General features: G+C 41.6%; 1 protein-coding gene across 3 annotated transcripts; it reads right to left on the bottom strand.

The window, feature by feature from the left end:
- Positions 1–80,519: 80,519 nt before the first annotated feature.
- LOC111834534 (contactin-5-like) lies at positions 80,520–125,692 on the bottom strand. Of its 3 annotated transcripts, XM_072714999.1 has the most exons (8): positions 125,599–125,692; positions 124,343–124,403; positions 90,056–90,193; positions 87,927–87,977; positions 87,549–87,726; positions 85,341–85,433; positions 81,284–81,344; positions 80,520–81,052 (listed from the first exon to the last, which is right to left on the bottom strand). In XM_072714999.1, the coding sequence occupies exons 1-7, from the start codon at positions 125,600–125,602 to the stop codon at positions 81,339–81,341; spliced, it is 531 nt and encodes a 176-aa protein (XP_072571100.1). In that variant the 5' UTR covers positions 125,603–125,692; the 3' UTR covers positions 80,520–81,052; positions 81,284–81,338. The 3 variants fall into 3 exon arrangements, with proteins under 3 accessions (XP_072571100.1, XP_072571098.1, XP_072571099.1); XM_072714997.1 differs by lacking the exon at positions 125,599–125,692 and having other exon boundaries at positions 124,343–124,657; XM_072714998.1 differs by lacking the exons at positions 87,927–87,977; positions 125,599–125,692 and having other exon boundaries at positions 124,343–124,657.
- Between the last annotated feature and the right edge of the window lie 18,487 nt (positions 125,693–144,179).

Genomic DNA, 144,179 nt, shown 5'->3' with positions numbered 1-144,179 from the left:
TTCCATTCTTCTCCATTACACACTGATAACAGCACTCACAGGACACCTCTTTTCCATTCTTTTCCGTTACACACTTATAACAGCACTCACAGGACGCCTCTTTTCCATTGAGTCCAGTCAATTTTCTTGGAACTAGCTGTATAATTAATTTTAATCAACATAGTATGAAATAATCTGAGCTCCGCTTTTAAGTATTTATTTTTGGGGTTAAACACATTTTACATTTATTTTTTTTGGTTGTAAACTTTGTATTCCCATCTGACAGGACGGGTGCATTTGGGTGGAGGGGTTGCATCCATGGAGTTTGATTGCATATCTGAAGCTGGCAATAAAAGACACTTTAATTTTTTAATTTTGCATCTGGTAAAAAGGTCATTTTATTTTATATTATGGTTTGGCTTAATATTGTGACACTTTGTTCACATTCAGTCACATGTAAATATGCAGCACATAATGAATGCTAAAGCTGAAATTGAACCCATTTGTATTTCAAGAGCTAAAAGTAATTATACAAACCACACATTCAGCTGGTAGACAATCGAAAATCAGGGGTAATAAAAGTCTACATGAGAGCTGATCAGCTGTCATTTGTTTCTTTTATATCACTTCTTATCAGGGAGTCATTGACACAAATTGTTTGGCTATAAATGTTAAAAATGACATTTCTAGTGATTTAGGCCAGTTGTGGAGGACATCGCAGTTTCTTCACGTTTACTGGTGTAGGTCTTCAACACAGTGAAACCTGCTAACATGATGCAGTCCAGTGATTGTATTGTATTAATAGGATAAATCAATATTTGTGACACTGTGACCCTGCACTCAATACAGGGACACAGAAGATGGATGGATGAAATGGTAACATTTGAATCAGAATCAGAATGCTTTTATTATCCTGGAGGACACTGCTTGTAATTAAAGACTGCATACACTGTTACACAAAAAGATACAAATAGACAGTATTCAATACCACATACACCAATGACTATATAAAAATAAATAAGTTAAATATTGGACATGAATAATTGTGTGAGTATGAAAATACAGTAAGTACAGTACTATGGTGAAAAATACACAAATTGGTACCAATGAGTAGGTAAACTACTGCACAAAAAAAAATTAACAAACAGGTTTTGATAAAATGAGGTAACATTGCATATGTACCCTGAGTGATTTACTAGTTGTACTAGTTGTACTTCGAAAGGAACGAAATTTTTTGTTGGGGATTATGTGGCTTAATGTGCTATTCTGTCCAACCACAGCACTGTGAAGTGGGTGAGCGGAATTGTCCATGATTGACTCAGATCTGGACAGCATCCTCCCCTTCGCCAGTGTCCATTTCCTCCCCAAGAACAAATGCAGCCATCCTGATCAGCTGGTGAAGTCTGTTGGCATCCACCATCTTCACACTTCACACTGCCCCAGCACACAACAGCGTAGAAGAAGGATCTGGCTACCACAGATTCACAGAACATCTGCATCATGGTAATGCAGTCTGAGCCTGCACAGGAGATACAGCCTGCCCTGACCCTTCTGTTGGGGAGCAGTATAGTCGTCTGACCAGCCCAGCTTGCTATTTAAGTAGATTCCCAGATAGTCCTAGTCAAGTCTCCACCTCGTTTCTCCAAACAGACAGGGGGGGAGGACAGAGATCATGATCTTCTGAGGTCCACTACCAATTCCATCAACTTACAGGCATTAAGCTACAGATGATTCCATTTGCACCAGTAGACAAAGCTGTCCACCACCCCCCTGTACTCTGTCGTGTCTCCATCCCTGATACAGCTCACTGCTGCGGAGTTATCTGAGAATTTCTGCAGATGGTAGGATGTGTGAGATATAAAAAACAAGAAAAGCATACACTGCATTTCGAGGTGAAAGCTGATCTTAAAAGTTTAGGCTTGTGACGATGGTATTGTTTTTTAATCAGAGCAAGATCCATAAGAAGTAAATTAGACAGAGAAAACCCAATGTTCTGCACAAGAACTATAACGGAATGATACACTTATAATGGGGAGTTCAGCATATGCAACCCAGATTACGTCATAAAAAAGTCACAAACGGTGATTCAGCTCACCATCCTGACTGTGATATATAGAGGATGGATGTCTGGTCTACTGACAGAATCATTTGTGCAGATGATTATAGTGTCATGCCAAGGGAACACAAGGGACATTAAACATAATAAATTAAAAAGAAAAATGTGAGACTGGCTTCAGTCAAAGCCAAGACTGCTAGAAAAAAGGGCTTGTTTTGACATTGAAAGAATGATAAGAGAGTTTGCAAAGGTTTGACAATAATAGCAGTAACATTCAATAAACAGAAGGTCAGCAAGACAAAAGGATAATCCTTAAAGGGTAGCAATAATTTAACAGGGGAAAAAGAAAAATTGGAGCAGAAAAGGTCCAGTGATGGAAAACATTGCACACAGATATACCCATACAGACATTTGAAGTAAAGTGACCATCCTGTCATCATGACAAAGAAAATATTATATAGATTTCATGCAAAAACTACTAGCTAGTTTTATTTATGAAAGAATGTTTCATATAACACCTCCATATGTTACATATATCAATCATTCACCATTGATTTATGCAATACGGTAGCATTAATTCAATTAATAGACTGCTTTCTCCTTTGCATTCATGTTAATTCAACTTAATTCAGGTGATTTATAGTGCCTTTCCTAAAGAAGCTGCCTCTTCATCATTGATGGGCATGAAGTCAATTGCAATATTAAAAGTCTCAGTGGAAAAGAATGGGAATTTAAAAAAAAAAAATCTTGCCCAACCCTGAGGAGTCTGTCTTTAAAAGTGTCAGAAATAAGTATATAAAGTAGATTGTTAGAAGTAAAGTTAGTAGTGGACTCTTCAGCCCTTGTTAGGGAAGCAGCTACAGTATTTGAGGTCAGCAGGTTTGCTCCAAGCTGCAGGGTTGAGAACCAGGCCCCTCTGCTCACCTGCCAAGGCCTCACGTTGATGTAATGGAAGAATTATACTGTGGCTCAGTACTAATACTAACATTTGACAGATAGATATACATAAAGTCAGATATATGACAGCGGGCAGAGCAGCGCCAGTGGGGTTATTGATGGTGAGTCACGCTAAAATAGGCTAGAGTAAGCTAAGCTTCTTAGCTGCCTGTTGTTTTCCTCTGGGGCACAATGCTAATCACGTCTCGTTCTCATCGTCGAATTAAGGCGGCACAAAGTGTATTGGGGGTTCTCGCAGTCACGTGGAAGAAGAAGGCAAAGGCGGCCCTTCTTAGACACTATTACTCAAATGGATTTGAGGCTTGGTGATGGGAATGCGGCTGTCAAAAGTAGGATTGTTCTTATTTAACAGCATAATTAATATGTCAGATTTATAATCAGCTTCTGTCAAATTAATCTTTGCTCTTACACCATACCCATAAGCTGTCCGCGTGACGTTTCTTTCAGGACGCCGGGATATTAAATGAAGACAATTTGTTCCTCATTGTAACTTAGTGGAAGAATGCTGGATGTATAAGTCTCTCTATGAAACAAAGAATTAAGAACAAACAAACAAAAAGCGCCATACACATAAATAATGCTCCCAAAAGCAGCTCAAAAACGGAGGGAAAAACCTCAGCAGGGCGAGCATAAGTCCCCAGTGGTCTTGTTAGGGTTTTCCTGCAGATCAGGGAGTTATAAATCATTTCTTAAAAATAACATGGGGAGGGAACAGAGGCAGAGTCCATTTGCTCTGCTATAAAAAGGCTGAAAAAATAGATCCAAGGCTCACCGGCTGAAGTTGGAAAATTGTCTTTAAAGAAGGGAATAAATAAAACTGTTAGAAGACTTACACTCTAGTATAAAATCAATTGATCAATTGAATTTTGAAATATAAATGACCAATACTGAACATAAACTGATACTTTTGCTACTACTAGCATAACTTAAAAGCATACCAATGCAAAGCAAAATAATGTGACCTTCAAGCAATTTGACTTGTATGAATAAGTGTGACGTAATTTTATGACTGCTCTAGTTTTCATTGCAATTCATTGAACAAAATGTACACTCACCTAAAGGATTATTAGGAACCCCTGTTCAATTTCTCATTAATGCAATTATCTAATCAACCAATTACATGGCAGTTGCTTCAATGCATTTAGGGGTGTGGTCCTGGTCAAGACAATCACCTGAACTCCAAACTGAATGTCAGAATGGGAAAGAAAGGTGATTTAAGCAATTTTGAGCGTGGCATGGTTGTTGGTGCCAGACGGGCCGGTCTGAGTATTTCACAATCTGCTCAGTTACTGGGATTTTCACGCACAACCATTTCTAGGGTTTACAAAGAATGGTGTGCAAAGGGAAAAACATCCAGTATGCGGCAGTCCTGTGGACGAAAATGCCTTGTTGATGCTAGAGGTCAGAGGAGAATGGTCCGACTGATTCAAGCTGATAGAAGAACAACTTTGACTGAAATAACCACTCGTTACAACCGAGGTATGCAGCAAAGCATTTGTGAAGCCACAACACGCACAACCTTGAGGCGGATGGGCTACAACAGCAGAAGACCCCACCGGGTACCACTCATCTCCACTACAAATAGGAAAAAGAGGCTACAATTTGCACGAGCTCACCAAAATTGGACAGTTGAAGACTGGAAAAATGTTGCCTGGTCTGATGAGTCTCGATTTCTGTTGAGACATTCAAATGGTAGAGTCAGAATTTGGCATAAACAGAATGAGAACATGGATCCATCATGCCTTGTTACCACTGTGCAGGCTGGTGGTGGTGGTGTAATGTTGTGGGGGATGTTTTCTTGGCACACTTTAGACCCCTTAGTGCCAATTGGGCATCGTTTAAATGCCACGGCCTACCTGAGCATTGTTTCTGACCATGTCCATCCCTTTATGACCACCATGTACCCATCCTCTGATGGCTACTTCCAGCAGGATAATGCAGCATGTCACAAAGCTCGAATCATTTCAAATTGGTTTCTTGAACATGACAATGAGTTCACTGTACTAAAATGGCCCCCACAGTCACCAGATCTCAACCCAATAGAACATCTTTGGGATGTGGTGGAACGGGAGCTTCGTGCCCTGGATGTGCATCCCACAAATCTCCATCAACTGCAAGATGCTATCCTATCAATATGGGCCAACATTTCTAAAGAATGCTTTCAGCACCTTGTTGAATCAATGCCACGTAGAATTAAGGCAGTTCTGAAGGCGAAAGGGGGTCAAACACCGTATTAGTATGGTGTTCCTAATAATCCTTTAGGTGAGTGTATCTGTGTATTTCCAAAAAACAAACAATATTAGATATACAGTATATGTGTGTATCAAAAATCTCCTGTTGAAGATTTTCCTGATATAGCACAAGTATGTCCATCCATCCATCTTCTAAACACATATCCTGTCACTGTTTATTGCACTATTCACATTCTGTGTTTATGCAATTTAAGAATAGTAATCCATCTAAGAATCTAAATGACAGGAACTTTGGTTGTGACAGCTTAATAAATAATTATAGCTACTTGCTGCTTCATGGGTATCTGTGCAAGAGCAACGCATCCCTACAAAGTATGTCTTTGTACTATAAGCCACTGATTTCACTGGGAAACCTGGAGAACAAATTAATCATTCATAATAACAGTGATATTCTTAATTAAACTTATTTTGGCATAAACAAATGTTACATGTCAAAACTACTGTCAGTTTATCTTTCTCTTAGAAAAGCCTCTAAAATTCTGGTAGTGTAACAATACTCTAGTAGGTGCTAGCTAAAATGCTGGTAGTGTAAAATACTCTAGTAGGTGCTAGCTGTGCCGGTGAGCTAAACTGACAGCTGATTGGCACAGTCAGTATTTTGTTCTTAATGTTTTTAATAGAGGTACTCTATTCTGTCTTGGATTCTAGAATCTATATGGTTGCCAGGCAATAGCGAAAACAACAAGGAAATTAGTAGCTGCATTTTCAGGTTATTTTTGTTCATCTTCGAGAACATGTTACTCAGTGCTGCTATTAGTGTCACGTCTTTGACATGTAAAAATGGACAAACCAGGCAAGCCTAAGGAATTGTTTATAAACAATTAAAGTGCATTTCAATTCTTAGTCCGTAAACACATCACTGTCCGAATGTCACACAATGGCACAAAAACAGCCATCGAATGTTGACATACCTGGGAATTTTGTCCAAAGAGAGTGAGTGAGTGCAGTGTTGAGGAGCAAAGAGGAAGTCGCCTAACACAGCTTGCAAAACTGATTTATTTCAACTTATGAAATGGATTTTAATTCCCTGTTTACTTTCTTTTTCTCCTTACCCACTTAGAAATAATCCTAATGCAAACTTACTTTTATTCTAAAATTTAATCAGTTTACAAAGGAAAATATCATAAAAATATTATTTATAAATCCAGATAATATAACAATATAAAGGAATATCCATGGTGAATCTAATTTTAGTGCCCTGTCTGGCCTTCTTGGATTTCAGCTATCCTGAGGAACACAACCTGTCTTTTCATATTTATGTCTTTGGCTTTATTTCCCCACTTCTTTCATATTAACTATAATTTGGTCACATTATCTCCATTCCTCCTCCTCTGTTTCCCTAGCTACCTGTTATCATTATCGCAATTACTGTATGTGTACTTTTGTATTATGAAATCGATAATCTCAATCTCATTATTAATTGCTCCACCAAGATAGCTTGATTGGTGCCAGTTTAGTCCTGCGTCAGCCCTCTCCAGAATCCTCCATCTTCAGTGCTAGAGGTTTAATTGATTTCCTTGTTGAATTATGAAAAAACTGGAACAAGCTGATGAAATGTTTGTTACTGGTGAGCATTATTGTGTTGTATTGCGTTGCGACAGAAGTTGATAGCAAGGTTTTCGATCTTAGAATTTAATAGGTAAGTGCGCATCAATGACTCCAATCCATCACATTTTAAAGCTTTAATAAAGTTTGTATAGTACATTTAACTTGAATAGGGTGTGAATGTTCAGCCTGTGATGGACTGGCATCCCACCCAGTGATTACCCCCCAGCTTCTGCCCTCAGCTTCCGGGGGCTCCCTCTGATTCTGCACTGGACAAGCATCTCGGATGGGTGACCCGCTGCTTTCCTTGATTTTTATACTTTCATGATGAATGTCGATATTATAAACCTTAACAAACATAGAAAAAAAATGTACGTTGACTGCTGATGGTGGCCCAGTAAACAAAGGTTGTTGGTTATTGCAGAACTAACTATTCAGTTCATCAACTGTCCATGGAGAAGGGATGAAGTTCTAGGCTTCAAAACTATTGACTGTTATTTTGACTACAATGACTGCCAAAGCTATGCCTGGTCATTCAGCAAGTAATTGGTCTCACTTGTCATATTCTCAGTGTAGCAGTTTGTGCAGCCAAGCATTGGGATATGTGTAGGAAAATGAACTGGGAACTCAGAGTAAAGGGGTACTGGACAGAGTTTGGCAGGTGTCCCACCATCGCTGGACTCCCAAAGTAGCTCCAAGATATATTCATCTTTTTTTGATAGTCATGCAGCATGAAAGCTGGCTACAGCCTGAACCGCGTCTAATGGCATCCAATATAAAAAGAAATGTTAATAAATAATAAACCTCACCAGAGACTCTGCCCTTCTACCCCTGAAGAAGTTATCAAATCCACACCGCTTCAGTAAAATGTAGGCATGTGTAAAATGAGTCACGCGTAGTTATGTCTGCCGATTTATATAGCTCCCGCTAAGCGTTTGCCTTAATCACATTCGGTTAACAAAGCCACGCTTGAGCTGCGGTTCCCCTCACGACGGTGTAACACGGACGTATGAAGCTTAATAATAGGCGAGCCTTGTAATGCATGCGGACAGGCAGCGTGAGCCAGGCGCAAGATCATTAGGAGGTTATATACGCCTTCAGAGAGCAGGACGGGAACGTGTGACAGAGAGCTTCGGTGTCAGGCGTGCTTGAGGGAAGTATTTTTAAAGATTCTGCTGAGAGTATACAGCAAGCCACGTCCTGTCAGCAAAATGCAATCAGGAGCAAGCCCAGGCAGATGTCGGTCCTCAATTAGAGTGGAAAATAATGAAGCGATTGACTCGGAAGGTGAGACAGACGCACGGCTCTGTGATAGGCTGCATCTCGCGGGGCAGCTGGGCATCACAGTTCAAGCTTCAAATAATACAGTTAGGACTGGTGGTTTGTTTGGGCCTCTGTCCTCTGCTGGCTTGTCAGGGTTTGGTATGTTTTAATCGTTTATGTGGGATAAATCTGTTCTTCCCATTTTTAAAATGTTATTCTATCAAATAAATGCCACTTCGCAAGATGCGAGATGTCAGGACGTCCTACTTTTCACTATACAGCAATTGGTAGGATAATGGATGTTTGTGGTACACAGAGCTGCGCATATTTATGGCTTTCAATTCAAGGCATTTCAATATGAGTCCATGTTGTGCATTGATTCCCTCTAATCTCGGATATATGTTTAGTCCTCAGCAGGCCTATACTGGCTAAACACCTGGATGATGGATGGGCAGATAAACGTTTATCAAACAAACGAACATTGTGGGCTGTCGTTCGTCATGATATTGATCTTCCATGAGCTCTTATCACGTACAGGCTGAGGGCGGAGCCTGAGCGCGCTGGCAGTTCATGGCCCAGCCCTCGCTCACTCACTACAGGCTAATCACTACATGTTTCTGAACTGTGGGTGGAAACCGGAGACTCTGTAAGAGACGTGCAGAAACTTGGAGAAGATGCAAACTCCACACACACATCAGTATCATCTTCTGGATATCAAGATATTCTGCCTACCCCACTGCCTGCGACATATCCACTACCCATGGCGACCTTCCGGCCTGCTCACTCTCCTGCCTGTGACGTCTCTCCTGCCTGTGACGTCTCTCCTGCCTGTGACGTCTCTCCTGCCTGTGACGTCTCTCCTGCCTGTGACGTCTCTCCTGCCTGTGACGTCTCTCCTGCCTGTGACGTCTCTCCTGCCTGTGACGTCTCTCCTGCCTGTGACGTCTCTCCTGCCTGTGACGTCTCTCCTGCCTGTGACGTCTCTCCTGCCTGTGACGTCTCTCCTGCCTGTGACGTCTCTCCTGCCTGTGACGTCTCTCCTGCCTGTGACGTCTCTCCTGTGTGCCCTGCTGCTGTACCACTGTCCGTCCTGCCATCGGAAGCAGCATCAGTACCTGCCCCCCGCTTTGAGACTTTTTAAAATTAAAAATGAAACTTTGCCACCTTGTCCATTTGACTTCCTCTGATACCCCCTGGAGGACAGGCTCCCTCTCAAGGTTTCTTCATTCTAGGGAGATTTTCCTTGGCCACTGTCGCCTATCTTGCTCACTGGAGGCTTTGGGCATGGATAATGTAAAGTGCTTTGAGACAATGTAATGCTGTGAAAATGCATTATAAAAATAAAATTGAATTGAATTGAATTGAATTGAACGCATCCAGGGTTGTGCTAGTGATGGAGTCACTGCATCATCCACAAAGCATTGAAATTCATCCATTAAACTATCCAATCATTTATTTGTTCATTCAAGCATTCATTCATTCATTCATCTACACACTAATTAATTTGAAAGCACTACATGCAGTGTAAGTAATATTGTGATGGGTACCATTTATATTGACAAATTATTGAAAAATTATGCACAACTGGCTCAGATTTAAAGTTGAAGTCCTTTAATGATAACTAAAACTTAAAGAAACACAGCTGGTTTGATTATGGAAGTTAGAAGATAGATGGATAATTGACATTAGGTATGCACATGTATAAATAGCGATTTAAAATATGTGTAAAATTACTTATCAAAAGGTTGATATTGACTGACAGAACTTTAATGATTGAGCGTGGAGCTGATTTGAAGTAATTGTGAATTGCAGTAATTACACGCATCATACATTTTACAAGTGATTGTGCCTCTGGATACATACATAATGAACAGTGTGATGGTAGAAATACCTGTATAAAACAATAAAAAATAACTTCATAACTGGTGGTCATTCATGATGGAGTATGAACGAGTGAAGGAACATTCAGCAAGACCCCAAAATACCAAGGAATGTTTTATGTCTTTTAAAATTATAAACAGATTAATATTGGCTAGACAGAGGGGCATCCATGCATCCTGATGTTACCAGTGAACTGAGCCTATTGAAAACATCATTAGAAAGACAGAAATTAACTCCATGTATAGTTCATATGGTGACTAATTATGCATTTTACAAATAACACCAAATAAAGCAAACAGAAAATACTGATGATTCTAAATGCTAAGTCAGAGTAACAGAAAGTGAGTGTCGATTAAGGTGCTGCAGCAAAAAATTTTGAAAAGCATGAAAAGTGCTGTTCACAGATAATCTGCTGGATATTCCATAGAACTGGACTGTAAAGCAGAGTGACGATGGAGCCAAAAGCAATCAAACATTTCACTTTCACTGGACACTGAGCTCAGTCTCGAAATTCAATACATCTCAAATCCTCTCAAGTTGCAGTAAATTTTAGAAAAAAACATCTGAAATATTCCAATTCAGCATTAAGATTTAGAATAAAATATTCTGTCCTGCCAGGTCTTTTCTAAACTGCATTTCTAGGTGAGTGGTCATGGTAAAATGAGGTGTTAAGCTTCAGAAAATAAGAATGTATAATTTTATTTCCCAAAAGAGGAAAGTTAGTGCAATTCACTGTACGTACAAGTGCACATTTGTATATGTTTCAAAGTCCTTCCCGGCAGAGAGGTCGTTGAAATAATAATCTGTGGAAAAGAAGATTAATCAGTCGACAGAAAGCTGGTGAGGAGATACTATCAGCAATATCTTAGGATTTCAGAATAAAGAAAATTATACTAGAGAGGGAATCCGGGGTCACAGTTACTGTAAATGGCAAATGGTTCTGAAAAACTCTATTAAAATTAACACCTTTCCTAGTAAACATCGTCTCACTCTTTACGTTTTACCTGGAAAGAATGCTGAAAGGATATACTCAGCCTGCACTGTAAGGTCTGGGACAGAGTCTGGATTGGCATTATAAACAGTTAGTGAAGATAACTCTGTAAACATACTTCTTTTATTGAAACATATTTTGTGATATATACAGTCAACCAACTTAGATGCAAATTATTGCTGTTATATGAACATGTTTAAGCATGATATCTTGGATTAACTTTATCCTACCTGTAGTCAAAATATAGGGTTTTATAGGGCCCTTATATTCAATATATTATATACAATATATTCAACACTGGAAGGTAGTGTTTCTCAAATCCGATCCTTGGGGAGACACTGACAGTTCGTCTCTTTGCTCCCTCTGGGAGCTGGGAGGGAGTAAAAACATGGATGAACTGTTGGGCTCCGAGGATCGGATTGGGAAACGCTACCTTATAACATTGGTGATCCATTTAGAATGTCTCTGCTCACATACAGCATACTGGACATACTGGAGTCTGGTGAATGGGGGGCGCTGGTCGAGTATCTGCACGTCTGCTGTGGACCGCATCTGCAGGAGACCGTCTCTGATGAACTACAGAGCTGAAACGTAGGTCTGACGCATCTCTTATCTAAAAAGCCCTCCACATATCTCAAGGCAGATGGGCCAGACATTCAAGTTCAAAACAAAGGGTAAATTCCCGATGTGTTCAGATTTAAATCAGGTGAGAGTAAAGCAATATCTCCCTGGAGTCAGCTCCACACAGCCTGGTGTGAAAAGGAGCTGCTCAGAGCAGTATTAGGACACACTCATGGTTACAGAAGCACCCTCAGATATGCATCCTCAGCAAAGCGCTCTCCAGCCTGATCAAGCTGACTTACTAGCTTTCATATGGGGTGTTTAGGTGATAAGAACATCAGATGAGTATTGATTGTCCAAAGCAATTCCCCCCTCATGCGTCTGAAAATTTTTAGAATCACTTGATCTGTAGCTATGCTGCCACCCAGTCAACTGCGTACAATTAGATGTCGGAAACTATAAAAGGATTCAAAGTGGGGGTCATACTGTGCCGCCCATTAAAGCAAACTGGTACATTCTGAAATACAGGAAAAATCAGCAGGAAGATAAATGTCACAGGCAGAAAAAAAACAGTTTTAATATGGTGGTCAACATACAATATACTGCAATGTGTTATTATGGCATTTTTTTAATCTAAATGTATCTTCTCTTGGCGAAAAAAGGTTCAAAAAGTTATCCCTTCCCCTTCTGTGGGAATTTGACTTATTGCACTGTATTATTAAAGCTCCACTAGTGTGCAGGAAATAAGTCCTGATCAATCATCTGTCTTCTAATTAACAAACAGGGTGATTTTTCACATTGTGTTCTTAATAGATGGTGCCAGGGATGAGCGTTCCGACCCAGTAATGCACCAAATACGGTTATACTTACTGTATGTGAGCGGAGGAGAGTTTGTGTGGCTCTTCCTGCTTGTCTCAGACACATACAGCACATGCAGAAGAGCAGGCTGTGTGCAGAAATAGCCCATCTATATTAAAAACGGCCTTTTGAACTCTCCCCCATCATCCCTCGACGGCAGATCGAGCGCCCCGCCGCCCTTTAAACATCCCATTCAGGGTGCAGAAAGGTGTAGGCTGTCAGTTTTATTTATAAACCTTCCCACCTAGGTCTCCCGTCTGCACGGGTGCTCTCCCGTGTCTGTCTGTGTCCACCCTAGAGGAGAATCGCGAGCACAGCCTGTGATAAAACACAATAGCAATCAGCATGTGACAAACCGCACGGCAGAACAGCGATATTTCAAAGGCGCCAGGAACACCTCTCATGATCGAACCATTTGAGGGCAACCAAAGCCTGGATAGGGGCAATCATACTTAATATATATAATTATATGTAAATAATTTGATTTAATAGCCATGAAGTCAAATTAAAATTATGGGTGTTGACATGTGAGATGGGAAAATACTGATAAACCCGATAAAATAACAGGGGAAGATATCAGAGGTGCACCCACATATCACCCTGACATAATGAGGACACCTGCATGCAAATACTGCAATGTAACAGCAAACAACCCAGAATTGCAATTTTATTTCATAGCACAAGGAGTAGGTTCATAGTTTTTTATCCATGTGGTAATTGTCACGCCCAGCTCCGTCTGATCCTAATGTGTCCCACCTCGTTACCTCCTGTTTTTGCCTGATTGTCATCACCTGTTGCCTATTCCTTTTGCCTTGTCTAGTGTATTTAGTCCGAGTCTCAGTCAGTCTTCCCCAGATTAGTCATTGTCGTGTCATGTATTGTCATGTCTGCCGTTTCGATGTCTGCCCGGATCCCGTGATAAACCCCGACTTTCCGTATTACCGGCTCTGCTCGCCTGCTTCGCAATCGTGACAGTAATACTGTATTTATATTCATAATGAAAATGTAGAAATTAAGCCCTAAACATCTGTAGATAAGCATTCAGCGTTGGCCACTGTGTTCTTTAAACCGCTTGAGTGTTTCTTTGGATGCGTATTTTGAGTTACTGTCCTACTGAATGCTGAATCATTATCTCAGCCTTGGGTCTTTCGCAGACAGAAGCTGGTGTTTCTCGATGATTTGTATGCTTTTAACTTGCATTGTTTTATCCTTTATGTTGATAAGCCTTTCAGTGCCTTGGGTGTTTCGTTGGTGATGCACTGTATTAAGTTTACGCCAGATTTTAGGTATTGCGTTGTGGTTAAAATAAGCAGAAACAAATAATTTATTATTTATAATATTCGGTTTTAATGGGGTTTGCAAGAAATCTGCATTTTTATATCAAATGCCTGTTACTAAATTGCCCATAGGTGTGCATGTTGTGAGTGAATGGTGTGTCAGTGTGTAAACCCAGGATGGGGGGCCAGTCCATCACAGGGCACACTGACGAACTCCAATGAAACTCAGCATGTTGTTGCTGAGGGGTACAAACTCCACACACAAAGAGTCACGGCAGGGACTCAAATACTGACCCCTGCACCAAAGAGCCAAATCCTCCTCTGGTGTTTGTTTTGTTTTACAAAAGAAGTTCTTTGCTTTTGTGACAGTTTCTTTGCTTTGAATGCACAGCAGTACTGTACGATTGTAAAGAGCTCTATTTAACTTGGGAGTTTAACTTAACTTTGAATATGCAGAGATACTTTTGATAGATGCTGAGACTTATTTTGCGAATCCTGAAGGCAGCTGGATACACTTGAGTTAAAGATTGTCAAAGCCAGGACTGTGAACCCTGTTTTCTATCTTCTATTGTGCATATATCCATATGGAGAAAATCATACTTTTTAAGAAAAACTCACTTGTACGCACACAAATAACAGTGACTATTTTTAAAGGGAACGGAAATGAAAAGGAACCCTAAGCCTCAGGCCTAAAATGCAGCTATGCTGAAAGCGACCCCCCCCCCCCCCCCCCGGCTGGCAGCACTCATCGGGTGGTGTGGCACACTTCCTGTATCACCTCACTCCCACTTGTGCCACTACTTTGACTAAAAAATCACACACCCAGCGACAGATCAGCTCAGCGGTGCCCCACACGCCAATAAAGAACCCAATTAGGGCACATCTTTCACAAACTGTAGGAAGGCTCCTCTGGGGAAGTCGATGTGGATATAACTCTGTTCCCTGCCAGGAATTCACAACCGACTCGCTTTCCTTTCCTATGTCAGCAAGCTGGACAGTGAACTTTTAACGATTTCCTTTAGACATGCAAGTAAACAGCAGCCAGCACAGTCCTCCTGCACCTGAGTGAGTAGCTAAGGTCGGCCCCAGTGCCGGGACTCATCCCTTAGATCTCAGGTTAACGTGAGATTGTCATGCAAGCATTTCCTGATATTACCGAGTTCGACGTGTCCCTGGGTTAACCGGGGGGGAGGGTTAAGTTTCACTGCTTTAACCAGTCACAGTCTTCATTGTTTAACATCACCACATTAGTTAAAACCAATGTTTTCTGTTAAATGGCAAGGTGCACAGATTTCTAAGGTACCTGTTTTGTGTCAGATAAAGACAAAACATGCAAAGGCTATTCTGAGTTTAACAATGACAACAACAACAATAATAATAATAATAATAATAATAATAATCAAGGCTTGAAGCAGCAACCTTATGATCATAAACACAGAGGTTTCACTTGCGGAGCGACACACTGTCCCAGCAGAGGTACTGGATGGCTGGAAGTCTCTAGTTTGAAAATGCAAGAAAAAAAAGGTTCAATGTGGTGATGTCATATGATGAAGACCGTGATTGGTTGAAGTGAACACAAGCCTCTCTCTTGTTGACTCAGAGACATGTGGAACTCTGCAAAATCAGGATGTGCTTTCATGCACATTTACATCAGTGGTGCTTTTTGCATATATGTATATCATTTATATACAATAGTGAAGTTTTCTTGCAATGATAGGCAGTGACCAGAGCTGGGATAAAGAATAAAGAACTTAGATTTTATTTAGATATAACTGCTGTCCTAAATGTACAGTACAAGGAAATCATAACGGTGCAGCACAATATTCTAATGCTATATGTTATTAATATTAACACAATATATTCATTCATAAGTATATTAATCAGGATAGATCCAATGGATGTGTTTTTAAAATGCATCCCCCAACACGGAGAGACGTTAACATTTAATGGTGCAAATCCAAGTAAATCGAAGGCAGGTGACTGAACCTGCGTATAAATAAACCCTTGAAAGTCCAGACCCCCCCCCACCAGCTACAGCGCTCTCTCAGTCCCTTGACAGTGATGTTTGCAATGAGAGCATACTAAATCCAGTCTGCAGGAAGCACTCTGATGGAATCGGTGATGGGTGAGCACACCTTTGTCATGGTGTGGGATTCGAACCCGCCTCCACTTGGCACGTGTGCATTCCCATGTTCATCCCCCCTGTCATGTGGGACTCCTCTTGGTACTCTGTTTCCTCCCACAGCCCAAAGACCTGCATATAAGTTAATCAACATCATAAAGCTGCCTGCAGTGTCTGCCCTGTGATGGGCTAACATCCACATGCAGGGAATACCCAAGGCTTCTGCCCTCTCCTTCCCGGGAGAGATTCCAGACCCCCCCCTGACCTTGAGCCGGATAAGTGGTAAGAAGATGGATGTATGAATGAAATGCCATTAAAGAAAGGGCTGTAAGCTGCTGAGTGCATGGTCCTGGAATATGGACAAAGTGAGCGCAAGCAAGTTCATAAAAGTTCAGTTTGTTCACGTACTCCAGAGCTTTGCCTCACATGTAGCACTACTGAGAGAAATTTGGGGGAAAATAGAGTTATTATGCAGTTTATTACTCTGTGGTATTCTGCCATTTGTGTTCCATAAAAACAATCCATGATTAAATATCATTAGTAGTTCTTCATATTCTCTGGCTTTCAGTACAGCACTAAGTGACAATATTGATAATAATTGACATGAGCCACACATAGCAATTCAGCTCCGTAGTCTGTGTACATATACAGTAGGTAAATGGTTACATTGCCTGTGGTGTTTCTAGTGAGCTGGATGTCTGTAAGCTGACCACTAGAGCAACCTGGTGTTGTTCTCCTTGTTTATGAAACAACTGTCCTAGTAGATGACTTCCATGCCTTTGGGATCTTGTGTTAATATGGTTTCATTTTGTGTTTGTCTTAGTAATAACTCTGGCAGAATAGTCTCTTAGCGGAGTACTAGAGTACCGTCTCATCCTTCATTTACAGACCATAATGTGAGAGTACTAGAGTACCGTCTCATCCTTCATTTACAGACCATAATGTGAGAGTACTAGAGTACCGTCTCATCCTTCATTTACAGACCATAATGTGAGAGTACTAGAGTACCGTCTCATCCTTCATTTACAGACCATAATGTGAGAGTACTAGAGTACCGTCTCATCCTTCATTTACAGACCATAATGTGAGAGTATTTGTTTCCAGAGCTTTGCTTGCAGCACACAGGTATAGTTTGCCGTCAGTATTAGAAGGAAAAGATGTTTTTGGAGGATTAACACTTGTTGATGGCCCCCTGTGAATAGTCTGGGGTAAAGCCCATCTGAATATGCGGGGCAGGCATTTATCAGCTATCGGATGTTTCATTTTTTATCTGCCACCTTTCAGAAGAGGCGACTGAAGCTAAAATTAAATATTAGTCTTGAGGGAATTGATGATGTAGGGGATCCCTGGAAAATCCTGTCTGCTTTGCACACGTTTTCTCACATCTCCCTCACGTGTGTGTGCTGTTCAACAGCAGAACTCCTTTCAGCTGGAAGGTGAATCCTTACAGGACATTTCTCATGCGTTGTTGTCTTTAATGGATGAAGTGGTGAAGAATACTCCTGCTGGTCTCCCCAACTCTGAAATTCAGCTTAGCCAACAGTCTATAGCACAGCTCACTGATTTTTCTCGAGAGAGAGAGAGAGAGAGAGTGAGAGAGAGAGAGAGAGGGGAGAGAGATACTGATCAGTTTTCAATCACACTGAATATACTTTACTGGATGGCCATGCAGAAGTTGTTAGATGGACAAGGTCAGGAACCTTTCAGTTCCTTCACAGGCAACGTGCCATGCAGTGTGATGTTTGGGGGACTGGGGGGTTGGGTCTAAAACTGTGAGGAATATTTAGGTCTGGTGAAACAGGACAATTGACAGAAACTATGATGTGTCAACAAGGACAATTAGCTTTTTTGAGGTCTATTGCTCTTACCAAATAAGGGGAGACAGCTTTACTGGCTGGAGTTCGGCAGTAAGGTGCAGCTTTCATGGTAAGGTCCATGAATGCATATCATATTGGGCCTCCAATTCAGACCAGTCCAGTTATGTTTCAAATATTTTAGGGGACCTTTCACTCAAGGGCCTTTGAAATCATTCAACCTCCCCCCCCCCACCCCATTACAGTGCCCCTGGTAAAAGAGTCGTTTCTTGACTGGGAATATTGGTTTTGGTCAAGGCAGGGAATATCTGATGTGATGGACTGAAATCTTATTTCGGAATGTTATGAAGACCTGTTTGGACAGCGAAGTCCACCTTTTCTGACCTCCTTCAATTCAAACATGCCTCTGCATTGTAATAATGGTAATATCTGTGGGAGATGTCAGAGCAGCCAGGGTAAGGATGGAGTGATCGCTGGAGGCTGAAGGCCATCGCATCCAGCTGCCATCATGTACGGCATTGCTTGTTTTCAGAACACTGATACAAAAGTGGCAAAGGATTGTGTCAGGCAGCTCATTATGAGTGAATGCGATACCCAGCATTCCAAAGCACACAGTCGAAAGGGGCCGTATATAGATGGGTGATGATTGACAGTGTGCTTACTGGGTTTTCTGTTAGCTTTTTTGTTTGTTTTTGCTTCTGTTGATTTTACAAAACAAGGAAAAACTGTTAATGCTATTAATAGGAAGAAGAAACCTTTTGTGAGGAAGCATCTGTGTTCCAAACGTGGTTTATCTTTAAATCAATGGTAAAGGTAATTGTGCTAATTTCTTTTTATAAATCTCACTGTAATATATAACATCTGTCCAGTAAAAGTTGTCTGGTGATACTTTTGCTTAGAATTATAATAAAATGAAACCATATTAAAGAATTTAGATTTTAAATGTGCCAGTCTGGAGAATTGTGGCAATTCTCAAACTGTAAATGGCGAATGCTTGTCGCAGGAGGTGAGTGCTGTTAGTGGGTTTTCCTGGATTTTTAGTGACATATACACTGTATAATGCCTATATTTCTGTCAAATATGCAGTATGAGTGAGTGACTGATCTACAAGTATAGCTACAAGTTTTGTGCTGTATATCCTCAATTTCAACGATATTATTGTCAGGCATTTATTTTATAATTATTTCCTATATTTATACCTTTGAGCCGTATTTTCTGTTTCAGCCATTTTTTCTATCTATTTCTTATTTTTTCCATAAATATGCACCACTGCAGCTACTAGGTACAGTATACTGTATGTCTGCCTTGATGTTTTGTGAATGCCTACGTCTGCTGACCTGTATAATCCTGTTAAATATTACGTGTTACTGACTGGATGGCACGAGTAAGAATTGTTATATACTGATGTACACAAAGCAAATACAGAATATTGATTCTTGAGGAGAAGTGATGATTGTGATGTAATCTTCAATAGCGCCACAGCAACACAGGCTAAAAGTCCGGAGTCTCTATTCCTATATATACTCTTGGCCTCCTAGCATTCCGTGTGGCTCCTCTACATGCACGAGATGGCATATTAAACAGTAGCAAAATGAATAAGGATGTTCTGCAGGCCAATATAGTTGTATGAAATTTGCAAAGCATGTGAGACTTTTGCAGACACATTATGAAAAGCACACAACTGTGAACGGAGCTACTTAGCGAAGCGGCACAAGCGCTTAGAAAAAGCCGGGTGTGGGACGCGTGTAAAAAAGCACTTACAGAAGCAGCAGGAGATTCTCATAAAATCAAGTGTAATTATCATATCGCAGGTCCGTGAGTTAACACTGGAGTGGTTCTGCTCATTGAAAATCTCCTACTGCTCTGCCATTTCAACACACGTGGTCCAAGTAGTATTTTAGTGGCAGAGAACCGGAAATGTGGTAGATATACTGTAGACCAATGGTAACTGGATATGGGTAGATATAGACCAATGGTAACTGGGCATGGGTAGATATAGACCAATGGTAACTGGAAATGGGTATATAGACCAATGGTAACTGGAAATGGGTAGATATAAACCAATGGTAACTGGACATGGGTAGATATAGACCAATGGTAACTGGACATGGGTAGATATAGACCAATGGTAACTGGACATGGGTTGATATAGACCAATGGTAACTGGAAATGGGTAGATATAGACCAATGGTAACTGGGACAAAGAAGCAATGAAGGGCCAGGAAAGAGATGCAGTAATTAAGAATCATCTCCGAGCAGTTACTCTTAGAGTAGCCAGGACAAGCAACATCTGTATTAAAAGTGAGAGTTGTAGTATAGGCCAGGGAAAGGGACAGGCAGCCTTTCATTTTATACGTCAGGCGTAATGTCAGATTTCATGCAGTGAACCCTGGTATGTATATAACATCATGCTGAGATATATTTCAGGAGGGCTAATTTACGGAGGAAAATATTTATGATCTGTGGTTCAAGCTGTAATTTGTGGGTAATCAGTACATTTAGTAAGAAAATAATGATGTGGTTACTACCAGCAAACACAAAATGATTGATATTGCCCTGAAGAAAGGGCAGGATGCAAACGCTTCATCCACCAGTTTTCTGTTAGTGCTTATCCAGTATAGGATCCTAATGAGCTGGAAATGAGCGCAGGAAATGCAGAGTAGATAATGCATAAGTGAGCCATGAGAAACCCGCGAGCAGAACTGAAGTGCTGGTGTAGCTCAGTATAGCAATCCAGAGTCAGGGTTTGGAAATCCGAAACTTCAAGAACGTCGGCCTACAACTAGAGCTGCATGATTCTGAAAAAAATGTGAATCGCGATTGTTTTGCTTAGAATCAAGATTGTCACGCCCCGATCGTGCTGCTCCTCCTGTGCCACGCCCCCCTCGTTAACCCCATGCCGATTCCCAGTGTTTTACAGCTGTTTTCAATTGTTTGTCCTAGTTCTGTGTATTTACTGTAAGTCCACGTCAGAGTTTGTTTCCCTAGTTCAGTCATTGTATTGTCGTGTAGTGTAGTGGAGCGTTTTGTTCTTGTCTTCCCTGTTATGCCCTTGCGTTCCCTGATTAAACCCTTTTATTTAACCCCGTTCCTGCTTCCATTCTCCTGTTTCCCTGGTCCGCGTTCCGCACATCGTGACAGAGATTATGATTCTCTGATTTTTTTCTTAAATTTAAACATTTATTGCTCTCATTAAACTGCAAAAGGAAACACAACAAAACATGACTGTGCCAAACATACAATTGATTCAGGACCAGCATATCAAATTCTGACTACAGAAAGGAAACGCTCAATTGGCCGTTCGATTAGGATAGCGAAAAAAAGCCACGCCAAAAGTTCCAGTGGGGTACTCTTTTGGTACTTCGGTACTTTGGGATGGGACCTGAAATTCTTTCTTTGTTGAACGGTTATGCAAATAACCTGCCTCAGAAACACAAGACAACTGCCGTCTTGAAAACAGTTGTGAACTCAGAAACCGATAAACAAGGTAAAAAACAAGAGATCCATGGACAAATGAAGTGATCCAAACTCAAACTGCAATCCGAAGTACCAGACATCAGGATAGCATAAAAAGAAATAAAGTATTTTGTATAATATGCCATGACAGCACAGTATTGGAAAAACATATACAGTACTAGATAATCTTGAAAAGAAATAATAATTAAAATTGCAAAACATGCTATTTTTTTCCTATGACAGAGTAAAAATGTTTTAGCGAAATTTAACCTCTCTGCACTACAATGTCTGCATAGAGAATTGAAAGTAAGAAAAATCCTGACCAGTGATGTAAGAATTGCACATGCACAACATGCACTGTTAATATACTACAGCCATGTTTCCAATTCAGTACAAAATGCCCAACTTTGCATTGTGGGGTCATTCGCCGCTGGTACCAGTTTTTACGCCAGCGGAAAACCACCTTGAAGTACCGCACTTTTGGTACTTTCTTGAAGTACCAAAAGTGCGGTACCTGATGTGGTGGGAAAGCGCCCTTTAAAAAGAATGCAGAATTATGGGACCTACAACCACAATTTATGAAAATTTATATTTAATAAGACATTCACCATAACTTGTGTGAGAGCTTACTGTGACATTGAAATACTGGCATTTAGGTAATCAGAAGAACCTTGTTTTCAAATAATTGACTTACAATTGCTGCTTGGGGTTTGAGTAAACCTGGACACCATCCTCTTTATCAACAGGATACACCATGAATTAATCATCATTTGTTTATTAAGTCTACAGTATAACTACAGTATAGTGCGCAAGAATCACTGTCCACATGGTGAGTTTTCGAAGCATTGATTTGCTATACTTGGTAAATTACTATAATTTACCATTTAACACCATAGGTATTATTTTCAGCTGCTACAATCTGTTTGATTATAGTAGTGTTATGAAATTACCTCTAGTTAATTGGAAACTAAAAACTCATTTTGAAAAGCTATTAAACACTAATCATTGATTACAAAATTGTAAATTGTGAATTATTTAAATTTAGTACAAAGCTGGAAATCCTGGAATACATTATTTTTCACTTGGTCATCTGAGAAGCTATCATGCCACATCACTACAGATCACTGATATCCCAGAAGCTATCATGCCACATCACTACAGATCACTGATATCCCAGAAGCTATCATGCCACATCACTACAGATCACTGATATATAATAAGAATAATATCCTTCTTTCTATGTCCTACTGCTATAAATTATGTTTTAAATATATGAGCACTAACATTAAATAAGTAGACTAACCAAATTTTAACCACAAAGGCAAGAGATTAATCAAATCAAAGATTAATGACATTATATGAAAGGATGAAAACAGGCACAGCATCCTAACAGTGTGTCAAGGAAAGCAGCATTTATGAACTAGTGTCCAGCAATATTTTTACTTCCTTGTAAATGAAGTTTTAAAACATGTATCGCTGATTTGCTGCTTGCCATTCAATTTACAGCATAACTTTAATGAATTTACTTCTTCAAAAGCATGCATATTCCGTTTTTTCTTTGGAATTATGGAACAAAGAACTAAAAAAGCATCAAAAAAAGGGAAAAGAATGCAGATGGACTCCATTCTGTGATATGAAATATGAAATCTCAGTGTACTTTCTGTCTGCTCAGAGTCCTGTTGGAAAATTGCTTGAAATAACTGAGTTTGAGTTTATTTTATAATATTTCAAGCTGGGGTTTCCTCTGGCTTATTTAAACATTATGTAGTCTGGAAATCCTGGGCCAGCATGCCGATGCGCAGGGCGACTTCCTTCTGATTGACTCCTGCTAGTGTAGTTTGCTGTTTGCCTATAAGGCCTCCCATCCTCTCCATTCTGTTTCCTGTCCTTTTATCTGCAATGAGACGCCACATCATTTTCAGTTCTTCTCTATAGCTTTATCTGTGAACAGTTTGTGATGTTTTCAAAGATGAAAAGCAGCTGGAAAATCTGGGCCCCTTGATAAAATGTCACCTTGGGCCCCCCACTCAGCTTGCCCCCCCCCCCACTCAGCTTGGACTGAGATCCGAGACCCAACCAGTAGATTGTGGGGCCCCTTTACCCTGCTGGGCCTCCTGAATCTGCCAGGGTATCCATGCCGATCTGACACCCCTGACAACATAGCGAACACAGACAACATAGCTAATCTGGGAGCAGGAGAATTAAATAAAGTGTGCCATCGGTTTTACGTTAATATTTGTATGCATAGTTTGCATATTTTGAAAGATTCTTGTGACAATAATTCTATGGCATACATAAAATGATGAAAAACCTATTTTCTTATTATTTATTGTAAAGTTGTTTCTCATGTTTTGAGTTTTTAGGATGTGGTTGCATATGTCTGAGGGACTGGAATCTATACATTTTAGCAGCTCCTTGGTCATGCTAAGAGTAAAACTGTGACCTTTCACACTAGAGTCAGCGACTCATGGGCCTCTTTGCCAGGTTACCCAGATCACTATAATATGAATGTGTGAAGGTATAGTCTAGGTTTACTGTGAATTCTAGATGCTTCTTTACTTTCGTCACTCATCTGCTTGTCCATTGACAAACAATTTTTTTTGTGTGTTAGCTTTTTATGATCAAATTATTTTCTGGCATCATACTGAAATGAACTTATTAGTTGATAACTGCTTCTGCACGTTGACTGATTAATGAAAAAAAAACGCATAGCACCCCTTGGATAAGTAAAACGCCAGCTGTCCATTTCCTGTAGCTGCTTGTCCTATTCAGGATCATGGGGGTTTTCAGAGCCCATGTGCACGACGGGGCACACTCACACACCACACTCACACACCATTCACACCTATGAACAATTTGTCTCAGCAGTTTTTGGACTGTGGGGGACAATTTTTTTTCTCCACTAATTTCTCAATTTTTATATATATATATATATATATATATATATATATATATATATATATATATATATACACACACACACACACACACATATATATATTTTGCAAACTGCTGTCTGGTTCTTCTATGTTTCTCAGTAATGAAGGGCTTCTCCCTTGCTTTATACACACACACAGGCACACACACATATACATACCTTTATACATAATTTCTGTCAAGTACACTTAGTTTTATCAATTATTATTCTTTAAGATGGACAACAAAATTGATGAATTTGAATTTAGCAATAATTACTTCTATTCACATTCTGTTAAGGTTTTCAAAAACTGCTGATAGTTACAATAAATAAATAAACAAACATTTTAACACCGTTTAAGCTTTTTCTCTTAAAGGATTTGTTGCCTGGTGATCACCAGTCGATACATTAAAGTAAATCAGAATTTAGAAATAGCCCTGTAGAACCGATGTAATTGCACTTTATTTGGATGGAAAGTATAATAAAAAAGCATATGAAGACTGATGTCTTATTTGGAGGGAACAACAGGTAATGCACAGCACTGGTCAGCTAATAGCTTGAAGTCGGAACACTAAATCAAACTTCAAAGCAACAATGCTATTATGTGGGGAAGGGCTAAGTTACTTATAGTAAGCATTGTAACAATGGACACATACATGTATATGTTTACACTTGTCGTCTTCATAAAAGCAGCAGGACTGGAGATGCAGTAAAAATGCACATGAACAGTAGAACCACTCTTGTGACCTTGAGAATGGTATGGCTTAGGACTGCATGACCAGAATTTCAGTTTGGTTCAGTGTCCAGTGCATAACTGCCTTGTTTAATCCTGCTTTATGGTTTGAATTAAAATGTATGCATCACAAAGAATGACTTAAAATCAAATATCACATACAAAATGCATTTTTTTATTATGTGATGGAAAAAGCAGTCAACAAGCGCCAACAAGCATTTTTAATGCAGTTTAATGAAGCAAATAATGATTTTTGTTTCAAATTTTCGAGCACATAGGAAAACACACAAACATCCAGGTTAATGGCTTGCTGGACTCCTGTCCCATGCACTGCGTTTCCCATTCCTGTGCTCCATGCCACCTGAGATGGACCACAAGTTTGCTCAGTCTCCAGTGAGCAGTTCTGCAGTCTATAAAGAAAGAAATATTTATATGTAAATGGCAGTGTAAAATAACCATGAATCCTTGTACTGTTCTGTGTACCGTACGCACACACTCTGACTTACGAGGGAAATTACATGCTGTGAAATAGGTTTAAGCAAAAAACACCTTTGCAATAGCTCACATGAGGGAATCAGTGAGCAGGAGAACCTCCACAGTCATACGCTTAGTAGATCTATGCGGAAAACAGACACAGGACAATTTCTTTGGCCTATCTGATGCTCCTCTAAACCATTTCCAAAATAAATTGGACTCCATCGATACAGGGAAACATTGCGAGCATCATAAATCCAATTTTATCTCTGGCTTTGTATGATTTTTTTCAGTAGCCTGGAGATTGTATTTCCTTGAACAAAATAGGACTTGGTTGGATATATTTGCTCAGCAATGCTTCAACAGCATTTACTGCAATCCCAGATGAGTGCTCTGCTGTTTCTGAGAGGAAGACTGTCAGACTAATCTGCTCCGTATACTAACAGCACAATTCCGAGCTGCGAGTTGTCTTGGCGTCAGCTATACATCAGTACTGGCGTAACGTCAGAAAGGGCACTTCTTTACACAGCGTGTAGTTAGAGTATGGAATAGTCTTCCTGCTAGTGTAGTGGAAGCTAAAACCATGGGTTCCTTTAAATCAGAGCTAGATAAGATTTTAACAACTCTGAGCTATTAGTTAAGTTCTCCCCAAACGAGCTTGATGGGCTGAATGGCCTCCTCTCGTTTGTAAATTTCTTATGTTCTTATGTTCTTATGCAAGTACAAATTGTGTTCATTGGGCTCCCGTTTCCTGTCCACAACATCAATTTTTTCTCTCTGCGCGACAATTCCGCCTAGTAAATTTGGCAAGACTATGAAATGAACTAGCATGGTTGAGCCAAAGACCGAAACTGCTCTTAATCTGATCACTATGTGGAAACTTCAGAAAGTTGGAGTAGTTCACAACAACAGCAGACCTGTTGTGGAAGTGGTATCTTTCTGTGATTTTGTGATCTCACAGCAAAAGCACATATTTCATCTACGATACATGCAGCTTTATAGCCGTCGACGTTCAAGCGAGCTGGCAGTGTATTGGATGAAGACCGATGACTAACATGGTAGCCGCCTTGAGCCTTGGCCGCCGAAGCAGAATGAGCTGTAATCTACACCCCCTGGAAGTCGTACAAAAAACCCAAAAATCTGCGAGGTCTGATGCTGCTTCTGACTGGGGGGGTCCTTTCATTTCCCTCATAGATGTCCTCAGATATTACAGCAGGGCAGCAGTGACTTGCGTTATCTTTAACTCATTACTGAGTAATAGCTTTGGCTTATAAAGCATATTTTATGGGCTTTGTGGTCATCAGGAATACACCGGACCCAGAAACAATAGACAGCAGCATTAATTGAGGTCACGCCACTGCAGTACATGTCCTGCTAAGGACAATATCCCTGGTGGGAATGGCTGGGATGGTGTAAGACACCCTCTAGGCTGGGGAAAACTGGAATGTCGTGTGCTTTGGGAAAACCAGAATCATCACATCAAATCAAAGACATGATTGCGGTCTGTGTGCGTCTTTTCCCTGCTTGGCAAAACAAAGGAGGGGGGTCAGATTTCAAATGTTGTGAATCTCCTGACTGAAGGTCTGCTCCATCAGTTAATTTTCTCAAAAGGTTGATATTCACCGTGTGACTATTTCTTTTGTACCTACAGATAGTTTTCCACCATTAAATAGAGCTTTCATAATTTTCTATCGTCTACTGATCAATAAAGACTAATATCATAAAGGCTGTTTTATGTTAATTTCCTTTTTGATGGAAATTTTTATATGGCTGCTTTATTAGGTATGTGAGATATGCATAATACATTTATGACTAGCAGTTTATTTGATGAATACACTTAAGAGTATTGCTTTGCATAGAATAACTTGCACAGTATACAGCAGTGTTGTAATGGTATTGCTTAGTGTGTGTTTACATAAATAATACAAATCATTTTAAATAAAGGTTACTTAAATATCAGAAGTGCAAATAAAGCTTAGGCCATTGAAATATATGTGGCATGTATGTGTGTATATATAATACTTTATGTATAACACTTTGAATTAATTTTTTACCAATATTTATATTTTAATAATTCCTTTGTAATATTACCTGCATATGACAAGTGGCTATGGACAATGGCTGTCATTATTGCTTAGATTGCCATGTATTTTACCGCAAATTAGATATGCCCCAAGTTTTTACAGGTTTTTCCACCTCACATTTAAAAAGGAGCACTATGTGGTTCACTGGGTTAGGAGATCATGTCTGTTATTTGAAAGTTGTTGGTTCACATTCCAGCCATAACCGAATGGTTTCACCACTGGGCCCAAAAGCAAGACACCCAATTGCTCCAGGAAGTCATTGATACTGCTTTCCCTCTCTCAAATAATGCATGTTGCTTTGGGTAAAAGAATTTGCTAAATGTTTTAAAATGCATGTTTCAGACCTTTACTGGAAAGGTGAAAACTGCAAAGACATGGATGACTAAATGGGTGATTTTCATTTCTCCATATTCACTGTGCTTCAGAAAGATCAACATTTAGGAATCTCTGTACTTATTGTATGAATAGCCAGTAAACAACAGCTCAAAGCCAACTTTCCTCCAAAGGTGATTTCCATTAGCCAAAGACCTTTTGTAGTGGCCCAGGGTCGACAGAGAGATGGGGGTCTGTTTACACCTCACAAGGTGTGCTGTCTTTGAGGCTGTACCAAGTGAGGGATATGCCATGGTACCTGCAGCTTTAGCTTTGGCGGCAACAACAAAGAGCTATCCCTCCTGGAGTGTAATTCTGCTCCAGCAGTTGTCAATATTTATTCAGCTTTTCACACAATTCAATTTCAAAGTCTTTTCATTAAGGGCGTATGTATGTTTAGAACAATCACTCATTAGCAATACATTGTTGCACGTACAGAAGTGGACAAATTTGTTGGTGTCCTTCCACAAAAAAACAAAAAAAAACACACAACTATCTCTGAGATAACTTGAAACGCACAGCAGTTTAATGGCATACCTTATTGTTTACTGCATATTTAACAAAACCCACACTTTGCTTTTGATTACTGATTCAGTTGAATATTGTATATAATTAAACAATTGAAAATGGCACAGACAAAAAGATGGTACCCTTAATTTAATTTTCTGTGGCACCACCTTTTGCAGCAATCACTGCCAACAAGCGATCTCTGTACTTCACAGTGAGACGTCTGCATTTGCCAACAGGTAGTTTGGCCCACTCTTCCAGAGCAAACTGCTCAAGCTGTCTCAGATTTGAAGGGTGGCGTCTCCACACTGCAATTTTCGGATCTTTCCATAGATGTTCAATAGGAATAAGATCTGGGCTCATGGAGGGCTATTTAAGAATAGTCCAAAGTTTTTTTCTCAGCCATTCTTGAGTGCTTTTAATTGTATGTTTTTAGTTATTAAACACTTAATTTGAAAAATGACTATAATACAAGGATAAATAGTCTCTTTAGAGGTGCCAACAAATCTGTCCATACTATTTCAGCATATCTTTGTGAAATAAACAACAAGTAATTTCTTTTCACATTTTTGTTTTGGTTTACTCCATCACATACTAAAGGCATGCAGGTAAACATTAGACAATTGCTTTTAACTGAAGCACCTTTAAGGAGAATTAAGCATTGCTTCAATGAGCTGTAAGGGTACCAACAATTTTGTCCACGTCTGTAGTGTACTGTAAATGTAAGAATGTTTACATCCTGAATATGGCATATATACACAATTCTTTTCATTCTTCTCAGAGGGACTTTTTCAGTTTTTTTTTTTTATTTCTGGATATTCAGCTGTGAGGTTGAGTCATTTGCTAGCACTACGATATGAATACAAAATAATTACATTTCTAAAAACATCAGTGGAACCAGTGTTCATAATTATAGTGTTTTTGTGTTTCTTTTTGTCCAGTACCATTGCACACATTGAGAGACAGAAACGCAGGGACCTGGTTTAACTCTCATCTGTTTATGTACAAATGCAATCACCCATGTGATTGAATATGGGTCGTATCACTGCAAGAAGGAAAAGCTTCATAAAAATGCGATTCTCGTTTTTTCATAAGCACCAAGAAATTACAACAGTTCAGCTGCAGAATTTAAATTACAATTAGATGGCTCATTTATTTTAAACAGAGATATGCCTTCATTCTGAGTCAAGATATTCAAAAAATGTCAATGGATTGTATAAGATAAGAATGTATGTCTGTATTTGTGTGTATATATATATATATATATATATATATATATATATACACACTCACCTAAAGGATTATTAGGAACACCATACTAATACGGTGTTTGACCCCCTTTCGCCTTCAGAACTGCCTTAATTCTACGTGGCATTGATTCAACAAGGTGCTGAAAGCATTCTTTAGAAATGTTGGCCCATATTAATAGGATAGCATCTTGCAGTTGATGGAGATTTGTGGGATGCACATCCAGGGCACGAAGCTCCCGTTCCACCACATCCCAAAGATGCTCTATTGGGTTGAGATCTGGTGACTGTGGGGGCCATTGTAGTACAGTAAACTCATTGTCATGTTCAAGAAACCAATTTGAAATGATTCGAGCTTTGTGACATGGTGCATTATCCTGCTGGATGTAGCAGTCAGAGGATGGGTACATGGTGGTCATAAAGGGATGGACATGGTCAGAAACAATGCTCAGGTAGGCCGTGGCATTTAAACGATGCCCAATTGGCACTAAGGGGCCTAAAGTGTGCCAAGAAAACATCCCCCACACCATTACACCACCACCACCAGCCTGCACAGTGGTAAAAAGGCATGATGGATCCATGTTCTCATTCTGTTTACGCCAAATTCTGACTCTACCATTTGAATGTCTCAACAGAAATTGAGACTCATCAGACCAGGCAACATTTTTCCAGTCTTCAACTGTCTAATTTTGGTGAGCTCGTGCAAATTGTAGCCTCTTTTTCCTATTTGTAGTGGAGATGAGTGGTACCCGGTGGGGTCTTCTGCTGTTGTAGCCCATTCGCCTCAAGGTTGTGCGTATTGTGGCTTCACAAATGCTTTGCTGCATACCTCGGTTGTAACGAGTGGTTATTTCAGTCAAAGTTGCTCTTCTATCAGCTTGAATCAGTCGGCCCATTCTCCTCTGACCTCTAGCATCAACAAGGCATTTTCGCCCACAGGACTGCTGCATACTGGATGTTTTTCCCTTTGCACACCATTCTTTGTAAACCCTAGAAATGGTTGTGCATGAAAATCCCAGTAACTGAGCAGATTGTGAAATACTCAGACCGGCCCGTCTGGCACCAACAACCATGCCACGCTCAAAATTGCTTAAATCACCTTTCTTTCCCATTCTGACATTCAGTTTGGAGTTCAGGAGATTGTCTTGACCAGGACCACACCCCTAGATACATTGAAGCAACTGCCATGTGATTGGTTGATTAGATAATTGCATTAATGAGAAATTGAACAGGTGTTCCTAATAATCGTTTAGGCGAGTGTATATATACAGTATATGTCTGTATGTATGTATAGTGACCTCCACAATTATTGGCACCCCTTGTAAAGATTTGTAAAAAGGGTTACAGAAAATGCACACTGAAAAAAATGAGAAAAATCCAACCTTTTATTAAAATAAATCTATTCAAATCCTTCATCAAGAATTAATTATTTTCAACAAAAACTCATTCCACAGTTATTGGCATCCCAGCATTTAATACTTTGTACCTCCCTTTGTCAAAATCACAGCACTGAGTCTCCTATAACATTTAATAGGGTTGGAGAATACGGAGCGGGACATCTGAGACCTTTCCTCTTCAGAGAATCTCTCCAGATCATCCAGGGTCCTCGGCCCTCTCTGGTGCACTCTCCTCTTCAGCTCAGCCCACAGGTTTTCAGTGGGGTTCTGGTCAGGGGACTGAGATGGTCATGGCAGAAGCTTGATTCTGCAGTCATCTAACCATTTTTGTGTTGATTTGGACATGTGCTTAGGATCACTGTCCTGCTGGAAGATCCAATGAAGGCCCAGTTTTTGTTTCCTGGCAGAGGCAGCCAAACTGTGATGTCCTGGTATTTCATGGAGTCCACAGTGCCATGTACCCTAAGAAGGTTCCCAGGGCAAGGGCACAACATCACAGAACCTCCACCATATTTTACAGTTGGAATGAGGTTCTTTTCATTATAGTCATCCTTCTTTTTACACCAAACCCACCTTGAATATTGCCAAAAAGCTCTATTTTTGTGTCATTCGACTGTAGAACACGGTTCCAGTCAAAGTTGTAGTAGCGATTTGCAAACTCCAGATGCTTACGTTTGTTGTTAGCTGACAGAAGAGGCTGTTTTTCTGGCTTACCTTCCAAATAACCTGTTAGCAGGAAGGTAGTGTCTCATGTTTTTTTTTGGAGATGTGGTAACCCCAAGATTTAACTTTGATCCTTGGGGATTTTTTTGTCTCTCTTACGATCCTCCGCACGGTATGTTTGGGCAAAATAAACTTGGGTCCTCTTCCAGGGAGGTTTGTAACAGTTCCAGTTGTTGTCCACTTTTTCATTATTGCCCAACAGTTGAAATGGGCATTTTCAGGTGAGTAGCTATTTAAAAATACCCATTCCCTAACTTAAGAAGGTCAGCACACTTCTCCCTCATTTGGTTTGTGTGTTCTCTTATCTTTCCCATGTTGATGGATGACTAAGGGAATTTGGCCTCTGTGTCACCTCATATTTGTACCCCAGTTAATCAGGAAGTCATGGATTACAGCTTAAATGTTCCTACACACTCTAATCAACTCGAAGATGTATATTTTACATGGGAAACATGTTTCAGTTACATCATGTTCACTATAATTTCCAGGGGTGCCAATAATTGTGGAACGCATTTTTTTTGTTGTTGAAATTAATTATTTCTCAATGATGGATTTATTTTTCTTTCAATAAATTTATTTCAATGAAAGGTTGGGTTTTTCAAAAATTTTTCAGTGTGAGATGAAGCTACTTCACCAAAAGGTGGATTTTTTCAAATCCTTTTTACAAACCTTTACAAGGGTGGCCAATAATTCTGGAGGGCACTGATTGTGTGCATGCACATACAACTATTTCTGAAAAAGAGTTGAGGACCAAAGTAATACAAAATGGTTTTTGCTCTTGTAACACACAAGCAGTAACGTGTGGCTCTGCGGGTCTGCGCCTGTATCTAGAAGGTCACGGGTTCGAATCCTGTGCGGGGTAATCATATCGGTGTTGAGCCCTCGAGCTAGGCCTTTAACCTCAGAAACTGCTCCAGGGGTGATAGAAAAATGGGCGACCCGACGCTCTGACCCTGAGCTTGGCTCTCATGCAGAGAGCAAATCAGGGGTATAGGAGAGCAGGTATAGGAGAGCAGGCTGGAATGTGTTTAGATTGAATTTTGTTGTACTTACTCCCTGTACAATGACAATAAAGGCATTCTATTCTACCAGTGATACAGTACATCAATACCCCTTCTGGTGTCTGCTTAGTTTTTATCAGAGAAGGGATAAAGAGAATTCAGGAGCATACAATTCATCAATTACTAGGGCAATACCATTAATTTTCATTAGCTGAACACTTTATAATGCAGAGTTCAAACCAACTTACACTGCTTAGTCTATTTTTTCATCCTTTTTCCATTCACTTGTGTTGATCCAGCGTTTATTCCTGGATAGTGTCTAGGGTACATTCCTACCTACAAATTACAAACACGCAGGCTCTGCATTGTTCACAGGGCATTCGACTCCCCGGTTCCTAGACCTTAAAGTAACAGAATCCTTAAAGGGAGAGACAAGGCAAAGGCCACGAAGCTCCACATACTAAATCACAGTGCCACAGTCGCATTGACATCATAATGTCCTTTATTTAAGGATTTATTTGGGACTGACATGTTTTAAGTGAAAACCAAGTTTCCCTAGATCAAAGAATTATTATTTAATGTTCCTTTGAAGATCTAATTTCAATCCTTTAAAAAGAAAAACACTAATTGAATAATTGTGCCAGTATTTTTGAAGAACTGGCAGTTTATGGCACTTTGAAATTAGTTTGAATCGGAAAAAAGGGAAACTAAAATCAATAAATCATTTAATTTGTTCTGAGCCTACAAATGAGTTTTTACTGCACAATAAAATATATAATTTCCCCTTTAATGATATAGACAACGTAGTGAAGAATGCAATTCCACATAGCATCGCAAAAAAATGCCTTAAAAACGTAAAACCTTTGGCTGCTTTGGTAACTGAACTAGGAGATGGTGGATATCTGAAAGTCATTCGTTCATTTATTTGGCTGCCACTTTTATCCAAAGTGACGTAAAATTGAGAAAGTGAGGTCAGACAGTCTCTGCAGTGACTGGGGTCGAAGGCCTTGCTCTGGGGCCCAGTGGTAATATCACTCTACTGGATGGAAAGAGTTATATCCTCCTGAGACCCAAGGAAAAAAGTGTCCTTCAGTTTTAGGTTAATTGTGATTTTCTATGTCTTTGGAGGACATAAGACATCTTTTTTCAAATTTATTTTTATTATTAATTTCACAGCATTTCCTCTTTAGTGTAGAACAGGAATAACTATGTTTCCTTACATCAGTGAAAAGATAGATGCAAAAATAACATGTCCACTACAATGGACATAAATGAATGGGTGGGGTCTCAGGAGGTTATGCTTGCAGTGTCCTTTTTGCGGATTATTCTATTTCATGGATTTTTGGACATTTTCTTGTTCAGATGTTGCCCCGAGAAACAGAACTCTTCCCATATATCTATAGAACATGTGTTTTTGTAACCCACGGCAGCCCAAGCTCTCTGTCATTGTTCACTGCTTAAACCCTAGAGTCAAATCACACAGCTTCTTCTAGTAGTCACCGTCGGAGCTGGTATTTGAGCAATACAATACACTGTAAGTTTACCAAGGTAATTACAAATATAGCAAGGCAACATCACTCTGTGTTTGTTATGCAATGACATAAACTTAGTAAACTTATCATATTAGCACACAGGGTAAGCATGTAGGAGATCTAGTTTGGTCTTTTCCCACTGACACCCTGAAAGTGATTGCAGAGCACCTAGTGTTCTGCATTCTCAGTTACGTAGGTATATGTCAGGATGTGCAGTGTGCTTGTAGCACAACAGCATGCTGCTTCCTTGTCTTGCACTAGCGTCTCATAGAGAAGACCTAGACTGAGGCCCATGCAGACAAATGCCCCAGTTTATGGAAACATGACGGGACAGAGCAAAGTGAATTATCTCCAGTGGTTCCTACCTCCATGTCACTAGCAGTGCCTATAATTAAGGAAGTCAATAGTAGCGGTACCTCTAATTGCGATAATGCATCCCCTCATTTCCTTTTTAAAGGAGCAAAGATTTTCAAAAAAGATCTTCCTTTAAAGCTGGACCTCCAAACTCATTTAAGGGTAGCAGAAAGACCACGTGCCCAGGTGGGGCAGTGAGTGAGGAGCATGTAAAGCTAGAAGGACCACAGCATTTACGTGACGGAGATGAAAGGGCATCACCAGTGCAATCATGCTACGGCACGTCCTGCAAAGTGGGTAGGGCTGCTGAAGGGGGGATTTCAGAGCTACCATTGCCCCCCCCCCCGGAATTTAGGAATGCTGATTTCTATGTTCCGAAGACACATAGTAAGGTTTGTATGGGCATTTTGTTGAGGGCTTTTCCTGTCTGGTTATCCTGGAATAGAATAAGTTACTGCCACCTACTGCAGTTCTATAATTGATAAGTACTTGGAAGGTAGATGGATGGATACAATTTGGTCAGTGTATCAAAATAATAAATGTACATCGAAATGCAATTATTGTAATCATTGTGTAAAACGACTGGGTTCTCCTTTCCCCCACAGTCCAAAAACATGCAAAGGTAAACTGGAGATGGCCAACAGCCCATAGGTGTGCATGTGTGAGTGAACGGTGTGAGAATGTGCCCTGTGACGGATTTATACCCCTTCCTGTGTCGGTCCCTGCCTTACACCCGTAGCTTCCAGGATAGGCTCCAGACCCCCCCCCCTCACCCTGAATAGGACAAAGAAGCATAGAAACAGGGTGCAAGGCAGGGAACAACCCAGGATGGGGCGTCAACCCATGGCGGGACACACTCACACACCATTCACTCACACACCATTCACTTACACAAACAAAAAAGACACACGTGCACCGACACACTCTCACACACTGACGCATGCACAGACACACACACACACTCTCACACACTGACGCATGCACAGACACACACACACACTCTCACACACTGACGCATGCACAGACACACACACACACTCGCACACACTGACACATGCACAGACACACACACACACTCTCACACACTGACGCATGCACAGACACACACACACACTCGCACACACTGACGCATGCACAGACACACACATACGCTTGCATTCATATCTTTGTGGGGACCATCCATTCATTTCTATGGCCATAACCATAATCCCAACTATGACAACCTTACCCCTATCCAATCTTAACCTTAACCACAATTAACCACACAAAATACAAGACTTTTGGCTTTTTGATTGCATTCACAGATTTTTTGAAATTGAGTTTCCCTTATGGGACCAAAAATGTCTCCAGAAGGTCAAAATACCAGCTATTTATTACATTTTGGGGGTGCTGTTCCCTACAATGTAATATGTACATGATCACACAGACAAACACACACACATGTTTGTATTAATATGTTTGTGGGGACTGTCTATTACTTTCTATCGGCATAACCCTAATCCCAACAATCTTACCTCTACCCAGCCCTAGTTATAACCAGAGTTGTAGTTCTTCAGATCCAGTCTTGGGCCCGGGACTGGTCTTGAGACCGCCCGACCTGATCCTAGAAATATTATGAAACATATTATCTGAATCCATATGCAAATATACTTCTTTCCCCTCACTAAGTGGAAATCTCTCTTGCAGCAGGGCTATTTAAAATGTACTACATCTCCCAGCTGCCCTGTAGGTGTAATGCTATTGGACAGCTTCAGAGGGTGCAGGGCTTGTTGGGAAGAGATCGAGCAAGCGGGCTCTTTAAAAACAAACGTGAAAGACACCGGGAAGATCGCAATCATCCATTTCTTCGTATGTCTCTCACACTCAGTTGGATTGCATGTCCTGTTTGTGTGTTCGTGTTTGTCTTGAGTGGATACATTTTCGTCTGGGCAGTGCTCCCAATCAGGGCTGTGGCCAGATATGGTCAGCAAGGTCCGGAGCTTGGTAGTTTTTTAAAAGCTAAAAATAAAATTTGAAGCTAAATATTCACCTGAATAACAATTTTAAAAAATCAGCAGTTGAAAATGTCTGCATGCCAAGTGCCTCCTTAATTCAGGCTGAATGTGATATTAATAGTGTCTGCTGTGTGAGAGAGAGAGCCAGAGAATTCAGTTTCAGCACGATAGAAGATGTGTGACTCGATAACCGCACATGCGCACGTCACTGAAAGCAGCTGGAATGCATGTTGTGTGCGTGTGACCATGCAGCATTGTGAGGGAGGGTGGGCTTGTGTGCTTGTGACCATGCAGCATTGTGAGGGAGGGTGGGCTTGTGTGCGTGTGACCATGCAGCATTGTGAGGGAGGGTGGGCTTGTGTGCGTGTGTGACCATGCAGCATTGTGAGGGAGGGTGGGCTTGTGTGCGTGTGACCATGCAGCATTGTGAGGGAGGGTGGGCTTGTGTGCGTGTGACCATGCAGCATTGTGAGGGAGGGTGGGCTTGTGTGCGTGTGACCATGCAGCATTGTGAGGGAGGGTGGGCTTGTGTGCGTGTGACCATGCAACATTGTGAGGGAGGGTGGGCTTGTGTGCGTATGTGACCATGCAGCATTGTGAGGGAGGGTGGGCTTGTGTGCGTGTGACCATGCAGCATTGTGAGGGAGGGTGGGCTTGTGTGCGTGTGACCATGCAGCATTGTGAGGGAGGGTGGGCTTGTGTGCGTGTGTGACCATGCAGCATTGTGAGGGAGGGTGGGCTTGTGTGCGTGTGACCATGCAGCATTGTGAGGGAGGGTGGGCTTGTGTGCGTGTGACCATGCAGCATTGTGAGGGAGGGTGGGCTTGTGTGCGTGTGTGACCATGCAGCATTGTGAGGGAGGGTGGGCTTGTGTGCGTGTGACCATGCAGCATTGTGAGGGAGGGTGGGCTTGTGTGTGTGTGTGACCATGCAGCATTGTGAGGGAGGGTGGGCTTGTGTGCGTGTGACCATGCAGCATTGTGAGGGAGGGTGGGCTTGTGTGCGTGTGACCATGCAGCATTGTGAGGGAGGGTGGGCTTGTGTGCGTGTCATTCAGTAAGACAAAGCAGTGATTATTTTCTTTAAGAACGTTCCAAAACTGTGACCTGCTCTAACGTTTGGAGTAAAGATAATTGTATGAAACGTCAAATATAAGCATTGGCTAGACTACTCTGGCCAAGGTAAAGGTTGGATTCCTTTCATATTGCACCTAATAGACTAACGTTTCACAAAACGTCATTAATAAAATTCATTCAGTACGGCACATTCATATAATAGCTCCGCATAACTTGCTGCAACCTATCAATAAATTGATAGGATTTCTCATTTAACACTGGGGGGGGGCTTTGGTCTTGAGTTGGATGAGTCTTGACATCAATACGGATGTCACTGATTATAACCACAAGTGATCAAACAAAGTACAAGACATTTGGCATTTTTGGAATTTTGTTGGGACCAAAAATATCACCACAAGGTGGAAATCACTGCTATTTTTCATATTTTTGGGGATATTGATTAAACCTACTGAATGTTTTCTCTCGCCTCCCATAAATGTACCCAGAGTCTGTTGCTCAGCTCCACATCCATCTGCAGCCCTTGCTGGGACCCATCAGCCACTGGCCGGCTCCCAGTTTGGTTCCTCCTTGCCTCTTTGGTTAAACCAGCATCCACTACCATTGCTAATTGGCCACCACAAGAGAAATTTTCTGCAATTGCCACTGCTTGCTATGCAATAATATGTGCTGTTACTGTGTAAACCAATGATTCCAAGTAGAATGTTTACTGTTACCATGACAACTGTGATGTCAACACTCCAAAGGTATAGAACGTGGTGTAAGCACTATTCCACTTCAGAACAAATTAAACATTGAACGAGAAAGACTGAGACATGAAGCGGTCATCAATAAACTGCTTTGGACCCCCAGTGGTGGCAGAGGAGGCTGGGAAAGCCAGGAGGGCAAACGAGAAAAGAAAAAAACTGAATTCTCGGCGAAGAAGTTTGCCTTTCTGAAAAAAATGAAAGGAACAAAATATGAAAAACCAAAAACTAAAGTGAGAGAGAGAGAGACAGATGAGAACCAAGCTGTGGAGGAGGAAGAGGTGGATGGACATATGAGACTGGTGGAGAAGGAGACAGAGCAGAATAAAGCATCAGTGGAGGTGGAGAAGGACAGGAGTGAGGAGATCGAGGCAGTGCTGGACAACATAGATAATATGGAAAAAGCAATAAACGAGACAGAGACTCTGATCCAGGCAATTTTGGAGGACAATGAAGGCAGCGGTGGAAGTGGTGGAAAAAGGCAGTGGAGGAGGAGATCGAGGCCATGGTGGAGGTGATGGAGGATGAGAAGAAAGCAGTAGTGGAGAAGGCTGAATATAATGACCATAAAAATCCTTTTAAGTTATGAATAAATCTATATAAAAATGGAGAGAATGATGTTTTTTGAACATATTCAAAACCTGATGTCATTAATTAGTCAAACATCACATAAAGGAGGTTACATGCGTATTCTATCTCAGTAAGACAAAGTCAAATCCAGATTCTGAGGTAAGTGACATCATGAGGTTTTTACAGCTCCGGAGCAGACAGGTTTCTTGGTTCTCATCTTAAGGGCTTTATTAGCCCTTTGCGTACTATACCTGAAATGGCACAAAACATTAAAAGTCTGACTGTACAAATTGCAGAAGAAGCAGGTTAATTGAAGATCATGTTCAGAACAGGGAACGGGCCTTCAGGTCAGGTCAAGGCAAAACCTAGAGAAGAAAAAGAAAACAAGATTTTGGAGTGAGTCTGTGGGAATTTTTGCCCATTTATCCAGAAGAGCATTTATGAAGCCAGACACTGATTTTGGATATGAAGGCCTGGCTCGCAATCTCCATTCTAGTTCATCCCAAAGGTGTTTGATGCCACTGAGGTCAGGGTTCTGTGCGGGCCAGTCAAGTCCTTCCACACAAAAATCACCCAACAATGTCTTTATGGACTTGCTTTGTGCCCTCGGCATGCTGGAACAGAAAAGAACCTTCTCCATCTGTTCCCTCAAAGTTGGCAGCACAGAAATGCCCAGAATGCCCAGGGATGTTGAAACATTGAGAGGTCTCTTCCTGGCAAATCAGAGGCCCAGCCCAACCCCTGAAAAACTATCCCATACTACTATCCCTCCTCCACCAAACTTTAAACAGTCTGACAAAATGCAGTCAGGCAGGTAATGTTCTCCTGGCTTCTGCCAAACTCAGACTGCCAGACAGAGAAGTGGGATTCATCACTCCACAGAGTCCAGTGGCAGTGTGTTCTACACCACTCCATCTGACGCTTGGCATCGTGCTTGGTGATGTGAGGCTTGAAGGCACCTGCTTGGCCACGGAAGCCCGTTCCATGAAGATCCTGGCCCATGGTTTTGTGCTGAGGTTAATGCCAGAGGAAGTCTAGAACCATACAGTTACTTAGTCAACAGTGTTGGCAACTATATGCCTCAGCACTTGGCAACCTCGCTCTCTCAGGTCATGTGTCTGGCACTACTGTTCATAAACGCTTCCACTTTGCAATAACACCACTTACATTTGACTGTGGAATATCTAGCAGGGAAGACATTTCACAAACTGACTTATTGCAAAGGAAAGTACCATGCTTGAATTCACTGAGCTCTTCAGAATGACCCAATCTTTCACAAATGTTTTTAAACCTGACTGCATGGCTTGGTGCTTGATTTTATACACCTGTTGGAAAGGGTATGCATGAAACACCTCAATTAAATTATTATGAGTTGTGTCCCAGTACTTTTGTCCATATAGTGTTGCTTTGCAACAGGTGACATGTGTGCGTATGTGTGTGTGTGTGTTTGTGTGTGTGTGTGTATGTATCTCTTTTGCAAATATGCCAATATGTTGCATGCAGTCAAGCCCATCCTGAAGCAAGCAACCTTCTCATAACCAGTTCACTTGCAGTGACACTAAAGCTCTGTCCTAGCCATGGATTATCTAAGAAGGTATTCAGATGTTTTTACATTGAACAGCTTAAAATTATGAACATGAATGTCATATGCATTCTTACATGTACAGTATGGGTCAAAGTACCTGTTCCACTCACACCATACAACAAAGTAATGTGCAAAGGAATAGACATTACTTTCCATTGCAATGTTGTCACTGTGGTCACTTGTTACAACAAACCTGCAGTATGACATGTATGTATCAAGAAAAAAGACTAAATACAAAATAATACATTGTCACAATATATCTGTAGCTACTCGTGATACTGGTCAGATGACAGTCACCTGCCTTACAGGTGTTCAGGTGTATAATCACAGATTAATCCCCTTACTGCAATGGACAATCTGTCAGCCACCCACAATGCTATTCACCACTTGTCGGTTTCTGACCACAGGATTCTAGCTGACCTGGTATTAGGGCTGAACAATTTATCAGTTTCAAATCGGAATCACAATTTGAAACGACACGATTCGCAAATGGCAAAGGCAGCAATTTAGGATATGTATTATACAGGACGCAGGGCTGGGCAATTAATCGAAAATTTAACGACATTCAGAACCTCTAATTGATGTAATCTTGCCCATGTCAGTTACTTTGTTTTTTGCTAGTTTCTTTGTTTGTCTTTTAATTTTGCAAATACTTCAAAAGAATCTGTCAATACTTTCCCCAGTGCGTGTACATGTACTGTCCCCTTAAAAACATACTACTGAGTGTGTTGCCATGTGACTCCACCCCGTCCAGCCTGCGACATGGAAGCAACATGGAGGAGAACTCAAGCGCTGAGCTGAATGAGCAACTCCGCAGCCTGTACCAAAGATAAGCTACAGTACCTCAGGCTAATGCTACACGCACAGAAAACATGGCGGGAAAAACAGTTATCTTCTCTGAATTGCAAATGAAGACTCAAAAGTTTATGATAAGCTGCCAAAAAACGAGTCAACGAGATGCAGCAGTGAAAGTACAATAAGGTATTTTATGTACAGTCCTAGGGGAAGGCCGTGTGGCCTAGAATTATCGTCATGATATTTTTCACTTTTTGGATGGTGATGGTATTATATCGCGGTATTCATTTTTTTCCAAGTTTTCAGAGAAGTAGCATGTCCCGTCCTTTTTTGTAAATTAAATACATGTCTTATATTAAGTACACTTTAATCGCTATTACAGTTGGGTATGAGCGGCACATTAGCGCAAACAAAAGGGCTGCAGGAACCAAAGCAGGTCTTGCGTGGAGGAAGAGTTCATTGGTATGGGAAATGGGCGATTAGCTCAAGATTACCTCACGAACAGTGCGTAGAGAACTTCATGGAATGGGTTTCCATGGCCGAGCAGCTGCATCCAAGCCTTTTTTCTTACTTTACCAAGTTCAATGCAAAGCGTTGGATACAGTGCCATAAAGCACGCCGCCACTGGTCTCTAGAACAATGAAGACGTGTTCTCTGGAGTGACGAATCACACTTCTCTGTCTGGCAATCCGATGGATGAGTCTGGGTTTGGCGGTTGTCAGGAGAACGGTTCTTGCCTGACTGCCTCGTGCCAAGTGTAAAGTTTGGTGGAGGGGGGATATGGTGTGGGGCTGTTTTTCAGGGGTTGGGCTTGGCCCCTTAGTCTCAGTGGAAGGAACTCTTAATGCTGCAGCATTCGAAGGCATTTTTGACAATTCCATGCTCCTAACTGTGCTGGAAAAGTTTGGGGACGGCCCCTTCCTGTTCCAACATGACTGCGCACCAGTGCACAAAGCAAGGTCCATAAGGACATGGATGAGCGAGTCTGGTGTGGAGGAACTTGACTGGCCTGCACAGAGCCCTGACCTCAACCCGATGGAACAGCTTTGGGATGTATTAGAGTGGAGATTTAGAGCCAGGCCTCCTCATCCAGCATCAGTGCCTGACCTCACCAAAGCTCTCCTGGTAAAATGGTCAAAAATTCCCATTAACACACTCCTAAACCTTGTGGACAGCCTTCCCAGAAGACTTGAAGGTGTTATAGCTGCAAAGGGTGGACCAACTCCATATTAAAGCCTATGTATTAAGAATGGGATGTCATTAAAGTTCATGTGTGTGTAAAGGCAGGTGTCCCAATACTTTTGGCAATATAGGGTATATAAAATATATAACCAGGTTATTCTGTTTAATGTGCATAATTAAATAAAATATGTTTGAAATCTGTTTTTAAATTTGTTAATTGGCTATCAGGGCACATGTATGTTTCATAGAAAATTCACACAGTGCAAATCCATATCACCGGTAATGGACACCAGTGTACTGCCCACAATGGAGGGAACAAGGGGAAGGGATACAGGGTGTGACATATTGATATCGGCAGTTGTGTATCACAATCAGATTGGAACTGAAAAAAGGTGGATTAGCCCATCCCTAGATCTTATTTTGTTTCCAAATTAGGTATAATAATTATGTATTAATAGTTAGAGCTTCAATATCTGGCATTGTTACCAGTTTCATTTTTTTAAGTATAACAGCAAAATGTAATCCACTAGGTTATGAACAAGTACTGCTACAAGAACAGTGAGTACACTTTATTCAAACACCTGATTCAGACAGTTATTTAAAGATCCAAGGACCCCTAGTTCATTCCGAACTGTTTATGTTAATGCGTTTTTATGAATTTTTGAACATTTTCCACATTGACATAGCTTATTAAGGAAACTGATTATCCTACACAATGCAATGAAGAGAAAAAAATCCCTGGGAACAGAGGTTGTCTTAACCTTGAAAGTGACTCTATTTGACTAATAAAGCAACATGAACGGTAGGTGAGTTAATGGAAAAGCCTACTATGACACGATATGGCAACTGTGGATTACAAAATCAAGGGACAATTGATCAGTGCAGGAGATTAAAGGCAGCTGGATGAAGCATGAATCTAAATTGTTACCCTATTGACAGAGAAGAGAAGGTACAAAACAGAGAAAATAGAGAAGAGGAAGGAAGGGCAGGAAGGGTCTGTAGGACTGCAGCTCTTCAAAAGAATTTCTAATCTAGAAGTAATCCTGATATATATATACAAAGGTAACTGTAATCTCCGGAGCACCTAAGAGGTTAGGGTTTGAAAATATTTTTCTAAATAGTTTTGCGTTCCCTCGCAATAGTTTTGCAATCCGACTACACTTGCCCACTTGGTATTTGCTGCAACCTGACAGCAAGGATAAACCTAAATAATACAGACATGTCCTGTACAGTGTGCTTTAAGCATTAAACTGTGGGGGACAATGCACACCATGCAAGTTTAATATGTGTTTTTATACGTATTTGTCAATAACTGCACTGTGTCCATTCACTGCCATTGACTAACCAAGACAGCTAGGCTACTGAAGGTGAAGTGCATACAAGAACATTGAAAGATATTACAACCAGAAAACTGCATATGAAGCTAACTTTACTGCAGGTTTACGGATCCGCATATCCATACACACATCAAGCCAGAAGACCCAGGAGGTATACTGGAAATTGGTTTCAAGTTTACACCTTAACTATGACACCACGGTAAAGTCATAGCTATATATTCAGTTTTCCGGTTGTAGTATCTTTAAACAAAAGCAAGCAACATTCAGAAGCTTTGTGTGTGTGAACTTCTGCTCCGCAAATTTGATCAAAACCTAAAGAGCATTAGGAGGAACAAGGCCGCATTCCACACCAGGGGTGAACATCACGGCAAATTCCCATGGACATCTTGATCCAAATGCTGTTTTTACAGAAGACATGGTACAACCCCAGTTCCAAAATTGTTGGGACACTATGAAAAATGCAAATAAAAACAGAACGCAATGATCTGCAAATCATATAAATTTATATTTCATTAAAAATAGGACAAAGACAACATAACTATTCCAGTCTTTTGTTGCCTTTGTCGCAACTTTTTTGAAACGTGTGCCTGGCATCAAATTCAAATTGAGCATTATGTTTGTCATTAAACAATAACATTTCTCAGTTTTAGCACTTGGTATGTTGTCTAGTTTTCAATTAAATACGGGTTTATGTGATTTGCAAATCATTGCATTCTGTTTTTATTTACTAAACTATGGAAACTGAGTCCGGTCATATACATATTGCTCCATGTATGGACGGGTTGACAATCTCTGATTATCCCCTTTCGATTACAGTTTTGCAAGCAGCTATGTGGTTCACGCAGAAGAACGCAGTGACTTGAGAGGAGTGCACTCAGTGGATGATGTCATGTCACATCACTGCCACCTGCTCTGAGAGACAGCCACTCCAACTCATCACTACCCACTACACGCTTCATTGAATGTGATTGTTGATTTGATGCCTCTCTCATATAAATGTGGGCAACAGCCAACAGTAATTTGACACCTTCTTATGAGCAAAATTGGCTTACATGTAACTGAAAGTGACACATGTTTATTTCGAGTGCAAATTGTTTTGAATGCACACTTAATATCTTTCATTTAGATGACTGTTAAATTCTGATAGCAAAAACGGCAAATATATACTTAAAGAGATAAACTGTTGATAGAATGAAACAAAATCCGCTCTCAGTTTAACTTGATATTGGGGATAGGGCTTGACCATCATAGTGACACATGCTTTTTAATAATTTTAAAGGGTAATTCCCTTATAGAATGCTCTGTATTAGCATGTGTTTTTTAATCACAGATTATGTTATTGCTTTGATAAATATCCAATAAAAATGGTTGTTCAAAGAGCTTTGGTAAACATCTTACTTCAAAAGCCCTAATCCTGCTTTTATTGATTTACTTTACGATCACCGTGGTAAATCAGTGATTCACACAGAGAGTGGTGAGCAACGTTCTGCTGTTACTGCTTGACTGAGCTAATCTTTAAAAAAGAGAGAGAGAAAGAGAGCAGACTACACTTTCAGAGACATCTGCAGCTGTAGGTAAAAACGATTCCAGCCAAATGCAATGCTGAAGTTAATCTTCAGTTTAGATAAGATAGAACCAGCACAGTGGTATGTGCATTTCCAGTGCCAACTAGAAACACTGAGCATCACACAGTCCGTCCTGCTACAGTCCTATACATCTAGCAGTCCCCGGTTTGGCAGTGGGTCTGCCTCACTCAAGGACGCCACAACATGTTATCAAATCTGCAGAGCACAACTGCACGATCAGGATGCATGTTGAACAGACTGTACCTGATCTACAGCAGCACCCCATTTTTGGAAAAGAAATCGGGAAATGTCCAGAATAAACCCGAAATTCAACAGTTTTCCAGACCTTTCTGGTCAACAGGCAACACTGTGTCCTTTCCTCATTTTCCTATCAAGTTAATTTCAGATTCTAACCTGGATGGCAATAACAGTAACATTTCATCATCGCCATCATCATGCAGTAACTATGACATCATCATACCCATGACTATGATGGCTAGTATGGAGGCTGAGTAGCACGGTACTACTGTCTCCCACCTCCACGATTCCCTCCCCCAGCCCCGTGTGTGTGCGGAATTTCCATGTCCTTCCTGAATTTGTGCAAGCTTCCTTTGGCGTCCTCTGACAGGACAAAAAGAAAAACTTAGATTAATTGTTGTCTCTTTATCCACCGTGTTTGTGAATGTCTGCCATCCGGAGATGGGCCTCTCCAGCCACTATGACCGTATACTGGACAGCTGGTATGGAAGATGGATTATTATTATAATTATTATTATGTGGATGGGATGAATAATTACACTTGTAGTATTGTGTGTAGTTGTGAATAAGGTGAGTATAGATCAGATAAACCTACATAGCCGCTCTGAACTGAATCGGTATATATACAACTATGCAATGGGCAAATGTTTCAGTAGCATAGTTATAACAGCATGTGCTGGGAAAGCAGAAGCAATAGTGATTTGGAGAAAGTGTTTCCACAGGTGAATGTGTGTTCATTGCAAACTGTAACATTCCAAAAAAAAAATCTTCTGCATAGTTCAAATAACGTGATACATTCACATGCTTACTGTATGCAATAGATTATAATAAGGTGAAGACAGTGGTAAGGAAAACTCAATCATTAAGAGCAAATTAATTAAATTTAATTAGGTAGAAACATTGAGGAATGGTAGTGGTTGTACATGCAGATGAGAGATGCTTTTATCAAGATCTCCACTGGTTTATGCTCAGGCTCAGATTAAACTTTTATTTAATCTTCTGAATCTATTAGATGTGAAATGATTATAAAAGCTTACAGTCACATCAGTGCATAGTATCTAGTTTTGAACATGGCTTTTTATTTTACAAAGGAAAGAAAAAATTTATGAAATAATTCACAGACAATCATGTTAGAATATTTCACTAAAGCTGCCAAACCCGTCAAATGTTCCTTTGAGAACCAGCTTAGTTGGATCTCATGGAGGTTATGCATTACTGAGGGCCCTGCATGGTGTACATAACCAGGCGAAGAGCTGTGGTTCACTCAGGCCATGGAACTCATGACCCTGGTCATCCTCTGGAGAGGAGCATGTTCAGTGATGCGGGTGCCTGAGGAGGTAGGACCTCAACTCATGGACGGCCCATTTGATGGACAAGGCCTCCTGTTTTGGTTTTCCTCTGAGGCATCAGTGTAAAAATGGGCAGCTTAACGTTAAGTGCTACCTACCAAAAAATTTTGGTGAGATCCAGGGTACATGTGAAATGAGCGTTACCTAGATACTTCATCAGTTCATCTATGTGAGGCATGGGGTAGCTGTTGATTGGGTAACGAAAGGCGTTGTGGACTTGTAGGGCGCTGTCCAGCTTTGCAACCACCTCGATGGGACTGGATCATGAGCTTTAGGACTCCTCAGTCTCAGTCAGCTGCAGCATCTTCTCAGCCTCCTCCTTGACTGCCCATCGCCATGACATTCAATATAGGGAGAGTGGAAGAGGTGGGAATGACCTGGGAGGCTGGAGAACTGATCCTGGTAGCCATCAACAATTTCCCACAATTCCTGATACCTTTGCATGTGATCTTCATACAGCAAAGCCATGTGGAAGGACTAACTGGCGGGACTGCAGCTCAACGCAATGTACCAGCAGGGTGACGTGAGGAACCGGCTCAGAGGAGTGACAACCTACCTTTTCCACCATAGTGTAAGGGTTCGTCCAGGAGCCTGAGAATGATGAAGTGTTTGGGAGAAGGACAAGAATTCTAGGGTGGAACCAGAGTTGGGTTGGCTGGTTGTAGACCACGGACGATCAGTATAAGCTTTTCAATCCTCTCTGTCATCCCCCAAACATGCTCTGCTGCACTACGCCTGCATGATGTGCAATGTTACTGCCTACATTGCATGTTACATAGATGCAATTGTCACGTCACAAGGACAGTGATAGCTGGGTTGAGACTAGACTTGGACAGTATCTAATGATATTGCAGCATTTTGACAAGAAATACTATTCTGGTATTTTGAAATCTTGGCTATAAAATATGGCGAGTGGGATGGGGCAGGTTCACGTAACACATTTTTGCCAGTTCATTTTTACACCGTCAAAAGAAACAAAACGTTAACATGCTTATCAAATTAAATGACTATCTAATATATGTTATAAAATAGTGCAAAGTTTGCCACTGCTTTTCATGAGCTCTGCCTGCACTCTTTGAGCCAATCATAATCATTCTCGTCCTTCCTGTTGGACTCACTCTGTGTGGTGTCTTTGTGAGAGACTGTGTGATCACTTGTGGCCACACCATCAACTTATTTGACACAATCTATCAGTAGATTAATTTCTATTTGGCAGTTGTTTATTTAGAGGAGATTTTTAGTTCTTTTTTGCTTTAAAAATATCTATTGCAAAAAAAATCGCATTGCAATATTTAGAAAAAAATCCAATATTGCGCAGACCAGTTATATACAAAGGAGACACTGAGTTGTTTTATCTGATGAAATAGTGCTTACTGCATAATAATAGACATCCCATGTGATTAATTCCCTATCGACAGGATCCTGCACCTCTAACATGCCCAAACTTGTGCCATTTGAGCTCAAAGAAAGAACTTTTTAGGCTCCATTTTTTACATTTTCATCTCCATTCTGGAGACATAGTCGCTCCCATCTCCCAATAATCCTAATTTATAACCCCCCCACTCCCACAATCAGTTGGCTTGGTGTTATGGGCTCTTCATGTGGATTTTTTTTTGGAATATGTGTTTGATTTCTCTCTTACTTCATGCTTGAGTCCTTCTTAGGTTCCTGAGCAGTCAGGCCAGCTTTTTGCCTGATAGTTGCTTGTTAGTTTCTTAGTTCGTTTATGTAGATATTACCACTAGCCACTTTAAAAATTCTGATTTCTCGAAACAGTTTACTTTGATTTTAAATGGACTCGACCATTTAGAAGATGTGTGGCCTTCTTGAAGGTGGATGTGATGTATCATACACATCAAAAACTTTACCTATGACTAAAGAGTGATATATAATTGAATTACCTGGGGTAGTTTTGGTTTATTCATGCAACACCATTATCATTTGTCACTGGCTGATGAATGCATTAGTCAGGGCAGGTATTCAAAACTTCCTAGTGTGTATGACTTCCTGTTGTCAAGCACATTTCATTGTTTGCATTGATTTGGGCTCTGTGGAAGGAAGCGTTTAGCATCAAGTGGCTCCCTCCTTCAGCAGTGCCTGAGATCCAGGGAGACCCCTGTGAGCTCACAAACACCGCAGTGCACAGAAAAAGAGTGAGGACTTTTGTTTTTGAAGTGTGTTGGAATGACACAAAAACGATAATCGCATCATCTGCAAAATAAACAAGAATAATGATTAATAGGATAGCTTCTTTAATGTTTTGAGCATATGGCCACGCTGTCCCAATCTATAATTGTGGTACAAAGGAGATCGCCGGTCGTAAATAGGTGCAGTGTGATTGCAGCCTGAAAACAGGGCTGCCCAGGTTAATGGCGGAGATGCATTAGCTGATGAAAATGCAGGGAGACGTGTGATGGGGGAGAACAGAGACGGAAATTTAATTGCTCTTGTGGGTTCCTTTGTAGTGAGGTTTATAAACGTGCTTTAGCATGATGAAAGAGACACCTTGCTTTCCCAAATGAGATGGCAGGACAGCAGGAAAGCCACTTAATTTACAGACCCGTAAAAAGTCCAAAAGCCACACTGTATGAGTTACTGTATTTAGAGATTGTAATTGTTTTCTTAAATGAATAGATTTTTCAGCAACGTGTTGGCACAAAACAGAGGACATCCAAACATTCACAGTTTGGTCACCCAATAGACCGTTTTTTAATTATCCAAAAATTAGACATTTTACCGAGATGAAGTATACCTTTTCATACTCTTGACAATTATTGCTGGAAACTTTCATTTACTAAGTAAAGTTTTAAATACTTCACAGCCAACATATAGTAAAAGACATGGAGGATGATTGCAGTGAGATATTTATGTCTGTGTGAAGGGTTTCTGTGCCTGTGCCCATTCTGCTCCCTTCCTTTTACAGACAATGTGGCTTAAAGACAGAGCGTTTAATCAAAATATGGATAAATATATTCACAGGAAGTAAAATAAAGTAATCCAAATGCAGCAATAACTTGTTCCCTGATTTTTCTCAGTATGTAACATATTTAGGTTTTAAAGCAAGCTTAGGCCATAGGCAATAGCTAGCCAATAGATTTCTTAGGGTAATTATATCAATCCCACTAACAGCTGATTGCCATGGTAACATTGTAGGGAACACTACATTCACAAATTTTGTCTGAAAGGCTAAAAACAACAGCGATATGCTATCCGATATTGTACCTGAATGACTCAGAAATCTCTGTAGAGTAAGAAAGTGAATTAGAGTAACATTGCAATATCATAGGAATATCACATTATTCCTAATTCTGTGAACAATGCCATGGAGTTTACAGAAGAAAACTATGAAGCAAAGGCAACACTCAAGGAAACAAAATCAATACCCAGAAACAAATGTAACAGTGGAAATAAGACACAACAAAGAAACTTTTATGTGTGGGATTTTGGGTTTGAGGGAACCGTTTTAACTGCCCTGTGTGTCTGTCAATTCGTGCTCATATTGATTTTAAAAGATGGGAAATCATTCAACTTGACATTATCTGCTCTAAAAATCACAGTGTTGAATTACCAGTTCGGCCTGAGTTCATGCTTTCAGGTTCAGTGGTGGCAGATCATGACAGGTCTCAAACTGGCATTTCTGGGCTGCGTGACATGACATCTCTCTGCCAGCAGTATTCGCTCTTCTTGGAAGGGTCCTCTGTGTTCAGCGTTATTTCCTTGCAATACTTTCTGGACGTGGGTCTGGTTCTCACTCCAAACCTCATAATATGAACTGCAATGACAATGTATCATTCTGTTTATTGAATGTATTGTGATAAATGAACCCCACCCATGACTTACACTGACATGTTTTATTTGACAACTTTATGGTAGGATACTTGATTCCCATTTACTATTTCACCTTTTCAAGATTTCCAACACTCAATTAAGGTCATTAATATAATTCTAAATAAGTTTCAAAACTTATTTAGTCTAGGTGTCTACAGATTAGTAAAATCATCTACATAAGCCAACAGAAATGAGCATGGTGCTCTTATTGTTTTATGTTATTGAAAATGACTTTCAGTTCAGTTCAGTTCAGTGTGATCTGTATGGAGCTTTTTCACAGCATTACATTGTTTCAAATCGCTTTACAATATCACTGCCCAAAGTCCCCAGTGAGCAAGCCAGAGGCGACAGTGGCAAGGAAAAACTCCCTAGAAGGAAGAAACCTTGAGAGGAACCAGACCCAAAGGGGGAGCCCATCCTCCAGGGGACAGCAGAGGAAGCCCTAACCCTAACCAGACCCAAAGGGGGAGCCCGTCCTCCAGGGGGCAGCAGAGGAAGCCCTAACCCTAACCAGACCCAAAGGGGGAGCCCGTCCTCCAGGGGGCAGCAGAGGAAGCCCTAACCCTAACCAGACCCAAAGGGGGAGCCCGTCCTCCAGGGGGCAGCAGAGGAAGCCCTAACCCTAACCAGACCCAAAGGGGGAGCCCGTCCTCCAGGGGGCAGCAGAGGAAGCCCTAACCCTAACCAGACCCAAAGGGGGAGCCCGTCCTCCAGGGGGCAGCAGAGGAAGCCCTAACCCTAACCAGACCCAAAGGGGGAGCCCGTCCTCCAGGGGGCAGCAGAGGAAGCCCTAACCCTAACCAGACCCAAAGGGGGAGCCCGTCCTCCAGGGGGCAGCAGAGGAAGCCCTAACCCTAACCAGACCCAAAGGGGGAGCCCGTCCTCCAGGGGGCAGCAGAGGAAGTCAAAATCAAATAAGCAAGATGGCAAGACCCAATTCACACTATTCAAAATTTAAGATTTATGTTTCAAAGTGTGGGACAGGCAGGTGAAATCAGGCAGGTGCAATGCGCTGGATTTGATGGCATGATTGAAAGTGACCCCCCCCCTCCAAGCAGAATTAACTGCGTCAAATCAAGCTTTAAAGAAGCTTTGCATGTTGCTCAGGAGTTTTTGATTTACAATGACATCATCTAAACATCTAAAGGATCACTTAATGATAGAGGTGTTGGGTATTTCTGTACATGTTTATATATAGTTTGCACCTGGAGATGGTAGAATGCATTTCAGAATTTCCGAAGTCCAAGCACTACAGATAAACCTGCAAATACCTCCAATCTCCGTAGAAATCTGCAATCTTACTGATGAATCCGTCTCATCAAAAAGTGCCCTGAGCTCGTTTTGCGTAAAGCCTAAAACCCATGACTCTATCTATAGCAGTGACAGAAAAAAGATTATCTGTCCCATTCTGTCAGTGAAACAAAATCAGTTAAGTGAAGGACGATTCAGCAGCTAATGTGAGCCCCCCTGTTGATCTTAGAGCTGCAAAAACATGACAAGATGAAATTAAATTTTGAATTAAATTTGGCAAACTAGGATAAGTGGTTGGAAGATGGATGGATATTTTTATTATGTTGATTATATTTGTAATGTTACTTCACGTAATCTACATCGGCACCAAAGCTGTACTTCCAGGAGGACGGTATGGTAGCTCAGTATGCAGCATCGTCGCATCACACTGACTGTGTTGGAAATCACTTTCCCGCCACTAATACTGAGTTTGGAGTCTTCGTCTTTTGCTGCAATGCATTGCATCCAGGGCATCCTGTCCCTCATTCCTCAGGCTAACCATGACCCTCTACTGAAAAAACAGTCATGGAAGATGGGTGATTTATGCTTGTAGTTGTCTAGTGAAATATAGATGTGGCTTTAGCATAAAAGTGACAATTCTACTCATTGAACTACAGTCTTGGTCAACCCATTAGGCTACATAGGTGGCCAGTAGTGATGGACAAGATAATGCTTCATGAACCACTTGCTGTATTTTTTGACCCCCACTAGATGGTGCTCTTGGGTTGCTTTGGGGCATGCTTTGTGCCCCTTTCTGAACAGAGAGCACCATCTAGTGGGGGTAAAAAAATACAGCAAATGGTTCATGAAGCGTCAATTTATCCACCATTATTGGCCACCTAGTGCACACCATTTGCGGGGGTTCCACTAACCCTTCGGTAACTGAACGATAAGGCTCACCCAGAGCTCCAGATTAGCTTCAAGGGCCACTGCTAACCTGCACAAAATGCTTTTGTGGCCATTTTAGTTGTTTGTTTTGTGTTGGTTGATTGTGGCTGGTCTGCAAGCAATTCAGTTATATGCTTTTCAGCAATTCAGTAATTTGTTTATGTTACAAAACTTTAGGTCAAGTAATTTAATTACAGTTGAATCTTAGTGAGCTGATATTATACAATGTGTAGCTTAACATGCATAAAATAATAAAGTAGAAACAGTCATCCTAAGTATCATATGCTAAATATATTATATAATTGTTGAACACTGAAGTAAAAGAAGTTTAAGCAGTTTATTTTTTTTCATTGACATACAATATAATGGCACTTTCTGGAAAGTAATTGTTTTAATATGTCTATAGTCTAATGCAGTAAAATGCAAACAGTGATATATTAAAACACCTGGAGGATTCATAGTTTTGCTATGAGCCATTTCTTTAAAATCCCACCCCTGCTGGCTTTAATTTGCACATGGAATGTGACTTTGCTTGTGCGTACCCTGTGAGGGACTGGCGTTCTGTCTGTGCTGTACACCAGCCCTGTGCCCTGTGATGTACTGGGAGAGGCCCATGATGGATGGATGGATGGATGGATACAGTAAAACTGAAAGTGCATGTTTTTTCCAAAATGTAGAGGGACCGGCTGAGAATCATACATAAAAGGATAAGAATCATACATAAAAAAAAAAGATCTCTAAAATGATCATATTGAAAATTGTTTATCCTTATGGCATACCTGTCATCAACTGGCTGTAAGAAAAAAAAGAACATTCTGAAGCAGAATATTCTAATATTCTAAGAAAGAATATTCTAAAGTGCAGAGCACTTCTGTTGCAAGTTGCTGAACTTCATCATCACTTAAGTGGATGTCTCTATCATTCATAAAGCACCCGATCTGAACTTTTCCAAAATTACGAGTATCATGCTTTAAAACATTGATCTGTAAAATTATCATACTGAAATCTGATTATGCTTAAGCCATCCCTGCAACTGATCTGTGATTTTATTCTAATATTGCAGTACAAAATGGTGCCCGGGTCTGTGTCTGCAGCTTGCACGTTCCCTCTGTGTTGTGAAGGTTTCTTGAGGTCTGTGCGTCCCCTTCCTCATATCCTCCCCTGCCTGCCCCCCCTCCACCACCCTGTACTGAATAACCAATTGGAAGACGGGTGGAGGGGTGAATGGACTGAAAAGGCACAAACTCCTCACATTTCAGCTCGATTTTTATCGTACATACACTCATAAGATTTTCTCAGAAAGAGAAAATGATTTACAACACCTTCACCAAGTGCCAGACTGTCATTTCTGTACACGTGGATTCGATTTTAGCAGTTTCTTCACTGTAAAATCAGATGAAAATCAAACCAGATTGGAGTTACAACCAAAAGCAGTTTCCGTTAAAGATTTTAGCCTGAAAGCAAAATAATTGGCTTCCGTATGATTAATGTACATAGAATTAGAATGCTAGCACACATTATTATCCATGAGTCATTCCCCAAAGGATATTACCCCCAAATCTACTGAAAATCCAGATGAAATTCGGCCTGACTCACTCTGATCATGTGGAGGTGGCTTTGACATTAGCGCTCGCATCTCCAATGCCGGCTAAATATAGCTGAAACTGCATTAGATGGTATAGGATCCTAACATGGCGTAATGATGGGGAATAGGACAGCTAAACTTTATTCCAAGATGTTTACTAGACAGAATAGTTATGATCCCCTGCTATACATCATTCCAAAGCAAAGTGTAACTATGAAATTAAAGTCACAAGTTTAATTTGCACTAAGCATAAAAAGGGGCAGGAATTATATGTGCTCAGAATTGGCTTTTTCCAATGAACTTGATGCAGGGTGAGTCCCTACATACATCCATCAATTTTACATGAACACTTTTCCAGTGCTGGAAGCTGAGGATGTGAAATGTAATAGGATATGAGCAAAAATAAGGGTTTCTTACTTACAGTTACAGTACTGCTACTGCTACAGGAACCCATGTTTTCATGCAATTAAACATCTATAATTTACATGCCCTAAATATAAACATGATAATTTGCTGACTGGGAGCTGGGAGGGAGGGGGGTTGGCCTGAATTAAATTCAGAAAATACTGGACAAATCACGGACCTAGCATTTCATTTCAGTACTATGGGACGATGCCATTAAATATGTGACAGGTGGCAACTCTAGGTTTAAAATTGTATCTAATGTGGTTAGTTGAGGTGAGGTTTTAGCAGAGTCCCTGTCTGAGACCCTCGGTAATCAATCGCCATGAAAATGCAAACGATAGGCCAAACGGAGCTGCCGGCTTTTGTCCTTACTCAGCATTCTATCGCCTCATATTCCTCTTGTCTACACACCCTCCTGGGCCCCACGGACATCAGAGGAAGATACCTGAAATACTTCCCTATATTTCACACCCTCCTGGTTCAAGAGAAAGGTAGATATTAAGACCTGGTGTCTTACCAGGCGCCCTGCTGTTGAAGTTTTTTTATTGGGCAAAGGCAGAGAGCACTAAATTACGGGCAGCATCTGACCATCCAGCCTTGGCTGCATCAGGAGCAGTGAGTGGCAGCATCCCTGATGCGGGCAAGGTAGGAACGGAGACAGCTGGTGACCACGTCAGATCTGCTTCAGGTAGCAGCCATGAAATCTGGATATCTGCCATGGGGTCAGCAGGTAGCAACGTCTGGATGGCCATCTCAGGAACATAAACGGACGGTGCTATTAATGTCACCTTGACCACTGACTTGTAAACTGGGGCCTGCCGCACCAGGACGACTATGGCTGAGCAGGCCAGTGACTGGGATGTCCATTGGGGCATGGAGGAGCGGGCTAGCAGCTGGGATGTCTGGCAGAGCGTGGAGGAGCAGGCTTACGGCTGGAATGTCCGGCAGGACACCGAGAAGCATGCTAGTGGCTGGGATGTCTGGCAGGATGCAGAAGACCAGTTTAGAGGCTGGGATGTTCGGCAGGGTACAGAAGACCAGTTTAGAGGCTGGGATGTTCGGCAGGTTACAGAAGACCAGTTTAGAGGCTGGGATGTCCGGCAGGGTACAGAAAACCAGTTTAGAGGCTGGGATGTCCGGCAGGGTACAGAAGACCAGGTTAGAGGCTGGGATGTCCGGCAGGTTACAGAAGACCAGTTTAGAGGCTGGGATGTTCGGCAGGGTACAGAAGACCAGTTTAGAGGCTGGGATGTCCGGCAGGTTACAGAAGACCAGTTTAGAGGCTGGGATGTCCGGCAGGGTACAGAAAACCAGTTTAGAGGCTGGGATGTCCGGCAGGGTACAGAAGACCAGGTTAGAGGCTGGGACGTCCGGCAGGGTACAGAAGACCAGGTTAGAGGCTGGGACGTCCGGCAGGGTGCAGAAGACCAGGTTAGAGGCTGGGACGTCCGGCAGGGTGCAGAAGACCAGGTTAGAGGCTGGGATGTCCGGCAGGGTACAGAAGACCAGGTTAGAGGCTGGGACATCCGGCAGGGTACAGAAGACCAGGTTAGAGGCTGGGACGTCCGGCAGGGTGCAGAAGACCAGGTTAGAGGCTGGGACGTCTGGCAGGATGCAGAAGACCAGGTTAGAGGCTGGGATGTCCGGCAGGGTACAGAAGACCAGGTTAGAGGCTGGGACGTCTGGCAGGCTGCCACTAGTATGGGAACTTAAGATGAACACAGCTGTGTCTATACAGCTGTCCAGATTGAAGCTAGTGCAACCTTCTGGCATTCATCCAGCATGTCTGAGCCTTAGGGTTACACCCCATCCTCACAACTGCGTCTCCTCTCTGGGTTCTGCACCGTCTGGAGACCGTCACGTACCAGGCCCCTACACATGCAGGTAACAAGGAGGAAATTATTGCCATTATTTAATTTAACCATGAATGCTGTGTCCTTTGCCCGGCGAGGGGCTGCAGGCTGGTACATCGGTGTCAGGGCGCGGCGGAGGTGCCAGTGGGCGCAGCAGTTGGCAGCCTTCGTGGGGGGAGGCGGCAGGGGTCGCCCTCACCCGCAGGATGGGGCAGCAGCTGTTTCCCCTGTCCTCTGTGCCAGTTCCTCATCATTTGCACATTCGATCCTCGCCTTCTCTTCCTCCCTGTGCCCTGTGGGCAGTCTGCTGACCTTTTTGACAACTGGGGCTCTCAGGGTGAACCTCCTCCCCCAGGACGCAGATCTATGCGCACCAGAGCCCCCCTCCCACGTGCACAAGCCCGTTTTGCTGCTGGTGCTCCATCACCTTGCTGAGATGTGCCATCCCACCGGGGTCAGTGCTGGGGCCAGGATTATTTTATGGTTCTGCTTAGGTAGATGTACTCCATCTATCTTTCAAACACCTACCCTGGACAGGGTTATGGGGGGAGGAGCCTATGGCAGGCAGCACAGGGCATGAGGCAGGGCGCACCCTGCAGGACAGGCCTGTCCACTGCAGCACACACACATGCAGTGGGCATCTTAGAGACTCCATTTGGCCATACTGCATGCCTTTGCAGGAGGAAATGCACACTGCACAGAGAACGCATTCAAATAGCACACAGGGGGGGATATGAACCCTGTGTGACCCAGGTAAATTAAAGAAAGTATGACATTCAATTACATACTTACGCTGAATACATAAAAATGTTTAAACAGTCCTGGTCTCCTTAACAAATTGCTTTAATAATGCAAAGTCAAAAAAAAAACAAACTGATGAGAGAAAATGATCTGTCTTTAAACCCTGAACATTTTATTACATGGAAGTAACAACACAGATCAGAGCATCTCACAGTCGCCTGTTAACCCTTGGTGTTTGCCCTTCGTTTTTGCTGAGTCATGGTGTCATTCGGCCTGTCCCTCTCACACTCACATCTCCCTCTAGCTATGCTTCTTACCACTGAAACAAACTAAAATGCCAGGTTTCTTTCTGTTCAAGATACTGAAAATGAATAGATGCATTTGTTTACGGGAGATCAGAGATGTGCGATGCCTTACTCTCAGCGAGCACAAACTGCGAAAACTTGCCCTGTAGCAAATTTAATATGATGCGAGAATTGTCAGCCAAAGCAGAAAATATGACCACATTACACCTGTTCTTATATTGCTCTACTGACCTCATGTTACGTTCAGAATGGGTTTCAATATTCTCCTCCCTTGAAAGGCTTTGTAAGACTTATCTAACTGAGCTGATTAATGCCTGAAATATAGAATGCAATCTCAGGTCGAAAGATGTGTGCTTTCTATTTTATGGTCAGTGGCAAAGGCTTCAGCTATCAGACTCCTAGTCTATGAAACAGTACAAAAACAAGACAAGGAGAGTCTTTTTTGTATTTATATCCGGACGAACAGCTATCATGTTAGCCTAGCTTAGCTTAGCATTGCTTATATGAATAATGCTGCAGGTGCTCTTGCTGACATAACATGGCTCTGTTGTGAACCTTGCATCTCAACTCATTCAACACACAGCGACACATCGAGCAGATCTGTCGATCATCACTGGCTGTCTTATCAGAGACGACTGTCCTATCATTATCCTCCAAAATAGGGGCGTCGAAGGGGCAGAGATACCCTGATAGATTGAGGGGGGCCCAGCACTTTACAGGGACATTTGAGAACGTAAAATAATAAAATTACATAATGTAATGGGGGGGGGGGGGGGGGGGGGGGTTGCAGAATGTCTAGCTACTCCCCCAGTAAGAACATATGCACAGATGTACACACATTTCCAATCTGCACAATGTTAGCAAGTCCACGCCTGGCCGGTGTTTTAATGACTGTCATGTGCTCGCTGCTGCTGCATCTTTATTATGTTATATTTTTATAGATGTAATTGTCACATGAAGCTGTAGATTTAAGAAGTGCTTTATATAATATAGGAGTGTGAAACGTGACTATAAATGCTATAATACATCAAAATGACAGATGGAAATTGCAGGTAACCGCTAATGTAGTAACAGCTAAATACAAAATAGGGACTGAGGGTGAAATTGGACTTGTGTGTCTAGAAAAAAAATATGCATGAGAAGAAAAGCCTGTAAGCATTAGTGATCAAACCAGTGAAGGAGACCATTGCAATGGTGATCAAACCAGTGAATGAGACCATTGCCAAAATAAACATGCATTTCACTGTTAGAAGTCTAATGTCTACTAAGACTTAAACTGAATTCTAATAAGACTTAAAAATGTGCTAAATTTACTGAATATTTATTAAATGATCTGCAAGGCTCACCCACCCAGGCTATACTCCAGCCTTATGCCCGATGTCGTATGAGACCAGGTGAGTGGCTGGAGGACTGATGGATGGATGGATCTGTATCATGGCATGGAAAAGATATCAAATATAAGGGGAACAGTAGTATTAAGAGCAGATATGATAATTTATCACCATTGCAAGGATCTGGACAAATAAAATAAAAAAATTGTGTTTCATTTCAACACTGATCCATTATTTTACATTCTACCGAAAGCCAAAGTTGTGCTTCATCATCTATAGCGAATAAGTGCAAACATATGAAGTCAAACACACAAGTTCACCTTTCCGTATCTGGGGCATTTCTCGCGCGGGATCACTCTTTCTCTGCCCCACTCTTCATATGCTTCATGTTCGCTTCGTATATTTATTTATGTATTTTGCAATGATAATGAAATAATAAATGTACTAAGGAAAAATGCATTGCAATGTATTTCCAAGGTGCATTAGTCAGATTTATAAAATATGTAATATGAATATTGCAATACATAATACTAATATTTATTATGATCTTTGTACTGGACAGAAATGAATAAGCAAATACAACATTTGAGCATTTTGTTATCGTTAGCAAGAACAAGCAGTGTGACTGCATAATATATTATATTATGTAACACTGTAATACTATTTTATAATACATTTACTGTGGCAGCGCTTTTCCCCCCGATTTATTGTAGTACCTTGAGGACTGAGGCTTACGGCCGTGTGGCTGGGTGTAGAGCACAAAATGACCATGGCATGCAGATGCCACTGCTATGCACGGAAATGAAAGCACGCAGTGCTGTAATTTCCAATTAAATGGGACAGTGAAACTGACATCCAATTTTATCTTTAATATACAGGTGTTTGGAGAAGCTGAGGATAATTAATGAGAAACAGTGAAACCCCAAGAGTCTTTTGAAGGCATAATAGGCACAGTTCACCTTAACCATTCATTATATCAGCAGTTCCATCCCTATCATTTTCCCCAGCAATTGCAACGAGAGACAACCCTATTCTATCACTGAAATGATTAATTTCTATTCTGGCCTTTTAAATTTTCTCTTCCTTTGTGTATCAAAGAATGATCTTCTCCTTCTCCAATAGCTATGCATAGAAATCTGGCCTGAGTTCACTCTCTTGCTTGTGACCAGTTACGTATCCTAAGGACTGAACTTGAACTTGCATTTCTTACCCCATCAATCTTCCAAACACCACCTAACCTAGACTGCACAGGGCAGGCTTACAGGGGAGCCTGACGCAGGCTGCACAGGGCAGGATTACAGGGGAGCCTGACCTAGGCTGCACAGGGCAGGATTACAGGGGAGCCTGACCCAGGCTGCACAGGGCAGGATTACAGGGGAGACTGACCCAGGCTGCACAGGGCAGGCTTACAGCCTCGACAAGATGCCAGTCCATAGGGGAACACAAACACACACAGACACACAGACACACACACACACAGACCTGTTATCATATCTTTGTGGGGACCCCTCATTCATTTCTATGGGAAAAATGCTAATGCAGGAAACTGGTCCCCATAAGGTCAAAAAACGGTATTCCTCACATTATGGGGACATTTGGTCTATCTGAAGTGGTTCATTATTATGTTTAGAAATAATACAAAGGCCTTTATCTCTGGCCCCTCATTCCCTCCGTCCCCAGGTCACATAAACCAAAGATATTAGCTTTACTGTATACAGGATTGTGCCTGAAAAAATGACATTTGTTTTGTGTTCCATTTAATTTCAAATTTTCTATACAGTATGTGTGAAAGGGAACAAATGGCCGCTATTACTGGCTTATCAGTATCCGGCTGGCTAAGCTGGCTAATCGACTATGGAACTGCAGCAAACTGCTTTTCAGGTTCACTTTATTTTTGTATGCAGATTTTAAAACTTTGTTTAATTGTGAATATAGAAAGGTGCTAATGTTCCCGTCCCCTTGCTCATTTGTAGGTGCAGACATTTTAATCCCTGGGCAAACCTGAGTTAGAGCGGCTCTCCGGAGATTAATGTGGGCACCCCGACACTGAGCTGTCAGGGCGTCTGACACGTCTGGCTGGAACACCTCTGCGTGCTCCAGCTGAAGCCCCCTTTCATATTCTTCATATTCTTATAGCCTGACTTTTAGAAGTATTGTAAAGTTAGAAGTCAGCTTCAGACAGGAACACTTACTTATTCAAAGAAAGAAACACACAGAAAATGCTAAAGAGGACTTATTAATATTGAACACTAGAATATTACAAATTCAATGACTTTGAATGAAATACTGCTTTATAAACAACGTGAAAACATTTGAAATCATACATTCACAGAAACACATATATTTATTCTTTTCTGTACCATATATGTAGCATTATTTTATTTCTGTTTAATAAAAATGCATTTAAATAATGAATGATATTCTTTTGTTATTTTAAGCAACAGCTATATCATTTCAAATTATCACATTTTTTTGATAGATTAAGTTAAATGTTTAATGGGCAATTACAATAGATGAAGACATAAGTGCAAAACCTGATAAATATTTCACACAGAACGGCCATCCATCCTCTGCTGGTTGGGGTTGGCAGGGTGAAGGTGGATCTCGAAGCACGTAAGGACGTAGAACCTGAACGTGGAACAGGCTGCTGATCCTTATTGCCACTGCAACACACTGCGAGCTCCAAAGGGGACCTCTCAGGAATTTTAAAAATGGTGATGTCTCATCTTTAGGAAAGCAATGGATTTATGGTCCATACGTGGGATGATGTATATAGAACAGGCTTCGTGCAAAGAGCAGAAGTTGGGCTTTTATCACCTTTTAGAGGGAGCCATGCTTTAAATTTTGCACCTCTTCGTGCAGGTCCAAGTGCCTCACACCATCTCATATCGACTCACACCTTGAAATCGCATCAGTGACCTCTGCATGTTCTGCAGATTCTAGCACAGCTACCATATGGGGTCATTAGATGGACTCTTCTGGGTTCTGCTCGGAAGGATATGTGCTCATGGGCAAGTCCAGTTTCATTTGGTTACATAAGAATGCTTGCTGTCCGTATAGTTGTCATATTATTAGTATATTAACCCACCTCTCCCCAAAACCTGAAAATGCTCTGTTTCACAACATCCACATCTCTGCGGCTGTGGCGAGGTTCAGACACACTGCCCATTTCCTTTGTTGCACACAGTGGTCAGTCCAGAACCTTGCTCAGGGTTTCTGACGTGACACTTAAGCATTCAGGCTCTCACGCTCATACAATAAATCATAGGGCAAACCTATATTATTTCATTATAAACCTAAAATTAGCCACATCAGAAGCGTCGGGGTAGTTTGCAAACCCTACCGACTATTTACCAGGTAATCAAACAGTTATATACACGTAAATGCGTGTGCAGACTTGTCTCTAACTGAAAATGTCACTCCAGTCAGCTGATAAAAGTTGGCCGCCCTGCAGCTTGTCCTGCGCCACTGAAGCTGAAGCTGGCCTCTGCTGCCTTACACAGGCTTCACAGTGAGCCGGAAGCCCCCCGGGACTGTGGTCACTGATACGTGGTGGGTGGAGGACTTCCATGTGACAGAGATAAGCTACAAAGAAGTACTTACGCATGAATGTGTGGCTGCTGCTCTGCCTTGTTACAGTAACAAAAAGCCTCTCATAAAAAGTAGTTTTAATTTAGTTTTTATATCAATAAAATTATTACTCTTTAGAAATGAAGCATTTTGTAGGACAATGACATTTTTCAATATGAAAATTTATATAACTGCATAATCATCTCACAGACACATTCTTAAATATTACCCCAATGGTATTAAATCAGTGGTGCACGTCTGCTGGAAATAACAATCATCTAAAAAATAAGCCTTTAATATAAAGTGTATAAAACTCATCAAAATAAGTATTTCCAGTTCCAAAAAAGGAGCAAACTGATGTTGGAAAGCAGAGGGGTTAAAAGGAAGGAATTCCAATGAATTATAACGAGTGTATTGACATGTAACTTACTACAATGAATTATAACCTTTTCTATTGACATGTAACTCACTACAATGCAACTACTGCATTGGTCATACCATTTATTGCATTTTTTTTATTATATATATATACATACACACACACACACACACACTCACATATGTATACACTGATGAGTCAAAATATTATGACCATCTCCAAGTGAAATGAATAATGTTGACTGTCTAGTAAAATCATAGCATGTCGAGGTCTGGGATGTATCAGACGGTAAGCTAACATTTGTTACTGAACATGTTGAATGTAGGAGAAACGGACAGGGGTGGAGATCCGGGAGTCTTTGATAGGGGCCAGATGAATATGGCCAGATGACCGGATCTGAGCAGCTCTGAAACGGCAAGGCTTGGGGCTGCTGATGGTCACCCATACCTCCTGAAAGTGGTCTGAGAAGCGGAAACTATCATCTGCTGACAGGGTGACGTGTGGCCAGGCCATGTGAATGAAGGCAACATGGTAACAGAAGGGCTACCCCTACCCAGCCCTAACCTTAGCCATAAGTAACCAAACAGAATATGAGACTTTTGGTCCCCACAATGTAATATAAACATAATCTCCACACACACACACAGGCATGTATGTGTGAATGTATTCTGTCTCAAGGATTATATAATCATCTTTCATTCTGAATGTACTTGTATACCTTGACATTATTCCACCACTTCACAGTAGTGTCTTTCCAGACAGGTACTTGAACTAAAGTCACAAGTTCAGAAAAGCTTTAAGCGAGGCAAGCAGGCCAGCGGGAGCCGGCTTGGGAATGAGAGCGAACTTTTACTTTATTACTTACGATGCCCCATGTTGGATTTTAGAGTTAAATAGCCCCCTGCTTGTAAAGTACCCAGATAACAAAGAGCTGGCTGGTTTGAGAGGAGAACTGGGGAGGAGATGAGCGAGGGGGAGTGCAGACTACTCCGGAGAGCTTCTGCTCACTGCCAGTGCGGACTGTGTCTGTCTCTGCCTTCCATTAGCTTCCCTCCTGCTCACTTCCAGTGCGGACTGTGTCTGTCTCTGCCTTCCATTAGCTTCCCTCCTGCTCACTGCCAGTGCGGACTGTGTCTGTCTCTGCCTTCCATTAGCTTCCCTTCTGCTCACTGCCAGTGCGGACTGTGTCTGTCTCTGCCTTCCATTAGCTTCCCTCCTGCTCACTTCCAGTGCGGACTGTGTCTGTCTGTGCCTTCCATTAGCTTCCCTCCTGCTCACTTCCAGTGCGGACTGTGTCTGTCTCTGCCTTCCATTAGCTTCCCTCCTGCTCACTGCCAGTGCGGACTGTGTCTGTCTCTGTCTTCCATTAGCTTCCCTCCTGCTCACTGCCAGTGCGGACTGTGTCTGTCTCTGCCTTCCATTAGCTTCCCTTCTGCTCACTGCCAGTGCGGACTGTGTCTGTCTCTGCCTTCCATTAGCTTCCCTTCTGCTCACTGCCAGTGCGGACTGTGTCTGTCACTGCCTTCCATTAGCTTCCCTTCTGCTCACTGCCAGTGCGGACTGTGTCTGTCTCTGCCTTCCATTAGCTTCCCTTCTGCTCACTGCCAGTGCGGACTGTGTCTGTCTCTGCCTTCCATTAGCTTCCCTTCTGCTTTTTAGCAGGTGGGACGTTTTATTTAAAGGCACAGGGGTTATTAAAGCATTCATTGTATATTGTTTTATACCTTTTATTTATTGCCGTATGATTCTCTCCAATTGCAGAGCCTAGCTTCATCTGACAGCTGTATTTCCGTAATTGAATAAATATACTGAATAAATTGTTATATTACTTGAAATTCATATTTCTGATGTGAATTTTAATTTACTTATGTAACAGTGTTGGATATGTAGACAGTTGATTGCCTATCAGTGGCAAATAGTACATTAATAGGACATATAGCGTAAAACTTTATTTTGCTTATGTACAGGCTTATCTGGGTTTCACTGACTGATGATTGTGAATTACATCACACAGCAGACTTTGACTGGAAAAGAAAAACGTGATTTTTTCCCCATGAAGACTGCAGGACTCCATGAAGTCTCCATTACTCTACTCAGTAGCACTTAGAGTATACAGGCTGGTTTATTTAGGAAGCAGGACTCAAAACAAGAGTGGCATTTAGTCTTCTGTTAAAGTCATGTCACCTGTAGTATTCTGAGTTTTCACAGTTATTAATGTTTCGTGGGAACTCTGACCCAGCAAAGCTCAGCACAGTTACTCCCATCTAATTAATCTAGCTATGGTCATGTCCGATCCAGATGCCATAATTCCAAGCGTGAGGTAATGAAGATGTAAAGTCTTTGCTGAGATAGAACTAAGATTGTAAAATGTTTGTGGATTTATCTTGAAGATATTATATTCATCACCGGGAAAATATTGGCATTACAACAAAAATGGCCCCTTGGATGAAAACCCAAAACAGAAAACAAACAAATAAATAATATATTAGCAAAAAAATTGACCAAGATCACATTTTAAATTTATACCCTTTAGGAAACATGGCAGGGAGCTTGTTCTATACACTGTAGATATATAACTATATCATATTTTATCTGCTATAAATGTAAATACAAAACAAACAAACAAACATAAATGCAAGGCACTTGCAGATTATCGCCGGCGCTGTAATGATTAGGGAACTTGACGTAAATGCGATGGCTGAACATCAACCGCTATAGATACAACTGACTGTTTGACCATCGATTTAATTGCGACTGCAGCTGTTTGCACTCACTGCCAGGGATTGGCCTTTAATCCGCATGTGAGGCTTTTTCTTTTCTCCCAGTGCTGCAAAGGTATCCTCCCCGTCTACCAGTTTCCTCCATTTTTTTTTTTCATTTAGCATTTGGCAAGACATACGCTGTTCCTAATTCTTCAATAATGCAAAAGAAATTGATTATTTGGCTTCCTAATTGGGAGAACTGCCTCATTGTTCACTGCCACATATCCCTGGTACCACCAACTACAAATCTTACAAGCAGGTTTCCTCAAAGAAACAATACAGGTAAACCACTGTAAATAAAGAACAAACTTACATGAAATTCTACATGAAAATCCATCGCCAGAAACCTACATGAGCATGAAAACACATTTTCTAAACCTTTGCAATACATTTGTTATTACTTCTCTGCAATATCAGCATTTAGCTTATATTAAAAAAAGTTAGAAAATATATCCACTAATATAAAATGAGAGCATTCATACCGACTGTACAGAGTTGAAGTAGTCTGGGCTACAACTACTTTTACTTTAAAATGAACAAACTCTTAAATATTTAAAACTATCTGTTAAAGTTAAATACATGTGAACAATAAAATAAAGAGTTAAAAAGCATTAATCCACTCAGACAAAATCAGCAAGGAGAGAATTAAAAACCTAACTTGCTTGATGCAAAAATGACATCTTCAGATATGAAATCAAATGTTCTACGTGGGGGGGCATGAACTTAAAATTATCATCAGTGGTGACTCTGATGATCCCAGTGCAGCGATTCTGATATGTGAGGCACTTTAATACAGAAACAGGCTCTAAGAAAACCAGCACCTCACCTTCACACGCACATGAGAGGAGCTGCTTTGTTCTCTTGAAACTCTTAAATCTCTTACTACTGCTTCGGCTGTCAGCGAATGGAGGCCTGCTGTCTCATTACCCATAGTGCACTGTGGCCTGCTCACCCAGGCCTTTGACTTACAGGTCCTAAGCACAGATTTGCTAAGGACTGCTGATGTGACTTCACTTTAGTGACATTCCTCAAGATTAATGCTGGCCCTAAATCTAAATCAAATAAACATTTTAATTTAAATGGTTGCTAAATTTCATTTTTACACAGTGCATAAAACATTACTGGTCAATATAAAATATTTCTGGACAATGTTAGTGTTTTTCCTGGCCAATGTGACACAGCAGGCTGATTTGTAAAGCAAATGGAAATTTCTGTTGGGCCTCTGGCTGTGGGGAACATTACATCCGACCATTTGATCGAGGCTAATGGCTGCCGTTACAGCAGGGTGGAATGACGGCAATATACCAACAGTAGATCAATGTTTATTTAAGCCAGCAAAAGAATACTCGCTTATCTTGCTTTGGTTAATTATGCGGCCCTGTCTACTATTGGGAAAAAAAATCAATCTAAGCGTAAATACATGAAAAGATGTTTGTAGTGGTTGAGGTGTATGTGTGTGTGTGTGTGTGTGGGGGGGGGGGCTTCATACAATGAGACTTACCTTGAATCATGTCAGAACAACTTTAGAGTTTGTCAGGTTTCACTCCATTTTCCCTGGTGCCTGACTTAGCAGTCAAAGCAACACAAAATTAAATATTTGAAATAAACAGCTAGATATATTTTAGCAAATATTTATGAAATCAGTTATGATTAAGTGATGTTAAAACTGAGCATCCACTTCAAGGATTACCAGTGTCTCGGCTGAGGAGCATTACAACATACTAGACCTTTAATATATGATGTGTTGTGAAATATGTATTAAAATTGTCAGGTCCTTTTCTAGGGCGAGATCTGCGTGATGATGGCAGAGCCTGTTAGTGGAATGCTACAATTATATTCATTCGTAAATCTAGCTGGGCTACAGTCTACATTTAAGCAGACTTTCTAATCAGAGGACGCTGAGAATCCAATCTGTGGATATCATTATACTGGGAACATTTGGGATTTAAAAAAAATCTGTGAGAAACTTTAGCTCTGAGTTATGTTTTAATTGATGTCTATTCATTTTTCTCTACGTTTAATTTGAAGATCTTCTTCTTAACTGAAATTACCTCACAGATATCCCTCAATGAGTATTTTGGATTTATTTTATCATTTAGTGTATGTTAACAATGACTGTTCAAATTCTTACTTATTGGCATCCAGTAATTATGCAACTTAAGATGTTAAGGTTGTCCATTTCTGAAACCATCTAGATCTCTCTGCTTAACAAAGCTCAAGTGTCTTAATCTAACTTTCCGTCTTACTTTTAATGTTCTCACAGTACTGCAGACTTTCTTAAAAAATTATAATAATAATAAAAAAAACTTTCCAAACACTCTGAGTCTGAATCTTCGTTGCATTTTCTTTGAATATTTCCACACTACTTTTGTGTATGGTAAATATTATAGTAAATATTATGGTAAATATTAGAAACTGTCCTGATACATCGAATTTTGCCTCAAACTGGATCTGTAGCGATTATTTTCAACATTTCATAATATTTTTTATTACTCTCAGTCAACGGCACAGCAGAGAGTTTAGCAGAAATATATGCACCTGGCGCTGCGCTGCTGACCGTGCTCAGGACAAGAGGATGGAAGTCAGATGGATGGATGGATGGATGGAAGCCCATTTTAGTGAAGTTCAACACAAACAAATAAAACAAGCCGACGAGTCTAGTTCATCTTAAAGAGGCATATCTGGCCTCCTGGACGCAGACTCACGTCGCCTCCTGGTGGTCACACTGGCAGGGGCACATGGAGGGTGAAGGCCGGCGCTACGGCGAGCCTGGACCGTGATGAGGTACGCAGTGCTGCCCTTCAGACCTGCGAATCTGGCAGCTGCGTCTGCCCGCCGCTCCCTCTCCAGCCCCCCTTCCTCCCAGTCGGCCACCTGGGCAAACAGAAGCAGCTAGCAAAGGACATGCGCTGCCTTCCCTCCGTCCCTGTGGCCTCACGGCGTTTGTCAAATTAACACTGCTACAGGGGGGCAATTCATAAAAATCCCCTCAGCAGCTGGGTCATCTCGAGTATTATGAAGAGGCTGATCCCTCTTCGCCATCGCAGGCAGAACACGGGGATTCTGGGCCAATGAAGGGGCCTTGGGAGAATTCGGGAGGTACGTGACAACCTTACAGGGCAGGCAAAAAACAAAACAAAAAAAAAATTAATAGAAAAAAACTGCTAAACTGTTCAGAGAATCAATGTGGTTGTAGACTTGGCCTCTTTACACCTCTTTTTCTGCATTCTGTTTTCCTGTCTTTTTTCCCTCTTTCGGTTGCCTCGTTGTCTCTCTTCTGCATTTTATTTTTTACCACTCAATGCAGCATGTTTTCCGTGACTGCTTCTGTGATACTAGACCGTTCGAGCGATTCGGCAGATAAGGTGACTAATTTTGAAAGATTATTCTTCATCATGCTAAATGCGACCGTTGAGCTGAGATTATACTCTGTCATGCAGATGCGGACACTCCACAAGTCGCCGTACTCTTGGAAAGGAGCTGTCCCTCTGCTCTGATTTCATAGCTCAGAATTTGTCCATTGCTGGCTTTTTAGCAGTCTGCTTCTCTGGTAGCCCTTGACTGACGAGGAAGACACGGTTCTCTGGTAGCCCTTGACTGACGAGGCAGACACGGTTCTCTGGTAGCCCTTGACTGACGAGGCAGACACGGTTCTCTGGTAGCCCTTGACTGACGAGGCAGACACGGTTCTCTGGTTGCCCTTGACTGACGAGGCAGACACGGTTCTCTGGTAGCCCTTGACTGACGAGGCAGACACGGTTCTCTGGTAGCCCTTGACTGACGAGGCAGACACGGTTCTCTGGTAGCCCTTGACTGACGAGGCAGACACGGTTCTCTGGTAGCCCTTGACTGACGAGGCAGACACGGTTCTCTGGTTGCCCTTGACTGACGAGGCAGACACGGTTCTCTGGTAGCCCTTGACTGACGAGGCAGATACGGTTCTCTGGTAGCCCTTGACTGATGAGGCAGACACGGTTCTCTGGTAGCCCTTGACTGATGAGGCAGACACGGTTCTCTGGTAGCCCTTGACTGACGAGGCAGACATGGTTCTCTGGTAGCCCTTGACTGACGAGGCAGACATGGTTCTCTGGTAGCCCTTGACTGACGAGGCAGATATGGTTCTCTGGTAGCCCTTGACTGACGAGGCAGACACACCGTGCACTCATACTATAGGTGGTCGCTCTGAAGGCTCTAACCAGGATGGATGGGATAATTCTACACATCTGATAGCTTTTATATTCATTTATCTTCATGTTTATGTGCTCAAGCTTGTTCTTAGGAAATCACTCAGCTCTGAGGCAGAATAAGTGATTAATACATTTGGTTTCAGTCTTTTAACAGCAATTAATATAACTATTGACATTTTCCTCTCCGGTGTAAAACCGATTAATTTCATAATTAGTTACAAATAAGAAGGGAGTAGGAGGGGTATGGATACCCAGCCAGATTCAGGGGGTCCGCCACCTGACAGGGGCTACTGCATACGTAAAATTATGCATAAACTTGGACGGATGGCCCAAAAGTGACATTTTCTCAGGGGGCCCAGAATTTGCAGGTACACCCCTGAAAATAAGCAAATAAATATTTGGGCACAATAGAAGCAGCGCTTCTTTACCTTCTTCAGCTGAACAAACGGTGGCCGTGTGACTCTGAGTTCCTCCTCCCGTGCTGCTGTAGACACCAGCTTTCACCTGAAATGGGGAGAGAGGCGGGACGCTCTCGTTCCCAAAGGTGCATCTACACATCAGCTGACGCCACCGCAGTCTGCATCCAGGTTGTTGTGCCACCACGTCCCTGAACCCATCCCCACCGAGCAGCTCCTCTGGGACTGGCCAGAAGAGAACTTCTGTGTAGGTTATACTCATATGAAGGGAAGAGAAGTTTCACCACAAAGCGCGCATATCCTGTTGCCCTAAATTAAATCGCATGACAGAAACTAAACTTAGCTACATGCGCATATTGTACATCATCATGTATCATACATATTATTACTGTAGTGGGACAATTCTGTCATAGTACAAGTTATTAAATGAATATATAATAAATGCTGTTAGTAAGTCTTACTTGCCATATCATGAGTAGCTGCCCCTGACTCTCTCTACCACCACTGTCACCGAGACGTGCAACTTCAGGCACTAATGGCAGCGACGCATACGAAGGGCTCCTGTTAAGGGGTCCTTCGAGAGCTGGATGGGAAGTTACCACAGCTCCAAGATAACATAACTTTAATTAAGGAAAGCTTAGGGTTAGCTGTATGTAGTCGTAAAATATAATGATACATTGATCCACAGATTATGGGGATTGTGATTATTGGGGAGGATTCTGATCATGTGGGCATAGCTTAACTGGATTCTCAATGTACCGATATCAAAAATATCTGTAATTTTAAAAGTGCAATGTTTTTAAGTTTTAACAGACAAGAAAATGTATTAACACCCCTTTAATATTCCTAGGCAGACAGGTTACAGGTGTTTTAATATGTAAAAAAAAAGAAAAAGTGATTTTTGTAACTAAGATAAATATGTAATTTGACTCCAATTCTGTGTAAATTCCTTAGTTATTGACTGTGAATGCACACCACAAACATAAAGCATAAAACCCCCTAATCTGCTGTGCGCTTGAACAATCTTTTTCGAAGAATGAAAGTAGAGAAGGAATACCTGCTGCTTTGGTCCTCAGCAGCTTCGACGGCCTACTGGGGTCTCCTGTGCCACACTGTTGATGGCAACCACCCTGAATTTGTGATCCCCCCAGGGGTTCAATTACACCACAATGGCACAAAACATCTGTCCAGCCGCAGAATCAGGAACGAGGATTCAAGAATCAAGAGTTGAAATACATAGCAGGTCTCAGCCACATCTGTTGAGCCACCATACTGGATTACTCGCCTGTACTGTCCATCTTCTAAATGATTCATTGTATCTTCTGTATGGTGCCTTTTATCAAAGAGGATTACAAAGATGCAAACAAAAATCAGAGTAGTAATGAATAATGGAATGTCACTGGAATTTTTCTCCATGGAAGTCATCACACTATTTAATCTAATAGCAATAAATCAGTATTCAATATTTTGCTGATGGGATGAAATGTGTGAAGCCACTATCCCAGCTGCATACAGCTAGCCTGTAGCATCCTATCCATATTTGGTAACATGACTCTGCATGAACTGTCCATACCTGTTTTGACTCACTCCCATCCAAGGGAATAGGGCGTCCGGGCCTGTGTGACATTTGCAGTGACAGGACAGGACAGGATCAGGGTCAGCACCCCAAGACAGCTGGCCAGCCATGTCTACGTCCTCAACCGCAAGCCAAGCTACAGTACCAGGAGGCCCTGAGACACAAAGACTGCAGACACAATTGGTTTGGGACCTTGTAGGTCTATTGTACACATAAAAAGATAAAAAAGAGAGCAAGCTGGGATGGTGTATAGCTCAGTTGGTTAGGATGCCGTGCTTTTGATTAGAAGGTCACCCGTTCAAATCCCAAGGTCTCCAGAGTGATTTCACCATTGGGCACTTGAACAAGACCCTTAACCCCAATGGTTCCAGGAACTGTCTGGCCCTGTTTCCTAAATTTAATGTTATTTTGGGTAAAAGGATCTGCTAAAAAAAAAAGTCATGATGTAAAGCAGATCATGTAAAGAAGGCCTCCATGAAGGTTTAGATTATTATTCAGGAGACAAATGAGAGATTCTTCATCATGGGAATGCAATAGATCCTCAAGAACACAAAGTGTGAGATTTAAGCATTGATTTTGGATTCTCCTAACTTCACAACAAGCTGTGGATATTTAACATCAAGCCCTGGAAGCACATTATGTAATACAGCATGTTCTACCACATATTGTCATGTTTCTCGATGCATTATTCCATCCATGTTCCAGTCAAGCACGCTGAATGCATTACAGGAGGTTACTTTTTACCAGCTCTGCAGCTGCAGACACGCCGTCCACTGCTGTATGGACCATGCACACATTTTTTCCCACATGCTTTGGTTTTATGATCCTGAGCATCAGATGTCCAGTAGAATCCTACCAACAGAGGATGAGAAAGATGTGCATCCAATGAAAAATGCAGGGAAGTCCCTTATTGTTGGTTTGTATCGTAAGAAACATCAGCCAATCAAACTGTGGGGTGATGCAAATGTCTACCAAGGTGAATCTCATCAGCACAAACTCCAAATCTGAAATTCCTCTCACTCTATAGGATTTATCAGTGGGAGACATGAGTGGAGTTAGGGGGTAGGATGGAGAACTTGTCAGTTAGATGATGCTCGGAATTTTAAAAATCTTTCATATGCTCAGACTGTATGTCAATCCAGTGTACACAGAGTAATTACACTAAGTCGTTTTGTGATCCAGCCAGGCACAGACATAATTCTCTTCTTAGATCAAGCTTGTTCTCGTCCAATGAGATTATGTCAATTCGTCTCTGCATATTCTGCCTATGCTTATATATATATATATATATATATGTGTGTGTGTGTGTGTGTGTGTGTGTGTGTGTGTGTGTGTGTGTGTAAACAAGGTTCATAGACTGCTGACATTCTCAAAGTGCTCCTGCTTTTTTACATGGACTGGTTTCCCACTGAAGAACTGTACAGTGGGATGTACAGTGGGATGTACAGTGGGATCTCGAGCAGCCTGACAGGGTAGTACCACACTCTCCCACACTGACATCTGAGTTTAGAGACAGAACCGTGATCTTAGTTGGTTCTGTAGAAGGAAAATATATATTATAGCACACACATACATAAATATTGCTGTGAAACATTTCTTTTATAACCAAGAAGTTTGTAGTAATTACAATATTATACCATATTACTATATTACCATTATAAACCACTGGGTTAAAAAAAAAAGTTTCACGACAACATTTGTGAGTCCAAACAGTCCCAACACCAGCTAGGAATTGTGTACATGACTGTACCTTCAGTCCCTCTGTGAAAACAATCATCCTTTTGGATCGCACACGAGGAGGCTGTGTGTCGAAGTGATCTTTAGACCCGTTAGAGGTCTAGTGTTCATTTATTTGCACAAACTGTGACATTTGTGTGAATAATAAAGAAAGGGACTAGTATGGCTCATTAAATGGACCCTAATTAAAATGAAGTGTGATTGTGAGGAGTGGAATAAGTGCCCGCATTTTTGTTTGAGGTAGCTCAAGTTTTAATGACAAAAAGATTAAAGATGTCTTTGCCTCTGGACACCTTTAAAATTCTGAAGAAACAAATAAATTGTGTAACTCCTTCCTCAAATTGTCTTGAAAATGAAACATTAAAGTTATATATCAGCTTGTAAGATGAAGTACATCTTCCAGCCCACTTTTAAAAAAACAACAAAATTGTGAAATTGCAATGCTTGCATTTATGTTTTTTTTTTTTTTTTTTAATTAAGTAAGCAGAGCGATGTGTGAATGGAGGAGAGGGAAAAGTCCTCCACAGATGCAGGAGATTTTCTCCACTTTCCTGTATGACCAATAACTCACAGCTGACAAAACCCGAGATGAGTTATGCCTCTGTCACACTAGCGGGACCATAAAACAACTATATATTTCATTATCAATTTCACGGTTGGGTTATTAGGATCCCCCCCCCTCCCCCCTCCCATGGTTTGAACCTTATGCTTAAAAAGCAGTGGAATCTGGGTCCAGTAAAATACCTTCCACCGCTAACATGCTGGAGCTGCTCGAGGCGCTGAAAGGGCTTAGTGCCATGCTGGTGTAGAGCCCTCAGTCTCACTGACATTGGTCATTCGAAGGCTGCCGTCCTTCATAACCATCAGCCTGATTGGTGGAAGAACAGAGGTGGCTGCAATACTGTGAGGATGATAAGGGCTCACCTTGGAGACAGATGCACCCCCCCACAGCACTTTATGGAGGAAATGATATGTGCAATATGTGACTATTTCCTTAGGAAATGTATGCAGATTAACACGGTTCAAATGCATTATTAGAAATTCTGATATAATGACAATAATGAACTCATCTAGCACTTTTTAATCATTGGCAAAATATCTGAATATTTCCCACCATTCTTGCACAGGGCAATTGTGTATGTTTTTATGCTGGGTGAATTTGCAGTGGAATGGCATGATACAGGCTCCTGAAAAGATTAAATGTGTGTATTGTAATATGATGCACAGTGGGGCTTTAGGGCCTTAGACGAGAGAGGTAGGGGTAGAGAGGTGCATTGTGGTACGATGATTCAACCTGTAATGAATCTTTAGCCAGAGCCTTATCACCATACAGCATGTGTGTGATGCTATCAATCCACCAACGCTTATTTCTGAAAGGTAATGGAACAAGATATGGGTATAGGCCAGTCTGAGTTGTCTGCTAAAAATAAAAACACAAAGATTTAGATGATACTAGGAAAAAAATATGCTTAATTAGGAAATATAACAGATTTCACTCTTTGACGATGAAATGCATAACTTTATTCCTGCATGGGAATCTACCGAAGGGCCACTTTCCAGGGGGGGTGTCACCCCCGTCATCCATCCATCCGGAAAGTATTTATTCTGGTCAGGGTTGGGTAATATACCTATGCTGTATCTGTTTAATAAAACAGTAATATAGTAGTATTCATTTAATTTTTACTCACCCAAGAAGCAACAAACATAACGTCATTCCCTGGAAGTTTCTGTTGAAAATATAGTGCACAAAAATTCCATCCATCCATTTTCTGAAACTGCTTATCTTAGTCAGGGTCACAGGGTGTCCAGAACCTATAGAAGAAGGCAGGGAACAACCCAGGATGGGGCACCAACCCATTTCAGGGCACAAGGCAGGGAACAACCCAGGATGGGGCACCAACCCATTTCAGGGCACAACCCAGGATGGGGCACCAACCCATTTCAGGGCACAACCCAGGATGGGGCACCAACCCATTTCAGGGCACACTCACACACCTATGGGAAATTTGGCAACTCCAATTAGCCTCAGCATGTTTTTAGACTTTGGGGGGAAACTGGAGAACCCAAAGGAAACTCCACAACAACACAGTGAGAACATGCAAACTCCACACACATGGAACTCTGGCAGAGACAGAAGCCCAGGTCCCAGAGGTGTGAGGCATCAGTGCCCACCACCGCGCCACCCTGCACACCAAATAGTAAATACATGAATTATTAATTCACAAACACACATTCTTCTTGATATGTTTATTTGTCTACCCTGCAAACTCTGCATTCACTGTTTATACTTGTTTCTATGACAGCCTTTTCAAAACCAATCAATTCAAAGGAAGGGGCCTGGGTGGGTAGTCTGCGTGATTTATGGAAACGCTAAAGGCATTTAGCCATGCGTATTGATTTAACAAAATTCACACAAGAGACACAAGGGAGTTTCTTATTTTTCTGCTTTGCAGCAGTTTGTAGAGCAGCAGCAGTTTGCTAAGTGCTGGACATTTCTAGCGGAATGACCTAATAGTTCATATCCGGTAGGAAAAGCTATAAAACTTTGATTTCACTTACTTCATAGAAATAAAGAGGTCATCGTACAGATGAGCGCCAGGTGTCGAGGCAGACGACCCAGGTCTGGTGATTGATCGTCAGTGTAGTTCCAGCTGCCCAAGGAAGCACCTACCTCGTAGGCATGGTTACAGTTCTTAACCAGAAAGACCTAAGCTATGGGTGAGGATGCACAGACCACACACTGACAGCATGTTCAGCAGGATGGTGGGCAGGTATGTAGAGACGGAACGCAGCGGTAATTGAGAAAAAAGGTGCATGTTAGAAAGACAAATTGATAACAGAATCCAGTTCTTCATCATCATTTCCTATTTTTGTTATTAATAGCACATAGGCCTGACACGTCCAGGAATGTGAGTTTGATTCCTGGCCTGATGTTCTCTGTCTGGGGAGTTAGCATGCGTTTCCTGTGTCCATGTGAGTGGCGACTCAATCGGTATCGTAGCTTCCGTTCCGCCTCCACGAGACTGTGTAACAGCTTCGTTCCACAAGCCATCAGGGCTCTGGACGCACTTTAAGTTTAGATCATAGCTCTTCCGAAATACCTCATACCTGCATTTTCATGTTTACTCTGTACAATATAGTAACCATGTGCAATAGTACCATACAATATAATATAATAACAATGTGCAATTCCAGTCACTAAGGCTCCCCAGTTAAATGATACTGGAGTGTTGTGTACTGTTCTGTCCATTTATTCTTCCGTCTATTCATTGTAACTTGTTGTGCACTGTAATGTTATCACACCTTTTGCACTGTATTGTGTTGCCTGTTTGCACCTTTTGCCCTGTTGAATGTGACGTTCAGTGTTACTAGATGTTGCACCGGGGCCTTGGGGAAACGTTGTCTCATCACACTTTGTACATGTATAAAGCCGTTGATGACAATAAAGGAACCTTAACCTTAACTCTGTTTTCCTCACAAGGCCGAGTACATGCAGATTCCCGGCACTGTGTGAGTGTGAATTTTACGAAAGCGCACAATGGGAGTATGACCACAATATCATGACTGTAGATTCCTCTGACATAACGTAAATGCCATAAAGAACTGGATTAGCATGTTGGCTATTGAATTCTAAATCTCATAGTACCAGACTTTACTCCTTGCGGGTTGAACTTTGCCTCTAAATTGCTTTATTGCAGTAATTATCTGCCTAACCCTCCGAGGCACTACCTTTCATAAATAAGACTCCTGGATAATGGAAACCAGATGACGGCATACATATTCAAAGGAAGTAGTATTATTTGCACCATGCACCAGTATGTATTTATTTATTTAAAATAAATTTCACATGATAATACCGGCGAGGGCGGCAGGGTAGCTCAGTAGGCCTCCAGGTTCTGGGGTTGAGACTTTGGATCCATTCTCTGCTCCATCCCTGCTGAGCTTGCATGTTCCCACCAGCTATTCTTCTTTGCTCCTGCAGTCCCGATTCTCTAAACCACCTGCAGCATGTGCCTGGTGACGGACACCCCCGGGGGTCCGTCACCCCCGGGGTGCACCCCAGTCTTGTTTGCAGGCTCCTCTGGAAAGAAGCACTTCTTTAAATAATGAAAAAACGACTGACTTGCCAGTGAGTAATAAGTGACCTTCAACACTAACACTGTACAAAAAAGTGGATAAACTGTAACTCCTACAGGAAAACTATAGTGGCCATCAACTGATACCATGTGTAGTGGATAACTTCACCAGGTGTACAATACAAGAGGCAGCAGCCAATAAGAAAAACACTTAACCATTAAGACAGGCAGTCAAGCCCTTACTCACCCCTGGATAACATGTTTAGAATAAACCCAGGAGACATATAGGGATACCTCTCGGTATGAACTTTTCTGGAGTGCTGCCAAATGGAATTCTGGAAATCTAATAGCAGTGAGTGAAACGGCTCCTTGCCCAGAAGCGCTAAGGCCCATACGAACAGCTGTGCTAATGAGAGCCGCATTTAATATGAACCTGCAGTATAAAATATATCTGAAGTGAGCACTTAAGCAGCGATATCACCTTCCCACGCGGGAGAATGTCCTCAGTCGCTGTGTCAGTGCTGCAGCCAGTGGTCGTGTAAATGGGTTCTGCACCTCATGGTTTTTACCTTTTTACCACATTGGTCACCCAGTGGCCACGTGGGACCTTTTACAGGCACTCAGGAGTGGTACCACTATAAAGGTTCCGTACCTGCGGCCACCCTGCAGGGATCCACCTCCCCTCCTCTCTGGACTGACACAGACTGCTTTAAGTTTACTGTGCTCACACAGAAATCTGGAGGAGGTGCTGATAGACAAAACAATACTCAGGACCCTCCCCCCACTGGGCCACAAATATTACATTTAAATGTCAAGTCTATAATGGCTTTATAATTATGCCAGTACATTACACTTAAATGACTGACTTGTTCTGACTTGATTACTTTTGATTAGCCATATCTAAAGTGCATAATATGTCAAACTATTTAATCATGTCACCACATAGGTGTCTCGTGAGCTGCCTGAGTGATGTGATGTTTGTTCTAATGTCAGATCTTGTATTACACAATCCTCACCTACCAACAACCTTGAGTTCAGCGCTGGCATAGATTTCTCCATCATCCTTCTCTGCCAAGCACTGGTACATCCCAGAATCCATCAGGTTGAAGTTATAAATGGATAATTTACCACCTTATACTTGGATTCTGTCCCAGTGAAAAATATGCACAAATGATTCAGTCCATATATAAACTGTCATTCATATGAATGCATATATAAGTATGATAAAATTCCAGAGTTGATCATTTAATACTCATATCAAAACTCTTTTCCAGTTCTTTTCATTACTTGTACTGTTGTATTTATATCATCCATCATCAATAAAAGCCTCAATTTGTGACAGTCTCGGGAAATCAGTCAGTTACAACACTAGTCAAACAGTCACTGAGAACAATGACAAACATGTTAATGTTCACTGGCATGTTTCACTGGCAAGAAAACTACTAAAGAGAAATTTGCAGCGGACTATTAAGAGGGGGCTGTTGCATAAAGAAAAAGGAAAACCATTCACACTCTGGAAGTTTGCTTGATCCTGCATTTGCACATCCATTTATCATACTGAAGAAAGCTAAATGCTGTGGGAATGACAGCAGCGCATTCCCCGGACAGTCCCGTTACCCCTTCAAACACAAACACCTCCCACAGCACCATCTGCAATTTATAGCTCCCCTACACACTCTTCAAAAAAATCTTTATTAAAGGCTTTGTGTGACTTGTCTGGATGTAATCACATGTACCACCTCACTGTCAGAAAAAAAGGACCAATTTATATGTTTGATGGTACAATTATGTGCCACTAGGGCTATACCCTAAAGGACTTGCCAACTGTACCATAGCTGTAGGTACAATTGGCAGGACATTTTTGTACCATTGGGGGTACATTACCTTGGAGTACAAAACTGTACCAGAGCGGTACCTGACAGTGCACTGACACTACTTCCACTTTGGTGTGATTTGTCTCAAAGTGAAACAGCCCCAAATTCATCACCTGCACAATGTTCAAGGGAAGTTTGAAAAAATATCCATCAAATACTTTTAGAGTTACTGTCTTCACAATATCAAGAATTTTCTGCAGCCTCCCTTTCCCTCCTTTCCCTCCTTTCCCAGCACTGCTCCTTCAGTTTTGGTGCAATATGTCATGATGTAAAAAGTGTAGATCTTCATCTATTTAATGTTTTTGTGAAGTGATAATACGACCCATCATATACTTTTTGAATTATCAAGTTCAAAATATCAAATGTCTTCTGCAGTCACCGTTCCCTTTGCTGCCACTGATGGTGTTGTTTCAGTTTTGGTGCAATTTGTCTCAAAATTCAGTCGGGTCCAGATCGTCACTCAAGAGCATAGGTTTGATTTCAAGGGGGGACTAAATCAGCCCCAAACCACTGGCCATTCTTCAGCCATCTGTACAGTGGCTTAGGCTTCCCACCGGCACTGCGTTTCCAGGAAAGGTCTGCTTCAAAGGACACATGGGTGTCTTTCAACGTCTGCATCCAACATCTGTAAGGGAATCCCTATGCCGAGTTCGGGTTTCACATGAATTCAGGTCTATAAACTGTTACAAAGCACATTATAAGGAATACATGCACAACTACCCCTTGGACGACATCGGTATATACATTTGCAAGTACTTTTCGTACCACCTGAGGGTGTGATTGGTAGCCTGTTTGTTTCTTTTCTTTATGCACAGTAGCTGCTAGCAGAATTCATGCAGACAAGCAACAGCTTGGAAGTCATAAAGCAGAACGGTAAAACACAACAAATTAAATTCACATCTTCCAGGTTTCATGGCACTCTTTAATGAAATGAACAAAATCATTATCAATTCCCACTTTATAATTAGTGAAACAGCCAATTTAATTAGACTTACTTTGCTGAACTTTGGACAAATCAAGATAAATCCACTCAGGATAAGTTATGAGGTAATGCTTAATTATCTGACATTTGATTAGATGTCACTGTTTGATTCAACTGATAATAGTCAGGGAATCCCAAATGTACTTCACAACAGAAACAAGAATTCTTATATATAATAAAATATTTCTAAGCCTGAAAGCAAATATTTCTTCTTTACACTTTTAAAAACAGCACATCATTTTAAACTTTTAATCTGGCAAAAATGCCAGTGAATGCTGATATCATAGAACAGTAGCTGTCGTTTTCAGCATTTCATGCCCTGGTGTTCTCCGCCATGCATTCAAAGGAGCCAGCATCTTCTGGCTGGAAGTATGGGAGTATTGTTGTTGTCGTTGTTGATTTTGATCTTTCCGGAAAAGGATTTCCGTCTGTTCTTCTCCATGTCGAAGCAGGTACTGGGCTACAGTAGATCAACCAGAAAGGACAGGTAAGTCACCTGCTTTTCCAAATGAAAGAAAATGCCTGTTGTTCAAGGGAAAGATATGGTGAGTGGACACTGAAAAAAAATTTGAAAGATCTTCTCCAGCTTGATCCATATAGAGTGTGGCTATTGAGGGCCAAGTGCCCATTGGAGGATGACAGGCATTTCTCTGGACATCCTGCCAGAATGCTGATATAACTTGAGACCTACTTTTCCAATGCAAAGCATTCCAATTTCACAGACGATCCCCTGTGCGAAGCAGACTTCAGGCCTGCAGGGATGCAGAAAGAAAAGATTTCAAAGATGTTAACTGCTAGCGTTATAAATTTCAGCTTCTCAAACTAACTTCACTGCAACCTGTGGCCCAGTGTGGAAGATGAAATGAAGGGCAAGAAGAGATTTCCCATCTACTCTCTGATTTCCCATCCGTCGTAGTGTTAGGAAGATATAAGGAATAGATGACAACTACCCACCTAACTGTGCTATGATCAGCAACTGAACTTGTCCATTCATGCAGGAAATTAAGCTCAATACAAGTGCTAAACCCCGCATGTTTGTGCGTTTTGTGACTGTGGGAGGAAAATTCAGACATACTGTAGGCATTAACCCCACAGTACTGACAAGAGTAGAGAGCACAAGTTAGCACTACCTGGAATGAGGAATGTATTGCAACTGCATATGAGAAAAAAAAAAACAAACAAATGTTTTAATCAGCTGAGACAGCTAGTTCATCCATTGCTCACATTCAGCGTAACCACAGCATTGTGCCACTGTTTCCAGAACAGTAAGTACAATTAGCAGCTGGCCATCACTGCTCAGGAACACTGGCGTGGGGGTGCCTAGCACTGTGCTGTTCGTCATCAGGTGCCTCACTGCACAGGTGTAGATTCCTACACCTGAAGCATCCACCTTTGCGATGTACAAAATTCCTGTCTTCTGGGACAAAAAGCATCGAAGATCTTGCTGAAGAAATCTTGGTTGCCCATTTAAAATCCACCGGTATTTAAATAAAAAATAAAAAAAAGATGAAATAACAGACTCAGCGGTAAAACCCTCTCATTTACCGTAATACTGACACATCTCCTTCTGGACAGCAGCTGCTGCTCTCTCTGGATGTGACAATGATGCAAAGGATGAGAATCAATATAGATTTTCCCCATCCAGCTGAGAAGACTTTGAGATTGGGCTAACACCCTATCGGTGCTCTCCGGAGACTCTTCCTCTGGCTCATCTCTGACAATCTGTTGTCCTGGTGAGCAGTGCATTCGACGTGAAAAGGTCCCTGCACAAGGTTCATACTATGAGAGCTTCACATTAGCTAAATGGTGGAATTTCTGAAGCAAACACATGTGCTCCAGGAAAGACTGAGTATGAAGAACAATTGGTCATTTCTGGGGGGAAAAATGCCCCGTGTTTTTTTTTATTTATTTTAGTTGTTTTTGTTTTAATTATACAGTGGTACCTCGGTTCTCGAACTTAATCCGTTCCGGACTCCGGATCGAATCCTAAAAAGTTAAGTTCTGATCGAATTTTTCCCATAAGAAATAATGGAAAACCAATTAATTGGTTGACGGCCCCCCAAAATTACACCTAAATGTTTTTTGTTTTTTTTAGCATTTAAACACAAAATGAACAGGATAAAACAAGAAGAGCATTTTTTTCTTAATGGCTTCCAAAACGATAAAGAACTTATCCCAACATTACCCCTGTCCTGCCCCGATCATCCGCTCCTTCCGTGTGCCACGCCCCCTCGTTAACCTCGTGTGGGATCCCCATGTGATCAGCTGTTTCTGGTTGTTGTCATTAGTCCTCTGTATTAAGTCCGCGTTTCAGTTTGTGTCCCCAGTCCGGTCATTGGGTGCGTTCGACTTGCTTACAGCGCTGGCTTAAAGCAACGCGTTCTGATCCTGACGCAATGCATTACGATTAGATGCATTGCGACCTCTCACCCGGCTGCACAAACTGGAACCGCCTCCGTGACGACACACCTTTGCCCTTATTGGCTGACGTTTGTATCCCAGGCAGTTCCGATGTGTAATCTGCTATTTCTCCCGAATATCACGTAAAGCAGTGAGAACTGGTTCTCAGTTAATTTACCTGGTAAAATAAAGTTTAAATAAATGACATAAACGCTCTAATAGTACATGTGAATTAGTGGTTTATTTATTGTTAGTTACTGTAATATTGCGCTGCTTTATTTGGTTAATCGTCCAGTCTGTGAAGAAGGCATTCAAGTAAGAATTGCATTGTAGTATGACTCATTTCCTGGCGCGTAGAATATATATTAGGTCAGCGTTCACGGTTCGACTTTTGATATTCAGATCGAGTTCTAGGTCAAACTGGTTTGTTCGACTTTCAAGAAATTCGAGTTCTAGTCAGTTCGAGAACCGAGGTACCACTGTACAAGCATTTTTCTTGGTCAAGCACAGTGTTCCTTGTTATTTTTTGCCAAAGTGCAGCCATATTGATTATGGAAACGGTTTTCATTGCGGAAGCTTTGCCTTGATGACAATAAGATAATGGCTAATTTAGAGTTTCAAATTCTTATTTCAAATTAAAATTGATGACAATAAGATAGTGGCTAATTTACAACGTGCTCTGTTTACGAAATTACTGTCACTACAATCATTTAAATATAATTCTGTACAAGGACATAGCATAACTCAGAAACTACACGGGACACTTTTTCTATAAGCACTTTCTCCAGAGCTCCTACAACAACAGGCAAGACCAGCCAGCAAAGCCAAGTGTTTTACTGACTACAAAACAAGGAATGGTCAGCAAAGTATCAGGCCTCCCGTGCCTGATCACCACCGGCCGGGGAACCCAGGATCTCGAGCCCCGCCAGACGCCATTCCCAGGTGGAGGATGGCCAGGTGCTTAGTGCTGATGGGACTTGGGCCACTGGCGGGAAAGGGTTTCTCAGCATGAGAAGAGGCGCACAGGATGCGGGTGAGGAGGGTCAAACACAAGTCAATGGAACAGACTCACCCAGTCAAGGGCCAGAATAACCAAGAAACCAGATTAGAAAAAGCAGCACGAATATTCACCCAAGTCAAACAACCAGACACACCAGACAAAAGTGTAGCGTATAAGCAAACAAGACCCAAGGGCCAAACGAAAGCGTGAGGCAAGCCATGGTGGCTGTCTGTTTACACAGTCACTGGAACTCATTAACTGCTGGTGCTTCTGGGTGCTGTCGATCTGCATTCCCTCTGGAAGGTCCAAGCCTGGAAGTGAGTTCCACCTGATTTGTGGACCGTTATGAAACCAGAGCTCCATTTAACAAAACCGAGCATGTCAGGGTCTGGGGACATCATGTCCAAATTAAGAAACTTTTATTAGAGTGAGGAAGAGGGAAAAAAAGGCTTCATAGTGAGGAAAAATATTATATCCCAGAGCCTCTATTCTATTGCACGGGCAGTTAGTCACTTTTGCCTCCTTGTGGGACAGAATGAATTAAAACAATTAAAGCTCTCAGAGTGCAGAGACAGAATGTTGAAAACTGCAGAAAGTCATTAAGTTTTATGAAGGGTATCTGGTCTCATAGTGGCAAAAAAACATATAAAAGTCTTAGAGAATGAGACATAATGGAGTAAATAGCTAAGAAAAAGCAGACAGTAAACTTCCTGTGTCTGGTGCCTAACCTGCTGGCCATCGATTTGCTTGCAAATGTTAAGTCAAATGGTGACAAGCCGCTGCTGTGAAACTGTGCTTGCTGCACAGGGCCACTGATGGAGGCAGACGGCACCGTGAGGGTGTGCTAATCAGCAGCGCACACATGAGCCACCGTGCAGCTCTGCATGGGAGAAATGCTCCATTGTAGATGCACCACAACACTGTTTGAATGGCTCTGATGCCTTTACTACCTACAGTACTACTCTTAAAGAAAAAAAAAAACCTGCACTTTCTCCACACACTCCACGTCACTAGACTAAAAATGACCCAAGGAGAAGGAACTTCACTTGTGTAGAACATCCTCACTAACATTATAGGGGAAAAAGATCGACAGGCAAACAGACGAGGACTTCTCTGGTTTGAGGGCGGTTAGAGAATGCTTACCAACAGGATACATTAGCACATACACGCTATGATTGCTAAAGTCTCTCAGCCCTTTGACTCCCAGTGACATTTTCACTGAACAGGGTCATTCGCCGTTGCATTGTTCACATGACCTACATACAGTATTTATCAGTAGCTGAGTGGAAGTTGCCACGAGAGAGCAGTGGTAACTACGAGGATTGAGATTATGCCGGCAAGGGCGTACCTCCAGTGACGCAGAGGACCAGAAAGCAGCGCCATAGTCTGACCCTCTTGCACATTTGTCAGGCTCCTGGCTCGCTGCTAAAGTTCTGCATATCTGTGAGAATAAAAACACGTCTTCAAATGATCCAGGCATCCAGCCCTGCCATTGTTTGAGTGACTATTACATCATTTTACAGTCACTCACGGCATACTCATACTCATAAGTGTTTCTGGCAGAAAATACATAAAGTACAGAATACGTCAGGCCTTCCATCTCACCCCATCGTGTTAGGCTTTTATGAAATAATAGATGAAAAAGTCCAAGGACAGAAACTATACTTGGTGACTAAAAACCCTCATATGTAATACAGTGCTCTTTGAAAGGAAAAACTTATCTTGAGAATAAAAATCTAACATACATTTCTCATACAAAATTGAAGGGCCACAGCACAATTGTGGCTTGCTTCCTAAGATAATTCACATTCAGTCTTTCATTTTTTTAAAAATGTGTCCATTAGACAGCATTGGAAAGTGTGTTAAAAGCCTGTAAAGTGGAAAAAAATGTGGGAGCTGGATTTCTGACCAAAACGGTCACTGTGCCATGGCTAATGGCTAATGTGCCCGTAGCCTTCAAACCAATTTTATTCAAATCTATTAATCCCCCCATTTTAATAATTAGTATAAGGTGGTGTAACAAGCTATTACATTCTCATCCAGAGTGATCTAACATTTACTTCAGTTTTAAAAACAGCTGAATTTTGTCAGACAAAACCTTAAATGTGAGCCATTTACTCAGTAAATGTCTGGAGCCTATTCTGGAGGCTATGGGCACAAGGCAGGGAACAACCAAGGATGGGGTGCTGAACCATCACAGGGCACAAGGCAGGGAACAACCAAGGATGGGGTGCTGAACCATCACAGGGCACAAGGCAGGGAACAACCAAGGATGGGGTGCTGAACCATCACAGGGCACAAGGCAGGGAACAACCAAGGATGGGGTGCTGAACCGTCACAGGGCACAAGGCAGGGAACAACCAAGGATGGGGTGCTGAACCATCACAGGGCACAAGGCAGGGAACAACCCAGGATGGGGTGCTGAACCGTCACAGGGCACAAGGCAGGGAACAACCAAGGATGGGGTGCTGAACCATCACAGGGCACAAGGCAGGGAACAACCAAGGATGGGGTGCTGAACCATCACAGGGCACAAGGCAGGGAACAACCCAGGATGGGGTGCTGAACCGTCACAGGGCACAAGGCAGGGAACAACCCAGGATGGGGTGCTGAACCATCACAGGGCACAAGGCAGGGAACAACCAAGGATGGGGTGCTGAACCATCACAGGGCACAAGGCAGGGAACAACCCAGGATGGGGTGCTGAACCGTCACAGGGCACAAGGCAGGGAACAACCCAGGATGGGGTGCTGAACCGTCACAGGGCACAAGGCAGGGAACAACCAAGGATGGGGTGCTGAACCATCACAGGGCACAAGGCAGGGAACAACCAAGGATGGGGTGCTGAACCATCACAGGGGACACTCACACACCAGTCATACCTATGGACAATTGGTAACTCCAAATGGGAGTTGGTAACTGGGAAACTGGAGTACCCAGAGGAAACCCAAGAGGAAACCCCAGAATGACATGGAGAGAACGTGCAAACTCCACACAAGATGGATCGAACCCTGCATGGTCCCAGAGGTGTGAGGCGATAGTGTAAAGTACAGCACCGTCCTGCCACCACGTAGCATGCATCAATTTATCAAATTATAGGCCTTTCGTGAATTATTTCAGGCTTATGGGAAAATATACATTTTTGGAAAAATTTATGTCTAGTTGGAGAATCTGCAAATTATCTTTTGAAAAAAAGAATTTTACTGACATATTAAATGTTTATTAAAGAACAATTTGATTTAACATCAGTAACCAACTGCGCATGATGCAAGTTGACTTAAAGACTCAAATCACATTGATGCTGACTGCCAGTTAACTGAATGCAAGTGTTTGCTTTTCTGTTTTGTACAGGAAGGGATGAATGAAACTGATGGAAAGAGGCTGGTTACTCATTTTCAAGATTCTTGTTAAAAGTAACATTAGCATTTTTTTAAACCTGTAGTGAAAGCGTTTCAACTCAAAGAGCAACAGAAAAGCAGGCCCACCACAGTCCTTAAAACGGTCTATCACTGGCAGAGAGTCAAGCTCATGACACAATTAGAAGAAGCTCTCTTACATGCAGACTGCACTCTGGCCTTCCTGCTGGTGGTGCCTGGGGGGGGGGATTGCTGGCGATACACTGATATATTCCTCCATGTCGCGTTGGTTCTGGGCTGTTAATCAGCAGGTTTCCTTCTGTCAGCCTGCACTCTGAATCACTGCCTATCGCGATGTCTTCTCCATTAAATTCCCACCTGTGAAGCAATTTCAGTCCATTTTTTCATACAATACAAAAAATTCAAACAGATTCATTACATTCTGAAGTATGTCAGATGAGCATTAGCATTAGCTTTAGCTTTTCCATTTATCAGCGATAAAATGCCTGTGTTACGTCACACGTTTTCAATTGCGGTGAATCTTTAAGCAGTTTGACGATAATGGCAAAATTACTCACCTATAACTCGCCATTGGGCTGCCCTTAGCTTTACAGTTGAAGACGACCACACTGTCACCACAGTCCAACAGAAAAATAACATCACTTGGTTCTTGAGTTACTGTAGGTGCATGCAGTGAAATAAAAAAAATGCAGCACGAGAGGAGGAGCAAATAAACAACAAAGTGCACAGTGCAGATTGTAAAGGTAAAATATGTAACAATATACAAACAATGCAAAAAGCAGTCAATCATCCATCCATCCATCCATCCATCCATCCATCCATCCATCATCAGGGTGAGACTGATTCCTATCCCAAACAGTGCAGGTCATAAGGCTATCAAACTCCCTGGATAGGATTCCAGGGGGGCAATGTCTTTAACCATTTGCTGTTTTAAATGACATCTTACATGGAATCCTGATAAATCTGTTGACATAAATCCATCAGTCTTACAATGCTTTTCCAGGACTGTGATAATATGAGTATAACTTATAAATTCACATTTATTTTATATTGCTGGAACTACAACAATAAAGTAAATAGGGCAGCATGCTGGCTCACTGAGGAGCACTGGTGCCTCAGACAGGGCTGAGGTTTGAGCTGCGCTTCCTTCTTGCATTTCTGCATGATTGCATATTCTCTCCCCATGCACTGGTGCCTCAGACAGGGCTGAGGATTGAGCTGCGCTTCCTCTTTGCGTTTTGCATGATTGCATATACTCTCCCCATGCACTGGTGCCTCAGACAGGGCTGAGGATTGAGCTGCGCTTCCTCTTTGCATTTTGCATGATTGCATATTCTCTCCCCATGCACTGGTGCCTCAGACAGGGCCCTGTGCTGCCTATCAGTTGGAAAATGGATGGAAGAGAGCAAGGCTGTAGGTTTGGTTTCGACATTGGTAGGGACCATATCAGCCCCCTAAACCCCTAAACACATACAGTACTCTCACAATATTAGTAGGGACACACCCCAACCGTCCACACCCAAATCTATGCCCTTGGAGGAAAGAAATCAGGAGCGTTTGATGTATGAATGGCAATTAAATTCTTGTAAAAGTCATTTATTACTGCACACAGTGACTAAATAACACACCGTGTTTCTGGTCTGTTCAAATAAAAAATTATTTAAAGGAAACTAATGGTTTTAGAAAAAAAGCAGGTACTGAAATGCTATGTCCCTTTGATAATTTCTAATCTATCTGCCCATTATGTTCCACCTTCATCTCTCCAAGCATTTTCTATGTCTACTGCGTTTTTTTTTTTTTAAATTATCTCAGTGACAACTTTCTTCCACGGGTCCCTGACCCTGCCAAAGCAAATGCTAGGGCTACCTTTTGCATCACAAGCTAATTGACAAGGAAAGAGGAACCGAGAGGGAAGGCGAAGATCTTTCATCTGAAGCAACGGCCGTCCTGCCAAAGCTCGCAGGCAGTTGCCCGACTGACGTGTAATGAATTAATAAACCTTTCACTTAAAGACCCATTGATTTAGGAAACATGGTGATATGGCCCTCAAGGTAAAAGAAAGCCTTGTTTTCTTACATGATGCGGTAACTGGGTCGATGTGCTTCGACGCCTTTGAAGCAGCACTGGTGACAGTGGTAGGGACTGGGGCACCATGTTAACACCATCCTGCAGGTGCATGGCTCAGAAATCACGACAGTGTGTCCCAAACACAAAGGAGGGCAATCGCTACGCAGCACAAAAGCCCAGCCTCAAAAATGACCAAAGAGCTGAGTCAGTTCCTTTGTGACCCAGTCTCAACAATAACTGCATACTGTGAACTTCAGAGAGCTGTAATAAAAGGCCGGGCAGCCAATGAGAACAGCTAGTGCTCATTTATGCAGAACAATATACACAAGTGGCAAGTGTAGGGCTCTACACATCAGATAATTTGAAAGTACAGTCTAATACTTTTATGAAGTTTGAGGAAGTCACTTCCTTTAGTATGAAAATAGTTCTTAAAGAAAGATGAGGGACAATATCATCCGTGTGGCATTATATAAACAAGTTACTGTCAGGGAAATATCAAGATTTACATGATTTAAATGAGAACAATAAAATGACTATATTCAAAAAAGGTGTGATACTGATCCCTTAAAAAGTATGCATATCAGGTGTTATATCAAAGATAACTTGTGGGACACCTCACCTGCGAGGCTTTTCGTGAGTGACAGGAGGATTAACAGTTCCCATGGCAACAGCATCCTCAGTCTCCAAGGTCAACAATTTTCTTCCCATCCGATCATCAGAGTGCAGAAGGCTTCCTCTGAAAACTCCAGCCTTTTTTCTGTAGAGGGGAAAAATGGCACTGGGAAATGCATCTGTTATATGCATAGATTGTGTGTTTTTAATGCATCTGGAGCCCTGGAAAATCAGCAGGCCATTAATAATTCATTCATCCAAATAAATGGAGCTGGGGTCCCATGGCAGAGCTGATACTGAATGTACACACAATGCAGCTACAATATCTCAAAGGAGCCAGTGAGCAGGAAACCCACCAGCTTACAGCAGCACAAGACAAGTGTAGCTGTCTGCCGTGGGCAATGTTGGCAAAAAAAGAAATAGTGGCCCTCTCTCACTCATTTTGTCTAGCCATTTATTGGCTGAAAAGACCAATGCGAGGTATATGAAGCACTTTAAAAGGGCAACAAAGATGACTGTGAAGTGAAACATGTGAAATTAAGCTGCCCTTTGTTTAGGATGGTAGGGGGAGTAAATCTATCTGCTCCTTCACAGTAGATCAGCCAGACATGAAATCCACTCTGCACTCTGTGGGACAGCACCGCAGCCCGGAGCCCCCCCAATGTCTACATTCCAATATTTGCCTCCTGTATATATTCTCTTGACATGGAAGCCATTGCTTGTTTTCCCCATACCCATCTATGCTCTTATTACGATGTTGTTTCCAGGCTACACCAATCAGTGAAGACACAATAATTCTGAAAGCGGTGAATAAGCACAGTTTTATTCAAATTCACTTCAGAGCACTTTTATTCACTTAAGATAAGTGGTATTTATAATGCTGTTTGGGATACGATGAGTATCTGAGTACTAAAAGGCCAACTGAATATTAATACTAGAGGGAAGGTACAGTCAACGATTTCCTTTCTTTATGAGTGTTGTTGTGAGTGTTGCTGTGAGTGCTGATCAACTTCCATGTCTGGGTGACTCTTTGTCATGAAGGTAATTTCCAGCAGGCCCTCAGCTCCCCGCGGCCTTGTCCTGACAGAGTCATCTGTATTGAGAAGTAAGCATCTCGATCCACACAGGACGTGGCATCCCAACTCACAAGCTTGACTTCTTAGGGAGGCGCTATTTATTATTTTACAGTATTAGTTTTAGTATCGGAAGAGTGACAACTAAACTAAACTATACAAGCAACTAATTCTTAAATAATAAACAAACCTAAGGCTCTGTTTGGGAGTTGCATCCATTTTCTGTAAGCAGTTGTTCTATTCAGGGATGGGGGGGGGGGGCAAAGACTACAGACACAAGGCAGGAAACAACCCAGGATGGGGCAGCAACCCATGGCAGGGTACACTCACACACCAGTCACTCACACCATTAACACCTACTACCAATTTGGTAACTGCAAAACACCTCAGCATGTGTTTGGACTGTGGGGGGAACCATAGTACCTGGAGGAAACCCCCGACAACATGGGGAGAACATGCAAACTCCACACATGAGGAGCTACGGCAGGTAATCGAACCCTGGTCCCAGAGGTGTGAGGCAACAGTGCTAACCACTGCACCATTACGCTGCCACAAGGGGGAGGGGGGGGTGGGTGTTAAAATTAGGCAATATAATACTACTGACCAACAATGCAATTTTAACTATTAACAAATAGACCTTTGGGCAGCCCATTCAAAAATGTGTTAATTCTGCTTTCGCTTCAATTGAAGTTTCCTCAAAACGCCAATCATGATGCTAGTTATGGAAGTAAAAACCACTGACCCAAAGATAAATACAAGCAGATCGTGCTCAGGATGGAAAGATGCCATGTTAGAATGATCCTGATCATGATGCTCAATTATTAATTCCAGGAGGGCCCGAGGACGCTGCCCTTCCCAGGCTCCGCTCCCCAGGCGCTCCTATTGATTTCGTTTCCATTCTTTGACCTGCTGCCTTCGTCTGTCACTCCAGCCATAACATTGCTATAATTCACAATCAAGTGTAACAGGGCAAGTCAATAGCAGGGAACCTATCTGCTGTATTACAGCTCGCGTTCTTAAGTCATACAATTAATACTTTTCAAAGCAAATGAACACTAAATAATCTTGTACCACTTGAAACCATCATCTATAACATATTATAATAATAATCAAGAATTAATAAAACATTACAGCATCTTAATAATGCTTTATGAATGCATTATACTGTGTTATGAATGTGTTCATAGATTCCTGTAGATATGGTATTCATAGGAAGTGTTACCAGTAATCTTAATCATTTTAATCTCAATCATCTTACTGGCCCAGATTCACTGCTCTGCTTTAGCAAAGGGAGAGTGAAGTTTGACTGATTATGGATCTTTGTGAGTTTTATTGGTGTAAAGTCATTATGCAGTTGCAACACCAGTCTGCTGGCTATGTGACGTAATGCGAAGCTACTGGAAACGGCGGAGTGTGTGAAGCCGGTTGGATCGGGATGAAAACCACATGACCCAGGGAGTAGGTAAGGAGGACCTGACCCTTATTATTAATGTAACCGCTTTTATGAAGTGAACAGGATTCCGAGAGATGGAATATTAGGCACACTGGAAGGTTAACAAAGCATACAAAAGAAATTCACTGTTTTTTTTGTGATGTTAAATAGTTTTATTCCAGGATTTTTTCGGGGGAAAAGATATCTTCATATAAATAGCCACCCAGAACAGGGTTGAGATGGGACCTGACCTACCCTCCCGATGGACCATGGCCTGCCACTGCTTTCCCTTCCACAGACACATTCAGAGAAAGTGGGAAATACTTATTTCGTAAAATGACATAATATTATTGAGCTAAGATTATATCACAACAGTGACACAAACGGTACACTTCAGATAAGGCTACCGTTTTTCCCCGGCTGTAAGAAGAGGCATTGAAATTCCTGGAGACTCGGCCTTGAGCATCAACACAAGTGAATCACCGACTTTTTTTATTGATTTAAGTTGAAGCCCAGCATCTGTAGTTCATACTGATGCTCTGAACTCCGTCAGGAATTACATTAAAAATAATTGAAGTTCTATGAAACTGAATCCCCAAATCTGTCCTTGACATGAGGCACAGCATGCAATTGTTGAGCTATTTATTTACATGAGGTTGTTAGCTGCCTTTATTCAACGGTATAGAGATTCAAGAAGTCACACTGAAACTGATGGGAAAAGCAAATGGAAAATACTTTTACAGAGGAAAATTACTATGTTGCTGTAAACTTGTCCAAACAAATTAACAGTATATTTCATACAATTCAGTTATTCTATCAGTTTTCAAGTCCATTTTATGCTTGAATACATTTACAAACTTTTAGTATAACCATATTTGAGTTTTGACTAGCTGTTCCCTTTGGATACTAATTATGTATACATATTTATCGTATATATAAAGACGACCTTGTTGATGCATCAGCTTGCAAGGCTAAAAAGAAAGTCTGAATGTCTTTAACAGATAATCGGGGGATCAGATGTGATGTGAATCTTTGGAAGTTGTCTAACAAGCCCCAGACCTGTAAGTCATTAACGCTTCAGCTCAGAGAAATGATCGCTGCTCATTGATATGCACTCTGGGCTGCTGTTCTGTTTGAGCTCCTCCTTCTCACAGGGATAGTGACACCGATGTGACCCTCGGTAAGCAGAAAGCCGATCTTAAAGCGACGCAGCTCTGTCTTTGCATTTCAAACACACACGGACAACCTGTGTGCCATAGACAAGAGCTATTGTTTTCTTCAGGTCCCACAACCACATTTTATTGATGTATAAGTCTTATATGTTCCTTGGGGAATTGTGTTTCTTGGTCATAGTCCAGAAATTATAATTAGTTGCTCATGATACCCGTGATTAATTTATACACCAGAGAAAATACAATGGTAATAATTCTTGTGTCTAGCAGACACTGGTCGCAGGTGCTGAAAATACCAAGTGGGATGAATCCAAACTAATGATGCCTGCAAGGAAGTCGTCCATCAGTGCTAATGCCCAATAATTCCCAGGGTTAGATAACACGCTGTTTTCTGGTTTGCCACAGATATGCTGATGAAAAAAAGATTAAGTGATGAAGAGATATTGACAATGCAGGTATACAAATCAATTGAAATGAGACTTACTTTAATCCCTATAAATGATTATGATCAGAGAGTGGAACCAAATTGAGACAAGTGCCAGAAGTGAAAAAAAGACTTCCTGTTTCATTTCATTAGTCACCGAGTAATTGGTATAGTGAACCAGTGCAGGAATTAATATCAGTGATCTAACTCATATGAAGTAATTGCATCTTATTTTATATCTTGGTATCTAAGTGGCCTGCAAAACTACAGAACTATGATGCACCTTCCTGTTATAAAAAACAAATGGCTGCATATCTAAGGTCAGACCTTTAGTATCTCAGTCTTGGTAGTTTGAATTCTAATCGTTCAATTCAGTTTTATTGCTGTTTCACAAATGCATCATAAAACAAAAGGCTTTTACATGGAGCCATGGTGCTACATTTAACCAAAAGGATGATGCAATACGGCACTTACAGTACAAAGTGGTGAAGGATAGGGACACACATAGTGCAATATAAAATGGTATATAATATAGCACAGTATAAAATGGTATATAATATAGCGCAGTATAAAACGGTATATAATATAGTGCAGTATAAAATGGTATATAATATAGCGCAGTATAAAATGGTATATAATATAGCACAGTATAAAATGGTATATAATATAGCACAGAATAAAATGGTATATAATATAGTGCAGTATAAAATGGTATATAATATAGTGCAGTATAAAATGGTATATAATATAGCACAGTATAAAATGGTATATAATATAGCGCAGTATAAAATGGTATATAATATAGCGCAGTATAAAATGGTATATAATATAGCGCAGTATAAAATGGTATATAATATAGCGCAGTATGCAATATATCAGTAGATGACTGAGACTCCAGAACAAGGAGTTATCTGGCTGCGAGTGCCTCTGCTTCGCTGCAGACCAACATGGTCAAGTAGACAGTAAGAATGATCATGAGAAGCTCATTTAATATTTCCATTTTTCCCCTTCATCTTCCATTACTGCATACCCTTTACAGCAGTGTTTCCCAATCCGGTCCCTGGGGACCTACGGACAGTCCACATTCTGGGAGGGAGCAAAAGCATGGACTGACTGTTAGGCCCTGAGGATCGGGTCAGGAGACGCTGCTTACAAGGTTGCGGTCCATACTGCACATACTTTATGTAAAAGCATGCCACTTTCAAAGAAAGGGTTTCATATCTGTATTATGTACTTCAGATGCATCAGTGTCATTTTAGTTTATCTGTAAATTAAAATCTCACCTGTAAGTATGCATGTTCTAATTCTGTTGGACGACTCAGGCAGCTTATCTAAGCAGTCTTACATAAGGTCTGACTTATCTAAGCTTATCTAAGATACGCAATAAAGGCACACGGTTGCTGGCATTGAATTGTTGCAGGCAATATTGCAATCAATTATTTCCTTAAGTGTATATTGAAAATGGCAGATGAGAATTGTTACAGTTCACAAAATGTTAGCATGCAGGTATCTTCAGCTAGCACCCAGCAAGCAGCTATTTGTTCGCAAGCTAGCCAAGCTAGCCACCTAGCATAACTCGTAAAATGCTGTCCATCCACTTGTCAGGCCAAGGATGTAAGGGCAGTGGGTGGGCGATTGCCTGTTACGGACTGAAGCGAAATCCCTCATGAGCACATTTTCTGGTTAGTTAAACACAAAACTATCACCGCGTGATATGATTCAACTAGATAGCAAAGAGCTTTTGCCTCAGAATGAATGACCATACTTGTCCCATATTTTACAGATACCGCTGGTAGACTATCCATGCTCCACAATCTTATGAATACATAAAGCTCTGTCTAAACATACAACGATATCTTCATCAGTTGTCTTAAGTGATTTCTGTGTATGACCTGAGTCTTTTAGAGTTTCATGTATAGATGTTGTCAGGAAGAGGTTTATGGTTCACAGCTCATTTATGGTTCACACCTCTGTGTTGTCAGTGTTTTTCTTAATGTCCAGACTACGACGTGGCACATGAACTTCTGAGAATACCCACATTTAACCATACATCTGTTTTAATGACCCAGCTGACTGAAACTCTGAAGGATTGGAACTTTATCCCCAGCACAATCAGCTGGCCTTCATTTTAAGATGCGAACCACACTTAATGTAACTTAGTGTGTTGTGAGTTGCCACAGATTTTTCTTTTCCCCAGAAACCAGTAGCACACTGTGAGAGTATTACCCTGTAGCTGACATCTGGTTGGGAAGGAGTGTTGTGTCTTAGAGCATGGTAATATTTCATGGTAATATTTCATGGTAATATTTTGAAACGCAGGGTTCCTCATCAGTTTTTCTCATATTGAAAAAGAGAAATTCCATTGCCGGAGCCAGATATTCTGAAAATGCTCCTGACTTTATTAAGTGAAGATAAGATTCTTAAAAAATAAAATAAAATAAAAAACTAAGAGAAGTAGGTACTTCAGCTACATGGATAGTGATTTTTAAAGACAATTACCCCTTTCTGGCTTATCTCTCACCTATGCACCTCGAGTAGCTTCATGAAATATAACTATACCTCTTATGTAAGATGAACACAAAGTATTTTACAGTCCTTGATTGGCACATCCAGCACTTTAGGGAAAATGGGGTATATAATATAATATAAGGTTATGCTTTATTTGTGACTCGCACAGGTATAGATACACTGAAATGCTTCTTTTCACATATGTCATCTGTCTGTTCTACGTACAGGGGAGAGTAAATCTTGGATCTGATTGTGGGGTTAGGGTCTCCCACTATGCTGAGCAGCCTCTGCCTCTTAAGCCCTTTCATTTTACTTTGTTTTGGGCTGATGTCACTGTTTCTGGCCAGACACAACTTAGCAAAGGAATACGCTGTGAAAGGCAGTGAGCAGTGTCTCGGGTGAGATTTTCCATGTGGTCAATGGGTTTTCTCCTGATTTTACTGTGAGAATCAGGAGAGGGCACAAGCACTGGGTAAATTTAAAGACATTTTCCAGCAAGCATTTAAAGGAATGGTCACAAAAACCTTCGGTAGATGTGATTAGTTTCTGGATAGGTCATTATGACCAGAGATGGGTAGTTCGGGGTCAGAGATTAAAAGTCCAGCCCAAGATTTTATTTCAACCAACCACATTGCGTGACTGAGAGTCTTTATACTGGTTCTTTGAAACAAAATCTTGGTCTGGACTTTTATTGTCTAGACCTGAATTACCCATCTCTTATTATGGTCGTGAGAATGATACGACATTGTGTCGCTGTCTGTATGCTATCTGGAGAGTAGAAACCTCTTTCCATACTGCAGACTTTGCCCACAGTGTCACCTCACAGAATGCAGCGTCCAGCTGCAAAAGCTTGGCCAATGAGATGTGAAGGAGATCTGCAATTAATATCCACAGAACTCACAGTTTCAGGAATGCCCATCTGATCTCCTAGCAACGACTCAGAGTACAGCAGCATGTGGCTTGGATCCTGATTTACTTTTAACGCCAACTTTGCAAGCAAGCAAAGTGAACAGCTGCATATTTTCCAGAAAGAGTGTGACAGTTCAGCTCACAGAGGGCTATTAAAGACCAGCAAGAAGAGCGTTATTTTGCTGTGGATGTTAGCATTCTGAATGCTGCTGATATGCTGATTCTATGGGCTCACACCAAGGGCTTCCATTGTTCAGGCAGATGAAACAGATTGTGGTTATTAACACTGACATTCTGTTTGTTTGCAGACTAATGACTCACTCAGTTCATGAACTCAATTACGGCTTTCCTATGTCAGCCAAAAGAGTGAAAGGAAAGATGTTTTTCTGTAGTTGTAAATGTGCGTTAGTGACCATGGTAGTGACATTGCAGCTGTTTCAAAGATAGAGCTATTGTCACTCAAGGTGATATAAGTATGGTAAAAGACAATGAAAACTGCAAACAAAACACCATACTACCAGCTGAAAGACTAACTGGCATGGCTATGCATTCAAATAAGAGTTTGAGGGCCCTCTGGGTAATAATGGCTGTTGGCCTTTGCAGATATTAATTTAAAGACTGAAAAATGTGTCTTTTGCTGACTTGAAAGGCGAAACATGCATACAGTGCATAGTAACCTGGCTTACAGAAAGGATAATAGTGTGACATGACTAATTGCCATGCAAATGATAGCAGATCTGAGTTGGCAAATGTTATTAGAAATAGCAATGAGCATAAGAAAGATACATGGGCAGGAAAACCAGGGAAAACTTATTATGCTTATTATGACTCAGTACTGGATGAGTTGTTAAAGAGGATGGATGGATGGATGGATGGATGGACAGATAGATGGATACTATTTGTTTGAAGTGTTATCTACTTCTTGTTTTCATGATCTCACAGCCACTGGCAGCTTCTTGCGGCAGGTTATCAATGGTGCATTTTATAAATATCTCTCTTGTCCCCTCTGTTGTGAACATATGCTAGCATTCTGCTAATTATCACATTTTTTTACTGCTATTTTGTCTTTGTGCAGTTAAAGTCAAGACATGCCAAGATCTGCAGTGGTGCTCTTCCACGTCCATTGGAGAAGCTTGCCGGGGATCGTTCCACATCAGCTGTGTCTATACTTGCGTGTGTGAATGTGACTAATCACACAGGGACCTGTTAGAGCACTGAATGTGTTCTATATACAGTACTGTGCATAAGTCTCAGGCAGTCAAGGGAAATGTGTAAAGCTGTTTATCTGGGTAGTAGGTGTATATATGCTCAGAGAAAAAAAAAAAAAAACAGTTTAACATTAGATCAAATGCAAATTAAAAGCAACCAATAAAACTCTAACAGGAATTTCACAGGGATACTTGTTGTGAGACAGGATAATACTAAATTATTACCGCGAGTAAGATAAACAATGGCCTTCGAACCAGGAAATAGAAGGTGGATTTTTTTTTCCAAAAAATACATACAAATAAATATGTGCAGAGATATCACATACAACTCTGTTTTCAAGAACAGTTGGGACACTATGCAAAATGTAAATAAAAAAAAAACAGAATGCAGTGATTTACAAATCATATCAACCAATATTTAACTGAAAATTGAACAAAGACGTATCAAATGTTGAAATCGAGGAATTTTGTTTTACGACAAATATACGCTCATTCTGAATTTGATGCTAGTGACATGTTTATAAAAAATGGGACAAGGGCAGCAAATGACTGGAAAAGTTGTGTAAAACAAAACACCTGGTTCAATATCTTACAACTAATTTGTTTAATTAACAGGTCAGTAAAAGGTATAAAAAAGAGCCTTCCGGAGTGAAAACGGGGAGAGGTTCACCGTTCACTGAAAGACTGCAGGGCAAACAGTGCAACAATTTAAGAATAATGTTCTTCAATGTAATATTACAAAGAATATGGGAATTTCATCACTTACGGTGCATGCGGGGAGCTAAAGTCACAGCAGAAATCTCAGGAGCAGAGTCCACATGCCTTTCACAGGCCATCCCTGATGGCACTCTCCCATTCTCTTTAAAATCTGTTTTTCATGCAGAATTAACAGAGGGAATCATATTCTGTTTTTAAAGACATTTATTTATGTATTTATTCACCGATTTGCTCATGTATATCTTCTGGCTGCATGAAAATCCATGCTGTATTTCATACTAAAAATAGTAAAACGCTAATAAAAATAAAATGTTAATAAAACTATACAAATGAATAAATTAGCCTAGAATCATTATATAATTCCATTGTGACACAATGTACCTTGGTTTTCCTGAATCCCCACTTCCTCAGGAACGTAAAGTTATGTTTTTGTCCCACGTACCTTGAATAATGATGAAATTAAAGATAATTAATAATTTAGCAGTGACAGACTAATGGGCTGACTCGCATGATCTCAGCCACATTCGATTGGTTCAGTGGAGGATGGCAGGCAAGCTAATGACTACAGACTACAGCAGGCAGAAAGTGTGAGCTGTACTAGAGATAACTGACAGTCTAATGTGGTCTCAAGGCTGAATGCCCATTAAATCTGACCCGGGGCCACATTACTGTAAAAAACAAGTTTCCTCTCCTTCCCAAGAACAAGCTTATTTAGCAGATCTTAGACTTTCAATAGGAGAGGAAAAGCCTTTTACGTGACCACTAGGAAGCAATCCAATGCGAAAGTGAGTTTTATATTTCGTTGATATTTAAAGTTGATTATAGGTTGATAAGTCATTTTGAGCATAAAAGGCCAAATCATGTTTCTCCCAGTTAAAAATAGCACTCTCGTTTCTCACAAGGAAAAAAATACTGAACAGGAATTGCACTTTATATTCCAGCATGAGTGTTTGTTACCATACAAGTTCCTAAAATTTTTAAAACCTACATACGGATTATAACATCAAATTCTTAATATAAACTCTTTATTCCATTACAATAATCTTACTTTATAATGCTTGTGTTTCATACTATGTGTTTAAAAGACCATGGGTTTCCCAAAGCTGACAGCTGCATTACTATGGTCCACTAGATCCTGAAGGATAAGCAAGTCCTCTTTGCATTTGTGTGCATAGGAAACATGGAAAACCGATGCTCTCTTTATATTTTGTTAGCTCTGGGAAAACAATAGCAAAGAGGCTTCATTAGCACACACAGTCTTGGGATTCAAACCAGCAACCTTCTGACCAGACCCAATTACCTACTCTGCTGGTCCACACCATCCTTAAACCTGCGCACAGTATTTGTGTATAAACTAGATGATCATGCACTTTTTCTGATAATGAAATCATAAATCTCCCAATGTGAAGAAGAAAGACTATGGTTATCACACCGTAAGGATGTTATCACATTATATAACATCAGCTTAGTGTAGGAAATCACAGCGGGGAATTAAACTGTCATTCACTTGAGTAATGTTAGAGACAGCAGTGGTATTTCAGAGACAGGGAAAGAGGTCCATCATCTCAGGTGGGTCACATAATGACTAATTTTGTAAAAGGTGAGGTATGAACTGTGACCGATCACACTGACAGGGCACCCCTCCTCAGCAATACTGGCCAGAGCTAACAAAATTATTTCCCTGTTTGATAACTATCTGTTTATGATCATTGAGTGTGGTTCCTGTAAAACAGGGGACACCATCAATTTGCATTTTGCAGTTAAAAGTTTTATTTACTTATCATAAATAGGAGCTGACTCTGAGATCAGTTTGCTTATATTAGATTCATATACGCTCACACTTTTAGCGCATTTCAGAATGGCTTCACCCACACACACACATACACACAATACCCAGAGATGGTACAGAGATTAAATTTCAAATGGGAGTCATTAATTGATGACAGCAATTCAAGTGAGATCACCACCTGCTCCGCAAAGAGACTTGCTGTGCTTATGCCGGTAAAATAAAATGCTTTTGCAAGCTACAACTCTCAATATGCATATCATGTCAAAGCTTGTCAATAGCTAAACATAAATGAGAATCAAGCTATGCATCGCATAATAATGGATGAATTTTTGCGTCATATCATGCTAAAGTACCAAGCTTGCTTCATTGTTTAAGGTCAAGAATGACGCGATTACTGCTTCCAAACTCAGAAATAGCCTACCATAGCTCTGAAGGTCAAATATCGCAATACATATTTCACGTTGAGAGGATATTACACTGAAGCATCAATGCCACACAAACATCACCAGGCTAAGAGATGCAATTTCTAAATGTTATTCATTTTAAATCTGTATAAGAATGAGAGATTCATATCGATTTGTCCCACCTGTTCTGCTATGCTTCAGATGCTGAGGGTCTAGGCTGTTACCAGTAAAATATCAATATAATATCTATATAATATCAAGTGACTGTTGTGTTGCTCATTACTACCTATTAGCATGTGCGATATTTTCTTAATTACACTGCTGAAATGTGCAATATTTTCATATTTATAGTGAAACCGAACGGGAAGGAGAGGACTATGTATAACATAACACTTATTTTATTTAAGCGCCCACTTTTTGTCATTTTTTAATGTTTACAATTTATTCTTTACACTCCTTTTATATTCAATTACATAGTCTATTTTATATTCTATTTACTTGTTTATATTGTTTTTCATATATTCTGTTTATTTTATATTCTATTCATCTTATTTCTTATTTGTATTTGTATCCTTCCTGACCTTTTTCTTTCTTGCACCAACAAATATAGTCCTCCAGTTTTGTTGGACTTGGTGAAATGACAATAAAGGCAATCATTCATTCATTCAATCATGATTGTATAAATTGCCCCTTTAACTCACATTTGTTAATTTATGTATTTTCTTCTGTAAACACAGATTATATCACATTCATATGTGTTCAGTTTTGGCCCTGACCCACGCTCTTCTGTATCTACCTGTCCTGCCCCGATCGTCCGCTCCTTCCGTGTGCCACGCCCCCCTCGTTAACCTCGTGTGGAATCCCCGTGTGATCAGCTGTTTCTTGTCGCTGTCATTTCCGGTCATTGTATTGTCCGTCTGCGTTCGCTTGCCTTCCTGTTCATTAAACCCCGTATTTTCCTGATTCCCGGCATCCTGCTCTTTCGTCTGCACTCTGTACTACATGACACTACCCCTAGCAAAGGAATCTTTTGTAAATAAACCCATTCCTACCTGCCAAATCCATATGCTAGGTTTTGTTCACTGACACACATTAAAAGGCCATTTTCTTGGCTTTGGTGTCAAATTTCTGATAATTCTGCTGCTGATTAATCACTTGCCAGTATTTTACAATAAAATGATTCGGCGCCTGTTCCACAGCCTCCATACTTCCCCTGGGACCACAATCTTTTAGGTCTCAATTAGAAGATTCACTCAGGCTTAGTCAAAGCATCACCCAGGAATATCAGACCCCAGGGAAAGACAGTGTGCTAAGTAACACAAGCCCTGCGCTTCCCTCTTCATTTTGTTTCTGATTACTGCTGAGTACAGATCAGTGCTGATGCACCTGGCCTGATTGAACCAATTCTATTCCAAGTCAATAGCACAAACTTCTTAGTACACATAAGACTCATTTAATTACATGGCATTACAGAGCCTTTTACAAAAAAATATCATTCAGGCCATAGAAAATGTGAGCTTTCCTTAATCACAGCAAATACATAATATCAAATACATATGAATGTGCATTTTAATAAAATGAAAATAAAATTTAATTTGATCACATATTGAAAATCATTTTATAATTTCCTGACCAGTTCTGTTTCAAACTGCCTGTCCATTTATTTTCTGTCCAAGATAAATAAGGGTATTGACTGCCACCTATTCAGCAGGTAACTCTACTGACCAGTTCTAGTATAGTCTTCAGTTGATTAGATTCTACCCAAATTGATTTTACCTTTGTCATTAATTGAGGGACAATGTCTATTATCTAAACTGACTCATTGATGGATTTTGGCTTTGACCTTCATCACAGTTTACATCTTGCTTTTAGCAAGCAAGCCCACTCTTTCTTAATGTTAGCGTTCCCGGGGGTGTGTGTGGGGGGGGGGGGGGGGGGGCAGCCAGGTGACCTTGGACCCACAGAGGTTTATTCCTTCTTGGGACTTTTGGTTCCTCTCCTCCTTTGTCGTCTGGCCTTCTTTCGTTCTTTTCTTTGTCTTGCCTTTTCCCTTTGTATTATTCTGTATCACAACACACCCATGTAAAGTACTCTGGGGTGACTCTGATGTGACTCTGATGTGACTCTGATGTGAAAGGTGCTATATAAAAATAAGCCAATAAGCTGAACTGGAATTGAATTGAATATTATTCTAGTTGGCAAGCTTGTTACAGCATTAGTCGTCATAATGCCTATGCTGCATTTAAATCCTCCCCCGGGGATTGTAAAAGGGGCCTTCTGCTGATCTGATGCTCGCTATTGCTTTCCCAGAGCTAACAAAATAAAGTGTATATATATATATATCTATCAGTGGTTCCCAGCTGAGTGTGAATATGACGGCTGGCAGTTTTATCTGCGGCGATGTCCAACAAGCTTTTACTCCTGACCCTAGAGTAAGCAACCTTCTAGTCCGTGTCAGTCAGCAGTCATGCAAACATCGACCAAATCTGCCTCGCAGGGTATCGAACAGTTCCTGCTACAAGTTAAAGTTCAGATTGACTCGGTAGCTCAGTAATGGACCCCCCCCCCACCCCCCTTCCACCCACAGCTGCTGGGGTGTTGTGCACTATGCTTCTTTAAATGTCAGCAGTGTGATTCATGCCAAGTTTCTAGTGACTTAATTATAACCCTCAGGAGGATTGCGGATCACATCCAGAGCCAACATTTTCAGTAGCGGATATTTTACACGTGTCCTCCACAAAGGAAATGAGGAAGACCCAATAAGGTCAGCATGAACACATCACTGCGAAATCAGTCTGCACCAATTAGTTGGTGTAACTAGTCGGAATACATTACGGAACACCTTGAATTGCACAACCGGGACAGAGCCCTCCATTATACAGTACTGAATTTAAAAAACAATGAACGTAAATTATTAATTGTAGTGGTTTGTGAGACAAAGGACTCGAAGGCATTTGGAAAAAGGGGTTTTATTTAACTGAACGAGAGTAGGGAAACAAACAAGACTGCGAGGAGTCAAAACAATAAGGCGAATACAAGGGGAGGGACACGGGCTGACAGGAGATGACATCCATGACCGGACTGGGGCTGACGAGACAAACAAGGGGCACCAAGCAACAGGAGGCGCTCATCAGGGCGGAGACAGGAGGGTCAGGGGGACAATGCGGGCAGGAAGGAACAATAATTAAAAAAACAAAATACATAAGATACATCGAAAACTCCAAGTGAATCTAAAATACTGTCGTCATTTATGTGTAAGATACGAAAATGCAAAAGTTACCTCCAAAACATGCCAGGAAGTGTTGAAAAAAATTAAAAACACTGAAGGTCAATTAGTTTTGAGCCAGAGCTCATTGGAATGGAACAGCAGGGATGTGGAACAAGGACAAAAGCTGGCGAAACGTCTCCTGCATTGTCTGATACGAAGCAAACCATGATCTCGCATAAGCTTAGAGAGACATGCTGAAGGGTAATCCTCCAGAAAAATGCAACTGGAACACTTTGCCTCTCACACAAGAATAAAAGAATGCAAGAATCCCAAGCCAAAGGACTCACAGATAGATTTAATAGGCACTTTTATATACAGGGTATAGAGATTTAACATTGGGGAACCATAAAGGAGGCATACAAAAAAAATAAAAAATCGATGCACTAAACAAACATATTCCCTAGTTTTTGATCTTTATAAATAAAATCTAAACACATGTAGAACTGTATATGAAAGCTAAACAAGGTGATTATATTTCAGATTTTCAGTAAAGTGTTTTGTTTACATGATCAATGTGAAAGTGGACTGGGTGAGTAAACTAGGTCACCCTTAAAAAGCCACACATCAGCAAGGTTAAGTTTTGTATAAAAATACACTCTCATTGAATACCCTTTGGAGGTGCAGTGGACTCAGGGAGGGGTTACGCCCTTAATTGGATACCTGTCCAAGGCAGGGCGCCAAAGTTAACTGGGGCAATTTAGACAGCAGAACACCAAGACAGCTTTAGGACATTGTAGTAACATACAAAGTAAGAAAAGTATGGGGGACGAAATACACAGTATTGTAGTATTTACACAATTTTCTCAATACCAAGAACGCAAAGATCGAACTTGAGGTTTTGGCAAGAGCGGTCTTGCTCACTTGCCTCCCAAAAATGAATCATGGAATTTGTCTCGTTGAGCAGGGATGCAATGGATATACAGCCAGACCTGGGACATTCGCGAGGTTAGGTTCCAGAACCCATCGTGAATGAGGAAGATTCACGGATGTTTGGTAGAGTCAGTAAAAATGGCAATATGTGTTTATTGAATTAGTTTAAACCCTAAATATGACCCCAGTCATGCTCCCAAAACACTGTAATTTCATTTAAAAGTTAGCTTAATACATTACCTTTAAAAAAACAAATGTTTGATGTAAAAATAGAGTACAGTATCGCCTAATGGATATTTGTCACACTAGCACATTTACAGTACAGTATACTAATGCTAACCCTATTAATTCATAGACCACAATTGGCTGCCGTTTTCTTTTGCATTCACAGTAAGGTAAAATTAGTAAACGAACGGGACTGTAAACTTATTGACAGAAGTCATATACGTAAGCAAGGTACAATTCAATAAAATACGTAAAGGAAACATGCATTCAATCAATTAAAAATTACGTAAAGACGTACAGAAATAATAAGTTGATAACATACTATGTGTTTGCTACCACGAAAGAGAGAGAGAACAAAAATACATACACACATTTAAAATATTTAATAAAAAATAGTAGAATGAAATTTGTGGATGTGCGAATTCGCGAATCACGAAGCGCGAATGCTCAAGGGCTGACTGTATCCTTGATATTTGGGGCAAGAACTACATCCGGGATTTTTACCATCCCATGTACTTCTGCTCTTGAGTATTGGAATTGGTCTTTGGCAATGGAAGATGGTGCAAAACAGGTGCATGAGAACACAAGTCTGGGCATGCAGGCATATTGAGAAACACCCCGAACTTTGATTTACACTGGACAGTAACTTGAGGCTGGGGCAGGTGCAGTATTCACAGCATTCAAAACTGTCCAACTTTGGACTAATACTTTGGAGGGATGGAGGGATAGATGGATGTCACTTGACAGATTTTATGTTCCATCATATAAAATCGTAGATGTGCCCAAAATCTCACTAGTGCTTTCAACAGCTGTCAAATCAAGTGATCTTAGTTTTAGCAAACATTTGCTTAGCGATACATGTACGCATTTAAAGAAAAATTCAAGGCAAAGACTTTTACTGCAAGCACAAAGATGCTCTTCTCTCTGTTCTGTAAATGGTTTTCAGGGTTGACAGAAGGCATTAAATATCTAGTCATGCTTCTTTACATTTAAACCAACGAGGCCCTATATAATGACCTCTGAAGACAGAGGAAGTCTGTTTAAACTGGAGATCTTTAACATTTTGGCATCATTAAATCACAAACTGTGAAAGACGACACGAGCAAATTGCTGGAGAGGAGAAACAGAGGACAGTGATTATAAGGGGGTGACTTTGAACCCAAAGTAATGGAAGTCTGTGAAGATAAACAGCAGGAGTCCATTACCTGCGTGGTCCAGGAAAACTGACAAACATGCAGCTCTGAGAAACTATAGAAGCGTGGCAATATGACATCACTGCTTTTGACTACCGATTTTACATAAAATGCCTTATATATTTTAAGTCTTTAATTGTATGCTGGTTGATTGTGACCTTAACTGTGCAGAACTCTACTCTGGGGCAGAAAGCTACGGGTGTTTAGCTTCGCTCCTCACACAAACCACCAGCGGGCTGAGCTACAACAGAATGTGGCAACTCCTGCTTTAATTCCCACAGCTGACGCTGCAGATCTCTGCTCCGGATCACTGGAAGATTCCAGTGCTATGTCCTGCAAACTACAAGATCATATATTTGCTAATCAGAAATCCAACGTAAAACGTACGTTTTTCTTTTTCCAATTGACAATGAACACCCAAGAAAAGCAAAGTAATGTTATAAATCTGAACAAAACTCAGCTACTCCAGCTTTAAATGTGTTACACTACAGCTGTTTACTAGATCTGTATCTTGCAATGAAAACTGTATCAGATAAATACACTCAAAAGGTCAAACTCTACATGACTGTGAGTAATCATGACGATACGTCTAGTAACAAATGCTTCCTGTCTCTTTAGCTGTCAATGGTGTGACACCTTCGCAAATCTGGCACGTCACAGGCGAGGGTTCTGTCCATTTAGCTGAATGTACAAGATGTCACGCATTCTGTGAGCAAACAGGAGCCTCCGCACTGCCTTTATAAAGGCAGACAACTTTAAATGACCAAATCCGGCTTGTGACGTACCACATACAACGCCCCACCTCTCCATATAAAAATATGCAGTAACAGCACTTTTGGTTTTGTGATGAGTGTCTTGGTTATGCAAGTTTCATTTCATACCTCCGCATAATTATGCTGCAGATGGTGAGAGACTATAAATATCGCTGCCGTTGCAGTGAGCTCACAGTCACGGGTATAAATCACATCCATTCGCCACAGCAAAGTACAAGCAGCGTGGATGCCCTAAAATGCTCACCATTCAATGAAACATTCCATTTATTTGGCAAACGGCCACGGAAAATAAATGGCTATCAATAGTTTGCTCACACAAATGATAGGTGACTGCATTATTCATATCCCTAAATGCTGAATCACTCAAGTGTCACTCTGAAACACGTCCGTCTCAGCGTTGAAGGTTATACAGTGCATTGAACATCCACTGATTTCAGTCACAGGTGTTCCGGACACAGGCTATAGTTTAACACGATATGCGTATTTGTTTACTTCGGCTTTCAAAGTTATTTCAATGAAAATAAAATTAAAGCACAGACTTACTAGGTGCAAATAAAGCAAACAGTGGATAATTGCCAGACGTGATCCAGGTTACACTTAAAATAGACACTGGAATGCATTTTTAATTAATTAAATTATTACACAGTAAAGACAACATACATTGTTAACTGTGCATACATACACACAACATAGTTCAATTCAGTCAGCCTCCAGTCAATAGTATGAACATTATTCCGGTGTGTCCAAGACACTGTCCAAGACAATTCCAGTTATTCCAGATGACGATCCTTTACTGTGGGAATTTTTTCAATGACTGATCCTCACAGATGATTAGGACAGGATAGAAAGGGAATCCAGCGTCCTCAGTCAGTCAGTCTCCAGAGATGTTCATGAGACCAATCAGAGAAACCGCAGATGTCTTCGAGAGAGAGTCACCTCATCTAGAGATGTGAAGTACTTAGAAGCAGATCTGTTGGATGGATGGATGGATGGATGACACTTTTTTAATGCATGAGAGGTAATTAAGGTGCAAACAGCAGCGACATCACACATCCAGATGCACAAATTTGAGATGAAAGATAAGTAGCACAGGGTCAGGGGAGACATTTTTTCATTTCTTTATTAAAATATTTGCTCAAACTACTGAGTTAAAGGTCAACAAAAGACATCCAAATATAAAAACTTGGGTAATAACTTTTATGCTTTAAAGAGAACATTATGTATGACGTACAGTAGTAGACTTAGTCTTCAAAGTCAAATGTTTGAGGTAAAAAAATAAAAAATGGAATGGCGGTGCTTTGTAATGCGGCGGGGGGGGGGGGGGGGGCTCCTCGCTTCATGCGTCTCTGAGGAGTCACTGCGGGCTGCTCAGGCGGCAGCGCCATTTGGTGGAGGTCTCTCTGTGTCGTGACCTGGCATGTGTTTATATCCCTTAACCATCTGGCTGCTTGGGACCAACAAGGTCAGCTCTCATTGCCATTCAGGAGACACGTTCCTGCTCCCACAAACTCCTTAAAGTCTCCTGCTGCTATTCTCATACCATTCCTTCGACAAATGGGAGGTGCTTGAATGTTTTGTCCCAATGTGTAGGTGTGTGATTTTTAATTCAGTACCCCATACATTAAAGAAAGTATATCAGCCAATTATGGGCTCACGGATTTTCTGAGAGGAACTTCAATGTGGCACAAAACAGACGTACGTGTTCATCAGGACCAATTTTCTTTTACTGAGAAATATCAATGTGTAAGAACCAATTTTTCCTTCTTTTGTTCATCAAGAGTTTATGGACATTGTAAACTGCACCGGAGATGTTTAAACAGAAAGATTGTAGGTATGGTAACTCAGAAGAAGCATGAATCTTTCAAATAAATCATGAGAAGCATTCTCAAAAAAAAACAGTTCTCAGTTCTCAGAATTCAGATTACTGCAGAGTCCCAATTGTTGGTGAGGTTGCTGGTCCCTCAGAAGACAACATTCAAACAGAGCATCGTCCTTTAGAGAGTTTGGGTCTGTGCTACAGTAACTTACACACAGCATCCATCCTGGAATCACTATCTGTTAATGGTTACTTAAACACCCAGTGGTGAGTAACAGGCCTTCAGGCAGCGTAAAGGGCAGCAAGCTGAGAAACGTTTTGATATGCTGCCTTCACTGATTTTACACATTTTCTTCATCACTTGAAAGGCACAGAGCTGCAATGTATTTTTAAGAACGTCAATACAGAAAAATAGTCTTATGTACTGAAGTCTACCATGACAAAGCAGAAGGGCAGTAAAACTCACCCGCGGTGCTGAATCGCGCCTTTGCTGAGTGTAATCAGGGTATTCTGGGTTAAAAAAAATCCTAAAATAAGCTACGGTTTCAGTTTCCTGGATGCAGCAACTGTCACGCCACTAAATTCCTGCCTAATCCATCCATGCTTCACTGAGTATGTGTCCGGCAGCCCGGGGCAAGTCTGATACATGTGACATCCGCGATATCTTTACTAAAAACCTAATTAGAAAAGTAAAAGTCTTTATTACGAGACACAAGGTCATGTGTGCAAGCGAAGCACTGCGTTTCTTACTGACTGCCTGTCTAGTTAGGACTAATTGTCGTTACTCACTGCTGTGTGGCGAGCATGGGCAAACGCTGCGTGCTCAACCACGGGCAAAACGGTTACAAAGCATCACCCGTGGCATGAGTAACGGTGGTGTAGGTCTTAATCTTTAAGACCTGGTAGCCTGTGAACAATAAATAATAGTAAATAATAAGATGAAGTTGATGAATCTTTCCAGAAGAGGAGCTACTGCAACTAGACACAAACATAAACAAAGTGGACAAAAAACAAGGCAGAACGGAGCCATGAAGACAGAGGTGAATCCATCATGGGCCCGTTAGTATCATGGAAGGGACAGTTTAAAGCTTTCGAATAATCACGGATGTCGGGAGATATTTCTCTCCGCGGATAGGACACGGGTCGCCCTGGAAAAACAGGAGCTGACAAACGGCAGAGGGCCCTGTCGAGGCGAGCGTCCCTGATGGATGGAGCGCGGCAGAAGCAGCAGCTGCTCACATGCACGGTGTCAGGGGAGTGGGCCGGGGGCCGGGGCCGGGGGACGGGGCGGGGGGCCGGGGGACGGGGGGCCGGGGGACGGGGCGGGGGGCCGGGGGACGGAGCGGGGGGCCGGGGGACGGGGCGGGGGGCCGGGGGACGGGGCTGCACTCGAACGCCTCTGCACAGGGCAGCATGCACCACAAGGGACCTTCCTGAGCGAGAGATTGGCTGGGAGCCTTGGCCAGTCCGACACAGCCCCTTACATTGCAAATAACAAGCGGCTTGCTGGTGTTCCGTTAATGACCAAGCTTTACTTCATAAACACTCTGTAGAAGCACCTACCTGGGCAAAATGATCGTAGACACTAATATGTACTGTATATATGCAAGTGCTTACACTGCCACACGCAGAAATGAACACTTTAATATCCCATATACTTATGCTACCCGTGTACCAAACCCTACAACAGGGTTCCCCAATTACAGTCCCAGAGGGCAAGTCTGCACTACAGATTAAAACAATTGACTGGCAAGGTGAATAAGGTCAGTTTCCGGGTTTGGAATGTGTGTCTGAGCAGGGAAACCTGCAAACTGTTGTGTGGAGTGCCCCACCAGAACCAGAACCAGCATCCAAACCACAAGGTCACACTGCATACAAAGCCAAATATATCTGGGAAATGCAATTAAAATAAAACCTTAATGTTTTTTTCCTATTCCAGAATAAACCATGAATCATTATACAATATTATGAGGAGTTAATGCAGAAATACAGGCCATGCTGATCGGGTTTCTGCAGCATGACCAGGAGGTTCAGCATGTGAACGCAGAATTTAAATTCTCAGCTATTTGGAGAGAAACTAAGAAAAGGCAAATTATTTTTTCAGAGCTTCCTAGGGGATCTTCCTCAATTACATCCACACTGAGCTTCAGAGGATCATTCTGACATTACATTCGGAGTTAATGTGATGTTAATACAGCCGTGGAAGATGTTTTCATTAAAATAAGGTTATGCAAATTAACCGAGGCATAGGGATAATGCACAGGTAGCCGGCCTGACATTACCCTCTTGTAGATCGCTTTAAAATTTGCAGCAACATACAATTAACTTTCGTACTTTATATCTTTCTATGCTGGATAACCGTTTAAACCTAATGAAAGACCATATACCTACGAAAAAAATAAATTACCGATAGATAGCATGCATATCCATCAATGTAATAATAATAATTAATAACACAGACCTCGGTATATTGTTCTGGCTCTAGTGCTCGTCTTCAAGGCCCCCCCTATCTGCACGCCAAATACCACCTGCTTGTACTGCTGAGCTATTGGAGGAGCTGCTCTTCCCACCTGGTGGAAGGATTGTCTCTCCATTTCATTCGATCAATCTTATCCATAAACCGTCTATCATTTTGCATGACGTGTTCGGACCGAGAGCGGATCCCCTTCCTCCTGCTTTGATCACAGGGACGCTACTGTGCCGTCACTCTATATGCCTGAGGGTCCCTTTCCTTTCGTCTACATGAATTCCTGCCGCTGCCACCCAGCAAGCTCTCAGCTTTCTATCCGCCTCCCATATACAAGCTGCTTAGGTTAATTGGAGGGTATGAATAATCCATTATTGTATGTTGCTCCTTGATTGCCTGCCGCCTCTTGGGGGTGGGGCTGGGGTTGGCGGGGGGGCTTGCTTCTCCTGCCTCGCGCTCTTTTCATTTAGGGACGGCTCGCCGAGACCCGCTGTGTAATGGAAACGCCTTTGGAGAAGCGGCTACACTGAGGCACCACGACTCACATTCAATTTTAATGCATCTGTTCCAAACACATGTGCGAACAGATGCATCCAAAAGGGCCTTTACACCTGGTATGTTTAATCTGAAGAAGAACTTAAGGGCAAAACTCCAGGTTTCAAGGTTTACATATTCAGTCGGTAGCTTATCCTGATGCGTTATTAGATGCCGGCGGATCAAGTCACTGGGGGTGCAGCTGGAATCTGACTCCGGGAAGCTCTGGAGGCGTCCGCACCAAAGGTGCGTGTGATAACAAGCTGGAGAGAAAACGGCCAGTATAGGCACTAGGTGCCGGTCTTGGCTGTGAGCGGTTACTTACCTCTATCCCAGCAACCTGGGCAGTGCTGCCCGTGAGCCCAGGATGTCAGGTGACCATGTCACATGGTATAGCTTAATCTGCTATGTCATTCCTGAGCATGGAAAGTGGCAGAGATACTGTACACCTTTTGCTGATATCTGCGTAAAGGACATATCAATAATGTACATGCAGAACAGTTTTCCCCCATTTGTTATATGTTCTAATGTAACAGTAATACTCCAATAGAGTAATACTCTACTTGACATGTTCAGTAATTCAGTATTTGCATTTTTTCCCCCCAAAGAGATTAAATATGTCCATTAAAACAATAGTTCTCAACTGGGGGGTACAGCTCACTAGGGGGCCTCAGCAAGGATTGGGGGGGGGGGGGTGCAATTTATTTGAAAAGCACCAAAAAAATGTGACTAAAGTGATGGCTGAGCGATAGCCTGTATCGAATTTTTGTGGTATATTGATATTTTTTTCAAAAGGACATAAGATTTATATCGGTATACTTTAATTGTGTGTTAAAATTAAATCTTTATTAAAGACTTAATTGAAACCAATATCATTCCTTCTTGGTTGCAAACAGCACAAGAGTTTGGGTGGTGACTGTCTTTTTGTATCAGCTGTATAATCTATTATCTTATTTTCAAGAGATTTTGTTCTACTGAGAAGTGCTCTACAAATTAAACTACTTCTTTTTATTATTATTATTACTATTATTATTACACAGAATCCCAGAACTCTCTGCTAAAATCAAACCATTCAGTTCGTGTCTCACAGGGAAGCTGACGGAGGGGAAAGGTGAGGAATCATTGTTACTTGGTTCATTTCGTTTTAAAACATTGTTACAAATATCGTAATTTGCAACATTTGTTTTATTTTGTTCAAGGCTAATACCTTAAAATGAGAGTGTTCTCAGTTAAGCGCACGTTTAATGGTGTCTGATTTTAGAGCCATTTGCTAAATAGGTTTCTGATTTAGCTTTTTGTTCATAAACATCCATATCAGTATCATAAACTGAGGAAGAAAATGATTGTTGGTGGACGTCATGGAGTTCAAAGAAATAACACTGTTTGGCTTCATAATCAAATTAAATTATGTTTATATTTAAAAACACTGGCAAGTTTTGTCATCATGGCAGAACGCATATACTGTAAGAGAAACAATATCATAATCTGTGGGGGGGTAAACATGTCCTGGTTGAGAACACTGCATTGAAACAATACCATTTATGCAGACCTACATTCAATATCTTTAATCTTAATGTGCCTAGTTATACATATAGAGATGTGTTTAATACCTAGTTTAACTTGATAGACAGCAATTTAAGACTGACAGGCAGCTGGAATATTTCATTAAGAATAATAATCAAGAATTAGGTAAATTGGTTACAAGCACATAGGCCTTCAGTGTCACAGAAACCATTGTCCATGGTTAGTTCACTCCATCCACAATTCTCCACATGCAAGATGACCTGTCATCTTCAATCCATTCAGATGGTCACTCACACGTGGAAACAGGAGGAAGGAGACAGGCTAGCACTTTCCTACCCTCAGCGTTCCGTGCAGCTTTCGTGGAATGTGGTCATGTGTGAGTATTTGTCAGTTATTCTGTCAGTCAGCTCTACCATCCAACTCACCAAGATTATCCTCAGGCAGCCTCACTTAAATCCTTAGGGTTTAAATGTCTGAAGACCATTTGGGATTCTCTTGCACACACTATACAGTACTGCAGCATGACAGATTTTAATTTTTTACTATGAAAAATGTGGAGAAAGACATCACCACTGTAGATGGAAGGTACTCCATCAAATCTTATAAAAATGCACTTATCTCCAAATTGCTGTCGAACTGCATTAAGCTTACAAGAAGCTCTATAGCTCGACACAGCCCGAATCTGTTAGCGGTCTGGCTGAAACAGTGCCAGGGCCAAGTATGAAAATGAAAATAAACTGTCAACTCCATTAATCTGCATCTGATTACATTTTCCGATGGAGATGTATCTAGAGGCCATCTGGATGAACACAGGACAATGTTAAGAAGATTATTTCCATTATTTAACAGAGTGTGGCTTCTTAGGGAAAAAAAAAACAATGATCTATAATTCAAACACAGCTAAAACGAAAATGTATACATTGTTATTGTTATTATTCTTAATAATAATAATAATAATAATAATAATAATAATAATAATAATAATAATAATAATAATAATGCTATTGCACTGCTGCTATTGACTATGGCCCTGTGCAATATCTTGGTAAATGTGCAAATACCAACCTACCCAATAGTGTCACTTATTCTTACTGACTAAAGCCCCCCCCCCTTATTTATTATATTCATGATGTCCTTGCATATACCCCCCCCCCCATGTCTCTTGTACCTATACATTGTGTATATTGTGTTTCTATATTGTTCTTATATCTTGTACTGACAATGTCACTTTTCCTGCATCTTTGTGGTCTTGCCAGATAATTTCGTTGTCCAGGCAACTGTACAATGACAATAAAAATTCTTGAAGTCTTGATAATAATAATAATAATAATAATAATAATAATAATAATAATAATAATAATGACAGGAGAGAGTGGATGGATGATTCTGGGGGAAAGTCATTAAGAACGATTTATTTATAATGGCAGCCTGGCACATTAATACACGATAATTCCAATAAACATCCAGAGCAAAGTGCTGACAGTGAGGAGAATGACTTATTCATGAGATCATCAGATCACTGATGCCAAAAAGCATTATAGTAAACTGAAATGGTGGTTTAAAATGTTGAATTCTGCTGAAAATAGCAAATTTACAATCAAAACAAGTCCAGCTGCATCAGGAATCCTACCCTCGCCTACCTGCGATCCCGGCCTGCCTCTGCATAAGCAATTAAAGCCTCTGCCTTGTGTTTTCAGCACCTTACGCATCACTCAGGAAGCGTGTCCCACACAACAAAGACTTCCCCATTGAGCTTTCACCTGCAAGCTGTTTAGTAAACTCTAATAACAGGCGGTGAAATTTCAAAGTGTTTTTTTTTTTCTCCCTCTAGCAATCAAAGGCCATTCTGGAACATTCCTTGTTTGGAATCCAGTTCCCAGTGGCTTCAATCAGATTTCTATCAGCTGGTTAAAATCAGCCCCGATTCCTGCTTACCTGCTTGTGTATGACCAGACCCAAATGACCATGGGATCATTCTGCCATTAGTCTGACTTTTGACAAACAGAGAGATTCCTCCATGGATTTACTTTATATCTTAAAAGGAAAGGGTGCCTTTATTAAAAAAAATAATAATAAAATTATAATTATGGGCTTCAGTTGTGCATTTTTACTTGTACACAAATCCTACACAGGCACAGCATTTTGCAAAACAACACAACATTTGGATATTAAGTAAAGCACCGTTTCATCCAATTAAAATGTTGAGCAATCCTGAAAACTACAGTGAAAAGATGAGTACAGAAGAAAGATGAGTCTTCCACTCCACGCAGAAAATACGTAACTAACGTTGAGGTGTAACATGTTAGACTGAGCTCATTACAGCTCAGTGTAACCATGTGTCACTCATGAACATGAACGCGGGGGTAAGACTGGGCTGATCTCTCAGCATAGCCCGGCTGTCTCAGGATCTGCTGCCGCACGGCGAGCTGCTCGCATGCTGCGAGAACAGCTGGAAAATGAAACCGCAATTATCCCATGTTCACATGAGGTTCGCTTTGAAAATGCAATTAACAAACTGCCAGAGCACCGAACTCCACGGGCTAATATGTGAAGGAGGGAAATGGTGTTTGTAGCAGAATTAGGGGAAGTATCCAAATATTGGCTTTTTATGTATTGGACTTTCCTTCTGTGGTTCGCGTTAATCTTCTAAAGTCTGGACTATACTCGATTGAACTGTCCCTTACATATGTAAATACGCAGATTTCAGCAGACAGTATTTCATATTATGGAAAGAGTCGCTCTGGCAACATCAGCTTCATGACCTGCTGAATGTCGTGCTCATTCTTGTCTCCTGAGTTACTGGCGTTTAATTGCAAGTTAGGAAATAAAAAGGCATTCGTTACACCAAAGACCATAAACCCCATTAAATAATGGAAACAATGAAATAGTAAATGTTAGTGGCGGACATGGGTGTAGTGTGGCAAGGCTCCCTCTTAATTAACTTTATGCATTATTGTTCGCCAGAAATACACTTTTTAAATATTAACCCCATATGTGTGCTTGCTGGATGACAGCCAATAGAAGATTCCAGTTGAAGTGTGTGATGGCCCGAAATTGCATGGGAATAACCCAGGACGGGGTGCCAAGCCATCACAGGGCACACAAACCATTCATGCCTGTGGGTGTTTTGGCAACTCCAATTAATCTCAGCATGTTTTTGGAATGTGGGGGGGAAACCAGAGAACCCAGAGGAAACCTCACAACAACACGGACCAAGCCCAAACCAAACCAAACCCATTCATCTGAAGCATACATGGATGGCTGAAGCACAGTCATACCACCCAGCTCTAACCCCACCCGAGCAGGCCTGCCAGTCTGCGGACACAGTGCCTCCTCTGTCCATCCACTAAGTCATACCACCCAGCTCTAACCCCACCCGAGCAGGCCTGCCAGTCTGTGGGCACAGTGCCTCCTCTGTCCAACCACTAAGTCATACCACCCAGCTCTAACCCCACCCGAGCAGGCCTGCCTGTCTGTGGGCACAGTGCCTCTTCTGTCCAACCACTCAGTCATACCACCCAGCTCTAACCCCACCCGAGCAGGCCTGCCAGTCTGCGGACACAGTGCCTCCTCTGTCCATCCACTAAGTCATACCACCCAGCTCTAACCCCACCCGAGCAGGCCTGCCAGTCTGTGGGCACAGTGCCTCCTCTGTCCAACCACTAAGTCATACCACCCAGCTCTAACCCCACCCGAGCAGGCCTGCCTGTCTGTGGGCACAGTGCCTCTTCTGTCCAACCACTCAGTCATACCACCCAGCTCTAACCCCACCCGAGCAGGCCTGCCTGTCTGTGGGCACAGTGCCTCTTCTGTCCAACCACTAAGTCATACCATCCAGCTCTAACCCCACCCGAGCAGGCCTGCCTGTCTGTGGGCACAGTGCCTCTTCTGTCCAACCACTCAGTCATACCACCCAGCTCTAACCCCACCCGAGCAGGCCTGCCTGTCTGTGGGCACAGTGCCTCTTCTGTCCAACCACTAAGTCATACCATCCAGCTCTAACCCCACCCGAGCAGGCCTGCCTGTCTGTGGGCACAGTGCCTCTTCTGTCCAACCACTCAGTCATACCACCCAGCTCTAACCCCACCCGAGCAGGCCTGCCAGTCTGCGGACACAGTGCCTCCTCTGTCCATCCACTAAGTCATACCACCCAGCTCTAACCCCACCCGAGCAGGCCTGCCAGTCTGTGGGCACAGTGCCTCCTCTGTCCAACCACTAAGTCATACCACCCAGCTCTAACCCCACCCGAGCAGGCCTGCCTGTCTGTGGGCACAGTGCCTCCTCTGTCCATCCACTAAGTCATACCACCCAGCTCTAACCCCACCCGAGCAGGCCTGCCAGTCTGCGGACACAGTGCCTCCTCTGTCCATCCACTCAGTCATACCACCCAGCTCTAACCCCACCGGAGCAGGCCTGCCAGTCTGTGGGCACAGTGCCTCCTCTGTCCATCTACTCAGTCATACCATCCAGCTCTAACCCCACCCGAGCAGGCCTGCCTGTCTGTGGGCACAGTGCCTCCTCTGTCCATCCACTCAGTCATACCACCCAGCTCTAACCCCACCCGAGCAGGCCTGCCAGTCTGTGGGCACAGTGCCTCCTATGTCCATCTACTCAGTCATACCACCCAGCTCTACCCCCACCCGAGCAGGCCTGCCTGTCTGTGGGCACAGTGCCTCCTCTGTCCATCCACTCAGTCATACCACCCAGCTCTAACCCCACCCGAGCAGGCCTGCCAGTCTGTGGGCACAGTGCCTCCTATGTCCATCTACTCAGTCATACCACCCAGCTCTACCCCCACCCGAGCAGGCCTGCCTGTCTGTGGGCACAGTGCCTCTTCTGTCCAACCACCAAGTCATACCACCCAGCTCTAACCCCACCCGAGCAGGCCTGCCAGTCTGTGGGCACAGTGCCTCCTCTGTCCATCTACTCAGTCATACCACCCAGCTCTAACCCCACCCGAGCAGGCTTGCCTGTCTATGGGCACAGTGCCTCCTCTGTCCATCTACTCAGTCATACCACCCAGCTCTAACCCCACCCGGGCAGGCCTGCCTGTCTGTGGGCACAGTGCCTCCTCTGTCCATCCACTCAGTCGTACCACCCAGCTCTAACCCCACCCGAGCAGGCCTACCTGTCTGTGGGCACAGTGCCTCCTCTGTCCATCCACTCAGTCGTACCACCCAGCTCTAACCCCATCCGAGCAGGCCTGCCTGTCTGTGGACACAGTGCCTCTTCTGTCCAACCACTAAGTCATACCACCGCGCTCTAACCCCACAAGAGCAGGCCTGCCTGTCTATGGGCACAGTGCCTCCTCTGTCCATCTACTCAGTCATACCACCCAGCTCTAACCCCACCTGGGCAGGCCTGCCTGTCTGTGGGCACAATGCCTCCTCTGTCCAACCACTCAGTCATACCATCCAGCTCTAACCCCACCCGAGCAGGCCTGCCTTTCTGTGGACACAGTGCCTCCTCTGTCCATCCACTCAGTCATACCACCCAGCTCTAACCCCACCCGAGCAGGCCTGCCTGTCTGTGGGCACAGTGCCTCTTCTGTCCAACCACTCAATCATACCACCCAGCTCTAACCCCACCTGAGCAGGCCTGCCTGTGTGTGGACACAGTGCCTCCTCTGTCCATCTACTCAGTCATACCATCCAGCTCTAACCCCACCTGGGCAGGCCTGCCTGTCTGTGGGCACAGTGCCTCCTCTGTCCAACCACTCAGTCATACCATCCAGCTCTAACCCCACCCGAGCAGGCCTGCCTGTCTGTGGACACAGTGCCTCCTCTGTCCAACCACTCAGTCATACCATCCAGCTCTAACCCCACAAGAGCAGGCCTGCCTGTCTGTGGACACAGTGCCTCCTCTGTCCAACCACTCAGTCATACCATCCAGCTCTAACCCCACAAGAGCAGGCCTGCCTGTCTGTGGGCACAGTGCCTCCTCTGTCCAACCACTGAGTCATACCACCCAGCTCTAACCCCACCCGAGCAGGCCTGCCTGTCTGTGGGCACAGTGCCTCCTCTGTCCATCCACTCAGTCATACCACCCAGCTCTAACCCCACAAGAGCAGGCCTGCCTGTCTGTGGGCACAGTGCCTCCTCTGTCCAACCACTCAGTCATACCACCGCGCTCTAACCCCACAAGAGCAGGCCTGCCAGTCTGTGGGCACAGTGCCTCCTCTGTCCAACCACTCAGTCATACCACCGCGCTCTAACCCCACAAGAGCAGGCCTGCCAGTCTGTGGGCACAGTGCCTCCTCTGTCCAACCACTAAGTCATACCACCCAGCTCTAATTCCACAAGAGCAGGCCTGCCTGTCTGTGGGCACAGTGCCTCCTCTGTCCAACCACTAAGTCATACCACCCAGCTCTAACCCCACCCGAGCAGGCCTGCCTGTCTGTGGGCACAGTGCCTCTTCTGTCCATCCACTCAGTCATACCACCCAGCTCTAACCCCACCCGAGCAGGCCTGCCTGTCTGTGGGCACAGTGCCTCCTCTGTCCAACCACTCAGTCATACCACCCAACTCTAACCCCACCCGAGCAGGCCTGCCTGTCTGTGGGCACAGTGCCTCCTCTGTCCATCCACTCAGTCATACCCCCCAGCTCTAACCCCACCCGAGCAGGCCTGCCTGTCTGTGGGCACAGTGCCTCCTCTGTCCATCCACTCAGTCATACCACCCAGCTCTAACCCCACAAGAGCAGGCCTGCCTGTCTGTGGGCACAGTGCCTCCTCTGTCCAACCACTCAGTCATACCACCGCGCTCTAACCCCACAAGAGCAGGCCTGCCAGTCTGTGGGCACAGTGCCTCCTCTGTCCAACCACTCAGTCATACCACCGCGCTCTAACCCCACAAGAGCAGGCCTGCCAGTCTGTGGGCACAGTGCCTCCTCTGTCCAACCACTCAGTCATACCACCCAACTCTAATTCCACAAGAGCAGGCCTGCCTGTCTGTGGGCACAGTGCCTCCTCTGTCCAACCACTAAGTCATACCACCCAGCTCTAACCCCACCCGAGCAGGCCTGCCTGTCTGTGGGCACAGTGCCTCTTCTGTCCATCCACTCAGTCATACCCCCCAGCTCTAACCCCACCCGAGCAGGCCTGCCTGTCTGTGGGCACAGTGCCTCTTCTGTCCATCCACTCAGTCATACCGCCACGCTCTAACCCCACCCGAGCAGGCCTGCCAGTCTGTGAGCACAGTGCCTCCGCTGTTCATCCACTCAGTCATACCGCCACGCTCTAACCCCACCCGAGCAGGCTTGCCTGTCTGTGGGCACAGTGCCTCTTCTGTCCATCCACTCAGTCATACCACCCAGCTCTAACCCCACCCGAGCAGGCTTGCCTGTCTGTGGGCACAGTGCCTCTTCTGTCCATCCACTCAGCTCTAACCCCACCTGAGCAGGCCTGCCAGTCTGTGGGCACAGTGCCTCCCCTCTCCATCCACTCAGCGTACTCTCTGCCCTGTTGGCTGTGCCAAACAGCAGGTCCCAGGCCACTGCATGCATGTCTGTGTGACAACTTGTTTCAGTTAATTTGCACAGGGGTGTAACTACATACGCTACTGTAATATACCCTGAGCTGAAGAATCGCTGAAGGCGCTCAATGTTGTCACAAGCTAGTGCCTGCATTCGTTATAACAAATAATTGCATTTAACCCTAATTTTTGAAAGAATAGACTTTATGGCAGTCTGTTCGTAAGTATGGGTTTTCCGTAAGTCGGACATTCTTAACTCGGAGACTGCCTGTACATCTCTAGCGATCACCCCCACTAGTGATGAAAGTGTGGGCACCACAAGCTGAGATAGCAAAAATTCTACCAATCACGTCCAAATCAAAACTCCCACACTCCTGGGTTCCCCCTAGTGTCAGGGTCAAGCATTGCATGGTGCAAAAAGTTAGTCCTTCCCCCAGCCTTTCCTTTACCACTGTTTTCATGAAGATGAGACCTGCACTTACTGAAATACCGACAGCCAGCATAACAGTGTACCTGAGGAGGTAATACGAAATTCTAAACACTATCATTCATTATGCACCGAAATATGTGATATGCATGAGAAATGAACATGACACGTTGTGTGCATGTTAATGGTGAACAAAAACACATCTAGTGATCAGCTTATATACTAATCAAAGGTTTCAAAATTCACAAAGTTTAAAATATTACCTCATCTACATGCAAATAAAACGATCATGGCAAATGCCTCTTTCCTGTCCTAAAGTGAAACGTCCCAAAAAGCAGAAGAATGTGAATTTGCATGAACAAAGGATTCATCATCTATACTGACTGAGAATGACTAAGAGGTGAGAACACCAGCTATTCTGCTCTCTGGGAGAAACGCGTTGGGCCGTTTAGCCGGTGTAAGGAAAGGACAAATCAGGTCACACCTACACTTGCACATGCATACAAGACTGGTTGAGCGATCAATATCATTATTATTATTACTTTTTAGGGTATGTTATAGATTTAGGAATTGAAATATACATATATAACGGTACGATTACGTGTGTGTATGCTACATATATATAATACCGATTTGTATTAATTATTATTAGTATCACTGATGTTGTTATAATTCTTGTTGTTTGATGAGTGTTATGTTTCTTATGGTTGTTTGTATTCTGTATTCCCCTATACTTCATTTTTTTTCCATCCCGCCTACATTATTAGTGTTATTATTTCTGTATACCTTTTTTTTTTTTTTTTTTTTTCTCTCTCCCCATGGTGATTGATGTCTGTTATTGTTACGCTTGTTGTTTCTGTACCCCCCCTGTTTTTCTCCTTTTCCACGGTACTGGTGAGTTCGGAGCGGCCACAATCTTTGCTCTTGAATGTAATGTAAAATAAAGTTGTCCTCCGAAGAGGGGGGGTGGTGGTGGGCAATAAAAAAAAAAAAAAAAAAAGGAAAGGATAATCCAGGTGACTCTGGGTATATGACAAGTTTAATAAGTCACTGCTGTTGAAATTAAACCAATAGAAGGCAAATTAATCATCATGGCTGCAGAATGCACTCGTTTTAAAAATAATAAGGATAAATTATCCTTTGCGGTTACAAACAGTTTTTGTTAATTATTCAGGTTAATCAACGATATGTCATCTTTGGAGCAATTTGCGCAAAAACATCCGTGCATATTTATGTTTGCGTGTGTGCTGGAATGTAGAAAGTGCAATTAAATTAATGCAGTGTTTAAGTATAAGCATCTGCATCATGCAAGCTGGAACACGTGTCCCATGAATAAAATCAGAGCCCCACAGACCTGCAGAATAAAGAAATTGCCAAATAACATGCTAATTTTACTTATAATGACTGAACGTTAAAATAATAACAAATGTGGATTCAGATACAATACGTATCACCACCACATCCCTTGGTACGTGTTTCACAGACGTAGCTTCACACACGTGAGCTTTAGCCAAAAAAAAAAAAACCTTTCATTACATAACTAAGCGCCGTAGTATTTTTGCCGAATGATCCTTCTGCCATTACCTTGTAACTTTACAACAGCATTTCCTCATAGTTAAGCGGGATGCTCAGAATCAGCGGAGGAGTGAAAATACGGTGGAATAGAATAAGAGCTGAGAAATTAAACCACTGATTCACACTTAAGTCCAACTTGGCCGGTAGCAGTAATTATATCAGCAGTAGTCCGACTCCCGGGCCCTCATTAGTGCAACCAAATATAAACACATTTTGCACATCAATTGGATATTTATTTTGTGCTTTAACTGCAAGAGCGTCATAAAATAGTATACAAGTGCAATTCAAAAGCGTTTAATCGAACTAGGAGTGGGAGTACAATTATTTAATTATCTGTATAATACTATACCCGTAAACAAAAAGTGTAATACAGTCTAATACCACGCTGTCAATCAGAGAATCAAAACCGTTTAGTGTTTAACTGGGAAAAACGTGGATAGCAGAGCAAATGTTTGATATTTGTAGGCGGGAGTCACAGAGCTCAGCGCAGAGAATAAAAGCTCCGTAGTCCTACCTTGAGCAGAGGAGGAGGAAGAGGGGATGTGCGGCCGAAGGGAGACGCGGCCCTGGTCCCCCTGCAGAGAGGAGATGCGGAGGGTTTGCAGCGTGCGGACTTCTGGCGCCGGACTGCCGGCTGCCCGCGAGACCCCTCCCCCGTCCCATTAAAAAGCAGCAAAAGTGAAAAGTCCAGGTGAGCAAAATTCAAGCACAGGAGTGAAGACTATTCAGCTTGAACGTTACGTTGCATTTTATTTTAAGGCTTAAATGTTGTTATCCGAACGCAGTGCTATTATTGCCTATGCAACACTTAAAGTAAGTGTTCTTCAAAACGGAGTCAACTGCAAAGCAAGTAAACGTTTAGTAAGGATAATTACAATAATTTATGCAAAAATAATTAGGCTAGTGTTACCCTGGGCTCTCCCAGTGTTCAAAACTTTTGATGTACAAAAGTTTAACACTATAGGTGCCGTCTTTGCCGGGTTATTTACTTGCCTTGCGGATAACTATTACTAATTAGATACCTTCCTTTTCCATTGCGGTTTCTAAGTCATTAAATTGTTATTTACCAATTTAGAATTTGTTTCATAATTGAACATTTGGTGTAACTTAGTACTTTTTAGTTTTAAGTTAACCTGACAGTGTTTTAAATGAAATCTATTCTGCAATTATTACAGTAAATACATTAGAAAAATAGTTAAGCAATTAACATTCTTTACATTGCCTGAATGATCAGTTCTGCCATTAATGATTCACAACCATCAGTGTTAATTTAACATTTAGTATTCATAAGGAAATAACATTTTCACATAATCACCAAGCGCGATATTAATGCTGTCACATGCAGACAGAAGGGAGTACGGGGGGGGGGGGGGTGGTTGTATTGGGGTGAACAAAAGGTAACAAGGAACAAGAGGTAAGGCTAACGCAGTGGTCCCCAAACTTCCTCTGCAGGCCCCCCCTTTTCTAGATAGGAACATTATTGAGCCCCCCCCCCCCCCCCCATTCAAACTACACAGGTTCAGATTCAAACTTTATTTGAAATACAACTCCCTTTTCTAATTGAGCTAAACAAATGCAATTACAAAATACAAATGGTGCAATTTCACCACTGTGGGAGAAAAAAGAGCAATCAATTAAAAATAAAAGTCCAGCATAAGTTTGAAATTATGCTAATGCAGATTTAACATTCCGAATACCGAATTTAGTTTTTAATGATAACCGCAGGTTTCAGCTTATTATACTATAGCACAAAATAACACTACATCATACCCATTAATTGATAGTCTCCTTGGACTTCATGTAGAAAATTTTAAACCTCGTTTTTCATGATATGGTGAGATTTTTTGACCGGCGCTGCAAAACGTCGATCGTCACGCGTCACCATGTCACATGGTACAAAAACCTTGCAAGAGCAAGACGACTTAAGACAGATCATACAGCACCTCTCAGCCGGCTGCACAAACTGGAACAGCCTCCGTGACGACACAACTTTGCCCTTATTGGCTGAAGAACGTGACGTTTGTTTCAGGAAGTTCCGAAGCGCTATCTGCTATTTCTCCCGAATGTCACGTAAAGCAGTGAAAACTGGTTTTCAGTTAATTTACCTGGTAAAATAAATAAATTACATAAACGCTCTAATAGTACACGTAAGTTAGTGGCTTATTTATTGTTAGTTACTGTAATGTTGCGCTGCTTTATTTGTTTAATCGTCCAGTCTGTGAAGAGATTATTTTAAGGTGGCACATGCCCCTGAGGCTATCCCATTGGTGCGCCGCACTCCCCCCCCCCCCCCCCAGGGAGGAAACAGGTCAGGTCGGGCAGGACATCACGATGCGCCCAGCGTTGCCACATTTTTTTAATTAATGAATTATTGAATGGTTTAGATTCATTATTTGCTACTTAATTTTTTGAAGAATAGTAATTAAGTCTCACCCTATTCATCCATCCATCCATCCATACACTGTTTGCAAATACAGGGTGGAGGTTCCCCTGTTTCAGGAAACACATAGGCAGAGATACAGGGAAATACATTCAGTCACACTTACTCACTTAATCATGGGAAGAGCAGGGACTTGCAATGTCATGTGTATGTGTGTGTAGATATCAGAAACAACACATGAAATCAGACTCTAATCACAGTTACAAGAGCATCTGCAAAAGTGAGCCTTATTTGGCTGAATTCTCATTTAGCGATATGTGTGTTAGCTAAAACTGAGGCCTGACAGTCACATTTAATATGCACATTTCCATTTTCGCAGGACTGCAATTCACACAGAGGCTGCCATTCGGAAGACATTTATACCCAAAGACAGTGCGCAGAGAAGCATACACAGCTGAGTGGAGCGGAGAGCCCGGGTCCCGGAGAGACGGAATCTAGCCGGCGTGGTGAGCACTCCTAGCCGGCGTGGTGAGCACTCCTAGCCGGCCTCCCGCACTCCGCGGGGTTTCAGCTTTACTCCACAATTTCTGCTTCCAATTGTTGAGCATGGGAGGGGCACCGTTAAGGGGGAGGGAAGTCAGAACAATTCCAGGGGCCCCTGAGAGTCACTGGGGCCCTTCAACATTTGGAACATAATTGGATAGGTTTGGGTCGAGGGCCCAGTATGATATGCTTTCATGGGGCCCAAAATGTCTGGCGACAGTGTGCATAATGGTGGGGGCACATGTGAGCACTGCAGCAGTCATTAGGTCCAAAGATTGCTTTGCATGATCAGATAATTGTCCAGGAATATGAGGCTGTTTCACAGGATCTGGTGCTCCCTGTGGTTGAAGCAGTGTTCCCTCGTATTGTTTCCATATTCCAGGATGACAATGCCCCCTGTGTACACTGCTAAACAAATTAAAGGGTGACTTTATGAACATCAGAACAGAAGTCTTCCCAGTCATCCCACAGAGAGAAAAAATTCACCACTTTAATCCTTCAAACAAAAGGATGAATTCCTGAAGAAATTCCCTAAACCCACTATACTGTACATAGGTCAGGTGTTATGTGACAGAAGGACTGAGGCAGTAGGGTTATTCCATATTTGGACCTTGATGTTGTTGTTTTGTTTCTGTTTGTTATTGTTAGATCTTTCTGATGTAATAGGCAATTGCAAAGCTATTTTCTGAACTACACAGTGTTATGATTATAAGAAATATATTCTACTTCTGTCGTAATACACAAGCAAACATTATACAAAACAAATTAGAAGGTGAGCTGGTGAAACGACTTGTGTCCATATGTTCTGTTACGCCAGTTCTGTTACTTTCCGACTCATTATGATGCCTCAGAGAGACATTGATCTTTTGATTTTTACTCTTAGAAAGATGTTGTTGTGCTGTAACCACCTTGTTTCAGAATATTATCGCATTTCATCTTTGTGGTTCTCATTTACAAATAATCAAGAGAAACACAGTTCAGTACTACAACATTAAATAGTTTCCTTTAAACCACCTTAAAACACATCTTACCAGCCATTATGCCATAAATCTTTACTATCACCATTGTTTATCATTGTGAGGAAAAGCATAGAGATTCTTTTTTAAATGGTTGACAGTAGAATGTATATTTGCATTAAGGTGAATATTTTATGCTTTTGTCAAATGCATTGACTCATTTCTGTTGGTGTATTTTATCCTATAGCCCCATATATGTCAGACCACCAATATCATTCTTGACTGCCTTAATCCTATTCTATTAGTTTGGGAAAAAATAGATATATTGGCTCAGCAAAGCTGAATAGCTTGTGTGATAATTACCGAAGGGAATCACGGTAGCTGGTCCCTGAGACACGAGGCTAATGACGCCTTCTCCTTGAAGAAAACACGATCACTCAGCACCTCTCAAATCTCAACACTCACTTCCTCTCTAGACACCAGCACTCGACACCTCCTGTCTGGCACTAGAGAGAGACTATCATCACCTTATCCCTGTTACCCCTCGAAGAATTGCACCACGATTCAATTTCGCACTCAGGACAACTGGGATGTCTTGACCAAAGCAACCACTCAGCAGCTGTGCAAACATGACCGACATAAAGCACCGCAGACCCTGCCTGCATCCTTCAGAAATGCCGTGTAGAGTGTCCCAGCTAGACTGATAACGTGCATGCAAATGTCAGGGTGCTCTACGGCTTGGCCGATCATTCATAAATGCTGGGTTAAAAATCAACTGGGATAACTGGCATCCCAGAGCTGAGTAAATCGTGGTCAGAACACACACTGGGTTATTCAAACCCAGACTCTTGTGTATGCAATGTTGTGCCGGTTATTACTATACAACCCTTAAATTTACCTGCATTTACTAAATGTTGCTGTAAATATATACTGCTGTTGACAGAATTACGTTTCAGAACATGAATATCTATTGGACTAACAAACTCGGCTGCACTTCGGTGTCGACCTATCAGGGTTTAATCCGTGATAATGACCTGCTGACTTACCCCATACATAGCCCACTGTTCACAGTTAACATTAATTAGTTGACAATAGATGAGATGATCTAACATTATCGTTCAAAGAGAGCGAGTTAAATTTCATACTAACATTATTATTGTTAACAATAATCATTTTTATTACAAATAAAAATATTACTGTAATACAAAGAATTAAAAGTTTGTCTTGCTATGTCTGTGCCACATAAGCTGTTTGATCTCCAACAGTCCCAACAAAGAATTTCTTTGAACATGATGCATGAGATCGTGGGTTCCCATGACAACGGGGTACAGGTACCCAAGTACTGGGTCAAAAACATAACCCCACAGCTTGGTAAGGAGTGGGTACCTGCACTGAAAATAACCCAAGAGGCTCAACCTAGTATTCAGGTAGAAAAAAACTACCCAACGTTGTGCAGAGTGTAAGAGCGATGGGAAGAGAATATGGATGCAGCAGTAATATGTAAGTGTCAGCTTTATTATCCCAGCGTCGGCAGGATACGCGTTTCCCAGCATGCTCGGGGGCCGTGCATATACCCCCTGTGTATGTCTTGTTGTAAGTAGCTGTATGTATTTGTTTGTGTAAATATTTATGTTCCTAATTATCGCGTGTGTCCTTTCCTGTGTTGTATGTGTAATCCTGACGTTGCTCTAGCGTTGTATAATGATTACCGTGTGTAGCCTCCCCGCCTAGTGTGTAGCCTCCCCGCGTTTGCCTGACATGTTTGTCGGAGTCTTTTTAAGGAAAACGGCAAAGAACAACTTTGCGCAAAACCGCCCTGCCTCGGTTAGTCACTGCCGCTATGATGCCTTGTTCAGCCCGGCGCCATAAAATGTTTTAGTTACAATATCTGACTATATAAAACAGGGTTGATGACAACTATCAGTTATCAGAGGTGTTCAATGCATGTTATTACAGCAGAGTGCAGAGAAAGATGCACAGTGAACTTCCTGATACTGAGCCAGCCAGACGGGGGCTGTGTGAATCACTTCCTGCCTTTCTAATTTCCTCTTATTATCTACAGCTGACTTCCAAAATTGAGATCCAACAAACCCTTCATCTACTGTCTAGACGTCGCTTTACCCTTTTCAAATAAATGATAAAAAAAGCTTTTGTTAAGCCACAGGTATATACTGTATGTAAGCTTCAGGAGATGACATCTGGGCGGACACAAAATGATCTTCCTACGAAAACACGGAATGAAACTGCACATCTGCAGTTGCCATGTTAATTACGTTTCGAGTTTTAACCAGCAAAGATGAAAAGACTGTATAAGAGACTGGTAATGAGGGGAGGGTGCAGGAGTTTTTTTTTTTTGGGGGGGTTGGGGTGAGATTGGGGAAACACCCCTTTACGCACCTGTATCTGATTGTCTAAGACCAGGGGTACGCAGGTTTGAGGGGTAACCTTTAGGTCAGCTGTTCAAACCCTGGTGTGAGGAGGACTCAGCTAATCAGTCCTCTAATTCATAGTCTAATTAGGGAGTTGCAGCAGAAACCCACACACACAACAGCCCTTTCTGGATAAGGTCGCTCAGCAAGTTTGCGTCTCTTAAAGCCAGAGACCGTTAGCAATGGAGCGATTCTCGTGGATTTGTAGGTTGACTCATTTAACTTACTGGGCAAAAATGGTAATTTTGTATTTTCCTTGATTAGCTTGCCCCTTACATCGTGAGGGTGCTTAGCAAATCACTCCGCCCGATTCTCCAGTTCTAATGTCGAGTGGATCTGTTTGCCATCTGGAAGATGAATCTTTTCAAATACTGAAAAAATCCTTTTTACAGAAGCACACAAATTGCATCAGGGCCATTGAATTAGCTATGGAATACTGTGTTATACCGAAACATACAGTGTTTTTCATTAGAAAATAAATAATAGAGAAAATCTCTAACAAATTAAGGGCCGTTCCTGTGATTAGAAGTAATAGTTCCCCTAATTATGGCATTCATCATCTTGGTGTTAGTCATTTGGACATTTTGTTGGAGACAGAATGTCAGGAGGTAAAAAAGCAGGCATGAAACAGGAGCAATATATACATTTTATTACTCTTAGAAATGTATGGTATTAATTATCATTGTCACTTGGAAAAGTCATTTTCACACTCAAACACAGCTAATTTTCTCTCACATTCTCAGATTGGATCTCAAGCTCAAATTTTATATATATATATATATATATATATAAATAAATATCTGTTTTTCCCATTGGGTCAAAATGAACACTTGACGACAAAGAGACAGCCACTGATCAGTTTGTTTCGTTTAGCCATGCTGAATTTTGTGAAGTGCATAAGCTCTGTTAGACCAGATGCTGAAGAGATATTTTAGTACAAACGTTTGTGGAAACCGAACCTGTGGCCCAGTGGGCTGCCTGTGGCCCTGCGTTGACCTCCCATGGTCAGCTCTGGCCCTGGCAGGAGGCCTTTAACTTAATTGTTTGACATGTTTTGTTACCTCATTGATAGTGGCTACATTGATCAATCAAGTATTATCAAGTAAAACTACATATGAAGGTGCTGTATGGTCTGGATGTCAATCAAACTGGCAAAAATATTAAGCCAGACTGAACCTTGAGCAAAGCTGACCTTTATTGACAGCTGGGCAGTTAAATCTGAATCATCTTTTGCTGTGTGAATACAAGTATTCTTGGCGGTACTTCATCTTGAGGTAAATATTAGTGGTACTCGGGGCAGTTTTACCTTGGGTGGTTCTGGTGCGGGGGACAGGGAGGGCCATTGCACCCATGACAACATGCCCCCCCCCCCCCCCCACGATGGTCACCCTAAGTACATATGCTACTGTACTTGGGTCTGAAAAAATGTATTATTATTACTATTATTATCATTATTTACATTTATAAATGTGGGCTAAATTTTTGTACGCCGGGAATAAGCGAACCACAAACGTAGGCACGTTTTCCTGATGGGCTTTTAACGCAGCTCTCCGGGGGGTCGAGTCACTTCAATTGGTGAAAAGCGAAGTTAACAACAGAAAAAAATAATCAGGCTTGTGGAAGTAAGACAGTCAAACAAGAAATTAGAGTGAGTTACATACTATTTGTAAAAAAAGAAATCATGCATTTCATAAATATGGTTCATCTTACACTAACTTGAACAGCTCATCCAGGATTTTTCCTGCCTTGTGACCTGGGCATCCTGAAATAGACTCCATCCTGGAAAGCAAAAATAAATGGCTCCTCATGCAACATGCACGTGTGAAGAACTGCTTTGCTAAGAAGTGTGTTGAGGTTCCATTTGTTTAGCTGGTGAATTATGATTAATGAGAATTTCACAGTGTTCCTGCGGAGTCATGCCACAGTGGAATGGAACAAATCAGTGAGATGCTCTTTATATCCAGAGCGTTCAATCAGAACTTGACCCACCACTAATAAGTGACTCACTGTTTAATTTATAAGCTGCCTCAACAAATTGCATCACAAGGGAGCCATGCAAACACATTGTGGGAAGTGCTTTAAACTGTGTCCTCAGCTTTCATTATACATATGCACCAATTATTCACTATGTGTTTGTATGTAAGCAACATACTGTGCTTTTTACTATTAAAATGAAACTTTTACTGCTCAATGAAACCTCAAAAAGGTTTTTCGCACCTTAATCACAACTAGTTGAAACAAATCAGCAATATGAATTGTTTATAGCTTGCTATTTCAAAGTGTCAAAATGTTTTTTTTCCTATAATTAATTCCTGAAGGACTAGTACGTACTTGTGCTCCTTGACCTATATCTAACCCCGTGGTGATCCATAGTGACCTCACATTACCTATTCGCTGGCCCCGTAATTTTTTTATTTTTTTTTTGTGTTTTGTTCATTTGTTAATTTGTTGGAAAACACAAAACCCTAATAATTATACTGGTGGAAGAACAGGGTTTGTGTGTGTCTGTGTGTTGAACACCACTTGTTAGGTATGCCTACACTGAACATCTGCAGTTCAAACGGGGTCTCTCTATCAGGGTAGAATCATGCACAGGAAATGATGACGCAGGGACTTACTCTGCAAACATGGATGAATGAATGGACGGAAATGTAATGCACCCATTAAAGAAGACCTTCAGAAACCCAAAGGCACTTAAACGAGGCCGTGCTTATGGAAATATCCTTTAATTACCATTTTCTGATCAGCCAATGTTAGTGCTATGCTCCTTTGTCATAGGAAAAACTCAATTGAAATCTTGCAGACATGGTGGGGTGATTACCCAAGATACTTCTGGGATGTTCTGTATTCTCAGGTTCTGCAATGGCCTCAGTCCCCTTGGAAAAAGGTTTTTTTCTGATTCAGCATGATGCACTGAATCAGTTACCCTCCTGTGCGGTGGCGACATTCTGTTAGTTATTGGTAACATAGGACTTTAAAACCCAGCAGCTCATTCATCAGTTACTGCAGTTAAACCAGTTAGAGGTAAACAGGTAACAATAATCCCGCCAAGTGTGGCATAGAAAGACTCATTTTTCATATTATATTTTTCATTTTCATATTAAGATGTATGAGGGTTACGATTCAACACCACTTGTATTTCATAAATTAAAACACCATTTCCCATCTCCCCCGGCTCCTTTGGCCCTGGTATTGTAATATTTATTAAGAACATGACTGTAGTACTCTGTGACCTGGAAGCTTGCAGTGACCTCTCTTCTCCTTCCTGGCAATAAGTCTTTTATTGATGTTGGAACAGATCATCATCAGACACTACTTCACTATATTTATGTGAAGCTTAAAATATTGGCTTTTGTAAGGAACACATTATTCATATAGCTATTCAGTTCTTTACTGGCTTATACTAATCTTACTGCGTTACACAGTATAGGTGCAAGACGTGGAAAAGAAAGTTGTGTCTACAGTCACCATCTTAACATGAAGAATAACAAGAATTCGAATCAGATTCATTTTGGAATGAGCAGACGACCAAGGTCAGTGGAATTTGCTTTCGTGGTGCATGCATGCTGCATGGTAAGTCAGCTCAAATCAGCTTTGTCCAACATGAAGCATTGTTAGATAGCAACATCGCATTGGACAATCGGCGTGACAAAAAAAAAAAAGAAAAACAATGAATAACACAACAGACGATGTTCACAGATACCAAAAGCCAAGATTCACACATAATATTCACAGCCAATCATTGCTCACATAAGCAGTTGCTGTAGCTATTAAAGTAGAGAAAGGACAGTTTAAAGACTATCAATGGGGGCTAAGATCAAGGTATTTACTGATAGCCAGGCAGACATTCATCTTCACATGGTAAAGCTGACGGGACATAGGTGGGTGGCCCAGCTTGCTAATTATGACTTCGCCATCTGTCATAAGCTCAGCCATACTCATAACAATGCAGGTGCTCACTCTCAAGTCCCTGGAGAGACATCAGCATGAAGAGTAGGAGCAGCTGGCTACTTCCTATTGGAGAAATGGCCTGAAGTGAATGGATGGGCAGAGAGTCAGTCTATTGATGGAGACCTAGCACTCAAAAGGCAGTGACAACAGCTGGGAATGCAGCTGGTAGAAACAGACCCAGAAGCCTTCACATTTGGAATGGAAACCACTGGAGGTCTTTCATGAAGTACCTATATAGCAGGGAAACTATCCAGAATTGCATCACTGCTGTATGGCCAGTTGTCAGTGGCTCACTTGTGCTATTTGTGGTTATTTTCACGAGTCTGTTGTGATCATTGTCCATTTATCTAGCAAAAAGATTAGACACTTACACTATGAGCACACCCCTTCCATGCCTTGGGGTGTACAGGGTGTGACAGTGGATGGTTCATCTGTTACATCCGTAGGATTGAACAGATACCAACTACTCATTGCTCAGAAAGCAACGCTGCGTTTGAAGGTCTCAAACAGCTGAACCAGAGAGAATGTCAGACAATTAAACTACTAAAGGAAGTACTACCAATATACTACTATATATAGTCTTTACTATATGTCATGTATAGGGATGAGTGGTCAAAATCTGCACAAAAACTGTGGTGTTCAAATAAGTTTATTGCAAGGCTTTTATTGGTTTTTAATTCCAAACAGGCATTGCCATGATTAATATAATGAACTTATTTCTATTTCTATTCAAATGTTTATAAAAATGACAATTGTTTGTCTGGGGTGTCTATCATCAATCTAGCATTGTGCTTTAAAGCATACGTTCCTATTAGCTGAAAGCAAAAATAATTACCATAAACTGTTCTTACAATAGCCAGACAAGTAATCTGCACTCTCAGCTGTATAAATGATTCTATTCAAACACTGTTAATGAAGCGTGAAAAGATGATCTGGCTGCAGGTAATCAAATGCAATTAGAGCTGTTTGAAAAAAACCACATTGTTACTTACTGTATTGGGTATTGATTCTGATTTGACATCTTCATCTCTGGCATTGTCACCAAAACAGAACTCAATTTTAGAACCCAACACAAGCTATTCCTTATTAAAATAAACATGTATTTCAAAATCTAATTTATTCAATCTCCAATTGCACCCAGTGATGCTGAAAAATATTTCAGTGACCTACTGCATAGCATCGTAGTTTTTAGCTATCAAATCCTGTTTTGGATTGGTTTCTAATTTGAAATTTAATGGTGTCAAAAATAAATGGCCGAATGAAAGATCAAAGCAAAAAGAAAATTAAAAATCACAATTGATGAAGTGTGAACAATGTATCCCTGCACAAAAGAAATTGGTATCGTGTGTTATTTGATACACGGACCTAGAATGAAAGGTCTTTCTGACACTTGCACTGAGAATTTGCTTATAATGAGATGTAAATATTATATACCAACCATAGTCAAACATCCTTGCATTTAATCTTGACACTTGACTGGTATCCCGGAGTCGCATTTGGGTTACCGTGTCAGCAGCCCAGTGGCATGCATCTGGGAGGCTGTGACAGCTCGCTTCGGGGTCCCACGTCACCTCCCATGTTTGATCCTCCTATGAACCGTGGGAGGATAAAGACAGATGTGCCTAGCCAGAAATCCCAGTATGTCAGGGGAGGAAGACTAGAACTCATTAACAGCACAGTTCCAGGACTAATTTATGGAAATAAATGTTAACCAGCTGCCCCAACTAACTTGCACATTTTTGAATTACAGACAACAAATAAGCATCATGACCTCAACAATGGCCTCAAGAGCCTATTAATAATTCTTGACCATTCTAATATATTCAGTAAAGCAAAAAAAAAAATCACACTGCTTCTGATATAGAGCCTGAAATTTAGTTTGAAGCCAGCAATCGTAGGATCATTTTGCTCACTTACACAACAGGATATAACATCTAAGTTTGTGGCATTCGTGGGGGTAGATGATGTCATCCTTTGTGTATGCTTTAAAATATCACCCCGGATCAGCTAACTTTAGTGGAGAGGGTGAAGACATAGAAGTTACAGACCGATTTCACATCCTTGGAACAGTCGTCAGCAACTTAGGATCTAGCTGTCAAGAAATACGTCACAGACTGACACCTGTCAGCCATGGATCGCCCTACAGAAAAATCCCCAAAAGTAGCGGTGTAGCTCCAAGAGCGAAGATCAGAAATATGGTTTCCGCGGTTATTATTCATGGGTGAGGAAACTGTAGAATGAAGAAGCGGGGCAGGAAGTGTGTCGATGCCTTTGAACTCGGGTGATGTCATCATGGACCACAAGGAAATGAACAAGTAGATTCTGGGCAAATCAAGCCTGAACTTTGACTTGTAGACATTAATGAACTATGTGATTTTTTTTGGACTTACATGCATGGTAGAATGCAGCCTATAGCTTAGAGTCATCTATAATTAACTTCACATTATTGGGTGAGTCCATGGATATACGTAGTTGCATTGCGGTCATGAGGTTGTGATTTGCAGTATCGACAGCCAGCTACATTTTCACTCATTTGTAATGTGATGTGCTCTGCACACAACTGAGGCTTTCTCTCTCTTTTTATTTGGATTCTCATCCTGTTACGGAAGGACATGATGAAGGATGGACAATCCATGTTGTGGCTCACAAAACGTGACTTATTAAAACAAGAAACAGACTACGAAGGGACAAAAACAAAGTAGGTAAATGACTAAGGCGGGGAGCAACAAACAACAAACATAGCAAGAATCAGCAAACACAGGGCAACAACAGCTTCAGACACACAATGACCAACTCAGGAACATGGGCATATATACGTGTAAGCATATATACACGGTAAGATACAAGGGTAAGACGAGGGAGCGGCGTGGGCCAATTACAATCAACAAAACAACAAGAAACAGGTGCGGGACTCAAACACTAGGATGGGGGTGACCAGTGACACCTGCTGGCCAGTCAGTGACTGATCCAGACACATCTATGACCCTCCTTCCCTCTGCCATATTGCAAATTTTAATTGATGCTTTTTTAAAATTCAGTAACCACTGTTAGGCAATTTATGCCATCTACTGCCGTATGTGTATAATGACATTTAAATTCTAGTCCTCAAATATAAGTTGACCCCAGTTCTTTAATGTTTTGGACAAAAAAAAAAACATCCTATATTTGGGCCAATACGGTATTTTAAAGGTATTTATGGATTACTTTAAAAAATGTTGTCTTTGTATTAAGTGTTTTCTTTTTGAGCACAATCCAGGGAGTAGCTGGAAAAAAAACATTTCACTATACAGTATATATACTATATAGTGTATGTTTGTGTATGTGACAGAACTTGAAAACTTGTCACTACAAGGCTGCTTGCAGGACAGGGCATTTTTAAGCGAGACATAAAGCCATGACACCTTGCCTATTGAGGACTGATTGATGGTCTTTACATCATTAATCACAGCTTTTAAGGAGATCCATAGAAGTTTAGCTGGTGAGTCATGTAGGGGGCTTTCTTGACGTATTAAGCTTAATGAGAATATTATGCAGATTTACTATGCGAATGCACATAATCGTTACAGGGACGTACAATCCAGTGATAATGATAAACTTTCCAGTTGTGTATTTTACTTTATTTCTGCATTGTGTATGTCCTGCCACTGGCATCCCAACAAACTGCATTTCAGCCTGGCTCTTCTGTGTCATTCACTGCTGGAATTGCATAAAGTTAAAAACAGTACTAACCCACTTTATGAGCGCTTTGGTTCTCTAACATCGATATTTCATCATGCATGGAGCTGTACGTTTTTAATTGTGCACATGAACTGTGAGCTGAGAAAGGATCTACACAAATATTGGAAGCGGAAGATGTGAGACAGGTAAAAAAATATATATATACCTCTTAATTAGCATCAAATAGTGAGAGGAATCAAATAGTGAGCAGAATCCTATCCATTGAGGTAGGTTCCATGGCAGACACGATTCTCACTGCAACTCAGTCTCTCGGATTGCACAGTGACATGATCCAGGCTTCAGGGGGATACATAGATAATCAGCTCATAGCAGCAGCTTTTACACGCCAAATAACCCCCGGACCAGAATACACCCAGCAGTTATTTACCTTTTAAGCTACCTTCATTAATTATTAACATACCCTTAAGTCTTTGTTAAGAGCTGAGGTTGGCAGCAAGAAGGAGCGTTCACTGTTGTTTTATTGAAAAAAATGTTGAATTATAAATTATTGATTGGGGTCCAAGCCTGTCGATGGCCGTCTAGCGACTAGCGTCTAGAGACTCCAGCAAAATTCTTGGATAATTGCAAAAGCAAGTAGCAGTTCTAATTAACAGGATAAATATTCTCTGTGATTCTGCATTGACACTGTAATGATTTGATCTGTTCTAATGTTCTAATAATTTTAAATTTTTAATTTGCCCTTTATGTTTTAATTATGTATAGGATTTGGTGAATTTAATTTTTACACTGGAGGACCATTAAAGTCTAAATTGGTGGCTGAGGCCTATATTCTCTTCGGGGTGATTGGATTAATAATATTCACTTGGTAAATAGCCACATAAATAATGTATTATCAAAAATATACTGAATATATGAAACGAGTTAGGCCACAAGCTAGGTGACAACGTAGCCATCCACACAGCTGTAGGTCAATAGCTGACTATTTGCCGTTCTATAAAAAAAATAATAATAATTAAAAAAAACTATTAAAAAAACATTGGTTTAAGTTTTCTTCTACTGCATCTGGTGATTATCCGGACAGCCAGAAGCAGTATACCATAACTGACTCATTTTTGGTATATCATAATTTGTGCAAATAAGTAAAAAAATATAGCTATTAGCTAGCTAATAATGTTGTGATATATTAGTGCATATCATTCGAATATGACTGGAAAACATAACACAGTAAAGCCCTCTGAGAACTGTTTTTTGTTGCCTAGCAACTGCTTCTTATTTGTTCTGTCACAGGAAAGTGAGCAAAATATCTAAAATATTATGCTTATCAAAATATACTTTCAAGTGAAAATAGTGAATAGTGAAAAATGTTTTCCCTTCACCCATTTTCCATAATCACTTCATCCAAAGCAGCATCACAATGAGTTTGGAACCTGTCACAGGTGGTACAGAGCCCACTCTGAAAAAGTGAGGTCAGCCAATCACAGGGCTTGCAGAAATAATTGCGTTCAAACACATTTAGGGCAATTTTGAAAAGCCAGTTCACCTGAACTATATGTATATGTACAGTAGGAGGAAGTCAGAGAGAATGTGAACATTAACTGGGAGAATTGCACCCATAACCCTAGGAGGTGGCCGCAGTGCTATTGCTGAGCCGCTGTTTTAAATAAGTTTTAAATAAGTACTGAGATTTTATAGAGCAGTAAAGCACTGCCGGCTGTGGCATATAGTGAAATTCATCACAGAAAAATGAATGCCCACACTCCCTTCTGTGTTGTGTTTAACAATCTCGTTTTACTTGCAGTGTATTCATGATATATTCATTCCTCCATCAATCTTCCGACAATTTATCCAGTACGGGGCCGTGTATCACTGCAGCTTATCCCACAGAGAATGGGGCATGGTTCCGGGGGCATCCTATAGGGGGCGCCAGTCAGTCACAAGGCGCGCAAGCACGTGCTCACGCACTATGCACTATTTAGAGATGCCACTTTAGCCAACCACTGATCTTTATGTTGTATTATTACAAACTATCAAAGTATTTAGAATTTTTTCCAGATTGTGCTTTTCATTACTGAAAACATTGGGGTCTGCCAGCCTTTCTGTGTTCTCTATTTATTGCGTATGACCTTTTAAACGGAATAATTTTAAGCGCTTTAGAGTCTTTGGGTTTTGGTCAGATTATCTGTGCATGAAGACATTAAGTCCTGCCAGGGGACTTTTGATGTATCCAGCCAGTGTTGCAAGCTTTCTAAATGCATCATGTGGGCTTTCACAGTGGCCTCCATCTAATGTGATTCCTAAATTACTTTAGCATTTTTTAAACAATTCACCAGTTTTGAGGGACTTAATGTACCATGCCGCTTATTTTTCTTATCTGAATGGGATGGGAGTCCCAGCATTTGAGAATGTAAATATACTATATTAATGGGACCAGCTTGACACGTAATACAGAGTAACATCACTGTTCTGTTTCAACACACTACTCTTTGTTTATCTTATATTATTTATGCATTGTATTTATTATTATTTGATATCATTATTGCTTTAATTTAACTGTACTGTTGTGAACTTATCACTTGTATTTAGTCTGCGAGGCAGGTATGCCAAAAATGTCATTGTACTTAATACATTGTACCCTGTACACATGACAATAAAGCTTTGAAGTGTTTGAAGAGTGTAGTGAACAGCTTTGAAAATTAATAAAATTTGGATAAATGGCATTTACATTTGGTTTAATTTAGTTTGTACTTGTTGACATCACTCTGATTTATTGTCCATTTATAACTGACTATTTTGTGGTTGGGTGCCTTCTACTATAGTACTAAGTTTTAAAACATCTCATCAGACTAATGGAAAGAGGCTTTTTTAATGGACTGAGATGCAGCCTGCTTGAAGATGAAAAGAAAGAAAAAAACAATTTTATTGGTTATCATAGAAAAATGCTTTGTGATTTTTTTTAAATTTTCATCCTGAAGCTGAATTTTTTTTTGCCGAATAACTCAAATGCTTGAGATGTTTGCATAACAATGAGTTTTGCAATAAAAGAACAACTGCATAAAGACTCTCCAAAAGTCACATGCCGTCGCATGCCAGAATGGCCCCAATTCAGTTTGATAGAGCATTTAGTAGGAACATTCATACAGTAGATGGAGTATACAAGATCTAACAAGACCCCATCGGTAACCTCAGCTGACTCTATGTGCCTACATGCACTGCACTGCCTGAGTTTACTCAGGGACTTTAATGTTCCCAGATTACAACTTCTGCCAACACAATTTGGCAGGCAGATATAGAAAAATTACCACTGCTTATGTTCCCAAACAAACAATTACATCTAGTATGCAAACATTCCCAGATCAAAGACATAATCTGTTCACGTCCATATTGATGACCCACGGGCCCTGTTCACTGACCGCTACCTATAAATTTGTCATTTGTCTTTTAGACGTGCATTATTAAGATTCAGTTGTGAGATTATTCAGAAGACTATACAAAGTTCACATGTACCAATGTGAACTGAGCCAAACGGACAAGAAAGTGTGGGAAAGCCAGGAGATGTAATTAAGATAGCACATCTCAACAGCCAATCCGCTGCAAGCCCACCACTGTGAACTCAACCAGAAAAAGGGAAAAAGCAGAACCCAGAAAAGTGTACGTCAAAACTCATGTTAACTGCAATATCCTATAATATAAAAATGATATAAAGCAGGTCAGCAATGTTGTGGCACAAACAATATGGTGATTTGTGCACGGTGGTTGACCAATATTGCATTGTGAACTGATCATATGCTTCAAAAATGCTTTATTTTAATTCACTTTAGAGTCAACAATGAAACAAACCAACTACGCGGATGGAAGGACAATCCCAGTGTGGCTTACAGACAACCAGGGGATTTTATTAATAAATTGAACTTCAAAAAAACAGAAACAAATGGAACACGAGGGGTCAAACAACAGCAAGGAGAGGAGCAAGACTGAACACCTGCACACCAAAAAAGCATGAGGGAACAAGGCCTGAAAACACAGGGTAAAACAGGGTATTAAGTAAACACTTACTGAACCACAGGCAATAAAATACAGGCAGGGGCTAACACAGATATACACAGATAACACAACTAGATGAGGGACAGGTGAGACCTGTGGCCAAACACTAGGAACTATGAGTAATGAGGAACAGGTGGGAGTAGCTACAATTAATCAAACACTAGACACTAGGGCTACACCGGAAAGATGGGAAACAAAGGTGAATTAATTACAAATTATATGTAAACAGTGGAAAACTAAGATAGAAAAAAGAACAAGGATTCATACAATGAATTTACAAAGTCCAACACAGCCTCAAACCCATGGTGGGGGAGATTCTTGGTTCTTAGCCACCCATTAGAGCATCCAACCACACAATAGTCCAGCAAGCAATAGAACACACTAGGAGCTAAGAAATGGGCTACAACACTGAAGAAGGAACGGGATAGCCAGTGACACCTGCTGGCCAAATGGGGAACAGACAGAACAGAACAAGGCAGGGACTGATCCTGTCATAAGTTTTATGTAGAAATAGTGAATTTGGGTCAAAAGTGGTTGGTATTCAGATAATGACTTCAAATGTAAACTTTATATACATGATATGATTTATATTGCTGAAACATTGTCAATGTCACTCCCACTCGTAAATGGTTTTCTGGAACATGGTTATGCTGTTAATTTTCTCTGCAGTCACAATATCGGTGTGGTCCTATACAGCAGTGGCTTCCCTTCTGTTAAAATGACTTCTGTGTATTTGCAGATATGACTGATTCACTCTTACTGAGGGAAGGATAAAAGAGGTGGAACTGAACAGGAAGTTTTAATGAAAGGACTTTTACTGAATATTTATTGAATTGACAAATGAAAAATGCACTGAAGTGACGGAAGTCCTTAAAGTATGAGTAGGGGCTAGTGTGTGAATGTATTGTGAAATGTTGTCTTGCAGATTTATTGCACATATCCAATACCTGGTATCTGTATCTAAAAAAATGATACATGGAAATTAACTATTTGTAAGTCTCCTCTAGTATAGTTAATGAATGTTAACCTGATTTAACTGCAGGTTCTCCAATACTAGTGCTTAACATAACACCAGTTCTTGATAGAAAGACGTGTATTATCTAAAGAGGCAATACAAGCTTGTAGGCATAGACTACCATAAAATATGGCTTTTATATATAATTTTGGGATGTATTTCATCTAAACAGGGGTGCGTTTGATGTTTGTGGAGCCCCACTGCCCTCCTACGGCATTAGAAAGCTAAATAAATAACTAGCAAAGAGAGTTAGAAGTTGGTAGTTACTCTAGCTAGCTGGCTAGCAGAAAATGCTGGTTCAGCTTCTCCTATCAGGAAAGCGCTTATTTAATATTTAACGTAGGAACCATGACTGCATCTAAATACCAACCATGAGTCTGATCACATTCCTAGGAAGTGACTGTCCTGTGAAAATCTGATGCCCAAAACGTCAACAGCTTTCACCCAGAGAGTTTTTGTGGCTGGGATCTGTTCATTAAAGGCTAAAGATATTTCTGATTGTGGTTGCTGTTTCTTATCAGTCATTTTCAAAATGAGTACAGATCTGTGCATCTCAGAGAAATCGAACTGGTTCATTAAACATTTTTTTAACTATTTACCTGGAGTCATATCAAGACTAACATTCGTAACATTTCGTTACTATCAGTTCAATTCAACAGACTCGATCAAATCAAAATTTGGTATATTTTTAAACTTTAATTGGAAAGATCGTTTTCTAAAAAATACACTATTGAGTAAAAATTTCTGCTAACGATTCTGTTCACAACTGAGATTAAAAAGTCTCCATAGAATGATTTACCACTGGGTCTGCTCCACTTCCTATACACTGCCCCGGGGTTTTGGGGATATAAATTCTTGAGCGTCCCCCTGGGTAGCTGCTAGTGCTTTGGTGATATATTGCCTACTCTGTAGCAAAAATACAAAAGGGCAGACATTATTTGTTCTTATTGGAAATTCTTTCCTAAGCACCTGATGCAAACATATGTGCCATTTGAGGGTGTGCAACAAACAGTGGAATTTCAAAATGTGCAGAGAGGCCTTGTAGCGCCTTCATCTGAGCAGAAACAATGGGAGCATATGCATCCTACTACTACTACTACTCTGACCCCTGAAACAACAATTTTTGGAATTAACAAACTGATACACATTTTTCCTCACACTCCACATTATAGCTTATGTTGGCCTACCCAATGGTATGCGACCAGATAAACTACAGTTTATTGACATTTAATTAAGAAACTTTTATTTTAGAATTTAGTGCATCGTACTGAAGTTGAGAACTCACAGCAGCAATTTGATCAGGCCTACTCTTAATAAGCTTTGAAAAAAGATGGAAGAGTTTGCAGCACCAGATAATA

The sequence above is a fragment of the Paramormyrops kingsleyae genome, chromosome 8 (genome assembly GCF_048594095.1).
Source record: "Paramormyrops kingsleyae isolate MSU_618 chromosome 8, PKINGS_0.4, whole genome shotgun sequence".
In the NCBI taxonomy this organism is placed as follows: Eukaryota; Metazoa; Chordata; class Actinopteri; order Osteoglossiformes; family Mormyridae; genus Paramormyrops; species Paramormyrops kingsleyae.
Note: the sequence above shows the minus strand (reverse complement) of the source record. Positions and strands in the feature narration are given on the sequence as shown.

Excerpts from the sequence above, each read along its gene's own strand:
- LOC111834534 (XM_072714997.1), bottom strand. The coding sequence starts at position 124,491 with ATGGGACGGGGGAGGGGTCTCGCGGGCAGCCGGCAGTCCGGCGCCAGA. Across the intron at positions 87,727-87,926 it reads AGCCCAATGGCGAGTTATAG|GTGGGAATTTAATGGAGAAG; the intron begins GTGAGTAATTTT and ends ATTGCTTCACAG. Across the intron at positions 85,434-87,548 it reads GGCCAGAGTGCAGTCTGCAT|ATATGCAGAACTTTAGCAGC; the intron begins GTAAGAGAGCTT and ends TTATTCTCACAG.